This window comes from Heterocephalus glaber, unplaced genomic scaffold (assembly GCF_053883595.1).
Source record: "Heterocephalus glaber isolate CG9 unplaced genomic scaffold, H.glaber_assembly_v1.0 deba00001724, whole genome shotgun sequence".
NCBI lineage: Eukaryota > Metazoa > Chordata > Mammalia > Rodentia > Bathyergidae > Heterocephalus > Heterocephalus glaber.
Window position 1 is genome coordinate 6,633,745 of NW_028258435.1, and position 141,138 is coordinate 6,774,882.

Genomic DNA, 141,138 nt, shown 5'->3' on the forward strand with positions numbered 1-141,138 from the left:
CACTACGACTGGTGGACTGTTTTCCTGTGATTACAGCAAGCTAGGCACAACTGCATCTCCATATTTGTGTTTGTGTGTGAGAGATGTGGGTTGGAAGCTACGTCTCCCACAGGCCAAACACTGTGCACCCCGATGTCCCCATGCCCCCGATTCTGGGTAGAAGAACAGTTACCTGTCTTACAATTTATCTGTGAAAGGATGTAGAACTCTTACCCTGGACAACACAGGTGACAGCCATTAGCTATGTACACACAGGCAAACAAGCATGGAAATATGGGTGTTGATGCCATATTACAGGGAATGGGAAAGGGGATGTTACCAGAGACTTGAGAAACTGAGTCTTGCGCTGATCTAAGCTGCTCTGGGCAGCAAAGACAAAGGACTCCCAGGACATCCAGTGTTTATTCATTACAAGTATGGGAAAGGGGGAAGCTGGACAGGGCTTGGGTTACCTGCTGATAACAAGGATCAGGCAGGAAGAACTGGAAGTGAGGGCACAGCCTATCTGTGCTGAAGAGAACAGACAGTTAATTCAGAGGGGAGGATTTAGCTGGAGTCAGTTGACCTTCACTGGGAGTGAACTCAGCCGACTGGACTTCCAATGTAACAGCTAAATTATGGGGGGGGCGGGAAGTGTCTGCTATACCATACCTACAGAACTCGAGCAACTCCAGGCTGGTGCATAATTAAGGCAATGACTTTACTGAGACAAGGACGGGGCAGGAGAAGCCCAAGTTTGCCCTCCCCACACCAGCTGCAGGCCATGGATGCCCACGCACCATTCAGCAGCCATGCTCTGAGCCAAAGTTTGTACTGAGGCACAGAGCAGTGCTGGTACCACCCGGGGCTCCTGCATCCTGGTCTTGATTAATCAGAGAAGATCATGGTGACATCAGGATTTCCAGTTGCTTCGAGTGAAAATCAGCTGATTAAAAATATTCTGATCAGATCATCATGTAGAGGAACAGAAGTGGGTCTCCACAGCACAGTTCCGGGCAGCTATGCTGTCTGCTCCAGGAACTTAACATACTGCTCCCGGGCAGAGAAGTGCTCAGCCGGCCGGTTGTACGCTGTCCACACTGGCTCGCCCACGAATAGCCGCATTGCCTTCACGTAGTTCTAGGAAGCAGACAGAGGGGTGAGAGCCTCAGTCAGCAACACCAGCACTACCCACAATGGTCAGGAGTGCCCCACTCCAGCTAAGGGGACCCTTGCCTGGCCTCGCTGGTGGCTGGAGCCCGCATGTCTGTCCCCACTAAGGATCGGGTCAGCTGTGCATGTGAGCCCCGCCCCAGCCTCACAGGTGCCCTGGCATCTTCTCTGTCCTCGGAGTCCAGCTCTCCTGAGAACTAGCACTGGAGCCAGGTATGGTAGCACATGCCTATGATCCCAGCACTCAGGAGGCTGAGGCAGGAGGATCACTGCAAGTTCAAGGCCAGCCTGGACTACATAGGGAGATGCTGTCTCAAAAAACAAAAACAGGGCTGGAGATGTAGTTCAGTGGCACTGCACCTGCCTGGCAAACAAGGTCCTGAGTTTGATCCCCAGTACCCCCCCCAAAAAAACTACATAAATTTCATATTTATCCAAATCACATCAACAGCACCAAGAGCTATCTTTTCTCTGTGTTTGGTGCCAATCCCCATTACTATATTCTACTGTTAGGGGCCAAAAGCAACAGCATAGCCACTGTATAGCACCACACACCTATGGCCCCAAGGACCCAGGAGCAGTGTAGCTGGGAGAAGCTCTTGGGGCTGGGCCAGGCAGAGCAGGGGCAGGAGAGGCAGGGGCAAGAGGGGAGGAGGGATTGGGTGGGGGGAGGAGGAGCAGGAAGAGGGCAGGCAGGCAGGGCAAGGCAAGAGGAACTAGGCCAGGCACTGTCTTGCCGCCCTGGGCACCCTCACTGGCTTGCAGGCTGGGACTACAGAGCAGGGCAACATTGTCTGCCCACGGCCCTCCAGGTCCTGGGCTGGTGGCCCCTTCTGGGAGCAGCTGCAGGCCCCATGCCCTCTAAGCTCACAGGCCGTGGGTCTCCAGTGGCCCAGCTGCGGTCCCTGCTCTCTGGGAAGTGTGGCCAGCACTGTTCCCATGGAGAACGTGGCAGGCAGCACTACCTTCTCGTCCAGTGTGAAGCGGTGGTAGATGCCGGCTGGCAGGGTGATCATGTCGCCCTTCTCCATGGAGATCCGGATCCACCTGTCCTCCTTGTCCCTGACATCGAAGTACCCGCTGCCATCCAGGATGTAGCGGATCTCCTCGTCCAGGTGCAAGTGCTCCGTGTAGAAGATCTGGATCTGGGGAGCAGGGGTCCCTGTGAAGCAGGGAAGGAAGGGTCTGGCCCCACAGTGACTGCCTCACACAGCCACAACCACACTGTCCGTGGAGCCGCTGAGGGTCAGGCGGGGACAGAGCCACACAGGGCAGAGGCAGGAGGCTTCCCAGGGCAAATCCACAGAAAAGCCGGAGCCTTCTATAGTGAAAGCCATGCCCTTCATCGGGACTGCGCCTCAGGGTCCCTCCCACCCCCCCGGGACTGTTAGCATCTCCCAGCTGCACCTGGGTGTTTGGAGTCTTCCTACCTAAAGGTTACAAGTTTCTGGCCAGGTGTAGGGGTACATGCATGTAATCCCAGGGCTCTGGCAGGCTGAGGCAGGAGGACCACAAGTCTAAGCCCAAGCCTGAGCTAATCAGTGACTCAGGGAGACCTTGTCTCAAAAGAAAAAATTAAAAAAGGGCTGGGGATGTAGCTCCATGTGAAGGCCTGAGTTCCATCCCAGCATTGCAGAGAAAAAAAAAAAGCATCCCATGTCTGGAAAAGCTTAAATGTCTGGACAGTCGGTCCTTATAGGACAAAGGACACGGACCCCTCCCTGGGATTCGGGTTTCACCCCATGGGATCTGTTAGCAAGGCCGTGGGACAGGAGGGGGCCTCGACGTTCTGCATGGTTTTGGGAGCCACATCCACCCAGCAGGGCTGAGCAGAGCAACACAAACAAGGTCACGCAGGCTGTCCTAAGCACTGCCATGGCTGCCAGGAAGTAACAGAGATGATGAGCACCAGGTGCAGGGGCACAGTGTGGGGTGCAAGTGCCTTTCTGTACAGTTCTGACTTCAGAACCTGCTTATGCTTTACCAAGTCATACTCAGGAGGCTGAGGCAGGAGGATCACAAGTCCAAGGCAAGCCTGGGCTACGCATTGAGACCATGTCTCAAAAAACCAAAACCGTAATTAAGAAACAAAGAAGAAAAAAGTCTTCAAACCAGTGACCTCAGCTTCCACCTCAAGAAATTAAGAGAAAAAAAGAGCAAATTAAACCCAAAGTACAAAGAAGGAGACAAAGATCAGAGCAGAAATCAATTTTTAAAAAAATCAATGAAGCCAAAGTTCTCCATGAGGATCAATGAAATCAGTGAGCCTCCAGCCAGGGCCAGCAGAGGAGAAGACACGGGCACCAGATCGGCGCCAAGGGGCTGCCACTCCGCCTCAGAGCCACATGAAGAAGCTAACGGGAGAGAAGGGGCTTCTGGGCCCCTCCCGGCCGGCCTCACCTTCTTCTCAAAGTCGGGCAGTTTGTCCCTGCAGATGGTGATGATGTCCATCCAGGAGTAGCTCCGGTCCCTGCGGATCTGCGCCAGCACCGGGTCGGACTCGTACTTGTCAGCATCCAGCTGCATGGGCAGGTGATGAGGGGGAGCCCCGTTAACATGAAGGGACGTGAACCCCTCTCTCAGGACCCCCAGCATGATTCTATCCAAACACACACCCATTCCTCTTTGACATTTTTACTGTTTGTTTGCTTGCAGTACTCTGGGCTGAACCCAGGGCCTTATACTGGCTCCACCCCCAGCCCTATTTAATTTCTTTTTGAGACTAGAGCTGGACTTGAACTTGCAATCCTCCTGCCTCAGCCTGCCGGAGTGCTGGGATGACGGGTGTGTGCCACCACGCCTGGCTTCACTTATTCCTTTGCCAGCTCTAAAGCTGCCCTCCTTCGCGTCCTCTCCTCACTTCCGCCTCCGAGGAGCAATCAGGGATGTGGAGCTCTGCCCCTCCCTGCAGCTCCCTTCTTGGTCCCTGTCACCTGACTGACTGGCCAACGACACTGCTCTCTCCTGTGGCCCATTCCTCTGCACCTCTGCTGAGGAGGAGTCTCACTGCCACTGGGCCGAGGCTTGGCCACAGGGTGTCCCTGGGCTGGGCATCAGGGCCCCCAGCCCACACAAAAGCTCAAGTTCACCAGGCTGGGACAAAAGCACATCTGTCCTGTGGACCCAGGAAACTTTTCTACTTCTCTCTTCCCCTCCCCACCGATTTTAAAAGAAATCTACACTCTAGAGCTGGGGATGACGGCGCAGCGCAGACCTGTAATGCCAGTGCTCAAGAGGCTGAAGCAGAAGGAACGCTGTGAGTTCGAGGCCAGCCTGGGCTACACGGTGAGCTCAAGGCCAGCCTGGACCTCATAGCGAAACCCTGGTTCAAAAAAAGAAAGTTAAAAAAAAATGCTCTGATCAGTTCCTACTGCTAAACAAAGGGCAGGGGACAGCCTTTGGCACTGAGCACCTGACCTGAAACAGCACAGACTGGCTCTACATTCCACAGAACCAAAGTGAAACCAGAGAAGCAGATCGACCCCAACACTAGTGTTGCCTAAAAACAGGAAAGTCCAGGCTACCTGAGCAGCTTAGAAACCGCCTTCCGCCTTGGCACTCACAGAAAATAACCTGAAGTAACCGGACCCAAACCCCCAGTCTACCGGCCTGTGATTCCCTCATCCCACCTTGCGGCACCCACTCTTCGGCCAACACGGTTGGGAGCTTCCGTGTTTGAGGGACTGGTTCCCAGACAGGGGTGCACACACACGCGCACGCACACATACACAAACACTCTCACGCCTGTGCGTCCCTGGTATAGAGGTCCCATGGGTGAGCTCTTCCCCTCACACGGGTCGAGGTCACTTTTCAAGGACTGACGTCCTCTTTTGTTGGAACGACAGTCTTCACTGGGTCCTGCACAGGGTCCACTAGGTGACATTTTACTGTTTTCAGACAGGGTCTCGCCATGTAGTTCCGGTTGGCCTCGAACTCGAAGCGATCCTCTGCCTCAGCCTCCCGAGTGCTGGAATTACAGGCCCTGGCTGGGTGACCTTTTAATATCAGAAGGGCAGACACTCCACTGTCGGGTCACATTAGCACTGAGTTCGTCCACACCTCTCACCCTCTGTCCCACAAACACCCCTTACCGATCTGCTCCTCCCAAGCCCAGCTGCCCTGGCGGGGTCCCGGGCCGGGCCGGGCGGCGCGCAAAGCGGGTCTGAGTGTGGTTTGCTCGGACCGCAGTCACTAAGACACCAGTCAAGAGACACACTGAAAGGATGGCTCTGATCAGCTATGGTGGCACAGGCATGTAATCTCACTGTCTCAGGTAAGAGTCCAGAAGCAGGTCCCCAGCCCAGCGTGGTGACGCACGCCTGTCATCCCAGCACTAGGGAGGCTGAGGCAGGAGGACTTCGAGCTAGAGTTCCAGTTGGGCAACTTAGTAACTTACAGAGGCCCTGTCTCAACATTAAAGAGGTCTGGGAGCGCGGCTCATCTCGCTACCTAGTACTGCAGAGAAGGGCTGCCTCCAGAGCGGGCCCTGCCTGCACTCCATCTGACCCAGGGAAGCACAGCAGCTGGAGGCAGAACCAAACAGACGCAGGCGCCCAACCCGGCCTGCGCATGCGCAGAGCGGCCCGGACCGGAGGCCGCGGCACCCCACCACCAGCGCCGTGCAGCGCATGCGCCATGCTCCGGCCGCGGGAGAGGGCCATCGGGCGCAGCAGCCCCGCGCACCTTCCAGTAGAGCACGCCGAGTCTGCGCAGCTGCTCCAGGCTCACTGGGCGGTCGGGCTCGAGACGGTGAGGCAGCCGTGGGTCGTCCGCGGACTCGTCCATGTACCAGGCCTGCACCATGGCGGCGACTGGGCTTCGCGGGGGAGAGCAGCAGGGACCGGCGGGTAGTAGCCTGGGGCGGGGAGGGGCGGGGCAAGTAGGAAGGCCGGGAAGGTGCTGGGCTGCCTGGGGGCGGAGCTTCCCCAACCGGCCGGGCCGCGGGACTGGGAAGGGGCGGGGCTCCTCTGCCAGCCGGCCCCGCCCTCGCGGTGCTCCAGACGGATTCCGCGTCCCACCCGCGTTTCCTGCAACCCGGAGCTGCAAACTCGGTGCTGTGCCCGTGCGGTCCCTGCAGGACCTGCCCAGCTACGTTCTCGCTGCGTGCAATCCTCCTGCCTCGGCCCCGGCCCGCCGGAACAACAGGGGTGCATCACCACGTCGGCACAGCTGTTTCAGAGGACCCTGCCAGCCAGGCTAGGGAACCAGGCCTGCCTGCAGGGAGAAGAGCCTCACCCCTCTGTGACCCGCCACTGGCCTTCCCTGCTCACCCTTGCGTCGAAGCCCCGGGGTCCCTGGCTGGCCCTTACATTTATCCATCTTGGGCACCTGGGCTTACACACAGCCTGGGGTAGGGACGCGGTCCTCCGGTCCCATTTTCCAGCTCACTGACCATTAGCGTGAAAACAGGCAGCCAAGTCTAGATTCTGGAACATCACACAGACGCCCAAGTCCTTCAAGGGATGCAGTGAGGACAGGGCGGAGGGGGGTTGCAAAGCAGGGAGACCAAGGCACAAATCAGGCCAATAGGACGCACAGGACAAACCCAGCGGCACCCCGGAAGTGCCTCCTGTGGTCCAGAAGGAAGAGGTGGCTGGAGGGGCCCGAGCGGGAAGGGGGTCACTGGCCACACAGCGGTGACTCCAAGAGGGCACAGCTGCCATCTTGCTTTTATTTTATGCAAAAACATTTAAAAACACATTACGTCCAACGTTGTCTTAAAAATAATTCATAAGCTTAAAACTAAAGAGATAAAAAAAGATCGTAGACTGATTGACGCCCCTGGTCTTTAACTGGTGCCCCGCCCTCCTCCTGCCCTGCTGGCAAAGGCGCCTGCAGTCCTTCCGGACCCGCCTGTCCGCACCGCACTGTATTTTGCTTGATGAGACGGTGGTCTCACTGCACAGTTCAGGCTGGCCTCAAACTCGTTCTGGAATTATGCCATAGGTGTGCACCACCACGCCCAGCAGTACGAGGGACTGAACCAGGGCCTTTCCACAGGGCTACTTCCCCAACCTTTTCTCTTTTCTTACTTATTTACCCATTTTTTTTGAGACAAGGTTTGCAAAGTTGCCCAGGCTGAGCTCAAACTTGTGATCCTCCTGCTCAGCCTCCCAGAGTGCTGGGATTACACATGTGTGCCACCATGCCCGGTTCCAATGTTTTATTTTTACTGTTTGCTTATTTAAATCAAAGCTCAAGCACTTTGGGCCAGGCTGCATGGAAACAGAGAAGAGTGTCAAGCCCAATAAGCACAGCACCGACACCTCCCATGCATCCTGTTAAGCAGTGTCCCGCTGTGTCTGGGGGCCGAGGTGCCCTCGCTCAGTGGGAAGCTAGCTGCATCACACAGCACACACTGGGGGCAACAGGTCCCCGCAGCCCTGGCTCCCAAGTCCTGGGTCCTGGGCGACCCCGCTCTCTTCAGACTGCCGGGCGCCTTCTCTCGCCAGCCTGTCCGCCTCCTCGTTGCCCGTGAATCCAGAGTGGCCAGGAATGTGCATCTGCCAGACAAACGTTCACAATTATCTGCTCGTCGGGCAGTGCATGGCCGCACTCACTGTCCCCAGCGTGGGCCGAGCACACACAGAGGGCACAGCTGCCACTGAGTCTCTGGTGGCGACATCGCGGACACCAGGCAGCGCTGTTCTCCCACTGCACACGGAGACTGGGCAGCCCCCAGGTAGACCGCGGGAGGGGCATCTCCACGGCCCGCACTTTAGTCTCCAAAGAATAGATGTGGCCCCACACTCGGCAGGCCAAGGCAGCAGCACCACGAGCTGGAGCCAGCCGGAGCAGCACAGGGAGACCCGGCTCAAACACACAGAAAGTAAGGAAAAAGACAGAAAAGGGCCGGGGCCGGGGCCGGGGCTGGAGCTCGGTGGTAGTGTCCCTGGGTTCAGGCTCCAGTGAGTGAACAAAGCCCAAGAGAAAAGCCCGGTATTGTTCAAGGCCAAGGGAATCAAATGTGTTCGGTGCACAGCACAGCGCTCCCTTGTCAGAGTCCTCTCCCCGCACCGAGGAGCCCGCACTCACCCACTGGATGTCCATGCCCCGCGTGAGCCCCTCCAGCCGCATGAAGTCCTCCTTGTTGATCACCTCCTTCCCCATGCTTGTCCTCCACCCGTTCTTCTTCCAGCCCGGTACCCAGCTCGTGATCCCTAAACACACACAGCTCGTCCAGGGGGGCATCGGGGCTGCACCCCACCCCTCCCCTACACCCCAACTGCGATGTCACTGCTCCTGCCTGAGGGTCCCGACCTGCCGCACCTCCCGGCCCCCCTGTCCCAGACAGACCAGGCGTCAGCTGTGACCGAGCCCTCTAATCCCTCCCCAGGACTGGGCCCTCAGCCGAGGACTCGCGCTCACCGTTGATGGTGAACATGCTGTCTGTGTACAGCACCAGCTTGCTGATGTTCTGGGCCCTGGCCTGCTCTATGGCTTTGCAGGCTGCCTGGGGAGACGGAAGGGTGGTCAGGTGGACAGCAAGCTCCACTCCAGGTGCCCCTTGGCTCACAGTGACCCCGAAGCTAGAACACCATGGCCTTCCTGCACGCTTGGTCCTTTATTCTCTACAGTGCTAAACACTGCTCCTGTTGCCACCTACTTGAAATAAGATTTTAAATTTTCTCCAGAAAATTCCCATCTTCAGAATTTTTAAAACCCAAATTTTCTTTGGAACTTAGTATGTCCCATACATATGGATAATAAGATAAGGAAAAAATGGCTGAAGTGCTCATGGTCAACCTGAGGAAGGATAAACACACGTTTATGAGATTACTTACATGGATTTCCGCTCTCTGGTTGGTCTGTCGCCCAGGAAGTCTGATGCCTACATTCCTGTTTCAAAATGGAACAAAAGAAAATCATAAAGTTAAGTCTTAAAGCAGCTCCAGTCAATGGAAACAACAAAGTAGTGTGTTCTTTTCTTTTTTGTTGTTGTTGTTTTCTGAAAGACAAAAGCTTCATTGCAGAAACACAGCCTTTCAAAGTTAAAGTGAGTGACAGCACGGAGTGGTGGCGCACATCTGTCCTCCCATCACTCCAGAAGCTGAGGCAGGAGGATCACTGTGAGCTAAAGGCCAGCCGGGACTACACAGTGAGAGCCTGTGTCAAAGAAAAAATAAAGTCACAGCGACGATGGTAAGGCTCTGGGGGCAGACGCCTGGGGCGGTGTCACACCCAGGACATGGGCCACAGGCCAAAGGCTACACTAAGGCACTGGGCTGGGTCTCAGGCGGGCGCAAATCCCAGGCACTGTGCCACAGTGGTGCCCTCCCACCAGGGTCTACAGCTCACAGGAGATGTTAATAAGGAACTCTGTAAAGCACGAGAGACGCGGATAGCAGCACCACTGCAGACCGTTTACACCAAGCAGCTGCAGCATGCCTCCCATGGGCACCGGACATAACGGAAACCAAAGGTCAGGGTGGGGCTGGGGCTCCCAGGTCACTTCCCATGCATGCACCAAGTCTCAGGGCCCTGAGCCCTCTACAGGCTCCTCCCAGGGCCTGGTCTAGCTGAAGGACTGCACCTCCCCTCACTTCGACTGCCTCTCACACAAAGTGTCCCTCTAGGCCCCAAATCCTCAGACTCCAGCAACAGGATGGCACCGAGCGGGGCCACCCACCTGGGACCCGGAGGCCCTGTCCCAAGCCACACAACGCTTAAGCTGGAGGCAGTGAGGGCGCTCTGTGGGAAGCTCTTGGGTAGACAGGGACGCCTAAGAGCAGCCAGGAGAGCGGCACAGTGAAGGACAAGGCTGCTCCCCCAATGCCCAGCCAGCACGCCCACCCACCAGGCTCCCACCACTGCCGGCCACTGGGATGACCCTGCCTCAGCCTTCACACGCTTTGGAATATGACTTGGTGGCTCTCCCTGCCCACTTACAGAGGGTGGCTGGGGCCCCAGTAGACGCCGATGCCTGCTCGTGCCCTCCTCCGCCCGTTACTGGAGCAGCAGCCATCAGTGTAGACTATGATGGAGTCTCCTGTGGAGGGAACAACAGTGCCACTGGGCCAACCTGCTGGGACTGAAGGGCACCTCTAGCAACTGTGAGGGTGGGACTCACACTGTGAGGCACAGGCTTCCGTCTAGGAAAACACGGTCCACTCCTCAGCTGGCCTCTGCTCCGGGCGAGCCTGGCTGCTCCACATTGGAACCTGCAGTGGACCCGGGCTCGAGCCCCATGCCAGAGGGCTTGGGGAAGGCAGTGCTGTCCTCTCCCTACAGCTGGCCAACCGGAAACAGCTTGGCCCACCACTGGCAGCCTCAATGCCTGATGGTCAGTAACCAAATCACAGGTCCCAGTTTGTCTGAAATAACCGCAGGCCTGATCTATAAACAGAGCTGCACCATGTTCACTGGTTCCCCAGAGTTACACAAAATGGCTTCTTCTTGGGAAAACTCTGAACACACACTGATTTCTATGAAAAATGTTGTCTCTATTCTCTATTCCTACATGGAAAAGACAAAAAGGACTTATACAAGTCACCAAACACAACCCATCCTGGAGCTAAAGGTAGAGGAAAAGCCCGTGACCCTCGCTTCTCAGGACAAGGCAGGACATCCTGAGACCAACAAGACAGGGAGGCATGGGGCGGGGGCGGGCGGTGACATGACACAGGCCAGAGCGGCAGCAGGACCTGGGCAGCTCAGCGCCACACCTCCCTGCCTTAGGGCCCTACAGCCCTGCATGCTCATGAAGTACAGGAATGGCAAAATACCGCCGAGTGGTTTTTCATTTGTACTTTACAAAGTGCTTTTCCTAAGAACATTCAAAAGTTTATCAATTCTGCACCATTTGGTCTTTACACTGACCTTGCAGATTTCTTTACTACAAAGAATGACGACAGAAATCCGCTCAAATTTCTCCCTTTTAGAGCAAGAAGGTTTTATACAAACATTCATTCATTTATTCATTGGCACCGGGGACTGAAACCCAGGACCTTTGCACCTAGTTATGTCCCTGATCTTCCCCACCTTTTCTGCTTTTTTGAGTCTCACTGTGTATTCCATGCTGGCCTGCACTCATGATCTGCCTGCCTCGCCACCCAAGTGCTGGAATTATAGGCGTGCACAAGCAGGTCTGGCTATGACTGTTACATGCTCATTCCTCGTCCAGGCAAGACATACCCATGTAAGAAAATGTGTTCCTGCTAATGGGAGGGGCCGGCTCCGTGTTCTGTTTCGAGAGCTTGGCACTCGGCTCTGTGCCTCTGTCTTCACTGTCCTCCAGAGGCTCCCAGAGCCGCTTGCTGGCTTTCACCTGTGATTCCTGTGTATCTTTCTTCCCTGAAAGACAGTGTTTACTCATGAGTCAGAACCAATGCACATAACATGAAATGCTCAAGAATCAGGAATTCCGGGGCTGGGGATTTGGCTCAGTAGTTCCACCTCCTGCTTCGCTAGCACAAGGTCCCAAGTTCCATCCCCAGTACCAAAATAAAGAAAGAAAGAATCAGGAATTCCAGAGCACTGTTTCCTATCACTAAATCAACTTAAACCCCTCTGTATATGGCCCTACAAAAAAGAATGGCTCAGGACTCACCAGTTCATTCCAACATCCTTGAAATTATTCTACATTTTCCAAAATAAGCTTGATATAGACAGGACAACAGCATCAAACCAAATCTGGTTTTGATGGTGACAACAGAGACTCCCTTTACATGTCACAGCCAGCCTGAAAATCCAAGGGGTTCTTTCCCCAGGAAAAACAAAAGCCCACATTCCGTATAGATCAGAGGTGTCCAGGGTTCAGCCTGCTTCCAGCCCCAAATGCTACAATGACATGGATTCCATGTAGAGATTCTCCACACTGACCTACAGCCCCAGCCCCACACAGAATTTTAAAATCTCATGTCCTGTATCAGAATTGCTTTGCTTATTTCAGGGTGGGCATCATCTTGCATATCCCTTAGATTAGGTCTTAAACTTTCAATACTTTCTGTAACACATGAAATTGGAAGAAATTCCAATTGTGTGACGCTGTCCCAAATAAAAAGGAAACAGCGCCAGGGTGCATGCTGTGAAAGGAAGCAGATTCTTCCTTTAAACCACAGCCTATTTGCTCCAATGACAGTATAAGTTTTGGGTTTTTTTTTTAAACATAAGGAATTGGCCAAGCATATTGCCACATGCTGGCCTGGGCTACACAGCAAGACCCTGTCTCAAAAAAAACACAAAGAAAGGTAAGAAATTGTGACCTGCTGAACACACTGAATAGGACAGGAAATCAGGGTCCTTGTCTGTGTCTCCAACACTGTTACTAGCAGGACTCACGATTCTTCAATCTTTATTTATTCTTTAATGGGAAAATGATCCAAAGACATCTGGATAGGAGAGGCTGAGTGGGGTAAAATGTCACACTGACACGAGAGGCAAGTACCTTCTGAGCCATCTGGGCTCGAAGACTTTGTGACAAAGGCCCAGGCCTCATCCTCGGTGGCAAACTTCTTAAATCTGGCAGCAGGAAACCGGTCCACCTGTGCTCTGCATTCCTTCCTGGAAAAGCCCACACATCATTTCTGACCTCTCCCTCTTCAATTTACCTCCAAACACGTAACACTGGGCACGAAAGGATTAACTGATTAAGAGTCTTTTCTTGGGTCAGGAACAGCAGAAAAAGGATGCGCTGTCAGTTCCTTGTGTCAAAGGTTCACACTCTCCAATTTATAGTTTTATTTTACAGGTCAGATTCTACAACTCCTGTCTGTATATCCAGGGAGACAGAACATCAGTGGCATATGGCTTTCCACAAAGTAAAAGCACGCTAAAATCTGGGGGTCCTTGGAAAAAAGAGCCCATTAATCACTTTATCACAGCAAAAGGGCCAACATCTGAGATGCTGACCCTCAGTAGTGTACCTGTGAGGCACAGGGAAACATGCGCACAGGAATAAACCTTGGCATCACAAGGGAAGAGTTCCGGGCTCAAGTTGGGCTTCTGCCACTCACCTGCCTATGAATTTCCTCATCTCGGGGACCTGAGCGTGAAAATGACCCCGGGGGTGTGGTGTTACAGAGTGGGTGTTACAGGGAGCCAATTACGAATGCTACTTCACCAGTTTCCTCACAAACACACACATCCACAGAAGACAGGATTAGGTACAATCTGAGTTCTACTTCCAATTCAGCTGTACGAAAAACCTGGTAATGCTAGTTGGTACTGGTTCTGTATTACCTTTGAGTGCTGTTTGAGTCTCACTATGTAGCCCAGGCTGGCCTCGAACTTAAGGTGATTGTCCTGCCTCAGCCTCCTGAGTGCTGGGATAACGGGCTGCGCCACCTCTGGCTATGTGTTTCCTTTGGGAATTCCTCAATTGCAACAAAGAAGGTCGCTCCCAAACTTCAGTGGCGTTTCTGGCCCGCCAACACTACGAGAAAGTAGGGCCGCGGGCTCCGGGCCTCCAAGCGGAGCGACCCGCAGCCCTGGCACACGAGGACGCGACGGCCACTCACCAAGTCGAGAAGACCCCGGTCCTGCGGCCCCTCCGCACCGCGTAGAACATCCCCATCCCGCAGCAGCCTTGGCTGTAGCGCACGGCGCCCTGAGCAATTCTGCGAACCAGCGGCGCTACCCGCCGCATCACTCAGCTCCGCGCACGGCGCCGCATTTTGAAGGTCCCGACGAGCCGGGGGAACCGGAAGCACACTCAACCACACTTCCGGCGACGGCGCGAAGGCGATGACGACACAAGGGAGGGCGGGACCCGCTTCGGGTGGGCGGGGCTCACAGGTTCCTGGATGTGACAGAGGGCGGCTTAGCTGAGCCTCCGGGGGATCACAACAGGGTGGGGGTCCCCCTACAGCTGCTCAGGAGGAGACTGTGTACAAGTGAAGGTCGAAAGAGGGCGCGTGGACCCGCCTGGACCCCTGACCTTGGGGTGCGGGCTCGCAGGGGCGGACCCTTTCTGTTCTAAGCGGGCAGCTGACCAGGGCGTGGCCAGGCTTAGTGTACACCTGTAAGTCCAGCACCCTGTGGGCTGAGGCAGGAGGATCGCAAGTTCCAGCCCATCCTGGACAACTTAGCGACTTAATGAGAATTTCTCAAAATTTAAAAAAATAAGAAATGGTTGGGTACGTAGCCCAGTGTGAAGGCACTGTTCAATCCTCCAGTATGGCAAAATAAATAGATGACATTTACCATAGATAGATGATACATAAAATAAAAAGAGGAATCCCAGCCCATAACAGACAAATTAATAAAGACAATGTGCTATCTATACATAATGTAATACTACTCGGCTATAAAGGATAAATTCAAGGCATTTGTTGCAAAATGGATTCACCTTGAAAAACATAATGTTAAGTAAAATAAATCAGATACACAATACCATACGATTTCTCATTTGAGTAATGGAAAGCGAAAATAAATAGCAAAATAAAAGATCAGGCCGGGCATGGTGAAAATAAATAGTAGAATAAAAGAGGGGGCCCCTGCATGGTGGCACACGCCTGTAATCCCAGGACTCAGTAAGGCTGAGGGAGGAGTATTGTTGTGAGTTTGAGGCCAGCCTTGGCTACATAGTAAGACCCTATCTCAAAAAAACCAAATAATAATAAAATAAAAGATTGGTACAAGAAGAAAAAAAAGGTCAAATTTGGATACCAGCCCATAATAGAAGGCCTTCTGGTGAACCCCCATCTCACTGGTAAGGGCTCCATCAGGAGGTAGCAGTTAGTCCAGGACCTGAGAGTTATAAATGAGGCAGCGGTCACCATCCATTCGCTGCTGTCTGAGGTCACTGGGGACACAGTGGCTCTTGGGGCTGGACTTACCAATGCTCGCTTCCTACCCCCTGAATCAATGTCCCACTTCCTACTCACCTCTGAATGGTAGGGTCCTGCTGACCGGTCCACTTACACTTTACCTGGACCATGTTCCCCAGGGATGCAGGGAGAGTCCATCTGTATGTTGGGGCCCTAGTCAAGGACACCTGGGATCCATCCCTGGAAAAGGAGAGTGCCCTCCAATATGCTGGTGACCCATTATCGACCACCCTACCAAGGAGGTGTCCAACCAGACTTCAGAAACAGTGCTCAACCTCCAAGCCTAAGGCCCAAATCTCCCTACACAAGGTTATTCACCGAGGCTGTGTCCTCATTTTCTGTCTCCTGAGAGGACAGAGGCCATTTGTCAGCTGGGGCCACTCCATCCCACAAGCAACTCAGGGCATTCCTGAGGACCGGACTCTGCCACATCTGGATCCTTCACTTTGGGGTCACAGCAAAACCCCTAGATGAGGCCACACTCAGGGACCCAATGATGAGCCACTAGAATGGACACCTAAGATAGATGGAGCCTTCAAAGCCTCAAAAACTCCTTAACTGGGGCTCCAGCCCTGGAAATTTCCAACCTGACAAAACCATTCACTTTGTATGTGACAAGGAGTGGCCACGGGGGTCCTTACACAGAAGTTGGGGCCAGACAAGTGGCTGGCTGGGGTGGCACAGGAGTGGCCAAGCTGCCTGACAGCCATATCCACCAGCGCCCCGCTGGCAGAGGAGGCCTCTAGACTGACCGTTTGACAGCTTCTGGTGCTGATGACATGCTTCTAAAACTCAGAAGTCACTTGTAGATGACCAGGACTGAGTACCAAGTGGCCCTTACTGAGTACCCAGAGGTGACCCCCCCCAAACCTGTAGCACCCTCAACCCTGCCACCTTGCTGCCCAACGGGCCTCCCATTGAACATGACCAGGTTAACCCCCAGACCTGCGCTTGCCAAGCAGATTCAGACGACACTGCTGTGACTGTTGAGGCCCTCGCTTGGTTTACAGACGAGAGCAGCCTTGAGGCACCTGAAACAGGAGAGTGCGGCAGAATAATGGAGGCCGGCAGACTCCCTCCAAACACTTTGGCCCCAAAGGCCCAGTTTATGACTCTCACAAGCGCCCTGAGTTAAACAAGGGCCAACATGTCAACATCTACGGGTTCAAAGATGCTTTCCTGGTCCTACGCATCCATGCAGCCTTGTGGAGAGAGAGGACTCCTAGCTGCACGGCAGCCCCTGTAAAGCATGGACATGCATTTCTCTGCCTGTGGAGACAGGAGAGGCACTCCACCTCCAGATCTCCCCATAGGATTCATGAAGAAGCAGCCCAGTCACAGGATCTGGGAAGCACAAGTGGAGAGGATGCTGGTGGCCTGCACCAGTTTTTATCTGCCCAGCAGCACCCAGTGGAAGGTACTCAAGTCTCCACGTGCGTTCCATGTGGGAAGGAGGCTACTCCAGCCATAGCTCTTTGCCAGACCAGAAATCCCTGCTGTTGTGGCAAAGATATGTAGTCCCTGTACGCTGTCCACTTGGACAGCCCCTCCCCGCTCCCTGAACCTGTCCAGAAGACTGGGAGGACTGCAGAGCCTTCACCCAATCCCCTGCAGGGACACAAACCCTTGCTAGGATGCATGGATGCCTGTGCAGGACGGGCAGAGACTTCTCCCACCTGGACAGGATGGGCTAGCTGGGTGGGCCAGGCCTCCCTAACAGAGATGCTCACCAGGCTCTGACTGTCCCTCAGAGTGACAATGGACACCTTCACCTCCCAGGTGGCTCAAGGCCTTGCCCTAGCACTAGACATGAAGTACTGCCTGCATCCTGTGTGGAGGCCACAATCCTCTGGGAAAGTTAAAAGAAGGAATCAGACCGACCAGAGACCATTGCCAAGCCGAGCCAGGAAACTCTCTCTGAGTGAGTGGATCTTCTGCCCGGAGCGTGAGATGCTGTGTGACAGATCGCTCCTGACGGCTGGTTTGCTGACTGCCCCAAAGACCTCTGGGTGGATACACCACATTACCACCTGGGGGTGGTCGGATGAGCCCTGAGGGATTATGGGAAGCAAATCCTCCTCACTCCTAGGGCTGGTGATTCCAATGCTCAAAGATTCTTCCTCTAGGAGGAAGGTGAGGACCTAGAAGAAGAAGGGGGCAGTAACTCCCCCAAGGCGTTGGTAAAAGGGTCCTTAGGATGTTCTGCAAACCATCCCATTGCCACTAACATACATGGGCGGGACAGGTGAACACACCTTTTCAAAATAAAGCTGTGCCCGCTGGTCACCCTGACGATCAAACCTGGCTGGAATCAGAGGTAGGGTTAGGGCTCCTCTTACGTAGCCGGCCCCTCTCCACCTGCCCATTTCTAAGGCTGCAGCCTCCCACTATGACCCAGACCACACAAAGGGCAGGGCTGCTGGGTGTGCGCCCCCCAGTCCATCCACAGTAGTGGGTCCACCCTTACACCCCTCTCCACCTCCGAGTGGGTGCTTCGGATCGAGATAAGTACTGCGGTAGTCAGTGGTGTCCACATTCCGTGGGTCCCTGCTCAGGTTGGAGCCAATGTACTTAGTCCAAAGGCCCAAGACTATTCGAATGTTTCCTGTGCCCTCCTGGAGCTGATCTTCAAAGATGCCCCCAACTGTTCCTTCATCTTCTCCCTGACCCTGTAGGGAGACTGCCAAGAATCTTCAGCACTTCTACTCCTGTCCTTTTTGTCTGACACAAGGTCTCCGTGAGTATCCCAGGCTGGGCTTGAGTAAGCTTCCCAGGGGGGCTGCAAAGTTGTGATCTTCCTGCCTCGGCCTCTTGAATGCCGGGATTAGCAGCATGTGCCACCACACCCAGCCCACCCCCAAATGTCTTACCATACGCTCTCCCTTCTGGCTTTCAGATCACAGCTGACCAAACGAAGCTGTTCTTGGAAGTTCCCAGAGCCTCTTTTTCATTCCACATAGGGACTTACCATGGCCATCCTGCGTCGTCTGGCCTCCTGGCTTTCTTGGAAACCTTGGGTACAGCTCTCTGCCCCTCTCACGGTCATGGCTGCAGGTAGGGGCAGGGCCATCTACAAATTCCAATTGCAACCTGGCAGCCTAAGCCTCAAGACGGGGGTTCTTCCAGATGTTCCACAACTGTCCACCAGCCAGCAACAGTACTGGAGCTAGGTGCCGCACCGACGGCCTGGAGCTTACCTGGCATTGATTTGTCAAGCACTTGGTTGCCAAAGAGCTTTTTGCAAACATCGCCTCACTAATTGGTTGTAGAAAGAGCTGGAACCCACCGTACGCTTCCTCTTCACTGCCTCAGCAGAGAAGTTGGTTTGCTCAGTATTAAGTTAGTGTTTTTCATTTGTTTGCTTTTTTCTTTTTGGTACCGGGGATCGAACTCGGGTGCTTGCGCTTCTAGGCAGCGGAACCACTGAGCTAAATCCCCTGCCCATCCCCCGCCTTCTTATGGAGACAGGTTCTCGCCAAGTTGCCCAGGCTGGGCTCCTACTTGTCAGGCTCCTGCCTCAGCCTCCCGAGTAGTTAGGATTACAGGCGTGCATCACTATGCCTGACAAGATTGCTTTTTAAAACTTAAATAATATTTTTTTTTACTATTTTTTTCTATTTTCCCTCTTACAAGTTAGTTGTTTTTTTTTCGGTACCAGGGATCGCACTCGGGACCTTGCGCTAGTGAGGCAGGTGCGATGCCACTGAGCTAAATCCCTGGCCCTACAAGTTGGCTTTTTTAAAAACATCTTTTTTTTTAATTTATTTTTTTCTTCCGAACATGGTGGTACATGTCTGTAAATCCCACCACTGGGGAGGGTGAGGCAGGAGAATTGCTTCAACCTAAAGACCAGCCTGGGCAACATAGTGATTTCTGGGTCACGCTGAACTACATACTGAGAGGCACTTTCTCAAAAAACTTTCCCGCAAAAACGTCCTGTTTATCAAGTGGCCAAAGTTACTTCAGTGTTGCTTGTTCACTCGTCAAAGCCCATCTGCCCGGCTGTTTCCTGGAACCGAGATTGAGAACTACAATCTTGAGAGAGCACGGTAAGCAAAGGGACACCAACGCAAGTTCTCGTATGGACTAGCGTTACCCACACACCGGTCCTCCGGAGGCACTTCCGGGGACACTCTAGGGGCCAGAGTCCTTCTCAATGACTCTTCCCGTTTTCGCCCCTCCCCCACCGGGATATGATGAACTCTCGCGATAGCTGGCCCTCTTCCCAAGCCGGCGCTCCGTGAGGTAGGTACGGGGCCTGCTCACTCCTGCGCTTTTCTGCTGGTTTCCAGGGTCCGAGCCCCCCGAGGGGCCGACCTGGGCGGCGGGCCCTGCGCCCAGGTAGGGATGCTTTGGATTACCGGGTCAGCGCCCGCCGATGGCCCCCGCGGGCCTCTCGGGAGGGCGGGTGGGTGATTGATCCGGCGTTTCGTCTGCAGGGTCTCGCCATGTTCAGCTCGAGCGCCAAGATCGTGAAGCCCAACGGCGAGAAGCCGGACGAGTTCGAGTCAGGCATCTCGCAGGCGCTGCTGGAGCTGGAGATGAACTCGGACCTTAAGGCCCAGCTGCGCGAACTCAACATAACGGCGGCCAAGGTGAGCGCCGGCCCGGTCGGGGTCTGCGGCGGACCCTTAGGTGGGCCGTGACGGAGAGGGTCCGGGCACGAGATGCAGTTCATGCGCTTCACGGCCAGAGCCGGGCCTCTGCTTCATCTCTGACGTGCTTGCAGCGTTAGCTTGCTGCAGCAGTTGCCTGGGCTCACTGTGTCACTGAGTACCAGGCGTGGTGGCAAACGTTATCCCAGCACACGGGAGGCTGAGGCAGGAGGGTCACTGCAGGTTCAAGGCCAACCTGGACTCCACGGCGAGACCTTGTCTGAAACCAGAGCAGCCTCCCTCCCGAAACAAAGAAACAGTGTACGTGTTTATTTTTTGTTTCTGAGAGTGTCTTGTGTAGCTCAGGCTGGCCTAGGACTCAAAGTGATCATCTTGCATCTTGCCTCAGCCTCAAGTGCTGGGATTATGGACGTGGATCACCACACCTAGCCCCCTCTTCCTTTGAGATTGGGTCTGGTTCAGTTGTGCAGGCTGGCTGTGAAACTTAAAACCCTCCTACCTCCAGTAGCTGGGATTATAGACAAGTGCCACCGCACCAATCTGAAGTTTACTTTATATATGGTCTTCGGTTAAAAATTGAGAGCGTTTAGGCAGAGCTGTCCCACACAGGTCAACTGTGTGCATTGGTATCCAATTCCATAGATTGGAAGTGTTTTGAACCAGGGTCTTGATGTGTATAGGCCAGGCTGGCCTTGAAGGCACAGTGATCCTCCTGCCTCAGCCTTCTGAGTGCTGGGACTACAGACGTGTCGCCACACCCAGTTTTGAAAATTTTGTGTCATCTGTGGGGCGTGAGAAAGACAGTGAAGCTGTGCTGTTGCGACACTTTTGTAGTGCTTGTCACTTTCCACACACAGGGTGAACTGTAAGTAGAGGTGTCTTTTGCCTCAGAGTTTTCGAGGTCCTGGTGTGAGAGGGCGCATCCTGTGATGGCCTCTAGCTGCCAGAGCCACAGGTGGAGTACGTGTGTCTGTCTGGTCCCTTCAAAGACCCCTGGAGTGGCCAGCGATGGTCTCCTAACCGAGGGCTCCACCGCTGAGTGTCACCGTTTAGTTCCCACTTCTGGTACCTTGCTGTGAGGCTTTGGCTTCAGCACATGAGCCCTGGACACTTGGCTGCATCCAGACCTTAGCGGGGTGATGTTTAAAGAGCTCGCAGTGGTTAAGGTGACCTGCTTTGTGAGCACCAACATTTACTGTGAATGGCAGCGTGTGGGATCCTACATCAGTGGGAAGAACGAAAGGTGCGAATTTTCAAAAGTGGATTTTTTTTTTCCTTCAGGAAATTGAAGTTGGCGGAGGTCGGAAAGCTATCATCATTTTTGTCCCAGTTCCCCAGCTGAAGTCTTTCCAGAAAATCCAGGTGCGCCTGGTGCGTGAGCTGGAGAAGAAGTTCAGCGGCAAGCATGTGGTCTTCATCGCGCAGGTAGCTGTCCTGGTAATGTTTCTGCTTCCGCGCTTGGTGAACGATACTGTGCTCGGCTGTGATGGTTGTGAGCTGTTACTCAGTAGAGGCTGCCGGGAAACATGGGTTTATCTTGAGTTAGATAAAGCTCAGCCTGTGTGAGCATCATCAGTTGTTCGTGGCATCACAGTGTGGCATTTTTCAGAGCTGTCAAATGACTTTCCACTTCCACAGTGCCACAGTGTTGGTGAAGAAGGGGCTGAGGGTCCCCGCGTAGGGAAGGGGAAGTCAGGAAAGGTGTTTCAGCTTCCAGTCTGGCTTTGTAGCCCAGCCCTGCCTGTGTTCTGGTCTAGGTGGGCTGTACTTCTGTACCCATGTTGGGTAGCTGGACCTTTTTGAATGTGGAAAGATTGAATATTTGGGGTGTTGTGTTTGTTTGTTTTTCAGTAACAGTTGAAGCCATAGATTCTGAGTGGATTAATGAAAAATCAGAAGTAACATAGAAGGGGTTATAAGCCTGCTGTTTGGTGTAGGTTTTATTTTCTCAAACTTGAACTTAACTGTTAGCCTTACAGCATTTGGATGGTTCTTAGCCTTCTGTTGACTTAACATTTTTCTTTTTTTGTATGACATCTTTTACCTTCCAGAGGAGAATTCTGCCTAAGCCAACTCGAAAAAGCCGCACGAAAAATAAGCAGAAGCGTCCCCGAAGGTGAGTCTTGAAGCGTGTCTGTCCTCCACATGTGCACTGCTCCTGCTGGGCTCGGTGTGTGCCCCACTGTGTGTGGGCCTCTCCTGAGTGGGTTCGGCTGTGGCTGTGCGTGGTGGGCTTTCACGGAGGCTGATTCTTTGCATTCTTTTGTCGAAGTATAAAATAGGAGAAGGAAGTCAGTGTTCTTTGTGATAAACGTTAGACATGGTTCAGGTGAGCTGGGTTTATTTTACTTTTTGTGTTGGGGACTAGAGAAAAGCTTTGATTCTCCTGGTGGTACCGAAGTATAAAGTAACCCTTGTTAGTGGATGTGAAAGCGGACCCAAGGCTTGGAGGATTAGCTCATTTTAGCTGATAACAATAGTGCTAGGAATGAATTAGAAGTTAAGGGTTCTCTATTCTGTATAAGACTGTCTTATCTTTTTGGGTACTAGGAATCGAACTCAGGGCCTCTCACTTGCCAGGCACACCGCCTGTGCCCCTGAACTACATCCCTAGCCCAGTAGTAGTGCTGAGAACTGTTTAAAGTCAGGCTTGTTCAGAAAATGGAAATTAGAAAGACATGTTTGGCCAGGGCCTTCTTTCTGAGGCCGCTGGAGCAGCAGGCTCTTTACCTTGATGCTTGGAAGGAACTTTGTGGTCCTGATTCAGAGGACCTGGTCTGGAACCAAGGCGAGGAGTGGCTGCAGCTTTGGCTGCCAGGTTCTCCGGTTCGGACCCCTGTGCTCCCTCACCTGGTCGTCAGGTTGGTGATGCTCCCACTTCCGGTTTTGCTTTCTGGCCATCCTTGCCTTCGCGCTGACCAAGTGCCCTGAGGCTCCAGCTGGAGCAGAGATTGTTCCTCAAGGTCCCTTAGACCCCATGGGCTGTGGTTACTGTCAGGGTGATGTTGCCATTGCTCCCCTGGAAGTACCCATGGACCTATCCTGCCTCCTCAGAAGTCCCTGGCTGACCCACACACGTGACTGTTCAGATGAGTGGCAGTGAGCTGTCTAAAAGTGTCCTGCGGGATTTTGGAGAAGAGAGTTTCCGTCCAGCTTGCCTTTCCTTTGCACAAGCCACAAGTGTGTTCCCTGAGGTGCCAGACAGGAAGTGTGAATGACCAGGATACAGTGTTTGCTGCCTGCTGTGTGTGATGAGCATTAGACAAGCACGGGACCAGCCTGTCAGAAAGCACAGAAACCAAGACCTGTCTCCACCTAGCCCTGCTGCTTCGGGGTGCGTGTGCAGCAGGGACCCTGGAAGTCGGAATTCCAGCCAGGCTGCGGTGTAGGGTGCCTGAGGTGGAGGTGATGCAAATGTGGCAGGCAGCAGGGGCCCGGGTGTGCAGCTGTGGACTGGGTCTTTTCCGAGCTGGCGCCCTGTGGGTCCCAGTCCTCTCCTGATGATTGGTGCAGGTCCCAGGTGGCCCTGCAGTCCCGGGCGCAGCTTACACCCAGGTCCAGTGAGCACCTCGGACCCCAGCGCTGTCCGGCCCGGCTCACCGGATGGCCCCTGTGCATCTGGGCCTGAGCCTTGCTGTGGGGCCGGGACTGGTGGAGCAGTGCTTGGGGAGTGGCGTAGTGTCTCGTTCAGGCAGGCCTAGTGGACAAGGAGTTACGATGGCATTTTGGAGGCCAAAGAGAGCCCCTTAAGGGTAGTAGGTAGGGCTGGAATTTAGCTCAGTGGCACCATGCCTGCCTGGCAAGGACAAGGTCCTGAGTTCGATCCCCCGTACCAAAAAAACTGTTTAATAGGTATATTGTGTTCTTGTGGGGGTTTTTCAGGGGTGGGGGGTTAAGACAGGGTCTGGCTATGCAGTCCAGGTTGGACTTGAACTCCTGGCAATCCTCCCACCTCAGCCTCCTGAGTGCTGGGGTTACAGTGTGTGCCTGGCGGGGTTCCCGTGGGTTCCCTCACTTGTCACCCTCTTTTCAGCCGCACGCTGACCGCTGTGCACGACGCCATCCTGGAGGACCTGGTCTTCCCCAGCGAGATCGTGGGCAAGAGGATCCGAGTGAAGCTGGACGGCAGCCGGCTCATCAAGGTGCACCTGGACAAAGCCCAGCAGAACAACGTGGAGCACAAGGTTAGCGCCTGTCCCCCCTCCCCTCAGGATTTCTGAGCCCGCCTTGGGACTGGGGTGCTTTGAAGTTGTCGGGTGGGAGTAGCGTGGCCCTCGGAAGACTGCACCCCACACTGAGTCGGGGTGGGGTGGGGAGCTGTGCTTTGGGTGCCCAGGGGTCGTCAGTGTCCCCAGTGCTGACCACTGGCCGTGTCGCAGAATCGCTGGGCGTAAGATGCCTGTGTCTGAGAGCTCTGTGGTTGACTTTTCTTCTTCTCCTTTCCAGGTTGAAACATTCTCTGGTGTCTATAAGAAGCTCACGGGCAAGGATGTAAATTTTGAATTCCCAGAGTTTCAGTTGTAAACATAGATGTTAAAATAAAGTATGGTTCCTAGTATTCTGGTTTACATGTTTCTCAGATCCCAGCCTTGTGGTGGGTGGAGAAGGCAGAATACTGCACTCCTCCTGGCTGGCCCTAGCTTTTTTCTTTTTGAGACAGGACCTCATTGAGGTACCTGGGCCAGGTCTGATTTTTGCAGTCCTCCTGCCTCAGTCTCCAGAGTGGGGAGCACAGATGTGCAGCACCACACCTAGCTGGGAACTCCAAATGGGTAAAAGTATCTATAGGACCTAAATCTTTTTTTCACCAAAATACTAACTTTAGTGAAAGCCATGTGACTGACTCGATTTTGAAAAATTTGGTCTAATACTTTGATACGACAACTGGAAAATCTATTTCTTAGCCAAGGCTGATGGCTGACCCCCCCTTAGCCAAGGGGTTCTCTTCTCGGGTGGCCTGGGCTACAACTGTGTGCTCTGTGGGCAGCCTGTGACCTCTGGTGGTGTGCTGGGGTCCCCCACTGGTGTAGGCTAGGAAGTGGGGTGTTTCACCCCTTGAGGCTCTTAGGGATAAATGTAGGTTCAGCTGGCTTGAACCTATTTATTAAACGTTTCTTCAGCACCTCCTAATTAGCCTGTAGGACCTGTGGCCGCTGGGGCATCACCCTGGTGGACGGGGGTTGGCTCATCCGGTCTACAGGCCCGGGAGATTTCCCGTCCGCAGGCAGAAGGTTCTCATCTGGCTCTGCTGTCCAAGCTTCCCACTTATCTCCAGGAAATGTAAATACTCCCAGGAAGCGGGCCAGAGCTGCCCACACTGGAGTGTTGTCTGCAGGGTCAGTGCAGGGCCGTTCCCAGCTGCTGGGGGTGGAGTGGGTGCTGCTCCGGCTGCAATGTCCAACATCCTTTCTGCCAGAAAGTGGTTCTCGATACAGTCCCCTGGATGCTGGCCAGGTACCACTTCTGTCGCAGCAGGGAGTTCTTGGTGTTTACAAAGCCCTTCACGTAAACATAACTTTTAATCATTGTATTACCTCGCCCCCTTCCTAAGCTCCACGTTTTGGGGTTTTCGGTGGGCATACTTTGATCGTTTATCCACCTCCTCCCACCCACTCCCCCTTCCTAGCTCCTTATTCCCTCATCTAGTAAGCCTCCCTTGTGCTTGTCTTGTTGGATTCTGTGTTTTAGGGAGAACATGGGACAGTTTTCTTTCTGAGTCTGCCTGTTTCGCTCAACCTGATGTTCTCCAGGTGCCTCCATTTTTCTGCCAGTGACAGTGCTTTTTCATGGCCAAGTAGTACACCACATTTCTCACCATCTGACAGGCACCTAAGCTGGCCCGACTCTTGGCCCTTCTGTGGTCTGGCATGTTCTCTTCCTAACTCATCTGGGACAAGGCCTGGAATTCCAAGGAGCAGGATGGGGCCTCACGTGGTGCTATGGACAAGCATGTGTGTCTGGTGCAGTGATTGTGGGTGAGTCGAGCTCACACCTCTGGGCAGAGCGACACCCATGGCAACCACCTCTGCCCACCAGGCTCCGCCTCCCAGCTGCACACCCACCTCTAAACCCATCAGCTCACTGATAGGCCTCACACCATGATCCAGCTGACTCCCTCCCCGGGCCACCTACGCAATAAACAGCCCCACCCGAGCCCCTGAGGTTGAGGGCATTTAGGTACCAGTGGTAACTCCAGCGAACCTCAAAAAATGAAAACAGGAAGTAGCCTTCAGGGTTGGTCTTCACTGCACAGAATCCACTGAGAGCCAAGTTGATTCAGTGCATGCAGGTTTCATAGATTATGTAACCACTCACCTGTTGGAGGACCTCGGAGCTGCTTCCTGCTTTGGGCTGCTACAAATAGTTGCTGTAAGCGTCTGTGGACAGGTCTATGTGTGAAGGTATGTTTTCACTTCTCTGCAAAAATGCCCAGTGTTGCAATTACTGAATTTTTTTTTTTTTGGCAGTACTAGGGATTGAACCCAGGACCTTAACACTAGGCTATACCTCAGCCCTTTTGTTACTTTTTATTTTTAGATGATGTCTTGCTAAGTTGTCCAGGCTGGACTTCAGCTTTCCACCCTCCTGCTTCAGCCTCCCAGAGTGCTGGGATCACAGGTTTGTGGCGTCATGCCTGGCTTATAAGCATCCTTTCTTAAGGCAGGTCCCTGGCCCTAAAGTGTAAGAGGAGACTTGTGATGTGCACTCCCTACACACCCTTGCACCCCCTTCATGTGGTGCTGGGTGAATTTGGGTCTCAGTGTGAGCCAGGTCTCCACAAGCAGTGGTCAGGCACTTTCCACCTCCGGAAAAATCCATGAGGGAAAGAAGGAAAGGAATCATGTCCACTTCATTGATTGCTGGCTAACCTGTTGCCAGGTGGTTGTTATTAGTTCTTTATGCTTAAGAATTGCCACAGTGCACATGCTTATTAAAAATGACAAAAGGGGGTCGGGGGTTTAGCTCAGTGGCTCTGCCACCTGCCTCAAAAGCACAAGGTCCAGAGTTCAATATCCAGTACCCAAAAAAAGAAAAAGGGCCGGGGATTGAGCTCAATGATGCCATGCCTGCCTCACAGGCACAAGGTCCTGAATTCGAACCCTGGTGCAAAAAAGTGACAAAAGGGGCCGGTGATGTAGCTCAGGAGTCGCGTGCTTGGTTAGCATACTCGAGGCCCTGGGTTCCATCCCCAGTGCAGGGAAAAGAATGAGAGGAAGCCAGGTGTGGTGGCTTGGCCTGTAATCTCTGTAAATAAAAAGGCCTGGGGATGTAGCTCAGTGGGAAGACCTGGGTTCAATCCCTGGTGCCCCAGAAAAAGAAAACAGGAAAGCAAGGTGAAAGAGCCAGGAGGGAGAGCTTGTCCGGGCTGGGTTCCCACACTCCCCGGCCAGCCACAGGACACCGAGGTCTCGGACCGGAAGCGGCTGCAGATAAGCAGGGCTCTGGCTGCAGGCAGGGCTCGCCAGTGCTGGACCAGGGCTGCTGCCTCTAAATAGCAGCCATGCAGCCTGCGGTGCAGTGTCCCCGCGGGCCAGCCACAGTGAGGACGCTGATCGGACGTCCCCGCGCATAAGAGGGTGCACCTGGTAGGAGACATCGCCCAACTCTGAGCAGGGCTGGGCGGGCTGAGCCACGAGATGGGAGGCGGGTGCCACCCGGCGGGGATGCAGTCTGCTGCCAACCGCGCCCTGGGATCACAGAGTTGGGGCCTGTGGAGTTCCCGGGCAGGCTCCAGACTGTGATGGACAGAATCACAGCAGGGAGAGGCCCACGACCCCGAGCCCAGCATGGCGGTGTGGGGCGAGCAGCGTGGCAGCAGCCCCTGCCTGGACCCCCGCCCACGACCTGGCTGTCCTGTCAGATGGGAAGCAGTGTGGTAGCCTCAAAAGTAAACGATGCACTGTAAGCCACGCACACGCTGTGCATAACGGGCTTCCACCAGACAGCCGCGCCCCAAGCCTGATTCTGAGAATTCTCTGTGCCAGGGGAAACAGCCAGAGGTGGAAAGAGGAGAGAGGAGAGGCATCTTCTTAACTGGGCTCTGGTAAAGACGCCAGTATGTGTTGTGGGTAGAAATCCAGCGAGTGTAACCCTGTCATCCCAGCCCTATAGGAGGCTGAGGCAGGAGGGTAGCATGTTCGAGCCCATCTGGGGCAACTTATCAATGTAGTGAGACCTTGTCTCAGAATGCAAAATAGAAAAAGAGAAAAAGGGCAGAGGGGCAGAGGGCATAGGTGGCGGGTTGGCCAGGACCCCAGCGCCCCCTAACGCTTCAAGGTATTGCTCCGTAGATATCTGTTGTCTTTGATGCTGGCCCTGCTGCAGGGACTGAACGAGATCGCAGCATTTCGTGTGGGGCACTTTAAGTCCCTCTCTCCTCCAGTTCTTACAGCATATTTCTTCCTGGAATTCCATGCCTAATCCCCTCTCCCCAAAGCTGGCCTCTCCCACCGGTGCTGGGAGATAAGGATGTTGTTCTTAGGGAGACCCTGGCCACGCTGCCCTCCTCCGTTTACACGACTGAATTCCTCCCCTGGAAAGCTGCAGGCAGCCAGGGCCAGGCCAGGGTTCCTGGGGCCCACGAAGCTGCCCATCCCTTCCAGTGGTTTCTGTCTTTTTTTTTTTTTTTGAGGCAGGGTCTCCCTTTTAGTTCAGGCTGGCCCCGAACTCACTATGTAGCCTAGGCTGGCCTCGAACTCAAGCTGATCCTCCTGCCTCAGCCTCCCAAGTGCTGAGATTACAGGTGTGTGCCACCATGCCCGGCAGTGGTTTCCTTCTTTACTTTTTTTGTTTAATTTTAATTTTATTAGTGCGTGTTTGCAGTACACGATTATATTCATTGTGGAGATCGGTGCATGTGAATGACACTTCTTAATTCTTTTAAGTCCCTTTCCTTCTCCTCTTTCCTGCTCCCTCTTTCTCTTGATCCCCTTCTCTTTTGCAAAATGTCCATCTCTGTACTTCCTGTTGTCTTTTATTTTGGATTTTATTTATGCTTTGGGTGTCTCATATAAGAGAAACTATGTGATATTTAATCTTGTGTGTCTGATTTATTTCACTTAACAATGTGGTCTTGCAGGGTGAGCATGGTATGGTATACCTATAATCCCAGCCCTTGAAAGGCTGAGGCAGGAGGATCTCCATGAGTTCGAGACCAGCCTGGGCTACATACTGAGTTCAAGGACAGCCTGAACTATATAGTGAGATCCTCTCTCAAAGAGCTAAAACAAAACAATGTGGTTTCAAGGTGTATCCATTGTCCTACACCTGACTCAAGTTTATCCTTTATGGCAGAGTAGTACTCCATTGTGTGTAAATACCACTTTTTTTTTTTTTTTGGTACTGGGTATCCAACTCAGGACCTCGTGCTTTCGAGGCAGACGCGGTGCCACTGAGCAAAATCCTCAGCCCCAGTACCACATTTTCTTTATTCATCTGTTGATGGGCACACAGGTCCCTTCCAGGATTTAGCTGTTAGGAGCTGTGCTGCTCTAAACATGGGTTTGCACCAGTCACTGTACTGTGCCGTCCTTAATTCTTTCACTTTTCCCAATGTTTTCTTGCCCCAGCTATGGGGGAGGTCCCGTCTGTGGTGTTCCATGCAGGCTGCCCGTGCTCTGTCCTGGGCAGTGGGCGGCGTGGACGTGGGAGGTGGTGAGGGGCGTGGGCGGCGGGGTAGCTGCTGGTCTGCTCCTCCGCAGAAGTCCATGCACCCGCGCCAGCAATGAAGAGTGACCTGGCCCTCGCGGGAGCGCTGCTCGGCCTGGCCCTCCTGTCACTGCCACCGCCCGCACGCCCCCAACTGGCCGCAGAAGACGCCTGCTCCGTGCAGATCCTGGTGCCCGGCCTCAAAGGTGAGTGAGGGATTGGCCCAGGTCTCCTGCAGCCTGGCCATGGAACACGGGTGCATATGACCCCTCCAGTCCTGACACCCAGGGCAAATCTGCTCGTCTGTCGAGCCTCAGTTTCTCCATCTGTACACCAACAATTAGGCTGCACAGCACCTGAATTCAGCTGTGGACCTGCGTGACTCTAAGCCAGCCGGGTCCTGTCCAAAGTGGCTGCTGTGAGGCCCCTGGCATTGGTGGGCACTGAACCCAGGACCTGGCATGGTGACCTTGTCTGGCTCGTTTTACAGATCAGGAGGCTCAGAATTCAGCAATTTGCCTAAGGCTCCACCCTGTGTTCCTATGCTGGCTAGAGAGCTCTTTATTCTTTTTTTTTTTTTATTTTTGCAGCCCTAGGGATTGAACCCAGGGCCCCTGCACTGAGCCCCAGCCATTTTTTAAAATTTATTTTAAATTTTGAGACAAGGTCTCACTAAATCTGCTAAATTGTCCAGGCTGGGCTTGAACTTGAAATTCTCCTGCCTGAACCTCTCAGAGTACTGAGATTACAGGCATGTGCCATCTTGCTGGGCTTCATTCTTTATTTTTATTTATTATGATGATGATGATGATTATTTTAGTTTTGTTTTTTTTTTAGACAGGATCTCACTATGTAGCCCAGGCTGGCCTTGAACTTGCAAGGATTCTCCTGCCTCAGCCTCCTAAGTGCTGGGATTACAGGCTTGCATCACCACACCCACCACATACTCTTCAATTTTAGAACAAAATTTTCTTTTTAAAAGATAAGGGAAAGTTTGAGAACCATCGGGAGACCCAGGGCCATGTGCATGTGCTGATCAAGTAGCAGACCCACAGTGGACCCTTGCGTCTTCAGCAGGGAGCTTGAGACCATCACCCATTGTGACAGCAGGATGTTCCGGCTCTGTTAGCACTCACTTTGTGTTTTCCTGTTTACTTAAATTTAACTTCAATGTCCCCTCTGTTGGGCCAGATTTCCTGGTTTGAAGATTTCATTGGGTAATCTGTTATCGCCATTGAGCCTTTCACAAGTCAGAGCACAGAATATAAAGTTCACTGAAATGTTGACTTACATGATTCACAGGTCTACACACACACTCCCTCTCTGTGTAGCTCTGCATAGGGAGAGGTGTGCAGAGGGGCTGGGGCCAGCCCAGGTAGGGAGGCCAGGCCACATAACAATGGCTGTGATGTAGCACAAACTCCAGTCACCAGAGAACAGCAAGTCCAAGGGAGAAAGCAGAACCTGGCCAAGTGCACTGATGGATCAAAGGCAGAACAAGAGAAGATCTGGATTAGAGAAAGTTGACATCCAGGAGGACCTGGATGTTGTTTATGGTTAAATTTAGCCATTGGTGGTGGTGTTTTGCTTTTGAGGTAGTTCCTCGCTGTGCAACCCAAGATGGCCTTGAAATCACAGAGATCCTCCTGCCTCAGCCTCCCCAGTGCTGACAGGTGTGCGCCACCATACCTGGCCCCACTGATGGTTTTTTATGTCTTTTGAGAAGGGAAAAATGTAAAAAAAGATAATCTGATTTAATGTTTTGTGTTTTAGGAAGATCAGTTTGGTAAGCACTAGACTGGGGGCAGGGAGGCTGGGAAGGAGCTCCTGCAGCCCCAGCCCCTCCATGCACCTCTTTGTAGCCCACATTGCAGGGTGTCTCGATGGGTTACTCACCCCTCCATCTGCTGTACCTGGTGACTTCTCCTTAGAGTGGGGTGTGGGCACCCACTGGTCTCCAGCAGCCTGAGGCCTCATGAGGACCCTGCGGAGGGGCAAGGGTGGTCCTGGCAGCAGTGGGAAGGGAGGGGCCTGGTGAGCTGTACCACACGTGGGGCCTTGCTGATTCCCGCTGTGCCTAGGGTGCCCTGAGTCCTGTGCCAGCCAGAACAGTGCTCAGCAGCTGTGACTTCTTCCACAGGGGACTTGGGAGAGAAGGGGGACAAAGGCGCCCCAGGACGGCCTGGAAGAGTCGGTCCTACGGGAGAGAAAGGTACCTGCAGCTCCTGTCCCTGTCTGCGGGCTGGGGGCAGCGGTGGAGGCTATGGAGACTGAGGGGCCAGATGGCTCCTGGCCACCCTGAGCCCGGGCTGTGACATGGGGCTGCCGTGGCCTAGGTTCCTGTGTGCACATCCAGCACAACGGTGATGGTGGCGTGGCAGAGGGGCCAGCATGGACGGGTTTGGATGGAGGTGCTCCCTTTCCGAGTCAGCAGAAGGGTGCAATTCCAAAGGCCCTGTGGGAGTGTACTGTGATCAGACTATGCCTGCAAAGGAGAGGGGTCATAGATGTGAAGGAGCTGGGACACGTGTAAGGGACCAGATCATGTATGTAAAGGGGCTAGAGCACAGGGACAAAGGAATTAGGACATGTGTGTAGCAACTAGATCATACATGTAGAGAAGCTGGATCATTCATGTGAATAACTACATAGTAAACAGCAAGTGCTCAGTAAGTGATAGCTATCCTCTTTAGGATATGATTACTTTTATTACTTCTTGCTATGTAGTCCAGGCTGGCCTTGAACTCACTAGGCTGGCCTCAAACTCATGTTGATCCTCCTGCCTTAGCCTCCCAAGTGCTAGGATTACAGGTGTGCACCACCATGCCCAGCTTGAAAAATAGTTTGAAGTTTAATGTCTCGGGACATCTTTGCAGTATGAACCACCCCAGCTGGGGCAGAGGTCTCCAGGCCCAGGTCTGTGTGCTGATTGGTTCCAGGGCAGAGAGCTGCTCTGTGGGTGTCAGGAGCCACTGTGTGCATAGAGGAGGGGACTCCGCGCCAAGTTGGGTGGCACCCTCTGCTTGGATCCAGTGGGGAGTGGGGACTGCGAGGCTGAGCTCCCATTGTATCTGAGGGTAGGGTGGAGGTGGGTCTGGGCAGCTTGGCTCCCTGGGCCACGCACAGGCTGTGCCCCGGGCGGACCCAGGAGGGGCTGCCTGGCCTGGGTGGGCAACATGGCTCCCACACAGAGCAGCTGCCGTCAGCATCTGAGCCTGTGAGTGCCATTAGGATGAACTGGGATCGGTGCCCTCACTCTGCACCGCACTGGGGCTGGTGCACCAGGCCCTCCGTGCCCCACCCTTGCTCCTGGACATCTGCAGGAGCTCAGGCCCCACTCCGGGGTCCCCGTCAGATCTCCATTGACACTGCCGAGCCAAGAGGGTGGGGTCACTGCCCTGGTGAGGACCCAGCCCCCCCAGCAGTCCAGGGGAGGTTGCTAGGGACTCGGTGCCTCCAGCAGCTCTGTCCTTGGTGGTGCGGCTCTTAGGGGCAGTGCCTTTCTTTGCTAAGGAGCCTGGCCTTCGAGGAGCTGTCCAGGGCGGTCTCCTACGTGTCCTTGAAGGGAAGAAGCACTGTGGTATTTTTAAGTTCTTCGTGTGTATAATAAAAAGGTGTGCACGGGGTCACCGTGTGTGAAGGTGAGTAGCGGTGTGGTGTTTGGTCACCTGTGCAACAACCAACCGTGATCTCGTTTTCTGCAGGAGACCCGGGGGACAAAGGACAGAAAGGTGTTGTAGGTCGCCATGGGAAAATTGGTCCAATCGGTGCTAAAGGTATTTGCAATGTGATTCTTTTTTTTCTTTTGAGACAGAGTCTCACTAGTTCAGGCTGACTGGGAACTCACTAGGTGCCCCAGGCTGGCCTCAAACTAGGTGAGATCCTCCTGCCTCACCCTCCCAAGTGCTAAATGCACCACCATGCCCACCTTCATCCCCATGTTTATAAGTGGAGGAATATCAAGGCTGGTCCTGTCCATTAGGAGATTGGGCTGGACTCCTGGCATCTTGGCCCTTTACACACTATGCCGCCTGCAGTGCCCCCTTAGGTGATCATCCGGTGGTCCCTCTAGTCCCATGACAGGTTCACAGAGCCAGGGTAAATGAAAGAAATGCCGAACTTACCTTTGTAACCCAGGGGCTGCATGGCCTCTGCTTGGTGATGCAGATTCTGCTTTTCTTTCAGGTGACAAAGGTGAGATGGGTGACGTAGGACCCCCCGGCCCCAACGGAGAACCAGGTATGGCAGACAGGGTAAAAGGAGTTTTAGTGAAACAGACTAAAATTGTGCTTTGGAAAATGTAACCATTAGAGCCAGGTGTGGTGGCGCATGCCTGTAATCCCAGCACTTGGGAGGCTGAGGCAGGAGGATCGCCATAAATTTGAAGCCAGCCTGGGGTACATAGTGAGTTCAACACCAGCCTGGATTACAGAGCAAGATTCCATCTCAAAAAAAAAAAAAAATTTTTTTTAAGTCAATAAAAACAGACTGAGGATATAGCCCAATGTGAAGGCTTTGAACTCAGTCCCAGTACAGTACTGGAAAACAAATGAAACCAAACCCAAATGAAAAACAGCAATAAAAAACAAGCCAAGCCAGCTCAAAAGCACTCACCCTCACTCCCGGGCTCCCTGGCTGCTCCTCCCCCAGGGCCCCTGTGTCCCTGCAGCTCTGCCCCATCCAGCTGAAAGGTCCAGTGCTGTGCGTATACAGGGGAGGACCACTGAGTCCCTCTGCAGCTCCTGGAGGTCCCAGTGGTTAGCCACGGGTCCCTTGCCTTGGCCTCCCGACTCGGCATGCTGCAGCAGGGCGTGCCTCCATTTCCCCAGGTGCCCTGGGGAATGTCCTCTAACACCACCCTTAGCCTCTCCCAGGGCTCCCCCAATGGCTACCCTGAGGCCTCCACATCCTCTCTGCATCCCTTCCCACCCTGCACCCCACTGTCTTCCCATTGTAGCCAAGCAACACTTAACATATAAAGTACAGTGAAGAATACGTTCTGCTTAAATAAAGAAAAAATCATTACAGTAAAAGACACACTGCCAAGAACCCCCTCAGAATCCTCCCCCTCTTCCAACACACTCATCCCATCATACTTGGCACTTCCTGTAGCAGCTCTGGAGTCCTCTTCTCCTGAGGGTTTTTTTTTTTTTTTTTGGTATCGGGGATCAAACTCGGGTCCTTGTGCTTGCGAAGCAGGCGGCGAAACCACTGAGCTAAATCCCCAGCCCTCCTGAGGGTCTTTAGCTGCACTGTCCTGGTTGCCTCGATGTCCTGAATGGATTCAAAACGCCTCCCTTTCATGGTCATTCTGACTTTGGGGAAGAACCAGAATTCACACAGCGCCAGATCAATGACTAAGGTGGATGAGGACAGAGCGTCATGTTTTTACAAGCCTGTTGTATGGAACTCAGTAGCAGCAGCATTCACTGTAGTTTTGATCAGACCTCATGAAGATCCTCAGGAAAGAGGACTCCAGAGCTGCTGCAGAAACCGGCAAGGACAATGGGATGAGTGTGCTCAAAGAGAGGGGGAGGACTTGAGGGGGATTCGTGGCCTCTTGTCTCTCACTGCCATCTTTAATATAAGCAGAGTGTTTCCCCACCACCCCTGCTGACCCTGGCAGCTACCCACTGCCTCTCTGTGCCCCTAGGGTAAGCATGAAATTGTCGGCCCGCCCCTGTGTGGTGTGGAATAGACCGATGCCCCTGGGGGGTGCTCTCTCCCCTGATGCCCCTCTGTGTCACGCCCGGCCCCCACAGGCCTCCCGTGCGAGTGCAGCCAGCTCAGGAAGGCCATCGGTGAGATGGACAACCAGGTCACCCAGCTGACCACTGAGTTAAAGTTCATCAAAAACGGTAGGTGGGGCTCCGGGCCACCCTCCCGCCTCCCCTCCCCAGCCTCCGCCTCCGCGGCCCCCTGCCGCGTGCGTGCATGCGTGGGCCCCGCTGCCGCGTGCGCGCGCACCGCGGTGTGGTAAGTGTGATCACCGAGCTGCCAGCACTGCCTTTCAGCCCTGCCCTCCCCCGCAGCTGTCGCCGGCGTGCGCGAGACGGACAGCAAGATCTACCTGCTGGTAAAGGAGGAGAAGCGCTACGCTGACGCGCAGCTGGCGTGCCAGGGCCGCGGGGGCACGCTGGGCATGCCCAAGGACGAGGCGGCCAACGGGCTGATGGCCGCCTACCTGGTGCAGGCCGGCCTGGCCCGCGTCTTCATCGGCATCAACGACCTAGAGCGCGAGGGCGCCTTCGTGTACTCCGACCGCTCCCCCATGCAGACCTTCAGCAAGTGGCGCAGTGGGGAGCCCAACAACGCCTACGACGAGGAGGACTGCGTGGAGATGGTGGCCTCTGGGGGCTGGAACGACGTGGCCTGCCACATCACCATGTACTTTATGTGCGAGTTCGACAAGGAGAGCATGTGAGCCGGGCTGGCTGCCTCGGGGCACCCCAGCCCCTGCCTGAACCCCGAAATTCGGGGCGCCTAAGAGGGCTCAAACCAGCATGACTGGGTGCTGTTTCTGAGTGAAGCCTTATTACCTGCACTGCAGCAGGTGTCACCGTGGCGATACCGCTCACCTCTGCTCTCCCACACGCCCGTCTGCCCCAACCGTGAAATAGCGCCTTTCCGCGAGGTTGTGAGCGGTGGCCGTGGGGTCAGCCAGCACAGTCCGCCTCTTACTTCCCATATGGAAGACAGCCACCTGTATACGGAGAGGCCCGTGCACCTATAAATTACCCCAGAATGTAGCCTCCTGTTCACTAGTGTGCAAGTAGAACCGACCTTGCTTTGCTTCAAACCCAGGTTTCAAGAATACAAAAATAAATTCTCTAAACTTTACTCTGGAATAAAGGGTGTTGTTTGCTTATCCTAAGGTCCTCGATAGATGTATTAGTTATCTATTGCTGTGAAACAAAATACCCCAAACTAGGGGCCCAAGATTGAAATATTTATTACCTCGAGGCATCTGAGGGTCATAAATTTATGCAGGGTCTAGCTGGGTCCTTGAACTCAGCATCACAGCCAAAACCGAGTTGCTCTGTGTGTGTGTGTGTGTGTGTGTGTGGTCTCTTTCTTTTTTGTTTTGTTTGAAAGAGGTTCTCATCTTGTTGTCCTGGCTGGTCTTGAACTCCCAGCGATCCTCCTGCCTCAGCCTCCCCAGTGCTGGGATGACAGGTGTGCACCACCGCACCTGGCTTCCCTGTGGTTTTTCAGCATTTTCTGCACTCATGCCTTGGTGTCTCACTGTCTGGGCCCAAGTCCACTCTGTTCTTTCCCACGTGGTTCTCTCCGAGGGGCAGCAAGAGAGAGGATGCTGGCAGGACCCTAGCACAGCCCCTCATGGCCTGACTGGAGTGCCCTCCTGCCAGCTTGGCTCTGTTTGCTGAATCTCTAGGTGCAGCCCCTGTGGAGCGGGAACCCCAGGGGCCTGCACAGTGACCCCCAGTTCTCCCTTTCCACTCAGGGTCCCTAGTGAACTCCTTTCCCTCATCTTGGAGACAGGGCGCAGATGTGCACCAGGCTATGTGACAGGCCCAGTGTCCCCTGCCTCTGTCTCCCAGGAGGCCCTGGCAGCCTCGCCCTGCTCACCTTGCTGACCAGCTGGGCCCCAACTCTCCCCTGTGAGGCTCCGGAGGGGGCGCGGTGGAGGCTGAGAGCTGGGCGCCTGGGCTTGGCTCTGTGGCGTCGCACTGCTGCCCTTGGGGGGCGCCAGTGGGGACAGCCGTGTGGGAGGCCGGCAGCACTGCCGGGTGTGCGCACCAGATGCTCACGGAAGCTCTTGTGGAAGGAGTGTGTGTGTGGACGTATGTGTGCCCGTGTGCATGTGCATGCATGCGTGCTTGTAAGAGGCAGAAGCAGAGAGAGATGCAGAAAGAACAAGGTGGGGGCGAGGACTGGTGTCCCCGAGCTGTGAGATCCCTGGGTGAGGCCAGGCTGTGAGGGTCTGAGCATGCTCCCCGAGAGCAAAGCACAGGCTTCACTTCTGGGATCCCAGGGACCTTGAACTTTGGGGCAGTGGTGGGGGTGGGTGGAGGAGGGGGCTTCTCTCTGGGTCCCAAACTCCTGCCTGTCCCATCTGCCCAGGGCAGGCAGCAGCCTGGAGAGGTGCGCGGGAGCTGCTCCTTTCAGGGCCCTGAGCCAGGCCTCCTGGGAGCAGGAAGGTCAGAGCCTGGCAAATGCACACAGAAAGGAGTTTGCAGAGAGAACTCCGGGAGCACAGGAAAGACAGAGAACAAAGCCCAGGAATCAGGCTGCAGATGGGCCTGCCCATCCCTCCTGCTCAGAGGCTGTTGCTAGGCTACCGCTGCTGTTGTCATGGAAGCCGGTCAGAGGGCAGTTGACCCCACTCAGAGCCTGGGGGCCAGTCTGCCATGTTGAGGACACAGGTGGTACACTGTACAAATCCAAAGAACTGTACCAATCTGCACAGCCGACCGTGGTAGCTTTTCATTTAGGGACAGAGGAGCAGGGGAAGTGAGAATTTCTTGGTTTTTGTGGCAGAAGGAAAAGATGCTTCCTGAGACTGACAGTGTCCCAGGCAGTCTCTCGTTCGCTTTTGTTGAGTAACTAATCATCCTGGAACTCAGTGACTGTAAGCAGTAACCGCACATTCAGCTGCACATGTCTCCATTGGAGCAGATTCAAGGGTCCAGGAGGCTGAAGCAGGGGCCTTTCTCCGTAGGTGTCTCCTCATGCCAGGATCCAGCTGATGTGTTCGAAAGGTGACACCAGGGTCCCCAAGATGGGAGTTGGTGCCTGTGTATTGGGGTGTGGCTTAAATGAGCATCCGTCAGCCCCTGGTGTCCGGCCCTGGCTTCACCAACCGTGTGGCCCCGGCCCCTCCCTGGCAGACAAGGTGACACATATTCCCTTGTGGCCCGGAGGAGGGATCTGTTTGCTCACATGCCTGGGTCACGGTCCTTGGTGGGGTGCAGATCCCCACAGGCAGCTCTAACAAGCCAGAGACAGAGAACGTGGGAGAGAGGGTCACAGATGCCCATAGCCCGGGTGCAGGAAGCCATGACCACCACAGATCATGCAGGCTCCCTCAGCACTGCTGTATGTTTATTCCTTTCCTTGGCATCATGTGATGTTGGCCTTTGAATTGGTTAAGAAATGTGTGCAGTTGTACAGTGGGCAATCAGAAATATGGTGGATATTTTCTGAATAAATTAAAAAATTTATAAAAGATGCATTGCCAGGAATCCCCCTCAAAATCCTCCTCTGGCTTTGAATATACTCATCCCGTCATCCTTGCCACTTCCTGCAGCAGCTCTGGAGTCCTATTTCCTGAGGGTCTTTAGCTGTGCTGTCCTGGCTGCCTCCATGTCCTGAATGGATTCAAAACATCTCCCTTTCCTGGTCATTGTGACTCTGGGGAAGAGCCAGGAGTCACAGGGTGCCAGATCTGGTGACTAAGGTGATGAGGACACAGCGCCGTGTTTTTACAAGGCTGCTCTTCTTTTGGATGGCCCTCAGCAGCAGCAGCAGCAGTCATCATATTTTTTTATCACACCTTGTAAAGACCCATAGGGAAGAGGACTCCGGAGCAGCCGCCAAACGTAGCAAGAGCAATGGGATGTGTGTGTCTGAATGGAGGGGGAAGACATTGAGGGGGTTTGTGGCAGGGTGTCTTCTACTGTAATGAATTTTTTTCTAACATACACCGTGTTTTGCTATTGCACCTTGTACATGTGTTACCCTGTGCTTAGGATAAATCAGGTCAGAGGAGAAATTTATCCCGGAAGTGCTAGGTGCACGGTACCGTGAGGGGTGGCAGGGAGGAGCAGGCCCTGCCCTCATGGGTGCCGGGGGACCTGGAAGGTAAGTGACAGCCAGTGAGATGCAGGAAATGACCATGACAAACTGTGGCAGCCTGACAAGGGTCTGAGCACTGCCTTTTCTGAACCTCTGGAGTCCAGTCCTATCCCAGGGCTGTGGCTGGAGTCAGCGGTGGTTCCGGCCCTGATGCCCAGGGTTCCAGCCTCACGGTGACTCCTGAGAACTCAGGTGATGCGATCAACCTGTTGGTTTGGCCTAACTTGGAGATGATATTTACTTTTTTTTTTTTTGGTACTGGGGTCGAACTTGGGTCCTTGAGCTTGTGCGGCAGGGGGCAAAACCACTGAGCTAAATCCCCAGCCCCAATATTTACTATTTTGATGAGCAAATGTAGCATTGAGCACCTCACCCGGCCTCTGAAATCACTTGTGTGTTAGACGTGGAGGAGCCACAGTGTCTGTCCCTGAGGTCATCTGTGCTGTGACTTCAGCGGCGACATTTAGCACTGCTGGTGAAATGGGGAGGCCATGTGGCGCCCTGACAGGGCCTCATCTCTGTGAGTCTGCACCCCAGCCCTAACCTGCATGTCCCTCTGACTGCAGAAAGACTGCTGGCGATCCCACAGCGAGGGGTGAGGACAGGAACTGCAGCCAGCTCTGAGGAGTTCGGTGCCATTGCTGAGGTATGCCTGCCACCCTGAAGGACAGTGCCCCTTCTTGGGGACAGGAAGGAGCCTGCGCTGTAGGCCTGGCCACACAAGGGCATCTGCTGGGACACTTGACCCTGGCACTCTGGGCATTGGTTTCCCCCCAGTACTGAGGACTGGACTCAGGACCTTTGTACTGAACTATAATCCCCAGCCCACTTTTGAGACAGGACCTTGCTAAACTGCCCAGGCTAGACTTGACTGGTGAGCCTCCCGCCTCAGCCTCCCAGAGTGCTGGGATTCCAGGTGTGCGCCACCGCACTGGCCTCACTGCACACCTTTGCTCTCCAACTGTGGCTGTGCAAATGCATTCTCAGGCAGAAAGCAGAGGGACAGTGTGGACTCTGGGAGACTGGGCAGGGCTCTTCTCAAACAGGCTGCTTTCTGCTGTTGGCCTGGCAGGCACAGACGGGAGTCTGAGAGCCAGTACATGACCGCACTCACCATGAGCAGTTGGTGCACGGATGGAACACAGCTGGATTCTTTTTGTGTCTCCTCTCTGCCGACTTCATCTCTTAGTCCCTTCCCGCCTATCTCCCTGTTTCCTGTCAGCGATCTTTTATTTTGCTCTTAATTTGTTTATACTGTGGATTTCTCACATAAGAGAAGCCTTGCGATATTTAAGCTGTGTGTCTGATTTGTTTCACTTAACATTATGGTCTCTAGGTGCATCCATTTTCCTACAAATGACTCGTTTATCCTTCTTTATGGCAGAGTAGTACTCCATGGTGTGTAAATACCACAGTTGCTTTATCCATTCAGCTCCTGATGGACATAGCCCGCTTCTTCTTTTTTGGTACCAGGGATCGAACTCAGGTCCTTGCGCTTTCGAGGCAGGTGGTGGAACCACTGAGCTAAATCCCTGGCCCCCCACTTCTGAGCTTTAGCTGTTATGAGTTGTACCACTGTAAACATGGGTGTGCTTGGATCACAGCAATGCCACAAGGCAACTTTTGTGTCTGATGAATTTAATAATCAATCAGGGTTTGCATCTTGGTACATCATTGTTTAAGCTTGTCTACTGACTAATTTCTTTTATGCTATAAAAGCATTCACCCATAACAGATAGGGAAATAATAGCAGCAACAAGTAGGTCTTTAGTCTGAGAGGCACTGTTCTGGCTTCAGCCGAGTGGTGTCCTTGAACTCATGGGTCTGTGAACTTGCCTAGTTTTTATCTGAATGCTTCCTATTAAGTCTGGTTTCTACTATGAATCAACCTGAAAATCTCCATGTCCCTGCCATGCTTATGCAGCAGCTATTTTTTATCAATGTGGGGGGGAAAAAACCACATCGTGAGCAGCCTCTGTTTGTCATTAAACCTGGGGCTGGATCATTATTAGTATTTTTATTAACACGTTAATAAAAAAAAAAATACTTTGCAGTTCTCAGAGTATAACTTCTCACTTCTTTTGTTAAATTTGATCTTGTATCCTTTAGCCTTGCTGAACATTTTTGTATTAATAGTGTTTAAGTGGAATAAATATTTTCTGCATACAAGGTCATGTTCTCTGTGAATAGCAGTAGTTTTAGTTCTCCTTTTCCAATCAGGATTCACTCTTTCTTGTTCTTTCTGTTCCATTAATGGTCCTGGCTAGAATCTCTCATGCAGTATTCACTAGCAGTGGCAGGAGCTGAAGTCCAGGTCTTCTTTCTTTCTTTTTTTTGGTACCCAGGATTGAACTCAGGACCTTGCACTTTCGAGGCAGGCGCCGGAACCACTGAGCTAAATCCCCGGCCCCCCAGGTATTATTTCTGATCTCAGTGGGAAAGCACTCAGGTTTTCACCATTAAATATGTGATCCCCTGTGGCTTTTCATAGATGCCTTAGTTACTTTTTTTAAAAAAGAAGAAAGGTTTATTTAGGGCACAGTGTGTAGAGGTTTCAGTCCATAGTTGGCCCGCAGCAAGGCAGGGTGGCACATGGCAGAGGGCAGCAGTTCATGGCAGCAGAAGACAGCAAAAGCAACAAGGGACCCTAACAGCTTCTTTCTGCCCCTTTTATCCCATCCAGACTACTTAGGCCCACAGCACTCACGCCCTTATCCCAGTGCTCTCCGGCCTAGCCCTGCACCATGAATCAATCACACTTGCTAGTGTAAGCCACCTTTTAGAAAGCCCCACTTAAGACCAGATGAGGCTTTGGGGGGCCATCAGACACAAGGCATTACAGTGCCCTTTATCAGGTGATGAAAATTCCCTCTAGTCCTGTTTTGTTGAGTGTTTTCATCATGAAAAAGTGTTGGATTTTGGGCTGGGGATTTAGCTCTGTGGCACCACATATGCCTCACAAGTGCAAGGTCCTGAGTTCGATTCCCAGTACCACACACATACAAAAAAGACATGAAAAAAAAAGTGTTGGATTTTGTCAAATGCTTTTTCTACATTGATTGAGATGGTCACGTAGTTTGTGTGTGTTCATGTTACTGATAGTTAACTGCTGAGTCTTAGCAGACATCCTTGAATAAATGTTGCTTCATTTGCTGTGTGCCCTCAGGACTGTTTTCAGAGACTTGAAGTGTTTTTCATCCTGTCACTAGCTTCTCAGGGGTGCAGGTCAGCAGGGAGAGTGCCTCACACTGTCATGCCGGAAGCCTGTCTGTCTTTCTCTTTCTCTCTTGTTTTCCTTGAGAGAGGGTCTCACTATGTAGCTCAGGCTGGCCTTCAACTATGTATGCCTTAGTCTCCTGAGTGCTGGGATTTCAGGTATGTGCTACCATGTCTGGCTAGGGATTCTGTCCTCTGACTCTGAGAGATTTAGGGTTAGGGATTTAGCTCAGTGGTTCTGTCACTTGCCTTGCAAGTGCAAGGACCTGAGTTCGATCCCTGGTACCAAAAAAAAAAAAAAACCAAAAAACCAAAGCAATAAGATCAACAACAAAAAAGTATTTTAAACACATTTTTCTCTTAATTTTATATCAAGGAAGCTTCTTTTTTTTTTTTTTAGAAACCTCTTAGGTATTGTTTTTTTGTTCTGTTTTGTTTTAATTGCTTATTACTATCATCCACATTTCCAAATTTCCCACTGTTTCTATCACACTTTCTGCCCATCACCAGCTGTTCCAACACATTTCTGGAAAATCCCTCTGTTTCTTCAATAAAGAAACAAAAGAATCTATAGTTTAATGATACAAAAGCTATGAGCAAATTTTCTGGTAGATTTGGAAGTAAAAATATGAGTTAATTTTTTGGTGCATGATACTGGTATTGAACCCAGGGCCTTCACACTGAGCTCCATCCCCAGCCCTTTTGAAATGTTTAAACTTTGAGACAGGGTCTCCCTAAGTCACTAAGTTGCCCAGGCTGGGCTGAAACTTGGGATCCTCCTGCCTCAGCCTCCCAGAGTACTGGAATTGTAGGCCTGCATTTCCGTGTCTGTCATTTTAATGTGGAACTTTTTTGGGGGTGTGGGGGGGGTCCCGGGGATTTAACTATTGCATACTTTTTAATATGAGGCTTTGTGCGAACTTGTGACTGGTAGGGAGGCGCTAGAGAGGAGTTAGCTGTTCGTGTGGCCAGTAACTATCCCCTCCTCTGCTTTTAATCCCAGACCGACGAGAACGGCCTTCTCCTAGTTCCAGGGTGTGAATGGGCCGTCTTCTGGCTGGCCCAACCTGGGGTTATGACTCAAATCGAAATCGACACTACACATTTTAAAGGTAAATGCTGGGCCATGGGAAGCACCTAGAACTGGGGTAAGGTGCTTGTTCCGAAGGCAGGGTGTCCCATGGGGCGGGGCACGAGGACCTGTGTCTGCCTTCGCACTCAGTACCCTGTGGTTTCCATCTGAACCCACTTTCCCAGATGCAAAGTGTCCAGGCTGGGAGCAGGGAGCTGGCCCGGCTGGGGACAGGACTCCTAGCAGGTGTTTCAGGCAGGGGCAACCATTTCTACACATCTTTAAAACCACGAATCTTCCACTGGTTCAAAAAAAAAAAATGGATAAGCAACCCAGCTATTCCGTATTTACTCTGATATGAGATATATACATGGGTCATTAAATTAAGAAAGGTTGCCAGGGCTGGTGGCACACACCTGTGACCCCAGCACTTGGCAGGCTGAGGCAGGAAGATCGCTGTGAGTTCAAGGTCAGCCTGAACCACACAATGAGACCCTGTCTCGAAAACAAAACAACAAAACAAACCAAAAAGAAAATTCAAACAAGGTCACTAAATTTCTATAATTTAGGTGCCATTTTTGTAAGTACTGGATTGGGTATCATGTGATTGTTTATCTCTTTTCTATAATGAATGTGGCAGTTTATATTCATAATTTGGAAGACTGACTTAATTATCAGGCAAATCATGACTTTATTCAATTATTAGTATTATATTAAGGTACAACATACACCAACCACAAGGTTCATCATCATAGTATTATTTTAAGAAGTCTTGGTGGTTTGGGCTTGCTTTTGGAACATTGCTTTATTTTATTTATTTATTCATTTATTTACTTATGTGGTACTGGAGATTGAACCCAAAGCCTTCATACTGAGTTACACCACCAGCCTTTTGTGGGTATTTTTATTATTTTTTTCGTACTAGGGATCTAACTCAGGACCTCGTACTTGCCAGGTAGGCACTGTGCCTCTGAGCTAAATCCCCAGCCCATTTTGTATTTTTCTTTTGAGACAGGATCTTGCTAAGATTGCCACAAGTTACCCAGGTTAGGCTCGAACTTGTGGTCTTCTGATCCTCCTGTCTCAGCCTCCCAAATGCTGGGATCACAGTTGTGTGTCACCTTGCCTGGCATTTGCTGCATTTTGGACCTCATTAAAGAGCCGGATGTGCTAGCAGGCGGACGCCACAGGGGACAGGCGTGGCACACAGTGTCCCTTCCTCCCATAGGCAACTCTCCAGACAACTGCAAGGTGGACGGCTGCGTCCTCACCACGCAGGAGGAGGCAGAGGCGGCCAAGCGGAAGTGGCTCCTTCCAGCCCCGAAGTGGAAGCCGCTGCTTCCGGTCACGAAGGTGGGTGGGACTGGGGGTGAGGAGCCGCTGCTGCGGTGTCTGGATCCGAGTGCAAAGTCACGAAATTTCCCTCACTTCTGCATTTCTAACAGTTTTTCTATTTCAAGGTGCCGGGGGCCGAACCCAGGGCCTTTGCACTGAACTTATTTAACTATTTCATTTGGAGACAGGGTCTGGCTAAGTCACTAAGCTGCCTAGATTGGGCCTCAATTTGTGACCCTCCTGCCCCAGCCTCCCAGAGTCCTGGGATGACAGGCGTGCACCAGCACACCGGTAGATTTTATTAAAGTTATGTGTGTGCTAAGAGGAGGGGTGGGGCCACCGGGGATCACGTGCTGGCCCTGTCACCATGGAGACATGTCAGCCAACCGCCCCATCCTTTTGACTTGTCCACTTTAACTACTAAACACAACAAACACTATGGGCTGGGCGTGGTGGCACACCTCTGTCATCTCAGCAGTCAGGAGGCTGAGGCAGGAGGATCACTGTGAGTTGGAGGCCAGCCCCGGCTCCATCTTGAGACCCTGAATACTCATGCCAGTATTATTTGAGCATCTTTTCCTGCCAACGGACTTCTAAGCCAAGTTGTCATTGTATACCTCTATTAAAAAAAAGTTTTTTTTTGAGACTGTCTTTCTACATAGTTCAGGCTGGCCTTGTTTTTGTGGGAGTTTTTTTGTCTGTCTTTTTGAAACAAGGCTCGCTCTGTAGTTCAGGCTGGCCTTGAACTCACTATGTAGCGCCCAGCTGGCCTCAAACTAGTGACCCTCCTGCCTCAGCCTTCCAAGTGCTGGGATGACAGATGTGTGCCCCACGACGCCCGGCTGGATGACGTTTCAAGTCCTTAAGTCCAAGCTGGCGGGTGGCACTGGCCCAGTCGCTCCGCCGTCGATCTATCCTGCCAACTTCTGGCTTCTGCCCTTCTAGCAGCTGTCGCCCAACGAGAGCCACGTGTTCGACAGCCTCACGAGGGAGCGGCAGGACGTCATCACGCATGCGCGGCTGAGCATCGCCCCAGATATGGGTACGAGCTGCCTGCGCCTGCGCGGCTTCCCCAGCTCCATCTGCCTGCTGCGGCCGCGCGAAAGGCCGAGCATGCGCTTCTCGGTGATGGCCGGCTTCGAGGCCAGCCTGTAGGCGGAGCCCGGTCCCGTTTCCTCCCCTGGCTGAGCACCGGCAGCTAATAAAGTGGTCCCGGCACAAAGAACCTTGTGCACAAAGAACCGCGTGCGGCCCAGAGCGTCGGGTAGCTTGAAAGTGAGCTGTGGCTGGGAATGGCCATGGTTCAAAACACTCTGGGAGGCTGAGGCAGTAGAATTGCAAGTTGGAGCCCAGCCGGAGCAGTTTAGCAGCTGAGTGAAAAATTCTATCTCAAAATACAAAAATGAAAAAGGGCTGCAGATGGGGCCCAGTGATGGCTCTGGGTTGTGTCTGCAGTTGTGCTGAAAAACAAAATGGGTTGTGTCTGTGATGGCAGGTGGCTTCTTGAGGAGTAACGTTTTTTAGCTGTTATTTTTCGTTTTTGAGACAGTCTCACTAAGCAGTCCAGCTGGCCTTGAACTCATGGCGATCCTCCTGCCTCAGCCTCCCGATTGGTGGGATAACAGGCCTTGCTTTTTAAAACAACAAGATGCCGATACTTACGGTGTTAGTGCAGAGGACGTTGTGCGGAGATCCAGCAGTGACAGGAGTCGGTCTTCCAGGGTCTGTTGAAAGCTGGCAAAGCCAGTGGGAAGCCGCCTCTCTGACCCCGTGCTTGCTCTAGCTCTGCCCTCCCCCTCAATTCCGGGACTGCTGCCTGTCCCCTGTCACCCCTGCCCCGGGCGGCAGCGGGGTCACAATCGCCACGCTTCAGTACAGCCCTGCGCCGCTCCCGCCCCCAGGCCCAGTCCCGCGCCCGGGGGCTCGGGCTCTGCAGCAGCACTGTCCTGCCTCGGCCTCCTCGGACCGCTCGGCATGGGCAGGCGCGCGCCCCGCCCGCTGGTGGCCGGCCAAGACCTTCCTCGTGTACCGCAACGGGGACCAGTTCTATGTGGGCCGCAAGTTCATGCTCTCGCGGCGCTGCGTGGCTACGTTCGAGGCGCGCCTGGAGCAGCTGACCGAGCAGGTGGCTGTGCCCTTCCGTGTGCGGCGCCTCTACACACCCACGCGCGGCCACCCGGTGCTGAAGCTCGACGCGCTGAGGACCGGGGCCAAGTACAAGTACGTGGCGGCGGGCCGTGAGTGCTTCAGGAAGCTTGAGTAAGTGCACCCCAGGAGGGAGGCCTAGGCAGGAGGGTCGCAGGTTGCAGCCCGGCCTGAAAGGGGTGAGGGTGGAGCTCAGGGCTGAGGTCCTGGGTTCACCTGGGAGGTGGGCCTGTGACCTCGTTGCCTGTGCGGAGTGGAGTAACTCGTCTTACACGACACAGAGCATATCGGCCCTTTCCCGCCCTCTCTCCCCGTCCCTCATCTCTCGGACCCCTTCCCATTTGGGAAAGATCCGTCTCGCTGTTTTCTATCAGCCTGTCTTCTATTTTGCTCTTTAACTTAGCACTTTGGGCTTCTCCTAGAAGAGAAACAGGCCATGTTGAAGCTGTGTGTCTGGTGTATTTTGCTCGACATTATGGCTGAGGTGCAGCACGAAAGCTGGGGTTTTTTTCGTACTGCAAAAAAAAAAGGAAAAATAAAAAAAACTAGGTAATTTAAGAGAGTTTCAACAGGGCAGCTGGCAAGCTGCCTCACAGTGGCACTGCTTTGCACATTAATGTGACTCCCTGTATATTTGCTTTCTCATTGGATTCTCTCCTTTTTCTTTGCAGTTATATTCATATAGTTCCCAGAAAACTTGCCAAGATGAGAAAGCTGAAGGAAGTAAGTGTTCCCTGCTAACCGATTGAGATGAGACAAAGACGATTCCACAAAAGTTTAAGTGTGAATCTTGAATAATTGACGAAGGCAGTGCTTCGTGGGGAACGTGTATAAGACTCGTTGCTCAAAGTCAGAAGCCACTGCATGAGCTTGTTATACTTGTCAACCCTTAAACACCCAAAGGATGGGGTTGGTAAAAATATCCCAAGACTAGGCTGGGCGTGGTAGCACACATTTGTCATCCCAGCACTCAAGAGGCTGAGGCGGGAGGGTTGCCATGAGTTTCAGGTCAGCCTGGGCTTCATAGTGAGACCCTGTTTGGAACTCTACCTGCCCCCAAATAACATGGTGGGGGGCATCACATGGTGGACAGAGCAAACATGCTAACTTGCTTTTGTCTCCCTCTTCTTATAAAGCCACTAATGCCACCATGCCCCCCACCTTGTGAGCTCATCTGACTCTGGCCACCTTCCTAGCACCCCATCTCTGAATACCTTAGCATTTGCAATTGGGGTTAAATTCCAGCCCGTGGATTTGAGGGACACATTCACAGTACAGCGTGCAGTGTGGGCAGAAATCGGGCTCTGGCAGGGGCCTGTGGCTCTGCAAGATCTGTGCAAGGGGCTGTGGGAGCTGGGTGCCCCTGGGATGGGCACAGAGGAGGGAGGGACTCTTTTCTGTGCCATGCCGCCTCTTTCAAGGCCAAGGCAAGAGCAGGAAGAGACAGGCTGCTGCGTGCCTCCGTCCCAAGAGCTCCCGGAGCCTTGCTGGAAGTGGGTGCACCTGCACCTCCTCATGTTCCAGCTCAGCTGTCTGCATCACTTTCTTTTTTCCTTTTTTTTTTACTGGGGATTGAACTCTGGTCTTTGCGCTTGTGAGGCAGGCGTGGAACCAATGAGCTAAATCCCCGGCCCAGCATCACTTTCTTGTGGCTGAGACTCAATACCTGACATCCACAGCTGTAAGGAGGAGGGGTTTATCTGGGCTCACAGTTTGTAGAAGTCTCAGTCCATAGCTGGCTGGCTCCAAGGCCGGGAGGCCTGGCAGAGGGGCATCCCAGAGGAAAAACAGCTCATGGGATGATGGGCAGGAAGCTGAGAGAGATCAAGGAAGGAGGAGGGAGAGCAATCTTTCGAGGCCACACCCCCAGTGGCCACCTCCTCCACCAGGCTCCACCTCCCAAAATCGCTATTAGCTATGAGTTCATCCACCAAGAAGCATCACAGCCCCATGATCCAATCACCTCCCCAAAGCCCTGCCTATGAGCATGTGAGGCTTTGGTGGCAGGGGGAGGCATCTAGATACAAACCATAACACCATCCTTGGTCTATCACATCCCGGGGCAGATGTATCTTTTTTATAAAGTAACATCTTTGATAGCATTTTTATAAAGTAAACATGTTTTTTATAAGTATAAAAATATGCAAATGGCATGAATGTCTATCAATAGAGGAATAGTTGAATGATTTGTGCTGTGTCATACTGTGATCAGACCTACAGGCATTAACCTGAAATAACACCTCCCAGAATGTGTTCAGGGTTAAATGAGATGACCTATGTAAAATACAGACATTTCTCATTTAGCCACCGAGCTCCGTTCCTGCAACTGGGTCATTAGATGAATTGATCACTAAATGAGGAATTGCATATGCTATGCACATTACAATTAAGAACAAAGAAATGGTTGAACAAAACTCCAATGTGATGGAGCGTTTATTTGCATAACTCTTACAGTACTGTAATGTATAACAGAAAATAAAACTGCAGTATTGTGCTGCATAAAGTTACAGCTCTGCATAAACAAGGAGTTCTGTATGAAAAAGCAACACTGAGGCTCCATAAAGAAGATGTACAGAGCTGTACAGAAAAAGAGATGGGTCCTAAGTGTGAGCAGCAAGTTTTAAATCCAAAGAGAACAGCTGTTAAACAGGTTGGTTATTAAATGATGAGGGAATATCTATGTAAAAGGTTGCTAAGTCCCCAAATCCAATGTTTTAATGCTTTAATGAGTTACTTTTACTAATTTTGTGATACAGAGGTAGAAGTACTATCTTCTGTATATACTTATTTCATAGAATTTTTGTTTTGGTACAATTGTATTAGTGGGAAAACTGAAGGTGCATTCCAAGAGCTCTTGATACAGAAATGTGTGTAAAATTAATTAGAACAGCATAATATACGCTTAATATGGCCATAGACATGGCTTATAAAATACTTCAGTGTAATGAATTTGAAATTACATTTCATTAAATGGAAAGACAGGAAAATTAGTTTGAATTTAACGGGATCTTGGTTGTCACAGACTGTGCCGGTCGACACTAATGGGAAGGTGTCTGTGATGTCGCCATGACTGAACAGCTTTGTGCAGCGTCTGTAGGTCTGCTTACCCTTCACAGTTGTGTGGACCCAAGTAGAATTCAGAAGATTTCTCCAGTTCTTTTTGCTACGCTTGAGCCCCAACTCAATGTTTTTCTCCACCAGGAAGGCTGGTTTTCTTTTTTCTTTTGAGACAGAGTCTCGCTATGTAGTCCAGGCTGGTCTGCCAAGTGCCACCACACCTGGCTAAGGCTGTGTTCTGACCCTGCTTTTCTCTTTCTTTCTCTCTCTCTCTCTCTCTCTCTCTCTCTCTCTTCCTTTCTTTCTTGTACCAGGGATCAAACTCAGGACCTTGCACTTGCAAGGCAGATGGTGGAATCACTGAGCTAAATCCCCAACCTATGACCCTGCTTTTCCAGTGGGCATGTCCTGGACTAAAACTTTTATACCCTGAGTGAATTGAGATTGTATTGAGCTCAAATTGTTGGGAAAGAGAAGGACATGATTCACTGAGATGAATTTTCCACAATGAATCTAATGAAAAGAATGTTTTCAAGTTAACTTTTTAACATAGATTTTCTTTCTTTATGTTTAAAGTACATGTCTGTAGTATATAGCAATAACATTCCTCAAGGGAAGTTGGTACCTTTACATAATACATCTTAATTCTCTTTTCATCCTCTTCTCCTCCCCTCCCCTCCCCCCCTCCCTCCCTCCCTCCCTCCCTCTCTCTCTCTTTCTTTCTTTCCTTCTTTCTTTCTCTCTCTCCTTTTTCTTTCTTTCTTTTTTTTTTGTGGTACCGGGGGATGAACCCAGGGCCTTTGTGCTGAGCTACATCCCCAGCCCTTTAATTTTCTATTTTGAGACAACATCTTGCAGAGTTGTCAAGCTGCCTGGGCTAGGCTTGAGCTTGCATTCTTCCTGCCTCAGCCTCCCAGGCATGCCCCACCACACCCAGCTCACAATGTGAATGAATGTTTGCTACCTGGAGACTTGGCTTGGCTGACTTGAAAATCAGATTTGAATGCATACAGAGTCTCCTGCAGGGAGCCTCAGCAGCAGGTGGGAATGCGCACTTGGGACATCTTCCAGACCTCAGTGTTAGTGTAGATCTGGGTTCTTAGCTGGGGTCAGGGGTCTGTGTCTTCGGGGTGCTCCAGCATCCCCGGCAGACAAGGGACTCAGGGGTCTTGGGCTCTGATAAGTTCGAGGTGGGTGTCACTGTCAGGTGGTCATAGAGCCACGCTTACTTGATGCTTCCTAGTGGATTATTATATGGAGCTTGGTGAATAAAAAGATCCGGAATCACATGTTTAATAGCTGGAGTTACTTAATTAGGCAGGTGACATCAGGGTTAATGAATCGTTAACACATCAAAAGAGCAGTTAGCTCATTGTTTCCATATTTATGCAGTCAGTGGAAAGCTGCTCTTAGGGTGGCAGCACTGTGACAGAATTCTGCAGAGGATGAGCTCTGCTTTGTTTGCAAGTGAGGGTTTATAAATCCATGCTAGTTGTTGACGTTCATTGTATTGATTTTTTCTACTCGGTATGCAGGTATGTATAATTTTATATACTGTAAAACCTTGGGCTGAAAGTAACTTGTTCTGTGAGTGTTCCATAAGATGGCTGGTTGTGGTGGTGCACCCTATAATTTCAGCACCCAGGAGGCTGAGGCAGGAGAATCGCTGTGAGTTCAAGGCTAGGCTGAACTACATAGTGAGACCCTGCCTCAAACAAAACAAAACGAAAACAAAATACCTTAAGATGAAAAAACATTTCTAATAAATTTTAGCTGGATAAACAGGTGATATCTTGCAATATGAGTAGTACACAATGTTGAAATCACATGATCACAACTGAGCCAATGGTGTGCCCCTCCATCGTGGTATTGTGGGTGATCAGCTCCCAACAACAAGAGGTTATGGAGATCTCATCTGCACAGGAGAGGACAAAAAGATAGAGGATTCATCACTTCCAGTGAGATTAGGGAGATGTGTAAAATGTGGGAAACAGTGCAAAGTTTTGGAGTAGGGAAGCACCACCCAAATAAGGATGCAGCAGTGAGAGTGATGAATCTATTTATGGACAGTGCAATGTCTCATTTCTGAAAAATCCTCAAAAGCAAGTGTCACTGGATGGGTTTCTTGTTAGAGTTGTACAGGAAGGAAAAGATTCTGTGGAGCCAATAGCAGTGATTCCCTTAGTGATAGTGAAAGTCACCCTGCACAATAGCCCTCCTCCCTCTTGTCTCCCCCAGACCAGCTACGCAGGTTTTCAAAGGTAAGTGCAGATCAGTTTGTTTATTTTTATTACTTGTATTATATTAATGTATTATAATCATTTTATATTAATATTTTGGGGTTGTGGAACGAATCATCTGATTTCCATTATTTCTTACTGGGAGATTTGCTTTGATGGGCAAGTGCTTTGGATTACAAGGGTGTTTCCGGAATGCATTATGCCCACAAAGCAAGGTTTGACTGTATTTGTATGGTAGGGGTAAAAACGGGTGTGGGTGTGTCTGTGTTCCCGCAGTCTTCAGCAGCATCTCTTTTTTCTGGAATCTTTTCTAGAGTATCAGAGCTGTTTCTGTTCCTCTTTCATATGTGGAGCACTTCCTAACAAACTTGGTGATGGCAGGGCCAGAAGGGTGCTACAAGGCAGGGGGAACAGTGTCCACCAGGGTTCCTCCACTTGCTGTCCTTTCCGGATTAGGTTTGTGCCTGTGTGTTTGGGGGAGCAGCACGGGATCACTTGGGGGGCAGCCCGGAGACCCTGGGAGCCAAAGGCCCCTAAGAAGCCAGGGGTCCGAGGTGCAGTTCTAGACAGGGGCTCTAGGGGCGCTAATGGTTCAGGACACAGCCTGTCTCCTGGAATTTATCGTGGAGCCCATGGATCTCCCGGGGCTCCTTCTTCTGAGCTGGGGAAGTCTGGGGCCGCCCGTGGGTAAAGTTAGCCACTCTTCTCGGGCCGAGGGAAGAATGGGGGTAAGTGGTCCATGTGCAGGTCCAAATCCGCTCAAGCGGTGCCCCTGCATGTGAGCAGCAGTGTGCCCTGCTGCAAAACGCGGGGAAATGGCCCCCTGCTTCAGCTCTGTCATCCGTCTCCCGGCCCTGTGCTGTGAGGACTCCAGTTCAATCTAGTACTTCTTACTATCTGATGGGATCGCGCTAGTCCTTCCATAATCTCTTCCCTAGGAATTAGCAGGCTGCTGCCAGAGAGCTCTGTAGCAGTGAGTGCTGGGTTTTGGGGTCCTTGGCTCCCCTCGCTGGGCGGCCGGCTGGGTTGTGTCTGAGAGTCCTGGGAAGATAGCGCCATGCTGAGCTGGCTCCTCACGGCCCACGCATCCTCATCTCTCCTCTTCCTCGGGGGACCCCTGCGCTGCGCCCAGACGCTCCCATCTGTGCGGTTTGCAGAGAGCCTTGGTGCTTTCTCCTCGGTGGTGACTGTTTGTGGCTGGGTCTCAGCTCCCACTGGGACCCACACCCTTGACAAAGGAGCGTCTGTGGGTAGCTTTTGGCTCACTGTGGGATACTCGGGGAGCACCCCAACATTAGGGTGACATGCCTGCCTCCTGTAAGCCGGGAGTGGAGGGCACAGGGAGCAGGGCAGGCTGGGAGGCTGCGGTTCCAGGAGCACCCGCAGAGCTGAGTAACTGGGGAGTCCCCGGGCCTGTGTGGAGCAGTTCCTTCCCTCTTGGGGGCCAGACCCTGTGGACCCGAGAGCAGCTGTGCGGCCCAGCCTGTCACACTGCTCCCACGCAGGAGCTGAGAGGGGCAGGGAACACAGCGGCCTGGTTCTGCGGCCCAGACGCTCTGGCTCCAATCTCGCCCAGTCACAGCATTGGGGGTGCCGTCCAGATTCTTGATGTCCTGAACAGAGTACTGAGCAGGACTCCCGAAAGGAGCAGGAAGGCAAAGGATTTATTTGAAACTGAAAGTATACTCCGCGGGTCAGGAGCGGCTAGTAAGAACTCATGGCACCAGGGCGCTCAGTGCTGACGGTCTGAGGCCTTGGGATTGGGGTGAGCTTGGCTTGGCCCTCTCTTGGGTGGTGTTTTGAGCTCTTAGAGGAACTGTAATGGCGTCCAAAGCCCTTGAGGGGCGGAGTCAAATCTCCATAGTCAATGACATGATAATTAGGGCTGGGTCAGCCAAGGGTTGCAGACACCAGTGCACGTGCCCACGTACTTATTAGGTATAAGCTAAGTTACCTGGTTACCTTTCCCATCGTGTTTAACCCTGGGCATCCCAGCCTGGGCTAATGCTTGACTCAGAAGGTGGATTTAGCCCCAGAAAGCAGAGTCCTAGGTGGGCCTTCCTTTCCTCCTCCAGCCATTTCCATGGCAACCTCCTGCCTCAACCCTGTGTGACTGTTGTATGAGTTGCTGGGTGCGTCCCAGGTGCTGGCCGTGTGGCTCTCCTCTGGACCCTTGTCACCTCAAGGCACACTGCCCTTCACCTCGTGTTCACCACTGGGCACACGGCCTTCAGCCCCAAATCGGCCCACCCCACACCCCAGGACCCAGTCTGCCCCAGTGCAGTCCTTCTCTCTGTAACTCCTCCTGTCCCCTGCTGGGTGATCTGTGTTGAGGGGACCCTGTGTCTTCAGATCAGCTTTGGGGGTGCAGCTCTGCACGCTGCTGGGTGTTGACCCAGTGTCTGTGGGAATGGAGCTGAGGCTTATGCTTTTTTTTCAGATCAAACCTGTGGTGCATTGCGATATAAATGTAGCGTCCAGGTGGCAGACGTGTCATCGGATATCCCATCACATTAAGTGAGTACAGGATTGTGGGTGAAAAGTCAAAAGTGCCGCGGGGCCTTAAAATTTCTGCTCTTGACCCTGACCTGCTCCCCTAGCCCACCCTTTCTCCTCCTCTTCCCCTTTCTTCCTCTTCTCTTTCTGACTGGTGAATTCTTCTGTGTACTGTCTGCTCTACCTTCAGACTTTCTTTTTGTTTTTTTGTCTCAGGGTCTCACTATGTAACCCAAGCAGGCCTTAAACTCATAGTGATCCTCCTGCCTCAGCCTCCCCAAGTGCTCAGATTACAGGTGTGCATGGCCACTACACCTGACTCTTCTTTCTTCCTCTTTCCCTTTTCTTCCTTTCTTTTTGTTAAAGGATAGACTGCCATTGTGAGTTCTTTAATGATCACTTCCAGCAAATATGAAACATCACATTAATTGTGCAAATATTAGCTTAGAAATTAATTTTTTAACTAAACATGATCTCAAATGCAGGACCAAAGAGATAAATCATTTGCTTCCATCTCCTCCAAATGTTTTTAAACACCCAACTCTGAGGCAGGTACTGGACAGACCTCAGTGGACAAATCAAGCCTTGATTTATAATTTCCAGTTTATAATTGGAGGGAAGAATCTCTTACCTTGAGTTTGGAACAGGTTGTTTCAGTGACCTTCAGCATGTTTGCTTGTTTGGAAAATTATGCAGCCTTTCAAAGGCTACAATTCATAGTCTCTCTCTGTCTCTGTCTCTGTCTCTGTCTCTGTCTCTCTCTCTCTCTCTCTCTCTCCCCCCTCAGCACTGAACCCAAGACCTTCATACTGAGCCACCTCCTCAGCCTTTTTATTGTTTATTTTATTTATTGTAGGGAACAGGGAAAGGGGATGTTACTAGGACCTCTGCAGTAAGTTGTAGTCTCTGGTGAGCCAGGGCAGCACAAGGCAAACTGACTTATTATGTACAAAAGGTAGAAAAAATGAGACTTTGAGAAGCTGAGCTTTGGGCCTGATCAGTGCTGCCCCGGGGCTTACCGGACCTTTTATTCAGTACATGTGGAGGAAGAAATGTAACAAATGACTCAGGACAGAGAGTTCAGGGATAAACAAAGTGTAACAAATGACTGGGGGGTGGCAGAAATCAAGAACAATGAGGAACTGAGTAGATAAAGATTTGTTCCTCCCAGGATGTCTTTAGCTGGTGTAATCTTGTCCTGGAGCATCACAGCATTAGCAGACCATTGAGGTTTTAGCTGTGACCGGAGGCCAAAAATGGAGTGTTGTCTCGAAATCCCATAGCTGGCCTGTAGACAGAAGAACTAGGCCTAATCAAATGATTTTCCTCCAAAATGATATAGAATTGCTCCTGACATATCTCCCTTTCTTTTTGTTTTATGTAAGGGTGTTTTTAGGAAAAGTGAGCTCACCCAACAATGGCTTATTACTGTATATTGTGAGGATCTCCACTGTGTTTGATTGGGTTAGCTATCTGTAATAAGCATAATTTCTTTTAATTTTGGCTGTAAAAGGACTAAAAGTCTAATAATAATTTTTTAAAAACAATTTTGGCTAAAAAAACTTAAAACTCTTGTTGAACTCAAATATTATCTTTAGTTACACTTTTCTACTGGATGTATAAGACCGAGTTATGGTGAGACTTACATTAAATAAAATCAACCTCTTCTGTCTAACAAGGTCAATTGAGTCTCCTCAGGCACTGTCTTGGAACCATGCATAGAGCCTCTTAGCTCCTCTGTCAGTGTCAGCTGCCAGGATATGTCACAGCCTTGCTCGACTATGTTACTTTCTCTGAAAGCATGAGAGATTTTTTTCCTCCAGGTGACATTCCTTTGGCACACTTTTTGTTGGATCTTTACTGTTTTGGTGTTCAGCAACCTCCCTGCTCAGGAGGTTGGGTGACTCACCAAAGATGCAGGATCTTGGAGAAGGTTACCTCATGACCTGGATCTTTTTGTTGTTGTTGTTGACCTTGGAGGGCCAGGGCCAAAATATTGACTGCCTTCTTAGCCCAGATACCTCTTCAGTTTTGGTCTCTAAACTTTGATTGTTGAACACCCAGAAGAGAAGAGCAATAATATTAGCATTGTAAGAGGAGTAGTGAACTAACTCAACTATTATAATTTCACCTGGATATTAAGCATTTTAGAATAAAAATATAGTTGAAAGACTGTTATTATTGCCAATCATGGTTGTTCTTGGGTTGAATCTCTAAGTATCTATCTTTTCATAGGATGTCATCTAAGGAAAATAAATCAGCCTACAAGTGTGCTTATTATCATAGGTGGCTGGAGCATAAGAGAAGGGCAGATATCTGAATCAAAAGGTTATTACCATTAACAATATGTTGGAAGACCCATACAATTAGAGGCCATGAATACATTTTGTACACCAGAAAAGGACCAGTAATAAATATTGCAATTATATAAAACCTATGTTCTTCAATGTAGTTTGGTACCAAAAGTATCTTTCTAATAACACTCTTTTGTTTATGCCACAGAAATTAATCTTTTGAAGATGACCAATGTAGACATATCACAATAACATATTTAGAATTTAACCAATGTAAACATTTTATAATAACATATTTAGGGCTTGACCAATGTAAATATTTTATAATATACTTAAAATTTAAACTTCAATGATAACCAATGTAATCAATTTATAATAAGAAATTGAGACAATATTTGTTGTGGTGTGTCTTCCATAAGATTATGAAAATTACTAGGGGGTCCCTTTAGTGAATTAAGACCAGAATAATTATTTTCTGGGCGGCTGCTTCTTTATTCACCAAAGGGAGTACCCACGGTCTCTATGTACTTTGGCAAACAAACATATAAAAAATATATATATCTTTATTTTTATAACTGCTTATTATAATTTGTTTATTGCAAGTAGGCAACAATACACATCACTTTTGTAAAATAAATCTTGATGACACTTTGACCAGTTAGCAACCTGGGGGAAGAAGGGCATGCCTTGAACTTAATAAAATTTATCTGTAAGCCAATTTAATAATAGGTGAATATCTTTTAAGAACAAATTTTCAAAAGGTGAAAAGGAAAAGAGGAAAAAAAATTTGAGCTCAGCTGTACAAATGGACAAACAGACAACAGACAAGCATATAAGAGAATTTATAAAACTAGAGTGCACTCAAATATATTTGGCCAAATTGAATTATAATATCCCTTTCATGTTTTTTAGGTTTATAATTGTATATAAGACTGGTCAAAAACTTTTGTAGTCAATTAATAGAGATCTCTTGAGATTAGAATCAGAAGGAATGCAAGCGCTTTTATACCTGTACATGTAAAAAGAACATTTTTAAGTTACCACCCCCCTTTTTTTAACCATAAATCTATATTTATTCTTCCTCTGGGGGCATCATCTCAGTCCTGGACCCCAAGTGGATTTGTTGGTCGTCTCTGGTGAGGTGGGTCCCTCAGGTGCAGCTGGCTCATCACTCTCAGCTGGGGTGCTATCACCCATTCTCCGAGATGTTGGTGGTTCCACCAGTGTGACCCACGGTCTCACATTCCAGGAGGGCAGCCACAAGGTTTCATCATTATCTGTTAGGACACAGGCAAAACCTCTCCCCTTCTCCCCACTTATTAAGGCAGTGGGGCCATTCCGCTTACCTGTTTCGACATCTTTCCAAAGGACTTGTGGTTTCTGAATCTTAGCCGTGGCATCTGTATGCCAATGGAGCATAGCAGGCGGTTGGGTGAAGCCTGCTACAGGATTTAAAAAATTAAGTACAAAAACAGCTAGATCTAAACAAGCTTGTGGGGGGAGCTGATTCTCTTTTGATTGTTTAAACAATTAATGTTTGAGGGTGGCATGGCCTCTTTCTACTATGGCTTGTCCTTGTGTATTATATGGGATACCAGTACTATGCTTAACATGCTAAATAAGAAAGAATTTTTGGATAAATTTATTAACATACGATGGACCATTGTCAGTTTTAATATTTTTGGGCACTCCCATGGCAGCAAAGGCAGACAAGCAGTGTGGTTGAACATGGTGCCCTTTCTCACCAGAGTGACATGTGGCATGTATCATGTGTGAAAATGTATTTATAGAGAAATGTACAAATCAAGACTTTCCAAAAGAGGGGACATGGATCACATCCATCTGCTGAATCATATTAGTGGCTAGACCTCAAGGGTTAGTTCCCTCAGGGGGAATGGGCCATAGCATCTGCTGGCAACTAGGACAAGCCATAACTATCTGTTGTGCCTGAGCTCGAGATAACTAAAAATCATGTTGTAGTGCCTTGGAGTTCTGATGGAAATAGCAATGTAATTCTTTAGCCTGATCAAAAACAGCAAGGAATCCTATAAGCTGATCTGCTTATGCATTGCCATAGGAAAGTGGTCCAGGAAGATTGGTATGTGATCGAATATGTCCTATATAAAAGGGAGCAGTTCTTTGACGTATGGCCTTTTGTAATCTTAAAAACAAGTTCAATAATTTAGATTCTAAGGTAGAGCGGACCATAGCTCCTTCCAGTCTTTGAGTCAAACAAACTGCATAAAAGGAATCACTCAAAATATTAAGAGGTTGGGAGGGGAAGTTTTCGATCACAAATAAAATGGCTAGCAACTCTGACCTCTGAGCAGAGAGACCAGGTGTAGGCAACACATAGCTAAAGGGAAAGCTCCAAATTCCTGCTTGGCCCTTAGAGAAGCTGGTGGTGAAATAGGTTGAGGCACCTTGCAATGGCTGAAATTGAGTAACCTTGGGAAAATAAACTCATGTTGTGCAAAAAAAATGAAACAGAGGATCACCAGGGTAATGATTATCTGTCCAATGAAATCTACAAAGGCTACTTGCCAATATAAAGCAGTTTGTAGCAGTGTCTGCATTTGAGCCTTATTAATTGGGATAATGATGAAATGAGGGTCAGCACCAAATAATTGTTGGGTACGATTATGTCCCAAGAAAACTATTTTTGCAATTTGCTCTAGATATAATTGTAGTGATTTCACTAACTGGTTAGATAAAAACCACCATTCCAGATTCCACAGCTCCCAGGGCAAAGGACATGAGCCAATCCCAGCACCCAGGAGGAGGTTCCCAGGCTGCCATTCTACTACTCCCAGGGCAGAGGAGGTGAGCCAATCTCAGTGCTCAGGAGGAGGCTCCCCGGCTGCCATTCCACCACTCTGAGGGCAGAGTAGGTGAGCCGTGAGGGTGCCAGCAGAACCTCCCCCCCCCGCCCCCTGTGGAAATGAGAAGACATGTAAACAAGCCTCAAAAACAGACTTCCAGATCACTTACAGCAACCCCAAAGGGAAATGAGATGGAACACTCTGATACTCAACCACCTGGACTCTGAACTGGCAACAAAAGAGGATCTGGAAAAAATGAAATCAGAAATAATTTCTCACATAACAGCAGAGCTTGTGCCCATGGTGCAAGACATGATTAATAAATCTAGAGAGGATACAGATAAAAAAACAGAGGAGCTGAGGAACATGATGGAATCCCAACATAGGAAACAAATGGAATCCATCAAACAGATGCAAACAGATTTCCAGGAGATTAAAAACTCCATTGAAAGTCTACACAGCAGAAAGAACCAATGTGAGGACAGAATTTCAGATACAGAAGATAAGATTGCAATTAGTGACCATTAAAGGAAAAGAAAAATTGCTTTAAAATTGTAAGGGACCATGAGAAATCAATTCAGCAGCTGCTGGACGATGCAAAGAAGAATAACATAAGACTGATTGGAGTCAGTGAAGAAACAGGAGAGAGTGCAGATGACACAAAAAAACTGTTCACAGAAGTGATGGCAGAAAACTTCCCAAGCAGGGGAAAAGAACTTCACATACAGATAAGTGAGGCATATAAGGACTCCAGCTAGCCTTGATCAAAAAAAATCTATACATAGGCATATAATGGTTAGGATTCCAGAAATCCAACAGAAGAACAAAATTCTACAAGCAGTGAGAGAAAAGAAACAAATTACATACAAAGGAAAGCCCATCAGAATCACAGCAGACTTCTCAATGCAAACCCTCAAGGCAAGAAGAGCTTGGAGTGATGTGTTCCAAGGCCTAAAGGAAAACAGCCTCCAACCCAGATTGGTGTACCCTGTGAAACTATCTTTCAAAATGGATGGAGAAATAAGATACTTTCATGACAAAGAGCACCCTAGGAACTTCATGAATACCAAACCAGCACTCCAAAAAATTTTAGACAATTTAGGAAAAGACAATGAGGATCACAACCCCAGGAAACCCAGCAGAATGAATCCATTGGTCAAGACAAATTAAATGCAAAGGGAGAGAATCCAACAAAAAGAAAAAGTCATGACAAGGCTTTTAAAACTTTTAACTTCATCTTCCTAATGAGTGTATAATTCAGTCTTGATATTGTACTGATTAGTATTTTTCTGATTCTAGTGTTGCACACCTTTCCTTGTGCTATACTGGCTATTTATCATCTTGTATCTACTTTTTAATTGGGTTGTCTATTAATGAGCTATAAGAGTTCTTTACATGTTCTGGTCATAGGTTATATGCATTGTAAATATGGTGTGTTTAAGGACTACTTTTCATTTTAATGATGTCATTTAAAGTTCTAAATTTTGATGGAATCTCATTTATCAGGTTTTTTTTTATACATCATGTTTTGTATCCTAGGAAGTTCTTGCCTACCCTAAATTCATAAACATTTTCCCTTATAATTTCTTCTTAAAGTTTTATACTTTTAGGCTTTCATATTTAGGTCCATAGATCCTTTCAAGTTATTTTTATGTATGGAAATAAAGGGTTGAGGTTAATTTTTTATATATGGATACCAGGTGTTCTAGTGCCATTTGCTGAAAACACTGTCTTTTCCTCTGCTCTTGAACTGAGTTTATATTCTATAAAATGTTAATGTTAAATAATCTTTCAAAACTCAGTGGACCGTATATGTGTGGTTCTATTTCTAGATTCTCTGTTTTATTCAAATGATCTATATGTCTTTCCTTACACCAACACTGCCTTGATTACTGTAGCTTTAGAGGAAGTCTTAAAATTAGGTACTAAATGTCTTTCAACACTGTTTTTTTTTCTTTTTCTTTTTACTTTTCTAGGTCCTTTGTACTCCTACATAACTTTTAAATTTCAATATCCAATTCTTCATTTACAGCAAGTATACATAGACCTGAATTTTTATATATACCTTGTGTTTTCTAATCCTGCTAAATTCAAATACAAGTTCTAGGGGCTCCTAGAGATTTCTTAGTATTTTCTCTATAAATGATCATTTCATCCACATATAAAGATTTTGCCTCTACCTTGCCAATCCTATCCTAATTGTGTCATTTTATTGCCAGACTATTTTGGTTTGGGCCTATGTTTCAAAGTTTATTGGACAGATAAAGAGTAAGCCTATCTGTCCTTGTTCCCCACCTTAAGGAGAAAGCATTGTATCTTCTCCATTCATATAAGCATTTTCACTGGAAGTATGGAGTACATGTCTTTGATCTGTTGAGAAGGTTCTGTTCTACTTCTAGTCTCCTGATAGCCTTTACCATGAACAGCTGTAGATTTTACTCCAATACTTTTTCTCCAACTAGTGACAGAATCATAGGGCTTTTTCCTTTCCTCTGTTAAAATGATGACTTTTGGGGGTGGATCTTCCAATGTTGAAACAACACTTCCATCCCTATAATAAAACCACTTTCTACATACTGCCAGATCTGACTTCTAATAGTTTGTTTTGTTAAACAAATTTCTATCTATGTTCATACTTTTATCTTCTATTATCTTTATCCAGTTTTAGGATTAGCACAATGTTGATTTGCTAAAATGAGGGGAGAAGTGTTCCTTTTTTCTGCTTTAAATGTTTGATATAATTTATCAATTAAAATGTATATGAGCCTGCTGTTGTCATATAGGTAGGTTTTCAAGCTAGGAATATACTTTCTTTAATAGGTGTTATTCAAATTTTGTATTTCCTCCAGAGTTAGTTTCATTAATTTGTCTTCCAAGGTACTTCTTAGAAGTTGTCAAATTTATTTCAAAAAAGATTTTTTTAGTATGCTTTCTATATCCTTTTAAATTCTGTAAAGTGTGTGGTAATGTCTCTTAGATCTTGATACTGTAATTTAAAAAATGTATAATTGATATTGTGTAATAGGAAGAAAGGTCTAAAGGAGCAGGGGAAGTGGGAGGGGTAGAGGAAAGGAAGGAAGGGAAAAGAAAAACTATGAGAAAAGAAAAAAAATGGAAACAAAGTCTTTGCAAATAGGGAAGGGTGGAAGGGGTGAAGGGAGGGCAGGGGAAAGGGAAAAAAATGAGAACCAAGATACTCATGTAAAGGTACAAGATCCCAATGATGAATGTAGGTGTATTTTATACCTAAATTGTACCAATAAACTTAATGGGGGGTGGGGTGGGGAAAGACAAACACAGGAAAGGAAAATAGGAAAAATTACTATAAAAACAACTTCCATGGGAAAGACCTGTTTCTCATACCATTGCCCTATTATACCCGTAGGTGAATGGAGGTTGTTAAGGACAAACAAATGAACCAGATAGTTAGAGTTTATATGAAAAACCTGATGGTTATGTATGCCTTGTTCTATTAATTGTAGCTCCTTTTATGTCTCTGGAGCACAAAATTAATTTTTGAGAGGAATTAAAATCAGAATCTCCCTGTAATATTTCATACAAATTCTGTAATTGAAAAGTTGCTATCCCTGTTTTAGGCCTAATCCAATTAATATCACCTAATAATTTTTGAAAATCACTTAGCATTTTTAATTTGTCTGTCCTAAATTGTATCTTTTGTGGCTTAACTGATCGTTATTCTAACAGAGTACTCAGGTAAGTATAAGGCTCAAATTGTTGAACCTTTTTGGGTGCCATGCTCAATCCAAAATGCACTAAATCCTTTGCAATAGCAAAGGGCTGTAAAAGTAGCTGTTGTATATTCTCAGAGATTAATATGTCATCCATATAATGTGTTAAATACACAGTAGGAAATAATTTACGAGTAGCTCGAAGAGCCTGTGCTACAAAAAGCTGACACAATGTGGGGCTGTTAGCCATTCCTTGAGGCAACAAAGTCCACTGAAAGTGCTTCATGGGTTCTTTAAGATTTGTACTAGGTACCGAAAAGGCAAATCGAGGTCGGTCACTTGGCCACAAAGGAATGTTGAAGAAGCAGTCTTTTAAATCTGTAATTATAAGCGGCCACTTCTGGGGGATTGCCACTGGGTTTGGTAAGCCAGGTTGCAGTGCCCCCATTGGAATGTGGCTTGCATTAACTGCACGTTAAGTCCTGAAGCAAATGCCATTTGCCTGACCTTTTAGGAATAACAAAGATAGGTGTGTTCCAAGGGCTCACAGATGGTTCTAAATGCCCCTTGTTAAGTTGTTCTAATATGAGTTGCTCTAGAAGGGTTAGTTTCTCCTGTGGTAGGGGCCATTGATTAACCCACATGGGATCATTTGATTTCTATTATAAAGGCAAGGCTGCCTTGGGCAGAGAAACTTCTTCAGTAACCCCAACTAAAAATTTTGATCATATCCAATTCCAAAGCCATTATTTTTGTGTTTCTGTTCTATAGGCTGTGTTGTTCCCTGAAGCTGCTTGCCTAATACTTTTCCCGGTTCATTTCCCAGTTTAGACATCATCTGTTGGCCCGGTGAAGTTTCAGGGGGCAAAGTAGTCACTATGACTCTCCATTCTTCCAATAAATCTCTGCCCCCAAAATTTACAGGTATGGGAGCTATGTAAGGACAAATATGTCCCAATTGACCATCAGGCTCTTCCTAAGGCAGAGGAATGGAGCTTTACAAAATTTGTTGGGGGGGCACCAAGGCCTACCAGAGATGTTTTCGTTGTTTTTTTCCCCCAAGATGATGGCCAAAAACATGCGCCAATCATGGACCCGTCTGAGCCCATGTCTATCAGTCCTGTAAAGAATTTGCCATTCAATTTAATTTTGCACATGGGGCAGTTTTTGGAAATCTCTTGGGTGAAATAAATCTCTTCTTTTTTTGGTATATCCTTTTATTGGTACATTTTAGGTGTACAATATAAGGCTTTTAGATCTTTGTTTTTATATGTGATTGCCTGAGAAATATCTTTGTCTATAATTTTCTGGGGTGGGTCTCATAGTACAGGACCACTGGCTTAGCATTATTGATTGCTTACACTGCATTGATCTCTACTGCCAAAGGCCCTTCAGGAAGACTACTAGTTTTTAACTATAAAGGGTGATTAAAATATATGGTGAAGTGAATAAATTCAAAAAATTATTACAGTAAAAGACACGTTGTTAGGGCTGGGGATTTAGCTCCGTGATTCCAGTGCCTGCCTCGAAAGCTCAAGGACCAGAGTTCGATCCCCGGTACCCCCCCCCCAAAAAAAAAGACACATTGTTATCAATCACCCTCAAAATCTAACCCCTGGCTTTGAACACAAAGCCCACACATCCCATTGTCCTGCCACTTCCTGCAGCAGCTCTGCAGTCCCCTTTACTGAGGGTCTTTAGCTTCGCTCTCCTGCCTGCCTTGATGTCCTGAATGGATTCAAAATGTTTCCCTTTCATGGTCATTTTGACTCTGGGGAAGAGCCAGAAGTTACACAGTGCCAGATCAGGTGACTAAGGTGGATGAGGACACAGCATTGTGTCTTTATGAGCTGTCTTTTTTTGTATGGCGCTCAGCAGCAGCATTCACTGTATATTTTATCACACCTCGTAAAGACCCTCAGGAAAGAGGACTCCAGAGCTGCTGTGGAAAGTGGCAAGAATGATGGAATAAAATGTGTTTGAAGTGAGAGGGAGGATTTTGAGGAGGATTAATGGTGTCTGTAATAAATCTTTAAAAATTTAAGCATTCACCTTAGTTTTTGATTGCCCCTTGTGCATTATAGGTGTATGAGTGTGCTTCTTTCTTAACAGCAAGATGATGTTTGTTAAAAATCTTAAATATTTAGGCAAAGATGATTTTATTTAAATATTTATTACTATCCATAATCTATAGAAAGGCTTTTTTTTTGGTACCAGGGATCGAACTCCGGACCTTGCGCTTTCGAGGCAGGCACTGGAACCATGGAGCTAAATCCCCGGCCCCTGTAGAAAGACTTTTGACACAAACCAATTAGGGAGACCAATTGTTGAAAACATTGCAGCAATTCCTTATTGTGGTAGTGGCCACACGCTGAGGAATTGTCCATCCATAAGCTACATAACACATTTCTACCTGTGGTTAATTTCAGGTAGTGTTTTCAGTATTTTTTTTTTTTTTTTGGTACTGGGGATCAAACTCAGGACCTTGTGCTTTCGAGGCAGGGGGCAGCACCACTGAGCTAAATCCCCAGCCCCTAGTGTTTTCAGTATGGAAGAAGTGGGACTGTGGGTTGACCAGAAGTTCCTTTTGGTACAAGGCTTTAGCAGAAAAACATAAGATTCTTTTTACTGTGACAGACGCATCAAATTAAAATTTATATTCACTCTGAAAAAAGACTGATGTTTATCAGACTTGAAGGAAAAGAACCCTAATAAAACCATAGCAATAGTAAATAATAACGGAATCAAAAGCCAGAATTGTAACGTTGAGCTTATGTAATGTTGAAGGGTGTCAGTGATATCATGCATTACTTTTAGGCTTAGGGAAATCAGCCTTGTATGTTACCTTAATTTAGTTCAAGTGACAAGAGTTTAAAATGTTTGCCAAATGGCCAGGGTTAATGTGGCTCAGTCTCTTTAACATTTTGTATCAGGTTATGAAAATCTCCCGAGCACCTCTTTGGCTTATGACAAGTAGAAATGATCTGCTGCCTGCCTTGAAAGTGCAAGGTCCCGAGTTTGATCTCTGGTTCCAAAAAAGAAAAAAAACAAAAAACAAAAAAACTCCAGAAGTAGAAATGATAAAATTTCTGCCTGTCCCAGTATCACAAGGAAGCTGCCTTAGGACAACAAGAGAAGAACCGATTTTAAAAATTATCTTTACAAAGGATTTACTATGGTACCTCAGTTCACGAATTTACTTATTTCCACAATTCTGGCTGCAAAACAGATTGGATGAGAATGGAAACATATTTCCCCATAAGGTCAACATTAAATCTAACCATTGCATTTGATTGAATTCTCATCCAATTCAGTTTGTGACCAGAATTTTGGAAAGAATTAAGTTCATGAGCTGAGGTGCCACTGTGTTTCCTGTGTGAGTCTGCCTTGGCTCCATGGGAAGGGAAGCACGGCTGCTTTTCTCAAGGTATAATTTCCCTGTTTGTTCTTCAGATGACACAATTATCTTCCACTTTACCCATCGTTGTAGTTGAAGGCATATTTTGAAGGAAGTAGTGTTCTGTTTATCTGGGTACTTTAGGCTATATAAAAAGCATCTTCCCAGCATCTCCATTATATCAGCATACTTGTGGACATGCTGCCACCTGGCTGGGACCCTTTGCAAGGCCTGGCTGTATTATTGGGGGCTGTTCAGTGCATCACAATGTTTTTGAGGTTCTATAACAGTAGATCCATTTTCTATGAGTTTTCAGTATTTTCCGCTCCCATTTATGGGTACTAATGAATGCTTTGCTTTTTATTCTTACAGTGTTTTTACAAATGGAAAATTATTTAGGCCACTTATAAAAATTATCATACCCCAATTCAGCCTGTCAGATTGGAGTAGTGTGCTGGCCACGATCGGAGAAAAAGTCTTCCCTCTTGGAGGAGTGAGGAAGTAAGGAGACTCCCCTTCTTGGGTAGTTTTTAAATGTTTTTATGAGCATTTCCTTCCTGGACCATCTATTGTAAACTCTGATTGTAATAGTGCCAGCTGAGTCCAGAACTTTCCTGTCTATCCAAAGCAGGGTGGGATGAACCCCCAGAACCTGTGGCCCCCCAGATCCTCTGTCCCCCCAGTGATCCAGTGGGGTACCTTGGATGGAGGCTGGGTGGGATAGAACAGGGGTCTTTGGAAAGGGAGGGACTGAGCCTCCCGCCCAGGGAAGGGAGCATGCAGGGTGAGGATATCCACCAAACATGGATACAAAATAGTTTATTTAAAAATGTTCTTCACAAGGGCAGGAGGAACTGCTGGGGGTTTCTGCTGGACTGGCATGGACCTGTCCTGCCTCTGCACTCTGACCCTGGGTCAGAGGACAAGCTCAGTATCCCCACCCAGTGGAAGGGGCCAGCCTTTAAAGCAGAAAATATTTTTTCAGTCTTTTACCATCTGTGATGGGTAAGCTTAATTGTGTCATCTTGATTGGCTTGGGAGCCATCTGGAGGAATAGTAATGTGTACTTCTGGGTGTGTCTCGGTGATGGGTTTGTACCTGGACCCTGCCCCTTCCTCTCTGGTGCTGTTCCACTGCTTTGCTTTCTGCCCACCATGAACTGAGCAGTCTTGCTCCCCTGTGCCCTTCCACCATGATGCCTTGGAGCAGCTTACCATGTACTGAATCCCCTGAAACCATGAGGCTAGATAAACCCAATGGATTCTTGTCATCTGGGTGTTGCCACTTCTCATTCTTGTTGCTGAACTTTTCCTTATAGATCCCATTTCTTTGTCCCTGTTTCCCTCTAGGGGAGTTACCAGGTTTTATCTTCCAAATTGTAATTTATTCTTTCCCTATGTCTATGCCAAAATCCATCTCATTAATGTGCTGTTTCTGCTATTCTAGTTTTTGGTTTTTTTCTTAATTTTTACTAATATGCTTTTGTAGTGCCTAATGATTCTATTCATCATGGGGAATTGGTATATGCACATAACACATCTTAATTCTTTTCACTTCCCCTCCTCTCTCCTTTTCCTCCTCCCCTCTATCTCTCTTTTTTTTTTGGTACTGGGGATCGAACTTGGGTCCTTGCGCTTGCACAGCAGGCGGCAAAACCACTGAGCTAAATCCCTGGCCCCTCCCCTCTGTCTCTTGATCTTCTTCCCATTTGCAGAATCTGCTCTACTAGTTTCAAATCAGTCTCTCTGTTTTCCATTTCATGGTTTCCTGTTATTTCATGTTGGCAATGTCTCCTTTTGTTTGTAACATTTTCACAGTGACGTGAGTTCTCTCTCACTCTGCCCGAGCCCCGGAGCTTCAGGTGACCCCCTCCTTACACTGCGGGAGCCGTGTAATGTCCTTCGCCATGCACCTTCTCACGGCCCTGGTTTGCTCCTGGGACACTTGCTCCAGCTGTCTGAGTCCCCAAATGTCCCAGGGCTGTGAAGGGGAGAGAAGAACAGGACCCCAAGCACTGTGTTCCAGTGGAATCCTCTGTCAAGTGTCATGGCCAGTGCCGGGGGCTTCTCGTGGCTGTCCCTTCATGGGGCCATCTCAGGTAGTGGCTCTCAGAGGGCCCAGGAGCACCTGCATCTGTGGCACTGCAATGTGTGAGGCATAACATGCTCATCCCTGTCCTGGAATTGGGGTCAGAAGTAGCTGCAGTGGGCCTGCCGTCTGGGTTTCCCCAGACTCCACACCATCTGGGGACCCCTGGGGACACCTTGGGGCATCTTCACCTGTGGCACTTGTTCCACGTGTCCTGCATCCATTCTCCACCCTGGACTCACTGCCCCCATTCATGACCTCATGTCTCACCCTCGCCCCGCTCTGAGTCCTGCTCTCTCTTCCTTTGTCATGCCACCCCCAGTGGACTGTTGCCAGGATATAGCTCCTCCTACCACTCCAATCTTCCAGAGAGCAGCCTGTCCCTGCAGTGCCTGTCCCCTGCAACCTGCCCTTGTCCCGCACATCCTCCTGCTCTGGCTGCATTTACCCCGTGATGGGCAGACCCCTGTGTTCTGCTGTTTTGCGGTGGCCCCTCCTGCAGCCTTGGATGCCTTCATCCCCTCTTTACATGGTGAAATCCCAGCCATGTGCCGCCCTTTCCACAGATCGTCTCACCTTGTGAAGCCATTGCATCTTGGAACCTGTGCTCACTTTCCTTTACTAGGAAATACCTGAGACAATCAACTCAAGAAGTTGCCCAGGCTGGGCTGGAATTGTGATCCTCCTGACTCAGCCTCCCAGAGTACAGGTTTTTAAAATTATGCACAAGGGTTTGAAAGCTTTTCCAGAACATGTGAAGCTCTTGGTTGGTATACAATTATTATTATTATTTTTTGGTACCGGGGCTTGAACTCAGGACTTCTCACTTGCGAGGCAGGTGGCAGCACCACTGAGCTAAATCCCCGGCCCGGTATTCAATTAAATTTAACTAACAGTATAAGCCAACTTGCATTCACTTTAGCTGGTAATAAAAGAAAAAAAAATTAAAAAGGGCTGGGGATGTAGCTCATTATGAAGACCTTGGGTCCAATCCCCAGTGCTGCAGAGAAACAAAACAAAACCAGAACCTAAAAGTGGAAAGTGTACGTATCCAGGAAGAGCTGCTGTCGCAGGGTTTGAGTGCCTACCCGGGTCCCACTTGGTGGCGAGTAGGTGTTTCTCTGTAGTTCCCACACTCATGGTGTCACAGACAACAAACATACTCGCCCCTATGCTCCTGGTCCTAACGTGTATCTTGCTTTTCTTCCCACCTTTGCAGGTTATTTACTATGAATGGACATCTTTTGGATAACTCTAAGGATTTGCAGGACAATCATTTCTATGTTGCCGTAGGGCTGGAAACCTTCAAACACTTCCCTTATTGAAGGTCCCCAAGAGTACCCAGTGAGGTCCGACAGCGAGTATGTTTTATACCATCCCTTCCTGGGTTTTGGTGAACTTTGCCCTTTTCTCCCCTGTACCTACCTCTTAATAATATGTCCAGTTCAAAAATACCTATTGGTTATTTTGCTGTAGTGAAATGGTGATGCTCTAATCATGTATAATTCCATTTTGGATTTTAAAGATTAGGCCCAGATGAACCACCCTGCTTTGATAGAGTCCCAAGGAGGGTCCCTTCTCATGGTGACCCTGCTGCCTTTTCTTTGGGACCTGGGAGTCCTAGAGATCAAGAGTGGAAATGTGGGAAATAGCCCCAGAGCTGGTCCCAGAACTGAGTGGAACTGGTCCACATAGCACACAGAGCCCAGGACTCTGTCTCCTTACCTGGATTCGCTTTTCTTTACCTGAAGAAATACAGGTTTGTGCCGGGCATCAGGCTCCTGGTGGGGGAAAGCTGTGATTCTCAGTGGTACCAGGGCATGACCAGTGGGTGTGTCTGTGGGCACAGAGTGGGGAACAGAAGAATGGGGATGATGTTGGTGGGGGACCTCATTTCACTACTCGGAGAACGGCATCACGGTCCTTTCTCTGTGCCCTCCAATTCTGCTGCCTGGAAAGAAAGCACTTTAATGTGGGGGAGGTTTAGCATTCCTTTGTAGAACTCTGCCAGAACAATGCCTTGTGGGTTCACTCTGAGGCAAGAAAGCCTCACACCTGGGCTCTGCATGGCCTCCCTGATGCCTATAAGACCTCTGGTTCTCTGGTCTTCAGAGAACTACTCCCAGCTATCTGTCCTTGGGAGGTCAAGGGAGGGGTCATCTGGCTAATATTCCAAGAGGGAACTGCATGCGCCACTTCTTTAAAGAAATCTCATGAAGCTCACTGTGATGGTGCAAGCCTGTAATCCCAACACTCTGGGAGGCTAAGGCAGGAAGATTGCAAGTTGTCGCCCAGCCTGGGCAATTTAGTGACTTAGCAAAGCACTGTTTCAAAATAAAAAATAAAAAGGGGCTGGTGATATAGCACAGGGACTCTGAGCGTAGCCGGAGGGGACCGTTCAGGTTGTATGGATTTCAATCTCGCCTCTGCCTGTGGTTGGGTGTAGGACACAGAGTAGAACCTGCCTCTCACTGAGCCTCGGTTTCCTTGCCTGCTGCTTCACTCACTGGTTATGGGGCGAGCTGCTCAAAGAAACATGTTTGTGAAAGTGTCAGAGATTTTAAGAATGTTAGGCAACCCCCATTCTGTAGAAACCTTAGGGCAGAAGTCACCTGTAAGCCTACTGCCCGCATACACAAGAAACGGCTTTTGGAGGTCTCGGGAAGGAAGCAGAGCTGACTCCCTGGGCCCTGCCTGCTCCTGAGCTGGGACCCCATCCTCTGAGGCTGGCAGGCCCTCTCCAGGCCTGTCCCCCGAACTGTAGGGGTACAGCCTACAGCTGAAGATGGTCTGGATGGGCTGAGCTTCTGCATCCAGGCTGTTTTATTTTTCAGAAGGTATGCAGACTTGGAAAAGTGTCCACAGAGAAAGAAAAAAGTAAGTAGTTTTTTTTTTTCTCTTTTGGTACCAGGGATCAAACTCAGGACCTCACACTTGCAAGGCAGGCGGCGGCAGCACTGAGCTAAATCCCTGGCCCATTAAGTAGCTTTTTGAAGAAGAGGTGACCACAGTGGCTGAGTGTGGTGTCTCCCGAGGGTGCGTTGCATGCTGATGGCCCCGAATTGTAGACTGAGGTTCCTGGGCACATTGCCAGGCTTGGAGAGGGGGCAGATGCACTCCATGAATGAGGAAGAGGGGGTTTGGTTCATACGTGCAGCTCAGGGTCTACAGCCAGGAGGCACACGAGGAACCTGTGATACAATACAGGGAAAGAGGTGTGAAGGTGAAAACAGAACCAAAGTCGTATGAGACAGGTAGGGGGAAACAGAGGCACTTTGGGAAGGCTGAGTGTGGCCTCCTGTGGGGCTGAGGCACTGAGGTGAGAAGCAGCTTGCTCTGTGTGTGTGAATGTGTGTGCACATGCATGTGCATGTGTGTATCGACACACAATTTGCTGTTGTAGCATATGCATGTGAAAGAAGGAAGTACCAGGAGACAGGATTAAAGAGGAAGTGAAAGTCTGACTGGAGGGCCCTACTGTCCTTGTGATGGGTTTGTACAACTCTCACACTCACCACGACCATCTGTGCCCCGGCTTGGCTCATGGAGCTGACTTCCTTCCAAAGCACGTCTTCTGAGCACCTTTTGATAAATTTTATTAGTGATTTCTACATGGCAGCCTGTTAAGTGAGATTGCCCATAACGTTTCTTTCTTATGTCGTCCCTGGCTGGCTTTTGTTTTTGAACAAGAGATTTTGCTGAATCAACTGTTACTTATGTAGCTTCCTGAGTGGAAGTTGATTTATGGAATTTTCTTTCACCCAGGAAGGTCTCAGCAGTCTTTGTTGAATGGATGAAGGATGAGCACTGGAGTGGGAAAACGACAGGTCTTCTGTGTACCCCACCTAGCTAGCCGGAGTCTTAACAGTTTTCCTCTGCAGCTTTGGCCAGGGCTGCTGCCGATGGCCTGGGGGAGTTGGTGGCACTGAAGTCTGAGTGGTGACTGTCACTTACCACGGTGATGCAGCCTTCCAAATCCCATCTTCAGTGGCTGTGGAAACCTCAGGACACTGTGACCCGCTAGTGTAGGGTTGTCTTTGCATCCTTTCCATAATCTCCATTTCATTACGTTTCTTTGACTTTGGTTCTTCATAAATAGTGATGCAAGTTTTTCCTTTTGTTAGATGTTTATTCTGTCAGCTTAACATTTGAGCCATGAAAAAAAACATTTAGGCATGTTTGTTCTGATGCTGTCTATGTTCTCTTGTTCCTCTTCTTGAAATCTGTTGCTGGAGAATTAATCAGTTTTGGTAAAGATTTTTAAGAAGATTCCTAAATATTGGGATGATCACAAATCAGGGACAATCATAAATCATGGCATAAGTCGCAGTGCAAAAATGTGTTATTTTGGGAGCAGGGATTTAGCTCAGTGGTTCCAGTGCCTGCCTTGTAAGCTCAAGGTCCCGAGTTCGATCCCCAGTACCAAAGAAAAAAAAAAGTGTTATTTTATGAAGTCTACCATGAAAGTATTTTCCCAAGATAAACATAACAAGAACCCATAGCCAGAGCCCGGGATTTAGCTCAGTGGTTCTGCCACCTGCCTCACAAGTGCAAGGTCCCAAGTTTGATCCCAGGTACCAAAAAAAAAAAAAAGAACCCATAGCTGGATGGAAAGCACACTTTCTGGAAAATCAAAATTTCTTAACGAGAACAGAAGAGATTGGTTACCAAAGATTGATGTAAAATCTTTGCATTTATTGTAAAAATACTTTTCAAAGGTGCCTTGGATTATCTTTGTCCCTTGCACTTAGGTCTACTTGATGTGCTGATCTTAGGACTCACTGTTAACATTTTTCTGCCTCCTTTGAGCATGTTTCTGGAAATGAAAAATTTCCACTTGCAGGACTTCATCAAGACTGGAGTTATGATGAGACACTTTAGTAACATTATGATAAAGCAATTGATTTCTGCACTTGCTTTTCCTGGATCTTTCATTTCTAATCCATTAAACTTCCTTTTCTGCCATTTTCTGTATGAATTGCCTCAACATCTTTTTGGAAAGGGGAGGGAATTAAACATTAAGTTCTGGAAATCTGGAATGCTCTTTAGCAGGGATACCCTCCCTGGAATGCAAAGGGCTGCCCATGGGGGTGGTTAGAAAGAGAGGAGTCTCCAGGGGGGGATGTTTATATTTGTAGGGATCTGAATTTAAACAAGGGTGTGTAAAGGATGTTGTCCATTTGATAATTGCTATCACTGATGGAATAAAATGTTTGGGCTGAAAACAGAGCAGCATAGACAGAGTGAGGCCAGTCGTGAGTGACTGAGAACTTCCAGGCAAGATGACGGGGGTGGAGCTGTGGATTTAAGATTCTTCAATAGGCATTTTCTATGTTGGGTCATCTCCAAATTAAGGGTGCCTCTCGGGACTGTTAACTGCCAGCCATGTTGCAGTTCTAACATGGCATGGGTCAGTTGTCACTTGACAAGAGACTGCAGCTGCTCCTTTTACTGTCTCTCCAATCAAAACATGTGTGAGGTTGATTCTGTCTGTGTTAGGTTTAATTGCTCTGCAGAATGTCCTCAAAATGATCTTGCTGTGATTCAGAATTGATACACAGTTATTTTGTACACAGAAGGGCATAAAATCAGCCCAGACATGGATCTGATATTGGTGGAACATCCTTGTCTTTCATTCCATGGGTTCTTACAGAGGGACAGCCACCCTTTTTGTGGGACCTAAGGCAGGGGGCAGGCACACACAGGGGGAGCTGTCAGCTTCAGTGATCTATGCTTTGTAACAAGCATCCTGGACCGAGCAGCCCCAAATAACAAGTATTTGTATTTCCCTGCACTTTGGGGTTGGCTGGGCTGGTCCTGGTCTGGTTTTGCCTTGGTTCCAGCTGAGGGTTGTGGGTTGGGGTGTCTACCCAGCCTCACTGACACATACTGGTTGTTGGGCATCTTGGTTTCTCTTCATTGTGGCTTCCCATCTTCCAGCAGGGTGTCACAAGACGAGGGTGTGTCTCCTTCCTGAGAAAAGTGTAAGAGATGCGCCTTGCACACTCCAGTCCAGAAAGCACTGAAATGTGCAGTTGGCTGTCAGCAGCTTAGAAGGCATTCCAGATGATGGGAAACCTCCTCCGCACACCTTGCTTTGAGTCAGAAAAGCGATCAGAAGCCCGAGTCTGCACCAAACCTTGGGAGGCTCCAGGGACCTGTTTCCATCATTTTTTCCTTATCCTTTTTTTTTTTATTATTTTGTACAGGAGTTCTGTGATTGCAGTCTGGGTCAAAATGGTTCTAAATGGCTTTCAGGCAGCAGAAAACAGAACTTGTCCTCAGTAAAGAGGCACTGTGACATGGTTTAAATGGTAGTGTTCTTTCTTAGAGGTCCCTTATTATCCAAAGGATTCATGACATTTTGATCCAGTGAAACTAGAAGGAAAGTCATGGAGAATGACAGGACCAGGCCCCCTGTGACCGTGTGTGTGAGAAGCAGGGGACACAGGGTAACCAGGAAGAGGCAGGGCTGGTGTGGATCTATGTGAATGGGTGCGTGCGGCGAGATCAGCACGTTCATCAGTGAGAGAGAGCAGAGAGAAGGGGACATGAATGTCTTGAATAAAAGTGCTTCCGATGTCTAGTAGAATCCTTGTGACTACGCGGAGGAACTGCTTCCATGCCAGGGATGATCTTTGGGGATTCCTTAGAGCACAGTTCCTTAGTGCGCTTCTTGTGGATACAGTTAATGTCTGTAAAATCTTGTCCACTGTTCTGCCTTCTTTCTGTTTGCAGCCATCCCTGGAAGGCTTAGTGGTATAAGCACTAGTGGTGAGGACTCTGACTTCTCTGCTTGGATCCTGGCTGGCCTCAAAGGCCCGAGGGACTGTGGCCACCCACCTCTCCAGGCCTCAGTTATTAATGGGAGCTGATCTCCTGTCTCATCTCCTCATTTTCTTTTCCTAGACCCTGCAGCAGGCATCTTGCAAGGGCATGAAGTTCTCATTTATACTGTCACAGGTCCCCCTGCCGAGTGTTTACAACACAGAGCAGTGCTGTTTGTCTCTAAGATTCCCACTTTGGACAGAATAAAAGGTTTTATCTAAATGTAGTAGAAGAACCTTAAATAGCACTGTTAAAAATGTTCATTTACCAAGAAAATGACACACACAAAACCCCCCCAGAAGTACATTTTACTCATTGCACATCTATTTTAGCCACTTTTCTCATTGCTGAGGCAAAATACCTGACACCTACAAGTTAAAGGAGGAAAGGTTTATTTCAGCTAACAGTTTGCAGAGGTTTCAGTCCATAGTCAGCTGGCTCTAAGGCACAGTGGCATTGGAGAGGAGAAACAGTCCATGGCAGAGCAAGCAGGAAGGCAGCCAGGAGCAGCAGGAGGAGCAAGCCTGCTTTCCCTTTCTCCCTTATGTTGCATCTAAGCTTCAAGTCCATTGGTTGGTGCCACCCACACCTAGGGTGCGGCTTTCATTTTCTACACCCAGAACTATGCTAAAGCCATTTAGTTATTACACACCCTTAATTACAGTATCACACATCCTACATCCAGCTACCTCGGAAAAGCCCCACCTATGAGCATGTAGACTTTGTGGGGACATCTAGATATGAGCCATGACAACATCTGAAATACATTTTGGAGGCAGCCTCATTATTCAACTGGTTCTATTCAATTATTGCTTGGTGAAAGCAGTCAAGCACTGAAAAATACCTCTTCATGAGCCCATCAGTGTCTTACGGGGCCCAATTAACCCAAGATTTTTGTGCAATGAAAATAATTGAATGAAGCTATGCACTCTTATTTTGTTACATGAAATTCAGTTTGCAGCAACTGCATTTATTGTGATTTTAGTATCTATTATTTTCCAAAGATGTAAGGACACTTTAATAAATGTTTAAAGTTGTATTTATCTATTAAAACAAATATTTTATGGTGCAAGCCTCTAAAAAAATCAGCAAATAGTAGGCATTGTATTTATATCACATCAACAATAAGTATATTACTCCTCCTTCAGGCATAGAGCTGAGGAGGCCAGTTCTCTAAATCAGAGTTGTGTGTAGACACAGTAACAGGGACGTGCAGGCTGAGATAGAGGCCTGCCCTTTATCAGCAGGTGCAGCCTTTGAAGTTCAGTGTGAACTCAGTACTTTGGAATTAATTGACGTCTGCTGGCTAATGACATCTAGGCAGTCAGCAATGGAGGAAGCATAAGCAGCCTGAAGGTGCCATAGCCAGGTTCAAACACTACTCATTCCCACTTAGCTGACTGTTCAAAGCTGGCACTGTCAGCTGATGGGAGACCTTGACCCACTTCGGATGGACCCAGGACATGTGTGTGGGGACCTGTGCTCTACCCCAGGGTGGGCTGACACTGAGACAGGATGGGATTCAGTTGGCCAAACCAAGTGGCGCCTTCCCTGTCACCCCAGGGAGCTGCCCTTTTGCATGTGGGTGAAATAATCTTGTAAAATACCACTGAAGTATAGGTGGACTGATTGAAAGAGGCTCTGGAGAAAAATGATAGTTCCTAAAGCAGGAAAGAGAAATAAATCCAGTGTGCCTTGGGTTGATTTTCTGCAAACATTTGTAATAGGGAGAAAGACAAATGGCATGACAAGCAGGGGCCTGCGCCTCGTAATTAGGGCTCAAGTGCATTTCAGAGGGGCCTGAGCCGCAGGGGCAGGGAGAATGGGGGTGGGAAGCTCCTGGCACTGGAAGGCAGTGCCTTCTGTTTCCTGAGTGCATGTGGCTGTGACAGCAAGCAGATGACTGACTGTCCATGCATTTGTCCCAGCCCTGGGCAGGTTACGGTGCAGGCGGGGCTGGAGCCCAGGGAGAACACGCATGTGAGAGCCATTCATGGAGTGGTAGAGGTTTTGGTGGCTTTGTGGGTGGCACAGGCACCCCATTTTTAGCTTGCTCTGTGGCCAGGTAGGGGTGGTCACCTGTTTGTGTTGTGCGCTTGGTCTGTGTCCAGCTGCTCTCCTGCTCTGAGCTTGAGGGTGAGGCATCTGTCTTTGTCATTTCCCATGGGTGTTACTCCAGAGATAAGGGAAATGTGGCCTTCATCACAGAGGTCCAAGGCATGGCAAATGGGTCTCAACAACTGGAGTTCAGAGATGCCCAGGAGAATCAGCTAGATCTTTAGGATCCCAGGCCAAGCTTGCTCCAGATCCACAAGCACCATGGACCATTTTCTGTCTCTAAAACTGGCTCTACTGGGATCTCACTGCCTGTGCTTAGGAACACAGCTTCAGCTCACAGGAAAGCCTTCGTAGGTTGAATCATTTTGGTCTCTTGGATGATGAGATTGGAGGACTATTTTCACACTTTAATTTTCAGAAGGAAAAAAGAAAAAGAACAAACCCTGGTAGTTTGATTGTGTGCATGATGTTAAGGATACAAGGTAGATGTTTTCAGTTTGGAATCTCTTAAGTGACATAGACAGCACGAAAGAAATGTTTATTTCTATACTTTTACCTCAATCTACTTACAAATGCTTGAGTAAAGATTTTAAAAAAAGAAAAACTAAAAAAAAGACAAGTTTTAGTATAAAGATACCTGTAGTCAATAAGATGGAATTAAGACTGTGCTGGGAATTATTCCACCTCTACGCTGTGATTTGGTTGGGATTTTTTTTGTTCTCTACAGATTAAAAAAAAAAATCTGGGCTTCCCTTCATCATAGCCTTAAATAAAGCTGTCACATGGATGATTTTATACGAGGCTTATCACACTTGGTCTGGCAGGAGTGGTTGTTGAGCAGCGGTTTTGAATCAGGCTTTAAAGTGTGTCAGCAGAGGTCCCCAAAAAGCTCCGCTGCCATCCTCAGTGCCCTGCTGTCACCCCTGGTTCCTCAGATGGTGGCAGCAAGGCCATCTATGGGCTCATCCCCTAATGCGACCCCTGGTTGGAACGCCAATTGAGCTCTCCCCATGGAAGTATGGAGGGAGGGAACACAGGATTGTCCGCCTCTCTGCAGAAGCAAATGGAGTGGGCTGGCAGAGGCTGTGCCTGAGGTGAGGCTTCTAGGAGGTGCCTGGTCTCCTGCCATGGCCCCCAAAGGAGCTCGTGCCTTCCCTGATCCCCCCATGGGGATCTGCAGGACCTAAGGCACTTTCTGCTCTCAATTTGCATCTCAGGCAGAGTCCAAAGAATCTCCTAAGTGTGAGGACATTCCACCTGAAACAAAGGATTCGGTTTATTATGCCAAAGAAGGAAAGAAGAAAACACTGGTAGAACCTTTTGTCCCAAGTGGTGCAGGTAATGTGATGTTTCATCTTGCTGCCAAGAAAGCAAAACACTAACAGACTGGCAGTGTGTGTGTGCATGTGTGTGCAAGAATATTTCCTGACCTGTAACAATCTGATTTTTTTTTGCTTAAATTATTTTATTGGTACATTTTAGGTATACAATACGTTTACATCATGATTCTTATTTTTGCTCCATTACCTGTGCACCCTTCCCTATTTACATAGACTTTGTTTCCATTTTTTTCTTTTTTCATAATTTTTCCTTTCCCCTTCTCCTCCCACTTCCCCTCCCCCTTTTGACCTTTTCTTCCTATTTCAAATTATCAATTATTTGTTTTAATCCTTATTTACACTTTCAATTTCTTACACTAGAGAAACTATTTGGTATTTACACATGTGTGTTCTATTTATTTCACTTAAGAGTATCATCTCAATGTGCATCTATTTAGCTGTAAATGTCTCTAGTTTCTCATTCTTTATGGCTGAGTAGTACTCCATTTTATAAAAACCCCACATCTTCTTTATCCAGTTTCCAGTTGATGGGCAGTTGGGCTGTTTCCAAGCTTTAGCTATTACAAACTGTACCGCTATAAACATGAGTGCACATATATTACTGTGGTATGATTCGTTTAATTTTTGGGGGAAGATCCCCAGCAGGGGAATAGCTGTGTCAAATGGGACCTCTAGTCCTAGTTCTTTAAGGTATCTCCATACTCATTTCCACAGTGGTTGCACACCAGTCTGATTTTTAAAATAACATATTCAGCTTGTAGATCAGTGGTAAGTAGAGCTGGAAAAAACCCCACCAACTCTAGAGGCAATGAGTTTCCCCAGGTAAGGAGGCAAAGAGGGGTTGAAACTCAATTCCAGAGTCCACGGGCACGCCAGGGCTCTGTAAGGACCAGCAACCAGAAAATAGCAGTGTATCCTTTGAGGGAAACTTGGATATAAAAGCCACCTAGATTGTTCATGTGCATCTTTGGAGGATGGCTCTCCAGCCTTGATTTTAAAATGAAATAATTTTAAACATTCTGTGGACCAATCCTACATCTATTCTTTTCCTGAGCTCCTCCTGGGTCTTGAGCACTGGGCAAAGCCCTGTGCTTGTTCTCTTGTCTTCCCAACCTGCCCCTCAGCTCAGGACTCGGGGACTGGAGCAGGAGGAGGAGGGCCAGGTAGACAGGGCCAGGTGTGGCAGGGCCAGCATTGTAGAGCAGGAAGTCATGAGGGTCTGTGGTCAGACTTCCCATTTGGATGCCTGAGCTCGTCTGAGCCCATATTTATGTCTGTTTGAAGGCTGAAGTTGGCTGGGCCTCTTCTTTTTCTTCTCATCTTGTCTATTGCTTCTGATGAGGTTGAGGAGAAACTTTTCAAAGGCCTTGTAATTTCATAGTCATTAAATATATCCAGTTGTAGTCCTAAAGCGATTTCCAGCTGTAGATTATGATAAGTACCTCACACCACCCAGTTCTTCAATATATTTTTGCAGTTGTATTCCCTTACAGCCTGTGCTGGGGGTCTGCTGTCTGGTGGTTGCTTCGTATTTATTTATTTATTTATTTATTTATTTTTTGTGGTACCTGGGATCGAACTCAGGACCTTGTGCTTGCAAGGCAGGCGTGTAGCTGCTGAGCTAAATCCCCAGCTTCTTTGTATTTATTTCTAATCAGATTAGCTGGACACGGGTTTGTTAGTGTGCACTGTCTTTGACTGTGGCTTGGACCATCTGGCATGGTGGGTGGGCATTGACTTCCGAGGCCCCACCCCTCTATGGAGCCAGAGGCATAGACACTGCAGGAATGGAGGCCTGTTGAGCTCGGGCCACAAGGGAAGTGGAAAGAAAGGGGAAGCGGGTGGCAGAGACGGCACCGCGTAGAGCCGGGACCCTGGCAGGCTGCTGTCTGCTGGCATTGAAGCTAGAGATGCTGAGTTTTCTAACTTAAGTTTGGTTAGAGAATGAGCAGTGAGTGTCGTGGTGGTGCACACCTGTAATCCCAGTACTCGGGAGGCTGAGGCAGGAGGACCACTGTGAGTTCAAGGCCAGCCTGAACCACCTGGCGAGACCCTGTCTCAAAAACAAAACAAAACACAAAAAGCACAGTGGATTTCATTTTCCCCATTGCTTTACACGCCTCATTTTTCTTCTTTCCCCAGAAGATGATGTGTACAAAACCCAGACTCCTGCGAAGGGTGCCCAGGGAACACTGGAGATCAAGGAGGACCCGGATGTGAAGGTGGAAGTGCCTGTGGACCAGGTGGGTCGTGGGCCTTGATCCCTGGAAGACTGCTCCCCAGGCCTTGCCTGCCTTGGCCTCTTGCTTATGGCCCTGTCTGGAGCTCTGCCTGGTCTCCGGAAGGCGCAGGCTCTCAGGCTCAGGCGTTTCCCTGTGTCCCCTCCTGGGGCTGTTGGGCAGTGCCCTGTTAGGTCATTGCCTTGGCCTCCCTCCCACAGAGCCAGGGAGCCCAGGAGGGCATAGCCCACGCCCCGCAGCCCCAGGCAGGGTGCCCTGGGCGGTGGGTGGTGCTGTTGGTGGGTGCTGTAGACTGGGGCTCAGTGTCCCTGTCCACACTTGGGGACCATGGTGTGGAGGGAGGGCACTGCTCAGCCTCTGCCTTCTCGGGAGAAGGGCCTGGGTTGCCCCATCGCTGAGCCCACCAGAGGCACTTAGCTGTGGGGGACAAGAATGTCCCAGGGAGGTTGGCGTTGATGCTGAGTCTCACTTTATCCCCTCAGTCGCTAAGGCCCTAGCCTTGCTCCCCTGTCTCTGCAGCCTGGAATCAGGCTGATCAGTGGGTTTTCTGCTTCCCCTGCCCCTTTATTGTAACCTCTGCTGGTTGTCTGTCCTGTGGTGTATTTTTACAGCCCTGTAGCTTGTGCTTGATTTAAACCGACTTCCCACTTCTGAAGGTGTTTGGAGCGCCTTGCCCAAGGGCCCCACTGTGTTTTCTAAATTATTGCGGATGTTATTTGCTCTTTTCCTCATCTCCATCTCCAGGAAAAGAGCAAATAACGTCAGCGATAATTTAGAATGTTAAAAAAAAGATCAAAAGATTTGGTTTTCTGTTAAAACCCAAAACAACAGTTGAGATTTTTTTTTTTGGTACCAGGGATCGAACTCAGGACCTTGCACTTGTGAGGCAGGCATGGCACAACAGTTGAGATATTTTTGTGCACATTTGAGTTTATAGCAATAAGGAGATTAGCACATTTTAGGCAAGTACCTTTATGCCTCATTTGCCCTTGTTGATGTATTTATTGCATTTTGGGAGTTGTATGTTGAAATCGTGTGACACAAATTTTATTTGATATTTTTTTTCTCTTCGCTGCGGGGCATGGAATGCAGGCCCTCAGGCATGGGAGGCACCTCTGAGCCACATCCCAGTTCTGGGCTCAGATTTACTTATTTGTTTTTAATTTTTATCAGTCCATGTTTTCAGTACATGGCTGTAGAGCTTGTGGGGAGCTGGCACATAGACCTAACACTCCTCAATTCTTTTTCCCATTATCTTCCCCTGTCCCCCTACCCCTCCCTCCATCTCCTGGTCCTGTTCCTTTTCAAAAATTATTTATCTCCCTGTTATGTATCATCTATCTTGTATTTCACTCTTTAATTATGTAAGCTTTGGGCTTACATACAAGAGAAACAATGCGACATTGAAGTTTATGTGTCTGATTTATTTCACTTAACATTATGGTCTCAAGGTGCATCCATTTTCCTAAAAATGACTCAAGTTTATCTTTCTTTATGGCATAGTAGTACTCCATGGTGTATAAATACAGTAGACCTTTGACTTATGAATTCAATTTGTACTCCAGGGCTGGTTGTAACTCAGGTTGGTCAATGAAGGCTCAAGCTCCTCCACACAGCCTTCAAAGTCTCTGTCCTGTACACAGGCAGATCTCAGTGTCCTTAGAGAGGCACTGGCCTAGGATTTCTCAATGAACCCCACACAGGAAAGGATGTTGTCATGTTCCTTCCAGAACTCTTTAAGGGTTAAATCTGTATCTGAGACCATCTGGAAGCACAAGCAGCTGGCATTTGGGTAATAACTCAAGACTGGTTGTAAGTGAAAACTAAAATTCTGGTCATAACCCAAGTTGTTTGTATGTCGGGCTGGTTGTAACTAGAGGGTCCGTTGTATTGCATTTTCTTTAACCTCTTGTCTATTGATGGTTGTAGAGGCCACTTCCAAGCTGTAGCTGTGGTGAGCTGTGCTGCTGCTATAACCAGGAGTGTGCCTCACTTTAAGTCTTTCAGGAAGACACCGAGAAGGGGAGGAGCTAGTCAGAGGGGCTGGGCACAGGCTGACTGTGGCTAAGTGTGAAACACGCATGTTTTCTTCCTAGGTACCAGCCGAAGTGCTTAAAGAGCTTGACGATGCACATGACAACAGCCCTAAGTTTGAGGGCATCAAGGTGAGCTCCTCCGAACTCCTGTCTTTGGTCCAGGCTCGGTGCCTGCTCCCTGTGTCTGAGCAGAGCGTGCAGGACCATGGGAGCATCCTGGCCATGTGTCCTGGTGCTGTGCCTCGGATCTGGCTCCCTGTGTGCCGGAAGTCAGGGGCTGATTTCAGTGGTCTTTACCCTTAGTGACCCCTCACTGTACTCCCCAGGGGCGAGGCAGGAGGTGGAGGCTGGTGGTGGCTGTAGGGAGTCTGTGGAGAACACGGCCTTGTGGGAACACGGCAGGGCGGCCCAGGTGTTGGGCCATCGGCTGCCAGAAGCATGTGCACTGGGAAAATAAAGTTTACTTTACTATTCAACCTTGCAGCCAAGCTTCTGGGCTCCATTTCCGACTTGGTTTCTCCTGATCTCTTTGGAGAGGATTTCTCCTCCATGTGTTTGGGGTGCGGGGATCTGGAGCTGGGTCTGAGTCTGTGTGGACGCTGGGCCTCCAGAGCTGTGTCTGAGCTTGGGGTGCAGTTGGCCCTGTGCACTGTCACCTGGACTCTAAAACTGGCTCTCTGTCCTCAAGTTTAGGACAGGGGAAGTGACTGCCACTGGCCCTCAGGAAGTTTGTTCAGGTTTTTAGAAAATATCAAAGGAGCTTGGATCCAAAACAGCCAAAAGGAACTGTGCCAGCCCAACATGGTGGTGTGCACCTCTAATCCCAGCACTCTGGGAGGCTGAGGCAGGAGGATCATGAGTTTGAGTCCCACCTGGGCAATTTAATGAGACCCTGTCTCAAAATAAAAACTAATAAACAACTGGAGATGTTGCTCAGTCTGAAGTCTCTGACTTCAGTCCCCAGTACTGCTCCCCCCCCCCCATAAATTTTTCTCTTTTAACCATTTTCAAATATACCATTCAGTGGCATAAATTGCAGCATTATGTACATGGAAGATATTTTCATCCCACCAGACAGAATATCTTACTTTTCTTGTTGCTGAGACAAAATACCCGCCACCCAAAGTTAAAGGAGGAAAGCATTATTTTAACTCAGTTTGCAGAGGTTTCAGTCCATAGTCGGCTGGCTTCAAGGCAGGGTGGGGTGGCAGAGGGGCCTGGTGAAGGAGAAACAGTCCATGGCAAGGAAGAAGGCAGCAAAGCAGTGAAGTAGCAAAGCATTGTAAATCAATTCAAAGACAGCCCAGGTAAATGAAACAAATAGGAAATTCACTGAGAAGAATGCAAATTCAGTATATTCACAGTGAGTTCTTTTTCTCTGTTTAAGTCATTTAAAAAATGTCCAGTATTAATAAATCCAGACTGAGGATTTATTTTACAGTATTCTGATAGATAGTTGCATACTGGATTTAGCTGTAAGTATAGATGCAAGAAGGCAGGGGGCTTCCTTAGGGCTGACATATAGATTAGTACAGCCTTTTAGGGAAGGAATTGGGTCTTTGTATTGAAATTAAACACACACATATGCTTTGAACCATCATCTCAGTAGGCAGGACTATCCTACAAATATATTAATCAATAGCAATGACAGAAACAAATGCAGCTTTCATCTACAGGGGTTGGTAGATCAAGTTTGGCATCCTTCCTAGAAAGAAAAGCAGGACTGCAGTGAAAACAGTAATGTAGACCAAGGCAGACTGAGTTCTGGGAGCTGCAGATGTTCCTCAGGGTGCAGCAGAGAATATAATGTTGCTTTTTGTGCAGAGATATTTAACAGGCTATACATAAAAATAAAGTATTAATTGAATTAATATGAGAAAATGAAAAAAAGGAAACAAAGTCTTTGTAAATAGGGATGGAGGGGTTGAAGGGAGGGCAGGGGAAGGGGGAAAAATAAGAACCAAGAGAGTATATAAAGGTGCATATTTAAAATGATGAATGTCATTATATTATACACCTAAAATGTACCAATAAAAGGATATACAAAAAAAATAAAGTATTTAGGATGGGAAAGGCGTGGTGCTTAGTGACATGGGAGGAATGGGGTGTCAGAATCACAGGAAGAGGGTGCCCAGGCCTCTAAAGGAAACTCCTGCTGGTATCTATGATGATGAAGAATTTACCTGACAAATGAGGACAGGGGAGGTTAAGGGTTTACAAGATGTCATGGGAAAAGATGGTGAATGCTTACATTTTAAAAAATTATTGCAGTAAAAGACACATTGCCATGAACCCCCTCAAAATCCTCCCCTCACTTTGAACACACTCATCCCATCGTCCTTGCCACTTCCTGCAGCAGCTCTGGAGTCCTCTTTCCTGAGGGTCTTTAGCTACTGTCTTGGCTGCCTCAATGTCCTGAATGGGTTGAAAACAATCCCCTTTCATAGTCAGTCTGACTTTGGGGAAGAGCCAGGAGTCACACAGTGCCAGATGTGGTAACTAAGGTGGATAAGGCACAGCGTCGTGTTTTAATTTTAATTTTTTTTTTTTTTTTGGTACCGGGGATTGAACTTGGGTCCTTGCGCTTGCGCAGCAGGTGGCGAAACCACTGAGCTAAATCCCCGGCCCCAGTGTCGTGTTTTTATGAGCTCCCTTTTCCACTGAATGGCACTGGGCAGCAGCAATCCCTGTATTTTGATCACACCTGGTAAAGTGTGTTTGAAACAGAGGGGATCCAATTGAGGAGGTTCGTGACAATGTGCCTTTTATTGCAATAATTTTTAAATGTAAACATGTACCATCTTTTTGATCACCTCCTTGTAGATAAGCATCTTTTTTTTTTTAACGGGTACTTAATTCCTATATTTTTTTAATAGGAAGAAGAAAGGCGTTATGAAGATACTGAAAGAAAGGTTTGTATAAACATAGGATAGTTTTGTTTCCCATTCTGAAGATGGGGCAGCTTATGGGGCCTCAAATCTTGCCACTTTTTTTTTTTTGGTACCAGGGATTGAACTCAGGTCCTTGCACTTGTAAGGCAGGTGGCGGAACCACTGAGCTAAATCCCTGGCCCTGCCACTTGCTTTTTAGGAGAACAACTATACCTGTCACAGCTATACCTGAGCTCTGCTCCCAGAGTTAGAAAACAAACTCAGAGGAAAAGAAATCCCACAGCACTGGGAAATCCCACGCCATGGACTCTCCTCTGAAAATGCCAAGAACTCCTTTTAGGGCTGCCCAAGTCCTCTGCCCCAGACCCAGGGCTCACTCCATGCCTCCAGGAAGCCCTAACATTGCCCCTTTGGACCCCAGCCTGGGCTGGGGGAGGCAGGGCTCCCCAGGGCCAGGCTCCGGCCAGCCGTGTCCCCACCTGGCAGCTGGAGGTGCTCTGGCTTGGGCTCAGCATAGCCCCATTCGTAGGGGCTTCAAGTTCCCGGGGTTAATTTGATTTCTCATGGGTTATATTTTTGTGATGATGGTGCAAATTAAGAGAGACTTATGAAGAACAAGGCCCCCAGCCATAAATTGGAAAACATAAACTAAAATTCTACATCACAAATCTCAGTGTTGAATTGTTCTGCTTCTGTCCTGTACAGGATTGTCAGTGATTCCCAAGAAAATAAACTCGGGGCATGCCTTGGGACACTGGGATGTGGGGCTTTTGGTTTCTGCCTTGTAGGAGATGATGGGAATACAGGGGTCATTCTGATGCAGATGTGGCAAGACAGGTTGCCATGGCGACAGATTCCAGGAAGATGAAAGGATAATTATGAGACTTTTAAAAAGGCTTCAACATCAAGTAGGATTTTAACTAAAAATAAGTGTGCTATCCACAAGCAAACGTACCTAAAATCAGATATTCAGCACTTCCAGGCATCCGTTTAAGAAGTGGTGCATTTTGTAGGTTTAGGGACAGCCCCGTGTCTGACTATATCAAGGCAACAGCCAAGCTTTCTGAGCATCAAGTATTCCGCGTGATGGAAAAAAAGGCAGGCTTTGTCTGCTTTTGAGGCTTCTCTCTGTATTTCAGTGCACTGGAGAAATGAGAAAAAATTAGCAAGTGTGAAAACTTACCAACAGACCAGTGTCTGTGATTTCATTCATTTCTTGGGATATTTGTGAACTTTAAAAATGTGTATAATGGGAAGAGCGTCTCTTGTGCCGACGAAATCTCCATGACTACACACTGCAGTGGAATAGAAGCACCACTGGAGGATGGGCTGGCAGGAAGTGGAGCTGTCTCTCCGCAGGGCCGTGGTGATGTGCCTGGCAGGCTTAGCATTTGACCTTCTTGCCCAAGAAAGCCCTGGGTGTAGCTCAGGGGCTGTGGAGCTGGAGTACACAGTGCCTGGGGAGGAGGGAGGTGGCTGGGTGTCCCAGCAGTGCCGCTCTGCTCTGCAGGTGCCTTCGGTCTACCCCAGAACGTGGCAGGCTTTTCCTGCGGTGATTTCCACACTTGCTGGAACCGGGGTGCTGGCCCCCATGTTTCTCCTGAAGAGAGAAGACCATTCTCATGTTTACCTGTTAGCTAAGAGGAGAGTTTTGACCTGATCTCTTCTCTCCCCAGTGCTGTATGTTTGTTTTGTGAATCGCCTCTCCCAAGAAGTATTCACTATGGTCTTCTCTATTTTCCTTCCCTCCCGTCCCTCCCTTCTTCCTCTCCCCTCCCCTTTCTTCTTTTTCTTCTTCTCCTTTGTCTCCTCCTCCTCCTGCTTCATGCACTCTCTCTCTCCCTCTCCCTCTCTGTTCTTTTGAGACAGAATCTTGCTATGTAGGCCTGGCTAGCCTCAAACTCATGGCCACCTTCCTGCCTTAGCCTCTGAGTGCTGGGATTGCAGGCATGTGTGCCACCACGCCCAGCCTGTGGTCATTTCTTAACACTGTTTTCTTTGAGCAGTTAGGCATGTCCTTTTCAAACACCCTGCCTCTTCCCACTTGTCCCCCAGCTATTCTGTGTGTGCATGCTGTCTATGGAATGGCTTCATTTTTCTCCTGGGGTCAGGGCTTTGTGTCTGGCATTTGCCTTTGGTCACTCGTCTTCTCTCCCCACCAAGCAGCACTACTTGCTCAAAACTTGCTTAATAACCCACCTGGAGCATTCTAGGATTAGAATATAGAGTAAGAGCAAGGGATTTAGCTCAGGGATTCTGCTGCCTGCCTCATAAGCGCAAGGTCCCAAGTTTGATCCTTAGTACCAAAAAAAAAAAAAAAGAAAGAAGAATGTACAGTAAGAGATTTGATCATTGCATAAGTTTTAGTTTCATGTTGTCAGAACCTAGGAATTTCAGCCACAATTTGACTCTGGGTGTGTTTATAATGAGAAGAAAATTTAAACTAGGAATCTGTGTTGTCTGGGTACAGTAGTTTATCGTTGGTTACTATTACTATGAATTCTTTGATTATTTTGTTTAGAAAAATCATGTTCTACTATATTTAGCTTTTTAATTTTTAATTAGCTTTTTAATTTAATTTTTATTTAGCTTTAAAACATTTCTCTGTTTGTTCTTTGTTTTTTGGAGGCAGGGTCTCAATGTGTAGCCCAGGCTGCCCCTGAACTCACAGTGATCCTCCTGCCTCAGCCTCCTGAGTGCTGGGATTACAGGTGTGCGCCACCACACCCATCTTTTAGCTTTTTAATTTAGGGTTATTGTGATTCCACCCAGAATCATACTGTGCTTAGAAATCTCTTGGAGACTGAAATCTTACCAGCTTGCTGCAGGGTCTGAAGGAGATGGGTGTGCTCAGTGGATGTAGCTTATGCTTAGGGCACCATGTGGCTCAGAAACATGGTGGCCCATCGAGGATTTTCCCAGAGAGCCTGAGACGAGGGCAGGCAAAACAGACAGACAGACACACATGTGTAAATACCAAGTAGTTTCTCTGGTGTGAGAAGCTGAAAGTGCTGTTAAGGACACACACGGATGAAATGGCCTAAGAACATATTTCTCGGATTGTGTTTCCATTGCGTGTCATCTGACTGTATCGAAATTTAAATTAGGGAGAAGCTTGGCTTATGTGGAGTCTGCTAGCTAACTGGAGTTTTTTTCCAGACCACTGTTTTTTCAGTGTTGGTTTTGGGGATCTTTCTGAAACAAATCACATCCTCTGGTGTCTTGCTGGTGCTTGAGATGCTTTCTTAAGTTGTATGGAAAAATGTTGAAGCTCTTGTCAGTTTTGTTTTGGCTGAGTTCTACTGTATTTAAATATTATTGTAGCTTTTTTTCCTTGCATTGTTCTTCTTTGAATGGTTTTAATTTCTGTATGTGTGTGTGTTCGATAATAAAGTTATTTTTAAATAAAACAAACAACCCCCCATCAAAAACTAAACAACACAAACCAAAGTGTGTACTTGGTACACTACTAGCTATAACACCAGCAATCAAACAGGGCAACCTTTTAGAAATAAATGTAGTGAGTTAGATCAGTCAGCATAAATAACACCTGAATGATTTAACAGGCTCACTGAATGCTAAGCTCAGAACACTAGACATTTTCCTTCGCCCACACCTCCTGGTGAAAAAACTACTCAGGCATTGAACTGAAGCGAAGCCATCGCATATCCATAGCAGTGATTTACTCTCAGCATCATGTGCTTTTCCAGTTGACCAGCAGAGGTTTCCATCTAATTAACCTGCCAGAAATTCGAATGAGGCCAGGGTCCTTTGGATCTAGTGTTGTCTCTCATTCAGGATTTTTGTGACAAAATGGAAACAACATTGATTCTTGAATTGATCTTTAAATTCATCACCTGCTGATTCTCTTTCCTATTTTTTCTCTTTATTATCTTGATACTACTCTGTCATCACAGTGAAGTCTTTTATTGCTTCTCTGAGAGACGGGGTCAATATTGATCGACGCTATAGTCTCAAAAGCTAAGTGTGAGTTATCAATAATGCTAAGTAGGGTCACAGTGAATTAAATATTAAGTAATGAAACTTTTACAGAAAAATAAAACTTGGTTCCTCTATACATAGGAGATCCAGTTGGATTCAAATAAAAAGAGAGATCTTTTACTTTAAAATGGAAGGAATGCTTCATCTCCTTCACACAGCAGATATATATTCTGTGCAATGCTCATCAGTAATGAACACAGGTATTGAGTTGGTGTCTTAGAGCAGACAGGGATGAGCCAATCAGTTTTTTCATATGGTGGCTCCATGGGAACAGTTTTGTTGTATTCATGGCCATTTTAGAAATGGCTCTAGTCTGGTCTGGAGAAGTAGCTGGTAGGTCAGTGTGATTTTTCTGTGAGCAGCCTTTATTTTTTTTCTTTCAAGTACTGGGGACTGAACCCAGCGCCTTTGCATGGAGCTGCTTCCCTAGCCCTTTAAAATTTTTTATTTTTTAAAAAATTTGAGACAAATTCTAAGTCACTGAGTTGCCCAGCTGGTCTCAAACTTTCGATCCTCTTGCCCCAGCCTCCAGGAGTGCTGGGATTACAGGTGTGTGTCACCATGCCTGGCTGGGAACAAACTCTTAATGTTAGCATAGCTACGTCCCGTGGTGCAAGAGTAGATGGAAGTATTTTGTACAACTTTAACCCCAACTTGGAAAGCCTAACCTGCAGCAATAAGCCATGCAGAAAAACCTTAGCTCAGCTTGCTGGTCCTCTCTGAGCTGTGGGCTAACCCTTGGCACATCAGCTGTTGTGATGCAGGACTTTTGGGATGTGTGGTCATCTTACCACACTCCTGTTGTTGCAGAGTGACAAGTTCTTCTTAGAATGTGGCCACGTGACCCACGGAACATTGCAGCCATAGGAGGAGGAAAGCCTGTAATCTATATTGCCTTTGTTTTCCACATGAGTTATAGAGATGCAAGCTCTAATTTTTAAAACGTATGACTCATTTGTAATTAGAAGAAAAACATGCACTAACCTGGATTTTAGGTTTGTGTGAACTTAGCCATGGTCATAAATCCAATCTTCGGACACAAAAAGTAGCATTTCCCATTTTCATTTGTGGGAAGGCCTAATGAGAAATCTTTACTGGCTGCCTCCACCAATCTTGGTGAATGTGCTTTTAGGTGAATTTATTACCTAGTTGCCTTAAATTGACAGCAATATTTTGGAGGAAAAAATATGCTCTCCCATGCATAGTTTAGAGGGAAGAAACTCAGACACTGGACTTGGAAAGTCATTCAAAGTTCCTGGCCCTTGGACGTGACGTCGAGGGGAGTGGGAGCCTCCTTTCTTCTCCCCATGTATCTTCCTGAACCGGGTAGCTGCGCCCTCAGGGAAAGCAGAGATGAGAGAGGGAGGAGTGGTGACTCGGAGCTGAGTTTGCTCTTCCAGTGTTGAACAGGGCCTTGTGCCCATTCAGCCCAGGTGTTTGGTTCTTATTTATCTTCAGGGTGGTTGGCATTCTTATTTGAGGGAGAAGTGTCCATGGCAGTACAAGAAGGTTTTATAAATACAACAACAACAAAAACCAATGAAAAAAGTTTTTGGGCGTGGTGGTGCACACCTATTATCCCAGCACTCAGGAGGCTGTGGCAGGTGGATCGCTGTGAGTTCAAGGCCAGTTTGGGCTACAGTGAGACCCTGTCTCAAAAAAAAGTTTTATAAATAAAGTTCACCTTTTCTGCTTGTAAACCAAATGACTAGAAAAGGACAGGCTTAAAAACAAAAGCTGTACTATATGAAAAAAATCACGCTCAAGAATACATGTCACAAATTGATATTGTTTTTCTTTATTTTTTTATTTTTATTTTTTTGGTACTGGGGATCGAACTCAGGACCTTGTGCTTGTGAGGCAGGGCATGGTGCCACTAAGCTGTATCTATGGCCCAAAGATTGTATGTTTATATTCTTTTTTTGTGGGGGATACTGGAGATTGAACTCAGGACCTTGTGCTTGCGAGGCAGGTGGTAGAACCACTGAGCTAAATCCTTGGCCCTGATACTGTTTTTCTTAATGTGAAACAGGATCTTTTATTTTTTTTTGAAACAGGATCTTTAATGGTGATGGCACAAATGATAATCTGTTTTTGACTTTAAGAAAATTAATGAATCCATGTTTGCAGTGCATAATAATCACATTCCTCATCAGGAGTTGGCTCATGGAGAAAACACACCTTCATTCTTTCTCCATCCCTTTCCCTCCCCTCTCTCCCCACTCCCTTCATCTCTTGGTCCCCTTCTCTTTTGCAGAATCTCTAGCTCACCCTTGTTTCCTGTTGTCTGTCTTTTATTTTGCTCTTGGGTATACTTATAGCTTGCGTTTCTCATACAAGGGAATGTGTTGATGAACGTTGGAGGCACAGGTGCCCAGGGAGGCCTCCAGTGCAGCCGAGCTTAGGGTAGGTGGAGATGTTTCTGAGGTGCAGGCAGCTCTTGGCATGACCGTGCCACTGGTGACCATCCACAGATCACGCACTCCACGCATCTGCAGCTGATGGGTGGCTGGTAGTGGCTCCTTGTCGCCCAGGGCACCTGTGGAAACCCCGGGCTCCTTGGGTTCTCCAACTTCTGAGCCAGTAGCATCCCTGGGAAGGGCTCTTCCCAGTCCCTTCACACAGTGGAGAAGAAATGGAAACATCGCTCTGTTGATCTCAACACTGTAATTTTAACACTTTCGTTAATTTTCCTATTACAATAGAAAGGTCCACTCCAGATCTCCAGGGATGGGGGACAAGGCTCCCTGCCAGGGTCGGATGCAGATGCAGTAAGATGTGGACCTGCTCGCCTGTTCTACCCTTTGCTGGTTTGCTCACAGTCCAAAGGCAGACAGCAAGGGGTGTGATGGGCTGGGTAGGTCATGCCAGAGGGGTGTGGAATACGTTTTATACGCAGTGCTCTCGTTCTTTTGGGGATGTATGCAGATAAGCAGTTAAAAATGGAAATCAGATTTGAAAAATTAAACCAACTGCTGCTATCTAAGTAGGTGAAGCTGATGATTTCTTTTTTTTCCAAAAGAAAGAAGAAAATCCTAGTTTGGAGAGTCTCTCTACAAATGGTGAGCTTGAAAGTTTGTACCCGTGTTTGTTTTAGGCCTTGGAAGTTTGATACGTGAGTAGGAAATGGGAGCTGACTTGCTGTGCTGCTGTTCAGGCAGCACCTACTTCCTGTGAATGCCCGGTGAATCCTGGTTTGCTATTCATTAAATTCTGATAAGGAGTTTAGAGTAGTGGTCCTCAAACATTATTCTAAGGACTTCCTTATATTTGCAAATATTATTGAGGACCCCAAAGAGCTCTGTATTGTACTTCTATTTTTAAAATTTATTTAATTTTTATTGGTTCATGTTTACAGTACAAAATGCTTATATTCACTGTGGGGAGTTGGCACATGCACATAACACCTCCTTCTCCCTCCATCTCTTCATCTTCTTCCCTTTTGTGAAAGATCTATCACCCTTTTTCTTATTATCTATCTTTTATTTTGCCATTTATGCTTTGGGTTTCTCATAGAAAAGAAGCTGTGCAATATTTAAGCTTGTGAATCTGATTTATTTCATGCAACATTATATCTCTAGGTGCATCCATTTTCCAACAAATGATTCAAGTTTATCCTTCTATTTTTTTCCTTTTTTTTTTTTTTGCCGGTACTGGTGATCAAACTGAGGACCTTGGCCTTACAAGGCAGGTGCAGTGCCACTGAGCTAAATCCCTGGTCCCTTTTCCCTGTTTTTTTTTTTTTGAGGCAGGGCTTCACTACATAATGCAGGCTAGTGTTGAACTCACTATGTAGCTCAGGCTGACCTTGAACTTGTGGTGATCCTCCTGCCTCAGCCTCTCAAGTGCTGTGATTACAGGCATGCACCACCATGCTTGGCTAAGTTTATCCTTCTTTAGGGCAGAGTAGTACTCCACGGTGTATACATACTACATTTTCTTTATCTATTCATCTGTTGATGGACTTATAGGCCTCTTCCAAGATTTATCTACCAAGAGTTGCTACATTTGGAATGAAAACAAATCTAGCAAGATTTACTTACTGATATATTTGAAATAATTATAATAAATCAATTACAGCACTATATATAACTTTTTATGAAAAATAATTCTGTTTTGGTCAATAAACCATCATTCTGTGAAGAGAGAGGTATTGTTTTACATTTGGGCAAATCTCTTTGGCCAATAGAAGGCAGCCAGTTCTGAAATTCCCTTCTAAATTGATTTGTTACTAGTTACTCCTTTGGTTAAAGTAGCTGAAGAAAATCCAGCCTCATACAAACAGTGCTTGGAAAAAAGAAGTATGTTTTAATAGCTTTATTTAACCATTGGAAATTCTTTGATATTACACTAAGGCTTGACAATGGTAGTTTCTTAAAGATAAGTTGCAGTCTGAATCAGAAACTGTATCTGTGAGGTTTTATTCTTTGTTACTTTAATGTTCATTGTTATATCTTGTACTTTGAATGGATTTTTACCCGTGCATGATTCTGCATCATGATGCATTTGGTCATTTGGAAAATATTGGGGTATGCACATGTTAAGATGTTCCATTATATAATATTGAAAAGTCACATGCATTAATATTTCCACCAGTATCTTTAGAAAAGATTTTTAGTTGTGGGAAGCTATCAAACACATGTACACATATTGCAGATTCTGATCTGGTTTGAATGTTCACATTTTATTACTGGGCCCAAACACTTGCTTGTTTTCATGACAGCTGTAGCCTCATTTTGTTCAAATAAAAATGTCTTCCATGTAGCCAGGAATAAATACATACAGTTTGTTACTCCTGCACTCAAGTAAAGCAGTTGTGATGGTTGAGCTTCATTGTGTACTTGACTGGCTTGGAATCCACCCAGGGGAATGGTGGTGCACACTTCTGGGTATGTCTTGGTGGGTCATGGAAGTGTGGTCTTGGGTACTATATATTGTCCCTGGCTCTTGCCTTCTGTCACTATTTCCCTTCTCTGCTTCCCAGCCACCATGAACCAAGCATCTTTGCTCTGCCATGCCTGTCTCCCATGATGTTCCTGTCTTGGAGCAGCTGGCCATGGACTGAATCCCCTGAAACCATGAGCCAAATTAAATTTCTCCTTTAAGTAGTTGGTATTGAATATTTTGTCCAGCACTGGGAAAGGTGAGTAATACAACAGAGTTCATGAAACAATTGGCTAGCTCAGCTCACTACTCCATCAAGCACATACATGAGATGATCATGTATTGTGATGTGGAGCAGAAGCACTTCATGGATGCCACTTGATTCCTTCCTCAGAATATTCAAGGGACATAGACCCAAGGTCAGTATTTGGTAACATTGATAATTTTTTTTTTTCGGTATGGGGATTGAACTCAGGACCTTGCTCTTTCGAGGCAGGTAGGGGAACCACGGAGCTAAATCCCCAGCTCAGCAGTGATAATTTTTATCTTTCCATTATATGTTAAGGAACTCCCTTTTCCCCCAGAATTTCAAATGTACTGTAGTGAGGAATCCAGTGACTTAGTTTGGATCCCTGGCTTGGGTATTTGCAGGATTTCCTGTTGTCTTTGTGCTGTCAGTGCATAGGGAGAGTGCAAGTCTTAGTGTTAATAGGAACATGGTTTGGATGTCTCCAAGCCCCTGAATGGTGCTGTGGATGGCTTGGCATCCACAGATCACCTTTGGATCAGCAGTGCATCCTACCAGGTTGGGAAATAGGAGCACATTGATAGGACAAGGCAGTTCATTTTCGGTAGGAGGTCTTCAGGCACTGTGTCCATGCTGGGTTCTAAGTCCTGCTAGAGGTGTCTGGAGCAGAGGTAGAGCAAAGTTGTGTTTGAGCCTTCCCAGGTGGTAGCCTCCTCCCTCCCACTGTGTGGGTGAGGGGGTCCTATGGGCCTGCTGTGAGGAATGAATGAGATGATTCATGGACAACGCAGGACATCCAGAAGAGTTTGAGAATCATCATTATTAACCTTTGACAGGGAAATTAAAAATAATTTCATTGAAACCATTTCAGTGTATTAGATGTTTTCTGTATTTATCTGTACATGTCTGTAGTACATACTGTTTGCACCCCTCGTGGGGAGTTGGTGCACGTGCGTAACACATCTGAACCCTTTCCCTCCCTCTCTTGGCCTCCAGTTGTGGTGGGTAGTAGGCTCTCTCCACTTTCAGCCTGGCACTTCGGTGGGTCTCTCCATCTTGGAGCGCGGGTTTCCTCATAGTGTGCCTCTGCCCCAGGAGTAGGGGACCGGTTGTGGGCTGCGCCCAGAGTTGCTCCATGCCCCTGCCTGGTGGAGGAGGGCTGGATTCTGTCCTCTTCTGAACTTGCAGCAGGCTGGGTGGCAGGCTGCGCTGTTTTCCTCTTAGCAGCTTGGAGCTTGTCCACGAGGAAGGATGCGCTTCGTCCTCACATCTGTCCTCAGCCTACCCATCCCGCCCAGGATGCCTGGTGGGGATCTTCTCATTGCCCTGGTGGGCCTGTTGCCCTGGTCCTGCACCAGGCCCTGGGAGGCCAGGCTCCTGTCCTGCATCTCCTGCAAGGGGTATGGCTTCAGGCTTCTCAGTTGCTCTGAGATCTCTCACCTCTCTGATGGGTTCAAGGTCATAATTTTACAGATTATCTGGCTTATTTGTTCCATTTGGGGTGATTTTCTCTCCAGTTTCTTGCCTTCCAAGTTGAGGTTGGATCATTGTTGCTACAGAGCATGTTGGGAGGGGTGATTGTTGGTGAAAACTTGGTGTCACCCACGGGAGTCAATGTGGACGAGGTGCAGGGCCTGGTCTCTGTGACTGGGTTTGCTGAACTAGCCTGAGTCAAGTCCAGCAGATTTGGGTGGGGTCCTCTTGTCTAGACAGCAATGACTCAGCCAACTTCATGTGTCTTGTCTGGCCCCAGGCTGGAGTAAGGCTGACCCTCGCTGTGGCCTGGAGAACGGTGACCTCCCAGCCCTGGTTTCTGAGCATGGCAAGTCCTTGTGGAGTTCAGCGACAGCTTCGGTGCACAGTTCTCATGGTGGGTCTCACGTCAGCACCACGTGTAGCCGAAAGTTCTGGTCCATGTTCCAGGGCTAAAGTGTCAGCTGCTAACACTGCTGGTTTCTGTTTCAGGTAGACAATTCACAAGTGTCTTTTAAGAAAGTATTTCCCTTAAGATACAACACAAAGAGAAAAGGTATGTCATGTAGATGCTGCAGACATAGAAATATACATATAGTGTAGTAATTCAGCCATGGATGAGAACACTTGTAAAGTCCCACTGCTTTTTTTTGGTATCAGGGATTGAACTTGGGACCTTGTGTTTGCAAGGCAGGTGGTGGAACCACTGAGCTAAATCCCCAGCTGAAAATCCCACTGTTAACAGCTCAAACACAGCAGTTTAAGTGTGTCTCTTGAATTAGTTTAAATATTCAGAGAACATTTTGTAGTAAAAGGTTCTTACTTCCTCCCAGCCTGCCCTCTGTGCCCTCCCTAAACCCCATAGCAGTGTCACCAAATTAAAGTTCTTTTCCTGAATTTCTTTATAACTGTTTACTGAGAATCATTTTTTTTTGCATTTGTAGTTTACAAAGCAGTTGACCAAAGATTTTTCACCTGTGTGACTTTCTGATGTGACATACTAGCATGATGGGGAGGAGCCTGAGATAGGACAGTATTAAAGCAGGTCCTGCTCGGGAAGGTGCTTGGCAAAAGTGTAAAGACCTCTGGGAAGTGTTCCCTGTTTGTAAGCAAGGATCACACTGCATTACTGACTTCTCTTAGCATTTGCACAGGGTCAGAGGGAGCTTGGATTAACCCAAGGGGAACCTTGGAGGAAGAGATCCCCAAAAGTGTCCGGAAGGCCATTGGAGGGAGCAGAGAGTATTGGGTCTTGGGCACTGCAAGGCGGGAAGGGCAGTGGCTGTGTGGGCAATGGTGGTGGCATTTGGGCCATGAGGACCGGGATAGTTACTTCAGGGGTCAAGATGACAGCGAAAGTTCTCGGTGACCTTTCTCAGTCTTGTTCTTGTGTGGCCTGATAGAAGGCAGCTTGAGAGACTCAGGCTTACTGAAGATATTGTGGGACACAGTGTGCTATTTTGGATTTTCATTTCACAGTTTTATTATAATTGCATTCCACCAGGCAGTGGTTGAAGCCTTTCTGTGCTGGGGATGTTTTGCCTTTGGTTTTCTACTCCCCCTGGTAACATAAGAGAAAAATCACCCTTCTGAGTGATCAGTGCCAACAAGATTATCAGAGAAGCTTTTTTTTTGTTTTGTTTTCAAGAAAAGATTTGTATAAAGTGGATGCCCCAGATATTAAAATACAAGGGTGGGATTGGGATCCCTTTGGAGAAGTACCTCTGCTTCCCCGAGCGCCACCCGGTGACCAGAAAAGGACCAATCAGGCAGCACATGTAAGTCTCGCAGAATCCATTCAGTTTTGGCATTGGGTCTCATTCATCGCCTCCCTTTCTTTCTTTATGTTTTTTTTTCGGTACCGGAGATTGAACTCAGGACCTTGCGCTTGCGTGGCAGGCACTGGAACCACTGAGCTAAATCCCTGGCCCACTGAATCTGGTTTTTAACTGAGGGTTGTCTGCAGGCAACCCTATGCCTCAAGGCAGACAGCCACCGCTAAGCTGACCTGTCTTCCCCTTCTGCCTGCCCCAGCCCTTCTCTGGGATTGCCCTTCTTTGCGTCAATTCTCCATTCTTTCCTGGAGCCCAAGGAAAACGCACATTGAAACAGCTGCTCCAGTAACAGTTAAAAATGTGCAGAGTTGATAAAATGCCTTCATAGCCATCTCCTTTTGGTTTTCACTTTCGTGATAACTACTTTGTCAGATGGTCGCTCTTGTTTACAGAGAGGAAAGTGGTGAGCTGCTTTGTTCTGGGTGACAGAGGACATTTATCGGGAGTCCAAGCAAATCCAGATCTTGTCCCTCTGGTGGTGCCTGCCAGCGAGGCTCCTGTGGGTCCCCCATGGTTTTGGGTGTTGGGGGCCTCCAGCTGTTTGCTCTTAGTACCCCAGATCTTAGTTCAACTACAGCCTTAAGGCCTTGAAAAAAGGCATGTGCTTCATTGGAGCACATTCTATGGGCTGCTGATGTTCAACAGCCAATCTGAAGCTTCCAGAAATGGTGGCCCAGTCTAAGCTTTATCTGGGAGGGAACAAATCCATTTCACACCTTACTTAAAACTGCTGCCTTCATATTGAGTGACTCTGGCTATTAGCCACCCCATCCCTAATCCATTCTGGAGAGGCAGGTGCTGACAGTCCTGAGATTCCCACTGGTTCTGGCTTGTTTGTTTGTTTTTGGTACTGAGGATCGAACTCAGGTCCTTGCACTTGCAAGGCAGGTGGCGGAACCCCTGAGCTAAACCCCTGGCCCTGGTTCTGGCTTTTGTTTTCAGACCACCTCGGCCTTTCATAGACCCCATGAGTCTGCAAGCTTTGATTTTTCAGGGAGAAGGAAGCAATTTGAAATCCCCAAAGCTTAATTCAAGGCAGTAATAAGTTTTCTCCAGCTCACTGGGAATAATTCTTGGCCTTGTTTTATTGGAGTTATTATTTTTTGGGGGGGAATTAGGAAGCAGAGGGGGTAGCCAAAGGCCAGGGATAAAAGAAACCAAAAAACAAAAGACCAGTTTTTCCTGCACTGTGATTTTAACTTGCTTGGCTTCCAAGTGTTCTGTTTCCGTGGCCAGGCCACAGGGACAGGCTGTGACATGCAGTGTGGCGACTGCTTTCCTGCAGATGCATCCTCTTACCTTTCATCCCTTTGTGGGCTGAAAGGGCAGAATTATGAGATGGAGCCTCTTCAGGCCAGATTCCCATTCTGTAAGGCTTCATCGTGTGTGTGTGTGTGTGTGTGTGTGTGTGTGTGTGTGTGTGTGTCCATGCTACAATGTTAGCCAATCTGGTAGCTAAGGAACTGTTAAAAAGTGAATTTTCCCCATTTTTGGTGCTCATGCATTAGCTTGACTTTGTGACGATCTGTTCCTCAGTATCATTCTGAGCCTGGTGAGCACAGGTGACAGCTGGGGTCCACAGTGCCTCTGGCCTCTGGGGCTTCTCCTCCATGCTGTGTCACAACCTTGTGTCCTTCACAACAAACAGTAGCCTGCTCCAAGCAGCACGAACCACAGTGGCTCAGTTTTTCAATTCTCTTTTTATAGCTTTGAGTAAAGCTAGATTCACTTCCTGGGACAAGGCTTCTGCTCATTTTCTCTGCTTTTTCACCATTTTTATGAGCACGATAGAAAGGAGAACAGAGCTGGCTGTCACGGCCCTCAGCCTCAGGTGCCCTTCCCAGCCTCGGCCCTTTCAGAGCCCTGCCCACCCATTTCTCTTCTGATCAGGAGGCTCTTGGGAGCCTATCAGTCATTTACACCGTAGTGTGATGAGTCCTCCCTGCAGCTAGAGGGTGTAGTGGCCTTTGCTCTGGAGATGCTGACAGATGCTGCCAGGCCAGTGCAGTTGGGCTTGGGAGGGCAGCCCTGGTCTGCGGGAAGGGTGGTAGCTCTGCAGTGACTTCCAGATAGACACCCCCGTACCCTCAGTGAGCTCAGTGCCCTGTGGGCCCAAGGACATGTGTGTGGAACCCTGGTACTTGGCAGGTGACCCCTGACCTAGCTGGTCTTTCTTTTGACTCTGTGAACTCTGAGTGTTTCTATCTGCGGGGTTTATATTTTTTGATTGTGATTTTTGGCAGGTCCATTCAGTGATATTCTGTGATCTCTTGTTTAGGTATAAAACGATACTTAAGATGCCAGCGTGGTGCAGAGGACAGTGAGCCCTGACCCTGCACCCTAAAGACCTGGCAGTGGCTCTGGACCTGCTCTGGAGGGGCTGTGTCAGCGTGGGCTCCCTGCAGGGGCCCCACGTGCTCGTGGGTAAGCGAGGCCCATGTGGCCTCTGGTCCCAACTCGGGCACTGGGGAGGGTCTGCTGTCCTGAGTTCCTCGCCTGTGCCAAGGTTGTGGTGGCCGGCAGTACTGAGGACACAGCCCAGGCCAGGGCCTGGGGTCCCTGTGGACTCTGAGTGTGCCTCGCCTGGAGGTCGTCGGAGCTTTGATCCCCGAGCCTTTGCCTTCAGAAGGAATAAGACGGAAACAAACGTTCCAGAGAAACGTGGTCACCACGCGTGCTTCCTCCTGAGATGTTTTCCTTGCCACTAACTGGAAACCTTTCCTGACAATCTCAAGTTGCTCTGCCCTCTTTGGGGGCAGAACTGACTCATTTCCTGTGTGGTGTGTGATGTGTAGGAGCCTCCCTCCCGCGTGCTGCGGCAAATAATCTTACCTGACCTTTTGCAGTTTTGTGAAAATTGTTTCTTAGTGATGACAGCGCGGATTGTGTCTCTACGGCAGCTCCCCTCATCGCCCCAGGGCCTCTCCGCTGCCTTCCTGGTTGCCATGGGCACATGGTGCGGAAGTGGCTAGAGAAGGAGCATGTCGATGTGTATTTACCTAACGACTACTCTTAGATATCTGAGAACTCAAACAGGAGCAGCAAAGTGTGACTCACAGGCGCCTGGCCTTGTAACGAGCCTCGCTGGTTTCTCAGGCCCGTGCGGTGACGGGGTCTGGCTCCGATGCTAGGTCTGTCCCCACCCCGTGCGCCTGTGTGAACCACTCCTCTCTAGAAGCGGTGTCCCAGGGCGCAGCCTCTGGGAGCACCGGAAGTGAGAGCGCCGCCTGGCCGGAAGTGGCCCTTCACTCTGCTCTGGCCCGCGGGAGCGTCCGTGCGCTCTGCCGTCGGTTCCGATGCGTGTACAGAGGGACGCTGAGCATCCCCGGTCCAGGTGAGGGCCCGTCCTTCCCCTCCTCTGCTGCTTCTGCCCCCTCCGGCCTCCACCTCCTCCATCACCCCCTCCTCCCTCTTCTTCTTTCCCTTCCTCACCGACTCCCCCCCACCCCCCTTCTTCCCTTTATTCCTCCTTCTCCTTCCCCTTCCACAGCTCCTCCTGCTGAGCTTGGGAGCGGGTTTGGGATCCTCCTAGATCCACATGGCTGTTGTTAGACCTTTATCTCTTCTTCCCTCCCAAATCCTCAGCCACTTTGAAGTTCTCAACATCAGACTGGACCCCAGCGTCCCCCTCCGAGTAGAAGACACCTGTAGACTCTCAGAGGCAGCCCCAGGCCCTGCCCACCCTGCCCTGGCTGCGGCTCCTCCCTTTCTCTCCCCATCACGGTGCCCTGAGGCATCTCTGGATGGGACCAAGCCACCAACGAATTTTTCCTTCCCTGGTACTGGGCATGAACCCAGGGCCTCACAAATGCCAAGCTGCATCTTCAGCCCCGAAATACATATTGAGAATCTGAAAAGCATACAGAGCTCTTGCACAGCAATCTACAAGTAGATCATAAGCCTATAAAGTCAGGGTTGTTTCTGTTCCCCATTGGTGGATTTAATTTATGTCACAAGGTTATAATAATAGCAAGCGGTGGCTTTAGGATTTTATATTTATTTGTTTATTTTACTTTGTTTTCTAACTTTTTCTTTTTTGTACTAGTACGTGTTTACAGTACACAATGGTTACATTTATTGTGGGGTGTTTGTACATGTACATAGCACATCTTCATTCTCCGCCCTTCCTGCTTTCTCTAATTCTTGTTCCCTTTTCCAGTCACAAAAGCTCTATTTCTCTTTTCTTCAATTTTTTTCCATCCCTTTTCTATTCTTTCTTTCCTGCCTCTCTCTGCCTCTTATTCCCCTTCTTATTTGCAAAAGATTTCCCTACTTCCTATATCTTTTAAAAAATATATAATTTGGGTTTCTCATTTAAGAGAAGCCATGTGATATTTAAGCCTGTGTGTCTGATTTGTTTCACTTAACATTATGGTCTCAAGGTGCATCCATTTTCCTTTAAATGACCCAAATTTATCCCTCTTCATGGCAGAGTAGTGCTCCACTGTGTATAAACACCGCAGTTTCTTTATCTACTCATCTGTTGATGGACATATAGGCTGCTTCCAAGATTCAGCTATTATAAATTGTACCACTGTCTATTTTCTAACTTCTATGATGAGCATTTTTGGATACAGAAAATGAAAATGTTCTAAGAATACAATGCCAGTCATGGTTGCAGGAGAGTGAATTAGGATCTGGTGGGTCAGGAGGGTATTCACACCACTGACAAAGATTAGTGAACACAAGCTGCTTTCTGATGTAGCTGTGATTCCCTGTAAGGACCCAGTAAATATCTGTCCTGATTTATTGAAGGACATTCCAGCTTACAGAGAAATCAGTTGCCTAGGTAATATAATAGCTACCATATTAAAAAAAAATCAAGTGCTATGTAAACTCCAGGCTTCTGAATTCTCATCCACTCAACAGTCTTTCAACCAACACCATGGATTTCTCGCCACACATCTGAGCCCGATGTCTTAATTCATAGCTTGCAGCTTCTGGGTGTTACAGGAGCCACAAAATAAGTGCAAATAAAAGTGTAAGTTTAAAAGTAAGTGTTGAATCCACACTCTGCTCATGTCTGGGCTGCGTTTGTGCGCAATGCAGGGCGAATGGCTTCTCTGAATGAAGGCAGTGGTTTCCCGGCCACCCAGCTGTGGAGCACATCTGTCCTTGGTGGCCTCCAACTTCACCTGGCTGTCATCAAAGCCCACCTTCATTCCAAAGTCTTACTGTTTGTTCTTCTTATGTTTTCAATTTATGTTATATTTGTGTGTTTATTTTTTAAAATGTTATGGCACGAGTACATGTTGACAGTCCAGGAAGTTTACATTCATCATAGGAAGTAGATGCAGATACATAACACAGCTGGATTCTTTTGTAATCCCCTTCCCTTCCCACCCTCCTCTCTCCTGTCTCCAAATCCACTCTCCCCATTTTCATTCTTATTATTGTTACTACTATTTTTAGCTCATGTTTGCAACTTATAATGCTCACATTCACTGTGGGTTTTGGTATCCGTTCATGACACATCTTAAATCTTTTTACTTCTCCTTCCTTCTCCCTTGCCCTTGGTCTCTGGGATCCTTTCCCATTTGCAAAAGATCTAGCACCCTGTTTCTTTCTATTAATCCTTTATTTTGCTCTTTATTTGTACTTTGCTTCACTCAAATGAGAGATATCATGTGGTATTTAAACATGTGTGTCTTTAATTTATTTCACTTAATATTATTATATTTCTCAGATGTATCCATATTCCTACGAATGTCTCAAATTTATCTTTCTTTACAGCTGAGTATTACTCCACTGTATATAAATGCCACATTTTCTTTATCCACTCATCTATTGATGGACATATGGACCACTTCCAAGATGTAGCTATTATGAGCTGTGCTGCTGCAAACATGGGTGTGCATGGATCACTGTAACATGACATCTTTAACTCTCTTGGGAAGACATAGCTGAATCAAATGGAATTTCTAGTTTTCATTCTTTGAGGAATCCCCCACACTGACTTCGATGCAGTTGTACTACAGCAGTTGACATTCCCACTTTGCTCCAGTTTTCAGACTCCCCCAGCTCCTGCTGTGGGCAGGTGTAATATCTGCACCCTGCTATCCTGCTGACCTCTTTGATTCCTGCCTCAGGCACCTGCCAGTGTCAGGTCTGTGCGCAGCATAGGTCTGGTTTTGTGGCTTCTGAGTGCAGTGTCCCAGAAGTGCTTACCTGCACTAGCTGTGCCGGTGGCAGCATGGACACCCAGATGCACATAGGAATAGGTAGAATGGACTCAGTGTCTTTAGCTGGCTTGGTGACGGGGTGGGGACACCTGTAAACTCTTCCCAACCCCTGAAATCAAGTGAGGGCTATCCGATGGGACATGAAGTGCAGGTGCAGATCTGCAGAAGGACATTATTGTGTTTATCTTTGTCACACCTGTGTGCTCAGTGGTGTTGGCCTTGGCAGGTGTTGGTGAGGGGTACACACTCCAGTTGCAGTTTTCCTGCTTCTGAATGAGTATTTGACTTCGACTGCTGTTTAATGTTGAGGTTTCCAGAAGCAGCTGTTGTTGAAACACAGCAAATTTACATTTTTTGATTGTGGACTCCATCCAGCAGTCCAACCAGAGATCTGTGACCTGCTGCCTCCAGGATAGCGGAGGAAATGCCACACCGGCCACCTACGTCCTGCTGTGAAACTAAGATAAACACGTAAATATCGAACTCAAGTAAAATCCGCTTTTCTCTGGGGGGAAGAAAAGTAGGATGCTCAACATGCCCCCAGTTGCCCTGTAACCTCAGGAAACACAATAATGTTGGCATGCATTTGTGCCTAATAAAATCATGAATATATTTTTAACAAGGGCAACAATTGGCCCTAACTTCTCTCTGTACCAGAATGGTCCCATCCCAGTGATTCATTTAGCCCTAGATTTTATGTTAAAATCTTACCACATAGGAACCCTTTGACCAGCTAATTAATGTTTGGATTTTTCTTTTTTTAGCACCTCTCAAGAACCTCAACAAGAATAAAAAAGTGGTTCCGCTTCCTGGTAAGAGCATGTGTCATGTATGTCGTGAACGGGTTCATGGTGTCTTAGGCTCCAGGTGGCTTCTCCACATCTACTCTCTCCGCCTGTGAATGCCCATGGAGAATGTCATAATGTGTCTACTTTATTCCTGGCCTGCTTTGGGTGTCTGTGTCCCCATTGGCCTCCCACAAGGGTTCTCTGGTTTTGAATGAACTATGGGCTTTGTAACTACACGTGGAGCCCTCTACGCCATGTTTTGTATGGCAGTTTTTAGGCCAGCTGACAAATGAATATTATGACCTACCCAGGGGCGAATGATCTATCAATAAGTAGTTGCTTTTAGGCAGATCTTCTATGGTTCAGTTTTAACATTTCACTGCACTTACCCTTACAATGTTTTATAAACAACTAGGTGGGGAAAAATAAAGCTCCAGGAGGTTTCAGACAGGAGGCTTTGGAAGAACATAGGTATGCTGGGTGCCCTGCAGATGGGTCAGAAGACAGTTGGGCCATGTGTTGAGTTCTAAAAGAAAAAAGTACAAGCCGGGTGTGGTGGTGCATGCCTGTAATTCTGCATTCTGGAGGCTGAGGCAGGAGGATCACCAAGAGTTCGAGGCCTGCCTGGGCTGCATAGTGAGTTCAGGGACAGCCTGAACTACAAAGGGAGACCCTGCCTCAAAAAACCAGAAACCAAAACGAAAACCAAAAAAACCAAAAAAACCCCCCAAACCCCCACAGAACTGAAGGAACTCAATAGCAACGGCCCATTGGCAAGCAGATTTAAAAGGCCAGGTGGACTTGGGAATTTTGAAACTGCATTTTAACATGCAGTAATATAGCACAAATATTATGTTACTATTTTATATAATTTGTATTATGTATTATATTAGTATATTATTCATATGAACACATTTTAATACCTTAATTCTACTTCGAGTTTTGCCCATTCTGTTTTGCGTGGTTCTAGGAAGGCTGTGCATACTTGGCAGTAGGGCAGTGCTGGTCCCTTCCTTCTTTAGTCCCTGATTCTCTCCTTTATCAGACATTCTCCGGGTTTCTCACATGTGCCATTTGGGTGCTTGAGAAACAAAGACGAGGGAGACCCAGCCCCTGTGCTCCTGTGCTTCAGAGGAGACAGACGCGTGCCTGTGGGGAGCAGGGGGTACAGGAGGGGTTCAGCTGGGGATGCGGGGTGCAGAGGATGCTGAGGCAGTGGGGAGACAGGAGCAGCTGGCACCTTCTCCTGGGTGTCACTTCATCCTGGGGGACAGTCTCGGCCCCCAGAGTGCTTGGCAGGTAATCCTGTGTTACACGTGACCATCTTTATTTTTTCTTCTATAGCCACCCTTTTACTCTGCCACTGAAGTTTTTATGGGGCAGAGCTACACACCTTGTATGTGCCAGTTTCCCTCTTCACAATACACTTGAGTCCCTTATGGCCATAGCCCTGTGGTGTCTAAAGATCCTGATTTTTATTCTTGATTTTCAAGAAAGGCTTCACTGAAGCTGGGGAAGCGAAGGTGACGTGTCCAAGAGTGGTCTGAGAAGGGGACTCACTTGTAGTTTCCACTCCTTGGAAACTGGGAGCAGCGTGGAGCCAGGTCCCTGGCTGGGGTGGTGCCCACCCTGTTGGGTGTGTGTGCATGTGGCTCAGCTCTCCTGTTGTGCGTGGCCTTGTGGGCACTGGAGGCAGGGCCATATGGACAGAGCAGGAGTCTGATGTAGGGTGAGTTAAAGGCAAGGGTTGAGGCCCTGGACAGGCACGATGTCAGAATGACCGGAAAGGGGCTGTAGGGTTCAGGGCCTTTGTTATGGAGAGGAACTGAGCAAGGTGAGCAGGCACTGGCCAGGTAAACAGTGGGTGGGGGAATTGAGGTGCCCAGATGCATGGGAGAGTGACAGTGGCTTTGCAGAGACGCAGATTGCCTTTGGGGCCTGGAACGTGTGTGTGTGTGTGTGTGTGTGTGTGAAGAGCACTCAGGAAGGAAACAGCAGTCAGCTCCTGAGGTCCTGGTGTCTGCTAGAGAGGCAGAGTGGCATACAGAGCATCAAGCCTGCATCTCAGGGCCTTTGACTACACAGGTCTCTGAGAGCTCAGAAAGTGTGGTGGGCTGGGGCTGTCCTAGCTGACTCTCTTTTCTTCCACCCAGCGACTCCGGGACTTCGGTATTGTGATGCTGCCCCTCATGCCCCGGCTTCGGGCTGAGCCACAGCGTCAGCAGCTCTGCCAAACTGTGCTCTCTTTGTCACTCTGAGGAGTTTGGTCTCTGTCACTAGGTAGTGTCAAAGCAGGGGTCAGTGAGATCAAATGCATGGTTTAACTCATTGCTGGATGGCCAGGGGGTCTGAGAAAGCTCAGAGAGCACAAAGGATTCTCACAGGATTCTCTTCTCTGGACAGTGGAGCTGGGAACCAGGCCGAGGCCAGACAGGAGGTGACAGCTGTCTGGGAGGCGACCATGGGGTCAGACGTGGGCACCCTAGGGATATAAGTTTCGAGGAGGGGGTCTTCGGATGTTCTGCCCAGTGGCCCTCAACCAGGAACAGATGGGCTTGGCATTGGTGCTGTGGTTTGACGCCGGGAGAGCAAGCAAGTGTGAATATTCTTCCTGAGCCCTGAAGGTTGCCTTCTGTATTTTGGTGTCTATTCTGTAGAATGCCAGCTCTGGATTCTCTTGTCCTCTGATTTTTTCCTTTTTAATCTTAAAAAAAGTGCCTTCCCCATCTCAGGGACTCAGAGAAAAGCAAGTCTTTACTGTAGCTTTTCAACTTTTAAACAATTACTGGATTGTATCTGTTTATATCAAGTAACACATCTTTTAGTCCTGTTTCTCTGACACTATGCTCATCCTATCCATTGTATGCTTTTCTGAGATCATGTTTCTACGTGAGAGTAAAAGGGGTAACATATTCAAAAGAACATTGTAATACACTGCATGAAAGTTTTAGATAATCAGTTACTGCTCAGTCACTGATATAGTAGTGACACTTGTCTCTTGGTGATGTATTTCACTTGGTTAGCAGGCCATTATGTTTATTGGTGATTTTTGTTTTATTTTGTTTACTGAAAACAAGAAAAAGAACAATATGACATTCTAGAGGAAAAAAATATACCTGTATTACAAGAAACTCCAGTAGAAATAGAAGCCCAAAGATGAACACCAGTGGAACAGCAAACACAAGAACAGTCAGGAGAAAAAGGGCAAAGACTTGAGTCACCAGAATCTCCCGAACCATTGTCCTCTGAAAATCCATCTCAAGAGCAAAGCTCCAGAACACCAGAATCTCTTGGACAATTACCCTTGGAAGAACCTCTCCAGGAACAAAGTCCTGAGCAGCAGGAGTCCCCTGAACCATTATCCTTGGGACAGTGAACTTAGACACGGATGACTCAGGGACGATAAGAACAACAAATACCACGAAAACAGAATATCAGCTGTGTTGTGAGGAGCAACCTTCTAAAGTTGAAAAGGATCACAAGACAAATGAAAATAAAATCGTATACTTTTTTCACATTAAACTGAAGAGGTATGCCAATAGAATACTGAGACAGTGAATTTCATGTTTTGAGGGCTGGGCCTAAGATGAATTTCCTCCCGAGCTCCTCCCCCTGCTGCCCAGCTGTGCAGCTGGAAGGGGGGAATGTGTCTCCCGAGGCTTAGTACCCGGATGAGACCTCTCCTTGGTAATCCGCCTGTACCCGGTAGCCAGTGTGGCTTGGCCATGCTGATTCACATAAGGCCACGGTGGCTTAGCACAGTCGGAGGTGGGTCGGGAGCATGGTGGAGGGGAGACAGAGGGGCAGGAGGACAGCAGAGGACATGTTCGGATCCCCTGAAATTCGGTGGCTGCTAGCACTGAGCAACTTCAGACGTGTTCAGGACCGTGCTCTGCATCAGTCCTTGCACAGTGGTACAGTGTCCATCACCTCCTATGGGTGGCTGTCACCTAGTGCCGCAGGTCCTGGGTCCTCGCCTGGCCCCGTAGCCAAGCACACCACCCACATGGGCCTCGTCTCGTGAGGACGGCGGGTGCCACGAAGCCATTTCAGAGCTTGCAGAAATTTCCCATCACCTGATCTTCTGTGTCTTTCAGCCGGCCCGGGAGTAGAAACCAACACATCAACCCAAGCACCGTTCTGTGTACTCGACGTCAGCTTTTCTTCAACCGCGGGGCTCCATCTCGCACACGGACATTTTCACAGCAGCAAAACCGTGTTGGCGGTGAAACTAACGCCCTGTAATGGTGCCGTCTCAAAAGCTAAGAAGAAACATTTACCTGTTTAGTCCGTTGCTCCGATTCCTTTGCCTGGTGATACTCTTTTTAGTAAACATTTAAAAGAATGAAATGTGGTTCTTCGTCCATAAGTCTCACAGTGATCATTCAGAAAACTAGAGAAATTTGAAATCACATAGTCCATTTCTCTTTTTTTTTTTCTCGGAATGTGCCCCGGAAGGTATTATTTTGTTTTTATACAAATTGGAAGTTCTCACGAAAAGAGGAACTCAGACACGTGAAGTTAAGGTGTGAAAGCATTTTATCTCCCAAATGATTGCCAAAGAGGAGAGAAGAAAGATCCAGTGTGAGCTGTGAATAATTTTTTTTTTTTGGTACCGGGATTGAACTTGGGACCTTGCGCTTGGGAGGAAGGCGGCGGAACCACTGAGCTAAATCCCCGGTCCAGTAATTTATTAATTATTTACTGATGAAAGCAAAAATAATACCTGTGTGTCTTCATTATATGTTTCCAAGTCTAAGGACAAAAGATTGGATAATGTTTCATTAGTAAAGAGTATAATTTCAGCAAATTATGTCTTTGGATCCCTGTATTCATCTCTGGACATTTGAACATTGTTTTGCTGAGATAAACATGGCTTTTATCTCCACGTTTGCATTATAGTCATTTAAAGAAGTTGTTGGTTATAAACCTTTATGTTTTTGTAAAAACAATCACATGCTATCAACAAGATTAAATTTTTCACCACAGAGAATTACATGTCATTTTCAAGACACTGAACACAGTTAAGAACTGAAGTGTTTTTACTGTTATATTATTGTTAGAATAGTCATTTCTTGGCAACAGGCTTAATAGTTTCATCTTTTTTTTTTGCTGATGCTTAAAAGGGTTTTAGAAATTGGTATGAATTAAAATTTGTGTTTTTTTATTTTTTTGGTACTGGGGATCGAACTCCAGACCTTGTGCTTGCAAGGCAGGCAGCAGAACCACTGAGCTAAATCCCTGGCCCTAAAATTTGTTTTTCATATAAGGTTTTGTTTTGTTGTTTTGTTTTTGGTACAGGGGATCGAACACAGAACCTTGCGCTTTTGAGGCAGGCGCTGGAACCACTGAGCTAAATCTCCGGCCCCCTAAAATTTGTTTTTAATCTAACCCCAGATGGCAACTGTCTAGCTTGTTCTAAAATTCCCATTGATTTCTGAAAATAGTTCGATTTTGTTGCAAGATCCAAAGAGTTGTAGTAGTTTAACAATCCCATGTTTATATGTTCTAAAACAAACTGGTCTTTTGTAAAAAGTTAAATGTGAACTTTTTTGCCTGCAAGGTAAATTTCTGTGTTGGACTTGTCCAAGGTTGCCATGCTAATTCCCCATACTGCCGTTAGTAACACTGAAGCTCAAGCTCAAGTTGAAATTTCTTCTTTGAGCACACCCAAGTGGCTTAAGATCAGAAGTGCTCGAAAGCACTTGACAGCTTTTAGGAATGTTTCTATAACTTTAAAATGTATTGAAACTCGTTCTTTCCCTTATGATAGGGTGAAGCCTTTGTGTTTGTACGTGTGTGTTTGTGGGAAAGAGATTATTCAAAGAGGAAAGACTGCTTTTTTATTTTCTTAAAGCAAGAAACTGTCATAGATTTGATGGTGGGAATCTCTTTTGATTACTTTCACACTTTTGCTTGATGGTATACAGTGGAGTTAGCAATTGAGAGTGAAGCAAGGGTATAAGAAATTTTGAGAGTGAGTAAAAGGTATGTGATAAAAGCTTAAATGAACTTAAAGGAAAATGGGCCATGGTAAGTATGCATTTAAAGGTTGGACCTTGAGATTTGAAAAGGACAGTGGACAGAACAATATAAATAATAACTGAGAAAGTGGGAGACATTTCTTAGGAACAAAGTTTGCAATTTTAGAGGACAGCTTAGGAAGATATCAAAGGGAAGATGTGATGTTTTCCAACCATAAGACAAGTTTTAATAATGGAGCCTTGGCTAGGTAGTTATAAAATTGCTTTAGAAGCTAAGACTAGAAGAAATATTGTAAGGTAACTGGGGTCCAGAACTCCTTAAAGTTGCTGATAAAGATTTAGTAATGAGTACTGGCAGATGTCTCTAAAGATGCAGGATTGTGTGACGTCAGAAATGCAAAAATGAGGTCGTCAGAAGAGGGTACGTGAAGCACTATCAGACGAATTGAAGATGATACAATATTTTAGGCAGGAATCCAGATTTTATATTTGCTTCTGGAAAACGCACATGAGTATTTTATGCAGCTAGGTCTCCATGGGAAGGTAAGAGAGTGTGAGCTATAGGAAGAGGGGCAGGCAGGATAATAACAGGTTAAATCAAACCTGTTTCAACGGAGGAGTGGAGAGCAGGTGTTTCCTGGTTGGAATCATAACATCATGAATTGTTCAGAATTTGTTTTGAATCATAGATGCTTTGCCAGAACTCAAACGCACTGATTTTGTACCCTTTGCTATGGCAGACACCCACAAGGCAAAACTGTGGAAGAACGTAAAGTGGGAGTCAAATAAGGCTATGGATTGGACAGTAGAACCCAACCTGGGTTCATAACAAAATAAGCAAGTGGAGAGTTTGAATACACCACTGGGCTTCTGAAGCCAGCAGCAGAAAGCAGAAGAAAAACTCCAGGAAACACATTTCTCTCTCAAGGAAGAAAATATGGCAAAGGAAACTCTTTCCACCACCACCAAAGGAGGAGAGGCTGTTCAAGGCTGGCAAAAGTCAAAAGCCTCTTAGATAAAATTCTGGGAGCACTTCTGGTTCGGGGATCACTGTTCATGGGTCCCGTCTTGGGTGTTTGTGACTGCTGTCGTCATGGTGATGCCCTTGGGGGGGGGGTCTCTCTGCCTGGAGCTCCCAGACTCAGGGTGGGGGCTCCTCTCAGTGTGGGGGTCACACCTCAGTCCCGGGATGTGCAGACTCAGCTTCCCTCCTGCTGTTGTCCATCACCTCCCTGACTTTTGGGGTTTGATTGTGAAGGGGTTGGGTGCAGATCTCTGTTTTGGAGTTTACCAAGCGTGGTGTGAAGATGCTGATTGGATGAAGACATCCTTAAATGTCTCAACACAATGTCTCCGGGCTTTCCTGAGGGTCCACCTTCAATACATGGTGAGAGGCTTTCAGCTCTACCTTAGCCTCTGCTTCCTGTGTGGGTAGCCCCTCAAGGTCAGCCAGAGGTGACAGTTTAGGCCCTCGTGTGTTTTCTGTGCTCCGTGCTTGTGCCTGGCCACATGGACCCTCAGGAATATGTTGGAACTTTGCAAAGCCCTCTACAAGTTTCTCACTCCCTGATTTTTCTTTCAAACAAACTCGGAATTGTTTGGTCATCCCTGTGGTGTTGCTGCACCAGGTAGCTGTGATGTGACAGTTGTCACTCTTGTTTCTGGCAAATGCCCTGGGGACAGGGCTGCTCACACACAGGGCCAAGCCCAGGGTGGTCAGCTGTTCACAGCACTGCCCCACGGGTTGGGAGGAGCAGAGCGCTGGGTGAGAGCTTTTGGGGAGCCCCAGGTCCCTGCTGCTTCTCCCAGAGGTGGGGATCAGTGGCTGCCTTCACAGCCTGGGTGTTTACCAGGCAGCTCATTTTCAAGGCCACTAATGAGCACCAGGCACAGAGGCTGGACCAGGGCAGGTCCAGACACCAGAGTTTGCCAGGACCCGGGTATTTGTCTTGAACAAGTACTGTTTGATAGCTACAATCTTTCATTTTTTCTCTTTCAATTTAGTTTGTTGTTGTTGTTGTTGTTGTTATTGTTTTGTTTTGTTTGAGACAGGATCATCTCACTGTGTAGCCTAGGCTGGCCTGGGACTCTTGGTGATCCTCCTGCCTCAGCCTCCCAAGTGCTGAGATCACAGGCATACACCACCATGCCTGGCTTTTGGAGCTTTGAGAGAGCTGATTTTGATCTTTTTTACTAATTCCTTCATTACTTGTATGGAGGCATTGTTATGGCTTGTGTCTAGATGTCTCCCCAAAGCCTCATGTGTCACAGGTGGGATTTTTTCAGAGGCAACTGGTATGCTGAGGCTGGTATGCTGGAATTAAGGGTCCTCCACCCTGGGTGTGGGTGGCACTGCCCAAAGGGTGGGTAGCCTGGATGGAATTTAAAGGCAGGTTTGCTGCTGCTGCTTGCTTCTGCTTATTGACACTACTTCTGCTTGGCCTGCTATGCCATGAGTTGTTTCTCCTCTGCGATGCCCCACTGCCATTCCACTCTGCCTTGGAGCTAGCCAACTATGGACTGAAACCTCTACAAACTGAGCTGAAATAAACCTTTCCTCCTTGAACTTTGGGTGTCAGGTATTTTGTCTCAGTAACATGAAAAGTAACTAAGACAACTGTGGTCCTCACCCTGGTGTTTCCTGTGTGTGCTTGGCCAATGGGAGGAACGCGGTTCTCCGAAGGGCTGCTCCTGCCATGTGTTTTCAGTGCCCCTCTTCCTTGGGTCACAGGAGCACAGGGTGGGAGCAGCTGCTCCTGCAGCCATCCACCTGGGGGTGCTGTGGGGTCTTCTAGCCGACCAGCCCCTCTTTGTCACAGGAGTGGAAGGAGGAAAGGAAAAGCCAAAGCTCTCTCCACTGAACCAGGAGTTAGGATGACCACAGTCTGGACAGGACCACTTCTGATAGTGGGAAGGGGACTAGAAACAATCTGTGTGAGAGCAGGGAGGAGGAGGAAGAGGAAGGGAGGGGAAGGAAGGAGAGAGATCTCTTGACCACTAGATTAATTTTATCCTGTCCCTGCATCTGAAGATCAATTAAATAACTCATTTATATAAAATATCTCTGCACATTAAAGCAAAACAGATGTTTTAAATACTGATTATCTGAACATAAAAGTCAAATAATTATTCTTGGTATATATGATGTGTGTTCCTTGTATTCTTAAAATTATCTTTATGCAATATCCCATGCCTGGTATTAAAAAATGCTTGAAGTAGCTCATTATTTTAATTTTTTATAAATTTTCTTGTTAATAAAGTCAAAATTTTTGACATATCCAATAGGCTTTTCTCCATACATGTTAAATTGTGTTTATCACTGAGGAAATATTCTCTGGAGGTGGGGAAGGATTTGGTAAGCTCAAAACACATTTTGCCAAATGTAGGAAATTCTCAGTTCTATTTTTAGAATATTGAAATTGTAAGTACATCAGGCATATATTTTAGTAGTTACTGTCTTTGTGCCTTCAACCATGGTGACTTTTACTGACAATTTTGTAAGGTGAACTCGCCAGAGGAGTTGTTTTTAGTGATGATTCTTTTAACACTTTATTAAATTTATTTGCTGCCAAACTCTATAGGGCCTCTCACTTTTCCCCCTACTGTGGTACAAAATATGAATTTACCCCATTAAAAATAGGGGCTCTATCAAAAATTTCTTCTCGTAAGTTGAGATATTTCCAGGTAAAATTGCAGAAGGTCACAATCCACATGTGCTTTTATTTGGTGTGCTGAGTACGACAATTTCAATGAACTCTGTTCAGCCTTTCTTTCCAGTAACTACAGAAGTGCCCAAATGTCAAAAATGAAAGGTTTTATTGGTGCATATTTGACCAACGATTACACCAATTTTGAATGAAATGTGATCAAAACATAGAAAATTTAAGCAACATTTAATCAGTTGTAGGACTTTTTGATTTACAGAATGGGTTTTCAGAGCTCAGGCATTGCCACAGTGTGACCTACAACAGGAAGTAGATGGACAGGGCCACATGAAAACACATGGAATGAAACAGGTACCCTCAGTTTTAATACTCTATTTTCGTTAATCCCAAAGGCTGAAGCAGTAGTATTTCCGTGTGAAATCTGTATAAAAATACAGATGAGCTGGGAGTGGTGGAACAGGCCTGTGATCCCTGCACTCCGGGGGGCCGAGGGAGGAAGATCACAAGTTTCAGTCCAGCTTGGGGAACTTAATGACTTAGACTCTGTCTCAAAATAAAAAAAGTGTGAAGGTCCTATCTAGTGCCCTGCACTGTCGAACAACAAAACCGATGCATTTGACATTGTGGTTGCGTTTTTGTGTGTAAGCCTCCAAACCTGGTGTCTGCTTTTTATCTTCCGTACGTCCGAGGTCAGTGTGGTCCTGTCTCAGCAGCCTCCTGAGCAGTCACGTTGGGCCGTCCCTCTGAGATGAGCACTGTGTCGTGGAGGACGCCCTGGTCCTGGCAGTGGGCTGGGACTGAGCGGTCTCTGTGGGTGGCATCCAGGGCACAGAGTGTCTCCTACACTCTTCCCATTGGCACATCAGCAAGGGGGTCCGTGGTGTGGCGAAGGGAGGGCCTCTCGGCTTTGCAAATGGGAAAACCGGCCGGGTGTTTGGATCACACCCCCAAAGTCATGCACTGGTAGGTGGGGACCAGAACGGCAGCTCCTGGCCTCGGCTGCAGAGCGCCCCCAAGCATCACGCTGTCCTCTGGCCTTCTGGGAAATGAGGAGAGCCCCCAGCCCCATCACGCTGTCCTCTGGCCTTCTGGGCAATAAGCGGACCAGCGCCTGTGTTGTGTCTGCGCATGCGTCGCGCAGGCCTCACAGAGTCTCCACGCTCAGAACAACTGTGAGCTCGGGCTGTGAGTTTCCGTAGCTGCAGTGTTTGGCCCGAGGAATGATTAATGATAAAAGCAGGAAACAAATGGCCTGAAACTCAGATACCTCAGCTAAGTCTTCTATGGCTCAGTCCCAGTCGTTATAAATAATAAAATAATAACAACGCCCTGCTGCAGGTTCCAGGTTGGTGTGTGGGGGAAATGAATTGCTTATAGCGCGTGAGTTTTAGCTTTGTGTTGTTTTGCTTCTTTTCAATGTGTTTTTCTCTGTTGATTCAACACGATGGGCTGTGTCCCTGTCAGTTTCATCCCAGCATTCAGCATAGAAAACATTCTTCAGCTCCCCGATAGATGCATCTGATTTGCTTTTCCAGCGGCTGCAGAAGCTCAGGGAACAATTGGAACTTGATTTCCCTGACCGCCGAATTCTGGTGCTACCCAATTGTGGGTGTCTTTGAAAACCTCAGTGTGGGCCCCCTGTACCCTAAAATCGGGAATCTTTGAAAAGGATGCAGAGAACCCCTCTGTCCCTGCCGATGGCCTCGTGCCATTTGGTGGCTCAGCTTTCTCCCGGGTACGAGGTGGGGCACCAGCAGCAGTGGATGGCTCCGTGCAGTGGGGCAGAGGTGGCCTCCGGTGGGCTCCCAGGGAGGGGGTGACCCGGGAGGGAGGGCAGGGACAGCGCCCAGAGCTAGAGTTGGGCCTTTGCTGTCTTGATTTTTCCTTCTGAGCATTTTAGGAAGTAGTTGTTAGGTGACTTCTGTATGCTTCCACAGAGCAACCATTGAGAGAATAGTCTGCTTAGTTTTTAGGGCAAAAGTCCTATTGAGATGCTTCCCGGGAGGACATGAATCCGCGTCGTTTATTACCAAGGCGTCCTCGTGTGCACACCCAACTTACTCCGCACAGGATGGCACAGTTCCCGGCAGGAAAGATGTTGAGGAGTAGCTTTCAATCAACAAACTCACTCAGAAATAGTGGTTAGAGAGCAGACAGGCTTCCATGGGCAAACCTCTGTTGCTGAAAAATCAACTGTGGCCTGACCTAGTCATGAAGTTCAAGCAAGGCACAGCAACAAACCCTTCTAGCATGTGACTGAACAGATCCCAAAGGCAAACAGCAAGACCTAGCTTCTCAGGTGCCCCTGGGCCTTCTCTAGGGGCACGTATAATAATACTGTAAGAATATAATTCAAAGGGGAACAAGAGAGGACCAAAGAAAAGGCTTCATTCCCATGGCAACCTAGATGCTCACAAAGCATGGCCAATGGCCAGAATGGGGGACAGTCCAGCAGGGAACTGTCACAAGTGGTGAGTGTAGAACCCTGCACAGGGCTCACAATGGTGTGTTGAATGAATATTGAACAAAAAGAGACAGTTTCTTATTGCTGACCCAGCTCTGCTGGGAAATATGTAAAAATGATTCTCAAAGAGATGCAGGCTCTTCTATTACAACCAAAGGAGCAGAATATAAACACCGGAGGTCACAGCTAAAGCTTCGTGGACCCTGTGTCCATCTACCACCTGTTGAGGAAAACTTCACCTTGCAGCATATTGTGTAGGGGAGTTGGGAATACCAGAAATGACTGGAATTCTTCCAGAGAGCTCTCAAACTCAAGACTACTAGTGAATACAGCCCCAGCCAAGCGGCTACTTCTTAGCATCGTTTGCCAAATACGGAAATGAGGGTTTCTGTCCATCCCTGCCCTCTTTCTCGGTTAGAATCATTTAGTGAAAAAACAAAACAGTAAGCTCTCCCCTGGATTAAGCTCACAGCCTGGGGGGAGCAGGGCCTCCTGTGTCTGAGGGATCAGAGAACTCCCTCGGGGCTGCCTGTGAGCCCCGCTGTGTGCTGAGGCAAGGCGTCTCAGGTTCCCAGCTGGGCAGGCGGCTCAGAGATGAGCTCTCCGATCTGTCAGTTTGTCCTCGGGCTGCCTGCTCGGAGCGAGGGTCACACAGGGAAGTTGGGGGTCTCAATGGAGCTCTCGTTCTTTGATCATGTCTGTGGTGGCTGAAGTTGAGGACACAGAGGTGAGACCTCAGTGCTGTTTCAGCACAGCAAGCTGTGTGCAGCGGCCGGAAATCAAGCTGTGGGCCATTCACGCACACTTTAGGGAGAAGAGCGACAGATGAAGCTCCCTGGGACAGAGCTGCAGCCATGCTGTCCTGCCTGTGAGCCAGCCTGGAAGGACGTGGGCGAGGCTGCTTCCTCAGCTGCGCAACCACCTGCAGGGCCTGATGAGCCTTCTGTGGCCAGGGGAGGCAGCAGACAGGTTACCAGGAGATTTATGAAGAGGAAAACATTATGAGGTATGATAAAAGATGTGAATGTTTACATACAAAGTAAGGTGTTACAGTAAAAGACACATTGCCATGAATTCCCTTCATAATATGCACCACCACCCCATGTATCCCATCATTTTTGCCACTTTCTGTAGCAGCTTTGGAGTCCTCTTTCCTGAGGGTCTTTATGAGGTGTGATCACAAATACAGTGGTGAATGGTGTTGCTAAGTGCCATCCAGCAGAGAGGCAGACATGTGAAAACATAATAGTAAAGACCTTATTCACAGGATCTGGCACCGAGAGACTCCTGGCTCTTTCTCTAGGTCAAAGTGACCATGAAAGGGAGACATTTTGAATCCATTCAGGACATGGAGGCAGCCAGGACAGCACAGCTAAAGACCCTCAGGAAGGAGGACTCCAGAGCTGCTGCAGGAAGTGGCCAGGATGATGGGAGGAGTGTGTTCAAAGCCAGGGGAAGATTTTGAGGGGGACTCGTGACAATGTGTCTTTTACTGCAATAAATTAAAAAAAGTTAAACATTCACCCTATTTTCTGACCACACCTTATAGGACTTTTCAGTGAAAAGCATAATTCCAGGAAGTGGGTTCAGGCTCTGCAGAAACCCGATGGCCTTGGCCATCTGCAGACCCCATGGGTCTCCCCGAGGCTGCAGAACCCTTCTGCAGGTTGGGAAGCAGTGCCATGCGTGGACCGTGTCCAGGGCACCTTGGCAGTGCCATGGACTGTTGGCTGTGTCACAGCGAGCTCTGAGGCCGACAGGGCACGAGTCCCCACATTCGCCCCCAGGAGATGTCTATGGGGTTTGGGAGCCCAGGTCCACATCAGTCCCTGTTGGGAGGGGGTGTGGGTCAGGCATCAGGTAGAGATGGGGAACCAGGGTGGGTGGATGGGGTCACATCGGTCACTCTTGGGTGCAGGTTCAACAGAAGGCAGGCAGAGGAGGCAGCAGGAGGCAGCCTGGTTTTGTGGTACTGTGGGTTGAACCCAGGGCCTTTGGACTCAGCTACATCCCCAACCCTTTTTTATTTTGAGATAGGGTTTTGTGAAGTCCCCAAGTACCCTGGGCATGGGGTCAAATTGGAACCCTCCTGCCTCAGCCTCTGTGAATGCTGGAATTACGGGTGTGCACCCAGGCAGCCTGGTTTTATCCCTACACGAGGGTACGACTATGCTAGGAGAACGTTGGCCAGGCAGGGCCGTGGGTGTTTGCAGATGGGGCAGATGCTCAGAAGAGAGCAGCCTTGACTTTCCCCTGCCACTCTAGGGCCAAGGACACCATGGGAAGCAGGGCTGCAGGGACTCTGCCATCTTCCTTTCCTCCCCTTCTTTCCCCCTCTCTTTTGGGGCAGGACTACGGTATGGAAAGGTATGCTGTGCTTCCCAAATGTCTCCTTTCCTTTTTCTCGTCTTGAGATGATTTTTTCCCTAGTTCTTCAGATTGATGTTCCATCTGCCAAAGACGTTTCTGGAAAGCATTAAGGTACATCTGGGTCATGTTAATTTTTAAAAATGCTTTGCCCTTTAGAACACCCTCTCCTCCTCGATCGATCCATCTAACCTTGGCTAGAAGACTTGGGATATTTATTTCTTTGGGGTCTCTGTCGTGAATACATCGCATTACACAAGCACTTTGAAACTCAGTGCCAGGATTTAATTCCATGACATAGGAACCATTCTATGCATAAGGATTCCTTGGGACAGTGGATGCCTGCTTGTGATTTTATTACCACTTCTGCATTGCAGCAGAAAGAACAAAAATCCCCCAAAGCATTTTAACTTACTTCTTACCATTTCCATAGGAATCATGATAGGGCTTGGATATTAATTCATAGTAAGCACAGTCTTTGGTCTGTCTTGCTTTTCCTGATCTATATTATATTGGTAATTCTTGTTTGTATATAGGGGGGAAATGTTTTATTTTTCCACCCTTGCTTAAAGAGCTTTCCAGCGTGGTCAAATGAATTAATGACAGTCTGACCTCCATTAAGACTCAATTTATGTGCACTGAATTGTGAAGACCCTTGCATGCCACAGCAGGTCCTCCTCTTGCAAGGCATGCTGGGAAACCAAGGGGCTCAATTTATTTTTTCTTTCCTTTTCTTTTTTTTTTTTGAGACAGGGTCTCGCTCTGCAGCCCAGGCTAGCCTCGAACTCATAGTGATCCTCCTGCCTCAGCCTCCTGAGTTCTGGGATTACAGGCTTGTGCCACCATGTCTGGCTCCTTTTCGGTTCTTGGGTGGGCTTCATAGAACTGGAAACTGAGACTAAGATTGAGGAAATGACAAGCTGGCTTCAAACTCAGATTCTTTCCCTTTCCAGCCCTAAGCATTTTCCAGCTCTACTCATCTTGAGTGTTTTGGGATATTTGTCTTTATTGTTATGCATACTGTTATAATCCCTGTCAATGAGTGTATTTTACATTTCTTTTCCTATTTTTCCGCATTGAGTTTGAACATGAGGTCTGCCTTCATGACTGTCTTGTCACTGGGGCACAATATCCAACCTCACGACTTAATGTAGGAGAGGTTTATTTTGGCTCACAGTTTTAGTTCCTGGCCAGCTGCTCTGAGGCAGGAAGGGCGTGGTGGGCGGGCCTATCAGAGGAGAGCGGCTTACCCCATGGTGACCAGGAAGCAGAGAGAGAAGGGAGGAGCAGGGAGGGAGACCCTGTAAGGCCTTGCCCTCATGATGCACCTCTTCCCACCAGACCCCACCCCCTACATCAGCTCTAAGTCCCCATAATGCATCACCTTCCAAACACCCTGCCAGGGAGTACATGAGGATCTTGAGGGACCTCTAGGTATAAACCATAACAAGCTCTAAAAATAAAATATGCATCCATCATTGTAAATGTACGTATGATATTAAAAATCTCTCACTCCCTAAACTCTCCAATGAGCATGCAATTAGGATCCTCCTGAAACTTATCAAAATATTGCTATTCTTGTGAGAAAGCCAAAAATAAATATTTAGTTTGAAAAAGTATTAAACACTTTCTTCATCTTCCTTCTCTTATATTCACATTCTCGTGAAAATGTAAAATTACTGAGAATGTATCACTCCTGTAGGAGTTGATTGAGCTGAAAGGACATATTTCTTTTAATATTTGTGTGTCAGTATTGTTGCTTTTTAAAATGAAACATATTTTAAGGTGTCGGCTTCGTTATAAGGAATGCACCATGACAATCATGCTCTTGGAAGAAAAATAGCTGTTCTTTTATAGAAAAGCCTGGTGTGGTGGTGGGATTTTGTCATTTGGAGGAATTTGGGTTTTACATCAGTCAACAAGTATGTTATAGGTGCTAAGGGCGGTTCTAGGGATTACAGGGTCTCTTCTTACATATGTATTTCTAATAAATCTATATTTACATTAAAGATCACAGGCTTGGCCACCAAGGCCTCTGGTTCTGAGCACAAGGCAGCCAAGTTCTCTGTACACCTGTCTCGCCGGGGAGAGCAGACTCCAGGGTGGCTTTTCCTCTTCGTGTTTTCCTCCACTTTTTAACGAGTCCATGTGTGTGGTACATAGTGATCACCACCACGCGTATACACAATACACCTCAGTTCCTGTGACATCACCTTCTCTTCCCACCATCGCTCAGTCCCCTGCCCTTTTGCAGAAGGAGGAACATTCCCTAACTCCTGGGTTACTTCACTCTCCCCAACCCTCAGGACAGCAACTCTTGGCACATTTCACAGCTCTGAGCATTCACCTTTTGGAGCCGTCCTGGGAGGGATCCTTGTATACCACAGGGATGCCGTGGAAGAATCAGCAGAAGCTGACGCCATCTGAGGAGGTGGGGGGAGGGAACCCGGTCTGTGTTGGTCTCCGTGGAAGTCCCGGCCAGGACCCCTGACACCTTCAGCCCAGAGACATGAGCTCCTCCGGACCCACCAGTCCACCGGGGCTTAACTAGACCCCATTCATAAATAAAAAGTGGAACGGCTCCACTAATGAATTTCCTGCAATGTCAATGCCAGTGACCTCACCCATCCAACTCATCTCTACTCATTTTGTCTTTGCTACTTAAAAAAAATGTTACTGTTACAGTATTTTCTTAAAACGAGGTCACTGTAGGCCATTTCACTTCTTTTCCTTGTACACCTCTGGGTGGTTCTCACACAAGAAACATACATGTTCATCCATTGACAAGAGAGAAATTTTTTTTACTGCATTTCGGTGGGACTTTGGTCAATCAGATGAGAAAACAGGAAGGAGTGACGAAGACTCTCGTCTTGGTAGTCACAGATGGCCGATAATGACTGTGGCAACCATGCCATGTTGGGCTCCATGGCAGATGGCCTCACCGTGTCTGCAGCCCGAGTCCTGGGTTTCTCCTTGTCTCAGGGGTAGATTTCGATCCTCTCGAATTTGGAAAGGCCTCAGCTCAGGCTGGATGCTCACGCTTTGCAAGCAGGCACCAAGTGCTTTTGATGAGACATGGAAAAGCCATCAGGAAGTCTTGGCAGTGTGGAATTTGAAAGGAGTCCTCCAAGAATGTATCTCATACCCAACGCTTTCATGTCTTGAGCAGCTTAGAATTAAGGCAAAGGTGGAAAGGAAAAGATGGGAGCGTGCCAGGGTTCCACGGACCGGCAAGAAGTGCACGGAGAAGCCAGGCGCAGGTGTACTCGGTTGTCAAGGCTCTTGGTCACCTTCTTCTCCCGGGTCCCCTTGCCTGGGAGACGTGATCTGCTCTCCTTCCAGGATTTCTTTTGACACCGCAGCCAGGGACTCTGTGGTTCCCCTGAGCTCCTTCAGGACTTGGGGTCCCTGAGGGCTCCCGTGTGACCTTCAGCCTGGTGCTGCTTCCCCATGTCCTGCTGGGCCCAGGGTCACACAGAAACCAGGGCTGGCCCTCACCTGTGTGACTCCCGGTGCAAGCCAGGCTCCTTGTCTGTCCTGCCTTCTTGTCTTCCAGGTCCCGGACCCCAGGCACTGGTCTCTTTTCTTCCCTTCCCTTGTCTAATCTCTCTAGCTAAAATGGAGCCAGCTTCAGGGCTTGACTAGAGCCCGGCCTTCTCTCCTTCTCTGCAGTTTTGCTCTCTGTGGTTTCCATTACCGGGGTCAACAGCGGTCCAGAAAATTCAGTGGAAAACTCTGGGAATAAACAGCACATCCCTTTTAAGCTGTGCCTCATTCCGTGTAGTGTGACATTTCTCATCGTCCTGCTCCGTCCTGCTGGGCTCGTGGAGGAACCTTCCCTGTGTCTGTCGTTTCTGCGTGGCATGTGCCGCCCAGCTGAGGGTCACTTAGGAGCGGACTTGGTTATGACAGTGACAGTTGCAGTGTGACGATGGCCCTGAAATGCAGGAGTCCGGGTGTAAAGGAGGCCCAGGACGAACGGGAGGAAGGATTCATGCTGGTTCTGGGACGGACCCACAGGACACAGGGTTCGGGACGACGCCTGTGCTTCAGGGGCCACAGCTGTGTGCTCAGATCTAGAGAGGAGCGCCGCCTTCTGTGCTCAGCCTTTGGAATCCAGGCCTCAAGCAGAGCTGTTGCCTGGAGGAGCCTAGGACGGGACTTTCTGCGAGGCAGATGTGGTAGAAATCCCCCGTGTGATCGTTGCTTGGTTTCTGAAAGACCCACCCAGGGCCTGCTGTGCAATCATATGAAAAAGTTAAATTCTTACGGCCCCCTTGAGTATTTTTTCTTCCAGAAGTTAAATATCAGTTTTAAGATCATTCTTTAGTGATCTTTTTCGAGGGCTCATAAAGAAAAACAATGTAGAAATACTTCAATTCCCTAAAATTCTTAGATTCGTGTGTTTTCAGTTTTCGAAAATACTCCCCGCCTGTAGTCAAATATGATTGTGTTTGTACCTATTTAGGAAGTACGTGGGCTGTGTTGCTGTATATTGGGGTGGTGATCAGCTCAAGGCAGTGAGCAAATGCATCACCTGAAACTTCTGTCATTTCTTCATGGGGAATACGTTCAAATTCTTCACTCATGTTTTGAGGTCTAGAATGCATTATTGTTCATTATATTCACTCTGCGGTGCCATAGAACAAATGCACTTATTCCTCCTGTCAAATATGGCATTGGTCACTGTTAGACAAAACGGCCACGGCGAGGTCTGGTACTCAGAATGGTGCCCCCTTCTCGTAAATGGTTTGTTTCCTCTCCGTGAAAGTGGAACTGAACTCGCTACTCCACCCCGAAACTCATCAATAAGTTTAAACTCACCTGCCTCAGCAATACAACCAATCCTCAACCTCCACTACGCTCTCCTGCCACACAACCCTTTGTAAACCTCACCTGGTTAGTCTCTCGCTCTCTCTCTGTCCATTGTTCGAGGCAGCCTGGCAGCTCCTTCCCTCAATAAAACCCTGCCTTGGGTTCTCCTGTTTCGGCTTGATTTCTTTCAGTCACCAGACCTGCCTTCCTCTTTCTTACCATTCTACCTAGACCTTTGATTCTCACCTGCTGAGGAATTAATTACTTTAGATTCCACATGCCTGGCCTATTTCACTTAACATACTCTCTTCCAGGGCACTTTATGTTATCACAGATGACAGGATCCCAGTTTTCAGGGAAGCATAGTATTCCACTGTCTCTATATACCACATTTTTTTAATCTCTTCATTCTTTCATAGGCATTCAGGTTGATTCCACATCCTGGCTGTTATTAATAGAACTCCAATGAATGTGGAGTGCAGGTTTCTTTTTTTTTTTTTTGACACATTGATTCTGTTTCCTGCGGGTACATACCTAGCTGTGGCTTCCTTGTTTCTGTATTCTAGTATACCCAATTTTTGGTTAAATGGCTAAACATAGTCCTTTTTTTAAAAAAATCCCTTTTAATCAAATACATATGGATGCCTTACTTGATTTTCTTATTGTGGAATGTATAATATAGAACATAAATCTCTTATACTTCTCTGCTAAAGAATTGCTTTTTATTTATTTATTTTTGGCAGTCCTGGGGTTTGATCCAGAGTCTTCCCACTGAGGTACATCCCAGCCCTTCTTTTATTTTTTATTTTGAGACAGTCTCAGTAAGTTGCCCACGCTGGGCTCAGATTTGCAGTCCTCCTGGCTCAGCTTCCCGAAAGTGGGAGCTGCAGGCATGTGTCACTGTGCAAGCCCTGGCTTGTGTTATTTGATAATACAAACTGCTTATCAAGTGACACAGCACAGGCCTAAGCAAGATGTTGGCTGAAATCCAAGGACCATGGGCTCAGAACTCTGAGCATTTCTTATCATTTTTCAGATGGAGGTTTTAACAATTTACAAATGTTTCGTTTAGTTAATAGTGAGATTTTATTAAAATTAAATGCCACACATATTAAATCTTGTGTGATCTCCTCTGTCTCCCAAGCTGATAAGCAAAATATTCCTTTATGGTATAAAGAGTGGGGTTCAGCTTGGTAAGAGGGGGTGATCAGTTATGGAGCCAATGCCACAACCTTTGCTCCAAAAACGAAGATTGTTTTCCTTTGCTTTGAAGTAGCTGCTGCTTCAAATGAAGTAGTCGTCCAGTTTTGGAATGGTTGAAGTTATTGTACATTTGAACCAGCACTCTTAGACTTGAAGAATTTGACTTCACACTAAATACAGCATAAGATTTGTTGCCAGGCCAAGTTCATAAACAGCGTCCAGGCTCCACAGTGCACTGTGCCTCGTGTCTCTGGGTGTCATTTATATGGTGGATGAGTAGCTTTCTGATTCAGGTGGCCGAGCCTAGGAGCCGCCTCTCCGCTCCTGTCTGACCACAGGGAACAGGGGTGCATAGCTGGGCCCTGGGGCACAGAGAGCAGACTGAGGCCCAGGAGAGGGCAGAAACGTGGTTTTTATAGAGGGACAACTGGGCACAGCACTCAAGGCCAGTGTGGCGCTTGGTTCGTACAGATTAACCCAAGAAACAGAAAACACAAAAGGAAAGGTTTCACCAGCTCTCGGGACAGCCTGGAGTCTCAGGAGAGGGGACACACACGTGGCACCTCCTTGCTGCCGTTAACGACCTGCCTGAGGGTTCCTGGGTCACTGACCTGTAGTGGAAGCCAGTTCTCATTCCGCTTCCTGGGTTCCCTGACCGACTGGTTGGGTCACCTTGAGCCTTGCAAGAGGTTTTGAGCCCTCAGTTCTTTTCTCTCTCTCTCTCTCTCTCTCTCTCTCTCTCTCTCTCTCTCTCTTTCTCTTCTTTCAAGATTGGTCTTATTATGTAGCTCAGGCTGTCCTTGAACTCATGGTGATCCTCCTGCCTCAGCTTCCCGGGTGCTGAGATTACAGATGTGCACCACCACACCCAACAGTTTTTCTTTTCAGCGGCTGGTTTCGGGGAGGGAATTTATGCATATTTAAAGGGTGGTATAAAATGTCTAGCACGACACCCAACACGGTCGAATTATTTCGTAAATATCTGTTGAATAACAAAATACAGACATACAGACCCTTGAGCATTTTTTTCCTTGTGTGGCTTTTTATTGGGCCAACATACCGCTGGTGCCTGCAGTGGCCACTAGATGTCACTGTTTACCCACCGACCGACCGACCGACCGACCGACCGACCGATCCTTAGCGCCCCCGCCCCTACCTCATCAGGACAGAGGCCTCCAGAAGCTGCTCCTGGTGCCAGGATTCAGTGCTTGTTTCTCAGCAGTAATCTGCTTTCTCCTGGGAAGAAAACAGCAACTCCTAAGTTACTCAGTTCAGAACATTTCCCCCCCTTTTTGTAATTTAGATCCAGAGTTGATGAGTTCTCTGTAGTACTTAAAAAAATCTCCTCTGTATCTGCAGTGAGAAGAGAGATTTGAATTCAAATGTGGCCTCCCCCATGGCTCTCTGAGTGACCTCTGATCCTCATAGCTCTTTGCTTGGCAGAAGTCCTGCCCGTCCTCCCTCCTCATGCTGCTGCCGGAAGTGCCAGTCGCCACTCAAACACTGAACAACACTGGGCCGGGGATGTAGCTCAGCGGTTTCGCAGCCTGCTGCACAAGCGCAAGGACCCGCGTTCGATCTCCGGTACCAAAACAACAAAACTAACAAACAAAACTGAACGAAGTTGTTATGGGCCCGAGTTTGCAGTACACATTGTGTGCACTCCTTGTGTGGAGCTGGTGTGTGGTCACAGCACCTTTAATCCCCTTTTTCACCCCTTTCCTCCCTCCTCCATCCCTTGGTCTTCTCATGTGGGAAAAATCTATCTCTTTATTTCCTATTATCTTTTATTCTGCTCTTTATTTATACTTTGGGTTTCTCACAGAAGAGAAACCATGCAATATATTAGCTGTGTGTCTGATTTATTTCACTTAACATTATGGTCTCAAAGTGCATCCATTTCCCTACAAATCGCTCATGCCCATCCTTCTTCACGGCAGAGTAGTACTCCACGGTGTAAAAATACCACATTTTTTTAATCCATTCATCTCTTGATGGACATATAGGCTGCTCCAAGATTTAGCTATTATGAGTTGTGCTGCTATAAACATGGGTGTGCACGGAGCACTGTGATACGATGTTTTTAACTCTTTTGGGAAGACACGGAAAAGGGGACTAGCTGGGTCAAATGGAATTTCTACTTTTAGTTTTTTGAGAAGTCTCCTTACTGATTTCCATAGTGATTCCACTGATTTACATTCCCACATACAACGTAGAAAGTTTCCTTTTTCCCCACAGCCTCACCAGCATTTGTCATTATTTGATGATGGCCATTCTCTCTGGTGTAAGATGGAATCTCAGTGTTGTTTTAATTTGCATTTCTCTAGTGGCCAGCGATGTTGAGCATTTCTCCATGTATTTATCAGCCATTTGTACTTCTTCTATGAAGTGTCTATTCATTTCACTTACCCATTTTTTGATTGGGTCTTTTATTTTGGGAGCTCTAATTTTTTTGACTTTACATATCCTAGATATTCATCCTCAGTCTACAGAGTAGTTGGCAGTTTTTTCCCCCATTCTGTAGGTTGTCCCTTCACTCTGTTGGTAGTTTTTTTTTTTTTTCTGTGCAGAAGCTTTTTAATTAGATATGATCCCATTTGTTGATTCTTGGTGCTGTTTCCTGTGCACCTGAGTTTCTATTTAGAAAGAACTGGCCCACACCTATGACTTTAAGAGTTCTGGCTGTGTTGTCTTCTAGCAGGTCAAATATTTCTGTTTTACTATTTAGTTCATTGATCTATTTCGATTTTAGTTCAATATTTAGTACATGGTGACTACTTGAAATTTTTTAAATGCCCTGGGACCCTCAGTGAAAGTCTCTTCCCTTTGTACCTTGGGTTGCCTGAAATCCACCTCGTCTTTAGGAGTCATCTACATGGCCTGGACGGGGCCTCACTGTGAAGGACCTGGGTCCTGTCTTGGTGGCTCTGAAACAGAGCCTGGGGTGCGGAGAGGTACAATCTTTATAGACTAGAAGGGGCCTGAGGGTTTCCCCACTTCCACCCTTTTCTTAACACACTCTTTCTCCCACGTTCCATCAAAATCCCCTGAGGGACAGGGAGAGACCTGCAGAAGCTGGGTGGCTGGCAGCCCATGTCCCTCCTGGTGCTGCGCTGTGACTCTGGTGCCTGCCCCATACCTGCAGGCTTTCATTTCCACAATTCTGTTTAATCCTCACTATAGTTCTGAGAGAGAGAGAGAGAGAGAGAGAGAGAGAGAGAGAGAGAGAGAGAGAGAGAAAGAGAGAGAAAGACACAGAGAGACACAGAGACAGAGAAAAAGAGAGAAAGAGAGAGAGAAAAAGAGAAAGAGAGAGACAGAGACATACAGAGAGATAGAGAAAGAGAGAGAGAGACAGAGAGAGAGGGAGAGAGAGAGAGAGAGACCCGAAGTCCTCCCTAATTCACAGGTGACCGCAAGTGGCACTCAGAGAAGTGGCTCTTTCCAAAGCGCTCCGCTAGCTGCATAGGAAAACCCACGTGGAATTCATGTTGGCTTTAAACACTCGCTCACCACTCCCAGGTCGGCTAGGTTCAAAGGCCTTGTCTTTCCTGGGGTGACTCTCGGTGCAGAGCTGCTTCCTGCTCATAACCAGACATAGATTCAGACACAGAACTTCAGGCTTTACTTCTTTGTTGGTTTTGTCCCTCAGAGCATTTATTTAGCACCTACTGTTAGCCGGGCATGGTGCTAATGAGTAGGCTTATCTGTCCCTTGTCCTAGCTTCATTAAGACCACAAATTTCCCATAGCTCCATTTTCACAAGTTGAGATTAGATTTATAAGAACTGCTTAAACTTGCAAAAAAAATTATCAAGGACAGAAGTTTCCTCTGCTTATAATTCTTTATCCCAACTCTCCTGTGAGTGGCGGGAGAGGTGCTTTGCTGTGAAGGAATTTGAGTGGCATCCACCGAATTCACATGTTGGTAATGAGCGTGATCCTGCCCACCCATGTGGAAGGCTGATCCATGTCCAGCAAGGGCGAGACTGAGCAGCGAGGGTCTGGCTTTGTCAGAAGCTGGAGCGGCTGCTGCTGGTTATAGCAGTAAGAGCATGCAGGAAGGTTGCCCTTGTGTATCGATCGCCTGAGGGTTTCCATTAGTATTGATCTAGGAAATGCCAATGGCGTTTGCATAGCTGAGTATTCATCATCATGGCTGCTGGAAACGTGTCCCTCTCTGTTGAGGGCTGCAGCACTGGTATTTCACGGACTTGGGGGTTAGCAGGGTGCAGCTGCTTCAGCATCAACTTGAACTTTCTGCTCAGCTCTAACCTGCATCTTGGAGGCCACTGGGTGTGCAGTTCCTGTCCTCCTTCCCCGAGTGAGTGTCAGTGGTTCCGCCACCTGCCTTGAAAGCTCAAGGTCCCAAGTTTGATCCCCTGTAACAAAAAGAAGGAGAAGGAGAAGGAGAAGGAGAAGGAGAAGGAGAAGGAGAAGGAGAAGGAGAAGGAGAAGGAGAAGGAGAAGGAGAAGGAGAAGGAGAAGGAGAAGGAGAAGGAGAAGGAGAAGGAGAAGGAGAAGGAGAAGGAGAAGGAGAAGGAGAAGGAGAAGGAGAAGGAGAAGGAGAAGGAGAAGGAGAAGGAGAAGAAAAAATAATCCAGTTCCATATTTTCTTGGCCCTGCTAGCTCATGAGAGGGGCAGCAGGAAGGTAATTTTCTAAGGCACAGGAGATGGACACACAGGCCAGAATCGCATCTGGAGGGCCACACACATTTCTGGGTTTGTCCCCAGGACTGGTCCAAACTGGTTTCATGTAATACCGGGCTGACTGCAGAGTGGAAGGAGGAGTATGGAGTATGTAAGTAAGGAGTATGCCAACACATCCCACGCCGTGCTCTCGGGGGCACCTGTTCCTGATTCCCCGGGACAGGCGTGATGATGCTGAGGACCTCGCTGCAGAGGGGCCGGAGCGAGGCTCTGTCAGACCACATGGCAGGAAGTTGGCCCAGGAGGCTCCCAATCCTGTGGCCCATTTCCTCCCCTCAGACTGGGCAGAGCCCTCTTGTCACAGTTGGTGAGAGGATTCAGTGGCATTGTAACCACGAAGCACGCAGATTCTGAACATAGCTTGGCATCATTCATGGAAGCAACAGCACCTTTAGGAATGAAAATCTTGCCCCTTCACATTGGCTGGTCTATTTAGGATTCCTACAGCTTTGAAATACTGGCCCAGGCACTTCTCTGAGTGCTTCAGGGAAAAGAGTCTTGGCTATACAGTGAGAAGAAAGGTGTCTCTTCTGTTGGTGACTGTGTAGGTCCTGAATCTGCGATCACCAGGGACCTGGGGGCATCAGCGTGATGGTAGCTTCCTCCCACCCCCGACTCCCCTCTTGGGTCCTGAACGGCCCACAAAGAGGTGGTGAGCTTACTTGGTGTGCGTGGGAAAGGGTTTCCTATGTAGAGATCATTCATTCCTTGGCCTGCGGGCAAATCACTAATGCTGCTTCTCAAATCATTTTCCTCTTCTCCATCTTAAATTGCAGTCTTATTTTCCTAGTATAATCTGTCAGATATGTTTAGTTTACGTCTTTTCATACACTGTGAAGGAGTTATGGAGTTTATTACAGTATTTGGACGTGTGGTCCAGCTTTTCTCACTCAGTCATTTTACTATAAATCAGATATTTTGATTCCTTACTACTTGTGGCCTTCATACTTGCAAAAGTAATTTGAAGCTATTATCAATGAATCCTAGTAAAGACTATAGTAAAAAAAGACAGGAGGGAGGGAGAGAAGGAGAGAGAGACAAAGAAGGGACACTGAATAGTAGAGATGTGGCAATTGCACACCAAGAACAGAAGCTGCCAGGGTTACCGGCTCTCTTGGACCTTATGTTTCACTCTAGCCTTTTAGCAGTGTGGGTAAAATTGGGTAAAGACAAGTGACAGATTTTGAGTTTTTCATTAGATAAAAACAGTGCACCTACGTGTACTCTTTGTTACAACTGACTTCCCCAACACACATTCTGCTGTGATTCTGCGAATGAAGATAGCGTGTAACAGCAGCTTTCTTAGTGATTAGGGATCTAACATCGCTGGGCACACACTGGCAGAGAGCAAGCCAGGCACAGTGGCTGGGCTCATGAGGGGGAGGCGCAGGTGCTGAGGGACTGGTTCAGGTGCACTTTCTGTCCATCTCTATGTGCGGCTCGGACGCCTGCCTAGGGTGAAGCTGTGACATGCATCTCCTAGGTGAGCAACCTTTGTTGTTTAGTCTGCAGTTGATTCCATCCCTGAACATCTTCTAATCCCAGCCTTGTGTGTTGGCCCAAGAGACTTCATCTGCAATTAGGTAGCAGTGGAGAGAATTTAGGTGGACTCACTCAGCTGCTGAAATGAAACCCGACAGAATCACGGCACCATGTGCAATTCAGTTCCATGCAGTTCAATCCACTCAGTTCAATTCATGTCATCCAACTTTGGTCTGTCCAGCTGTCCAGCAGTTGTTGTTCCTTCTGGGAGGAGCATACCATGCTGGCTCGGATGTAGGATCAGGGATGCTGGTGGCCAGGCATGGTTCTTGTCATCCGGGGCATGGTCTTCTGATTAAGGGGATGAGTTGTAGCTGCCACCCAGAGAGAAGAGAATAAGAAAGTGACTTTCCAGGGAACCAGAATAAATACTGTGGGAGTCACTAACTACAGCAATGCGGCAAAAATGTTCTTTTGTTTACAGTGATAGGGAATCCTTTTCGGGTAACAGTCCCTGTTCTGTTATACATGGTTGTGGAATTTCCAATTACACAGTGGTTTAAAAAATATTTTTCCTGAGGGTTAATGTTTACATCTACAAATGTGTACAGCTTAACTAACAGTTTAAATGGAAATTTTAATATATTCTATGAATTCTTGCCTCATTTGCATATTTTATCAATTCACCATCATTCCGGGTTGTGTGTAGTGCAGTAATTAGAAATTGAATCCAAAAGGACTGTGCATTTAAAATTGCAAAAATGCAAAATGCTAGTTGTTTTGGTGCTGACCTACTAGTGGCTGGTAGCATCAAGAGCAAGGTCAGAGGCTGGGAGGTGCTAGGGACCTGGGTGTACGAGTGCATTGTGTCTAATAGACATATCCAGCGCTCACATTGAGGCAGATACGTCAATGTGAAGGGCTGTCTGCTTGCTGCAATTTCTTCTCTACCTTTTCCTTGGTATCATGGTCCCCGTATCTGGGCCAGACTCAGAATTTGCAGGTTTTGTGAGTGAAACAGTGATACAGTATGACAGCTGTAGTAAAACTGGGAAGAGTCTTGCTGGAAGGCCCCCACAGGCAGTCAGCCCCAGCCTCAGGAACACACAGTAAGGAGCATCCACTGATCCTTTCAGAGAGACACCTGGTGACCACAGGTAGGATCTGAACCCACTATGGCCTCTCCTCTGCCTCCTCCATGGCATTGTGGTCCTTGGGGAGACAAGGCTGGTGCATGGCTGGCTGGCTGGTGCGTGTGGCATCCACACAGCCACTGCCCCCCTGATGAGCAGCCCTTTGCTGCATGGGGTGGGATGAAGAGGCCCTCCAAGTCATCCTGACCACAGTTCTCTACCACCGATGGACTTGGGAAGTCCCTTTCTACCTCCCATGGCTTCTCAAGGACTTCCCAAGGTTTTCCAGGTGGGTCTTCCAGGACAATTTTCTCAAGGACTTCCCAGGAGGTCTTACTGGAAGGTCTTCCCAGCTCTTCCTAGCTTCTCTCTTGGGGGGGGGGCTTGCTATTAGGGGTGTTCTTTGACAGTAGCTGCCCCAATGGCTGAATTGTTAATGGCTGCATCTTCTGAGCCCAGAACTGTCCTGCCCTGGAGGGGATCCTATTGTATCTGCCAGGATAGTTTGCACCATGCCCAGTGACAAACAGGCTCCCACTCCCAGATGTGTATTTCTTGCCCATTCATATGCTTCTTCCTGGTAGGCAGGGGCTCGGGAACATCACCCATCACCAGGTAAAGCAGCACTGAGTATTCCAACCCAAAGGGATCGGTCTAGAAGCACAAGTTACTTCTGCTTAAAATTTAACCACAGAGGGCCAGGGATTTAGCTCAGTGGTTTCATCACCTGCTGCGCCAGTGCAAGGACCTGAGTTTGATCCCTGGTACCAAAAAAAAAAAAAAAAAAAAAAAATTTAACCACAGAGGACCAGGGATTTAGCTCAGTGGTTCCAACACCTGCCTCATAAGTGGAAGGACCCGAGTTCGATCCCCGGTACCAAAAAAAAAAATTTAACCACAGAGCAGTGGGGAGTACATTCTGTACTCCAGAGGGGGAGCACGGGACCTGCTGGTGACAGCATCAGTCTAACACATATTCCTCTTTCCTGGGAAGATACTGGTGTCTATTAGGTGAGGCTCTTTCCATGTACAAATATAAATCTTTAAAGCTATTAAAAGCCTTGCACAAGCTCAGAGTTTGCCCATCCCTGCATCATTAGCGGTGAGACTGAGTGGCTCGCTGGGCACCCTCTGCTGGCTGACACCAACCCTGGGGGTGCTGTCTAGGCCTCCTTGTGGGCTTCTTGCCACTTTCTTCTTGTCCCTGTGAAAAATCACCCAGACAGCTAAGAGACCATTCCCAGGTCCTTGGGATGGGGGTGATCTTGGTCATCGGCCATCTGAACCTGGCCACCACTCTCCGCCACCCCAGATGCAGGGCAGACTCCTCTGTGGCAGAGGAGACCCAGGTGGGCCACTGTACGGTCCTTCCCGCCTGCAGCCAAGCTCATTCTGAACAAGTCAGAAGCAGCTGGTCCCAGGAAAGTCTCAAAAGAGCAGCATTGTGTCTGAGTGGAAGCTGAGGGAGGATGCACACCTCTCATTGCATGGTTTATGGGCCGTGGCTTTGGGACAGGGTGGGGCCTGGGATATTAAGCACAAATCACTGCTCACTCACATGGCCCACTCATATGCAGATGGGCTCATGGTGACATCCTGTCCCTGTGCCTGAGGACACCCACACCCTGCAAGGTGGAACTAGTACTCTTTGTTCTTGAGAAAGACGCTGAGTTCAAGGCTTCCCGGTCAATTCCATGGCTAAAACACAAGGGTGTGGTCCGTTGGGGCACTGTGTGTTCTTTCACTATGGATTTATACCTCTAGGAGAAAGGAAAAATAAAGGCATTCAAGCATTTAAAAAAAGATGGTAGTATTTCTATTTTTCCCTTCTCTCCCCTTCAAGCTCTGCCTGAAAAAGATTGGTGGAAGGAAAGTTGAGATGAAAAACTTGAAGTCTTTGAGTGGGATTTGAGTGCTCTAAGGTCTGGACTTGTGTGTATTGGTCCTTTCTATTAATGCAGATCATTATGTTGGCTCTGTCTTTCTGTTTATTGACCTGTCTATCCACATGCTCATCTGCATACTCTCTAATGTGGGAAATGGTCACAGGCCATGGACTTAGGCTTGAAATTCCTATCAGCAGTGGAAGCCTTGCAGGTTGTAGGGTAATAGCCTTCCTGGTGTCCGAAGGATGAGTCCCTATTCTACCTTTCTCTGATATTCTTGTGGCATCAGAGAAAAATAACACAACAGCATGAAGCAAAACCTATTGTACTTCATAGTTTTCATCTCATTCATAGGATGCTGGTTCTTCCCTGCGGCCTTTCTTAAGCTGCTCCTTTTTCTGGAAATCTCTCTCTTTGATCTCAATCATTTCCATCAACTCACTCTGCCACATTCCTTTCTGCTCCTTCTTGAAGCTTGGGTTCATTCATCACCCCAGGGACGTTTCTGCCACTCCCTCTTCTGGGACAGAGTAGAGAGGCCCCTCAGCTCCATTCCTTTTGAATGTGTTTGTCTTCACAGTCACAGCAGCACTTGGGGGACTGAAGCAGCAGAATTCACCCACCTCTTCTTCCCAAAGAAAACAAATTTTTCTCTTTATCAGCAATAAAATAAAGCTGTCCAAGCATAAAAATTTAGATGTGTCAATTTTAAAACAGCGGTAGCTATCCTACTTGATAAATAACAAGACAGCTGTATTTAAAAATAAGATAGACATAAAGAAAAAAGATGACAATGACCACTTTCACATCACAGAGTTTAAGACAGCACTGAGGTCTCTACTCCTGGTACTTAAGGAGAAGGTGATTATTTTCATCTTCCCAGCACTTGGTGGCTTCCTGTTGGCACCTGTCACCTTTGTAAAGCCTATACACATTTTGTTTTCCAGTGGTTTGACACCCAAGGGCTGTGTGGGTACTTTCTTGGTAACTGTGGTTGTTTGAGAGCCATGTTTTTGTTCCCTGGCAATCTGTAGTGGTGCCAACACCCATCCCTACTGATTCTTTCCCTTTTTTTTTGTCCTACTGATTCAAGATAGTGGGAGAAATAATGCATCCAGGATCCCAGGCTGAGAAGACAGAGTCTCCTCTTTTCCCCAAATTCAGGAAGATGTCATTCTCCATATTTCCTTTTGAATTTTGTGTGCCTTCACTTCATCCTGAGATTGTATGTTGCACTAAAGTTGACTGTGTATGTGGTTTGAGGTAGGGATCCAGCTGTATTTTTGCGTACATCTGTATAGTGAGTGGATGTTCCATTCCCCTTTATGGGCAATTCCAGCTGTGTTGTAGATTGAGTTTTAATTCATAGTTTTGTTTCTTGACTTTCTCCTGTTTCATTGTCCATTTTCTCACTGCATGAAACCCACATGATCTTCATTACTATGGTTTTCTAAGTGTTTGGTACTCTTAGGCCACTGTTATGTTTGGATATACTGTGTCTCTCAAAAGGTTCATTGTGTTGAAGGCTCGGGTTGCCCAAGGGAATTTGGAACCGATTAGGCCATGCAGGTTCTACCATCTTCAGGAGGGTGACATGTTGGTAGGACCATAATCTGATGGAGGTGATGGAAATAGCAGCCTATGTTGAAGCAAGTGGATAATGGGGCTATGACCTCAGGCACTATATCTGGTCCCTGGCACTTTTTCTAGGGCTCTTTTTTTCCTGTCTACTTCCTGGTTGTCAATGAGGTGGGCAGCTTTCCTCTGCTACACCCTTCTGCCATGATGTTTCTGCCTGGCCACAGGCCTGAAATATGGAACCAGGTGACTATGGACTGAAACCTCTAAAATGGTAAACTGAAATACATCTCCATTCCTCTTAAGTTGTTTATATCAGATATTTTGTCACAGCAGTGAAAAGTCAACTAGCACAGTTATAGTAGCCCTTGAATTTGATCTTAGAAGAGTTTTTATTTATGAGCTTTTATTTTCCCACATCCTGTTTATAATTAGCTTTTCAAGTTCTGCTAAAGCTTACTCGGATTTTGGTGAAACTGCTTTGAAGAGAGAGCAGTTGGGGAGAATTTACATTTATAATTTTATATCCCATTTTCCTATCCATGAACACAGATATCTCCATTAGATATATTTTTTTTATCACTTTAAAAAAGATACCATTGCCTCAATTGCCACAAAAATGCCACCAAAAAAGGACCAATGTCTTTTAAATGGAGGATGTTTAAAATTTCCCCATAAAGACTTTGTAAATTATTTGTTAGATTTTTTTCCCTTAGGTATTTTTGCTGTCATTGCTGTGAAAAAGTGTGGGATTTTACCTTTTCACATTTAGTCCTGACTCTAGACATGCCATTGGCTTTCACATGTTGTGCTGATGTCTTACAACCTTGCTGAATTCTCCTATTAATTCTCATAAATTGTTGATTCTTTTGACATTTCTACATGCAATTTTATTTTTTCACTTCTATATGTTCTTTTACATGTCAGTATTAAATAGAAGTGACAGTGGGTAGCCTGGTCTTATTCTTGCTCTTAATAGGAAGGTTTTAAACATTTTACTCTTGACTTGTTTTTGAAGATTTTTCTTGACATCTGCTATTGGGTTAACCCTAGCTTGGTAAGAATTTTTATATTTCATAGATATTGAGTTTTATTAAACTATTTCATTGTATCTATCAGGATAATCATGTGAATTTTGTCATATATTTCACATTTAATGCATTATATGAACTGAATTGCAAATGATAGCTTGATGTTTCATTTGTGGGATAAATGCAACTTGGCCATGGCTTATATATATTTTATATATATATATTTTAGGTTCAATTTAGTTCAAAACAATTTTTTTTTGAGACAGAGTCTTGCTATGTAGTCCAGGCTGGCCTTAAATTCATTATGTGGCCCAGGCTGGCTTTGAACTTTCGGTAATCCACTTGCTTCAGTCTCCTGAGTGCTGGGATTATAGGCATGTGCCACCATCCCTGTATTAAAAATTACTTTTACATCTGTTCACGAATGAGATTAGGTTGAAGATTTTTCTTTCACATGTTGTCTTTGGCTTGATATCAAGGTTTTGGTGAATTTGTAACGTATATAAATTGTTTAAAAATTTTTTTGACAATAAGGATGGAAGTATTAAGTTATTCAGAATTAAATTATCATCAAAATACTTATTAGAAAACTGATCAAAACAATTGAAGTATTAAATTTATCAATTACAGAATATAAAAGAAAAGTGTTACTGGAAATTCCCCGGGTTAGTTGATGGTTGTTTGTTTTTCCAGTTTTCCCACTTAACTATGTGGATTCATGGAGGATTTTACTTTTTGCTAGAATGAAACAATATTTAGCATCACTTATTTTTATTTATTTGCTGGGATCATAGATATAAACAGTGATAAGTGTGTTCAGAGAAATAGATGGATTAAAATAGATGGATTAAGAACACCTTTCACCTTTCTGAAATCCTTCTTAGAAATTCAAGATAGTTATGTCCTTAGTTACCTTCACAGTTTACTTACAAGACATGACATACGAGGACAATCAGAGAAAACAGGATGTGAGGAAGTGCTGGGAAGTACTGAGAATGTCCAAAACTGAAAGCTCCTCCTGCCCATGAGCTCTGAGACAGTTGAGCCTTGTATCCTGGTTCTAGGGCTGGTTTAAGCTCTGATGTGGTTTCTTACACCCCACAACAAAGCCCTAGCAAAGGTTCCCTCAAGTGTGAGACCGACTCCAATTTTCCATAACCCGCAGGGCAGCCACCTACCATGGCCTAATGCAGTGTAGCCATGGACGCTGAGTAAAGCCACTTGCAAGACCGGCCACCTCCCCACTGGTGCTCTATGGCTTCCAGATGTGCACCAGTACGATTGGCCCGGGGATAATTATTTGCAGGTGGTAATCATTGGAGACCTTTTCCAGCAGAAACAAGGAGGCTCCTTTGACCACGGAATACCAGGGCCTGGAGTGTTAGTCCTGTTCTGTAGGTGAATCTTCCTCTCCTGGTTACTAAGTCACAGGAAGAGGCTTTCCCAAAGCCAGGTTGCAAGTGGGCATCAAGGAGCAAGGTGACAAGCCTAAGCAGAACCCGCACCCCACAGCAGACAGTGTCCCAAAGGCTTGCAGCCACTGCAGGCTCTCAGGTCCTAGGGCAGGCAGGCTCCGGCTGGGGGATTCAGGAAATGGCCCCACAGTGTCCGGAAGGAAGGAAGGAAGGAAGGGGCCTTACATAAGGAGACCCCTGTCTGGGGGTCTGTAGGGACTTGAACCCCCTGTCTGGGGTCTTGGGCCTGAGTCCTGGTTCAGGGTGGGAAGGGAGCCTTTAAGAAAACAAAAGGGCTCTGAGTTCCCTGAGGCTGGCAGAGGGTCAGTGCCCAGCAAGGACAGCAGGACACCCACTGCAGGGGATAGGCTCCCCATCCCTCCTTCACTCCTTCCTTCCTCCTCTTAGCTGTACCCCAACACCTGCTATATACCCCACCTCTTTAGCTGCCCAGAGCATAGTACAGAAAAACCAAGCCTTTGCCCTTGTGAAACCTACATTTTTTCCCCCAACAAATCTTTAATAATGACAGCATGGACAGAAAGTAGATTCCTACGACAGTTTTATAAAGTGACCTCTGCCATGAAGCCCATTTAAAGTTGAGCGCGGTGGACAGGCTGAGAGTCTTCCAAAGGGAAGTCCTGCACTTCCCTTGCAGACTTCCCCACACCCTGCAGTTCCTGGGCCCTGACCACCCAGCTGGCCTTGCACTTCTGTTTCTCCACATGTGAATTCCAAGTCCAAAGTGTGTTTTCTGATTCTCTCTGTGTTATGCAGCAGGGATAGAATAAATCAGCAATGATGAGCTGTGGCTTGGCAGTGGTTTGATCTCAGCACAGGCAGTGTCTGGCTGATGCCAACCTGTGACAGTCAAGCTGGGTCATCAACTTGGTTGGCTTGGGAGGATTAATAAAGTTCACTGCTCCATATATCTGGTGGGTCATGGAAGATGACCTTGGGGACTGCATCTGGTCTCTGCCCTTCCTTTCGGGCACTGTTCCCTGCTCTGCTTCCTGGCCCCCATGAACTGAGCAGCTTTGCTCCCCTAAACCCTCCACCATGATGTTCCTGCCTTGGAGCCAGCTGACCATGGACTGAATACCCTGAAACCATGAGTCAGATTCACCCTCTCCTCCTTTATGTTGTGGGTGTCAGGTATTGTGTTCCAGTGGAAGGAAAGCTGAGTGATACACAGCACATGCACTTCATGATGTGTAGGCTAGCATCACACGTGACCAGGGTGGTTGGCTTTGGGGATTCAGGACCAGCTGTCCTCTGCAAAGTGCTTGTCATGCTCTGGCTCTGGGGCCATTGTAGGCACTAACTGAGCTGAGGTGGTGACACCTGTCCCTCACCCACCTGCCATGGACACCATGGTTTAGATAGATGACAATGAAGACCACACAGTACTTTATTGCTCTTCAGATGCTAATAATATCACTAGTGCAGGTTTCAGCCAAAACCTATTTTGTACTTTGATTTTCACCTGCTGCACATTGTCATCGATGGAAGACACGAGTTGCCTCATCAGGAGAGCAGGTCTTGCATGAACTGAAAGCTGAGTCCCGGATGCTGCTGCTCTGAGAGCCAGGAGGCAGAAGGCTTCTTTTGCCACCAGCCCAGGGACCTTGGCCTGCAAGGGGGATGCTGCTCCAGATGTTTTCCTTGGTTTAAAATCTGCATGGGTAATTTAGGACCATTAACAAC

General features: G+C 47.9%; 6 protein-coding genes and 1 pseudogene across 13 annotated transcripts; 5 read left to right on the plus strand and 2 right to left on the minus strand.

The window, feature by feature from the left end:
* Positions 1 to 383: 383 nt before the first annotated feature.
* On the minus strand, positions 384 to 6,018 carry Adi1 (acireductone dioxygenase 1). Its single transcript, NM_001285856.1, is given in 4 exon segments — positions 384 to 1,119; positions 2,118 to 2,297; positions 3,553 to 3,672; positions 5,836 to 6,018. Coding segments are annotated over 4 exon segments (540 nt in total). The 5' UTR covers positions 5,956 to 6,018; the 3' UTR covers positions 384 to 999.
* A 1,478-nt stretch (positions 6,019 to 7,496) lies between these two features.
* Positions 7,497 to 13,738, minus strand: Rnaseh1 (ribonuclease H1). Its single transcript, NM_001285850.1, is given in 8 exon segments — positions 7,497 to 7,655; positions 8,188 to 8,312; positions 8,521 to 8,605; positions 8,937 to 8,991; positions 10,042 to 10,141; positions 11,287 to 11,445; positions 12,539 to 12,654; positions 13,611 to 13,738. Coding segments are annotated over 8 exon segments (927 nt in total).
* Positions 13,739 to 18,300: 4,562 nt separating this feature from the next.
* Positions 18,301 to 24,095, plus strand: Rps7 (ribosomal protein S7). Of its 3 annotated transcripts, none has more exons than XM_013066870.3 (6): positions 18,301 to 19,166; positions 19,361 to 19,516; positions 20,819 to 20,962; positions 21,589 to 21,653; positions 23,571 to 23,721; positions 23,984 to 24,095. In XM_013066870.3, exons 2-6 carry the CDS (start codon positions 19,370 to 19,372, stop codon positions 24,059 to 24,061), a joined length of 585 nt encoding a protein of 194 aa, XP_012922324.1. In that variant the 5' UTR covers positions 18,301 to 19,166; positions 19,361 to 19,369; the 3' UTR covers positions 24,062 to 24,095.
* A 28-nt stretch (positions 24,096 to 24,123) lies between these two features.
* Positions 24,124 to 36,025, plus strand: Colec11 (collectin subfamily member 11). 5 transcript variants are annotated; one of them, XM_087199622.1, is made up of 7 exons: positions 24,124 to 26,155; positions 29,239 to 29,391; positions 31,326 to 31,397; positions 32,890 to 32,961; positions 33,371 to 33,424; positions 34,948 to 35,043; positions 35,200 to 36,025. In XM_087199622.1, the coding sequence occupies exons 2-7, from the start codon at positions 29,262 to 29,264 to the stop codon at positions 35,607 to 35,609; spliced, it is 834 nt and encodes a 277-aa protein (XP_087055748.1). In that variant the 5' UTR covers positions 24,124 to 26,155; positions 29,239 to 29,261; the 3' UTR covers positions 35,610 to 36,025. The 5 variants fall into 5 exon arrangements, with proteins under 5 accessions (XP_087055748.1, XP_087055750.1, XP_087055751.1 ...); XM_004868326.4 differs by lacking the exon at positions 24,124 to 26,155 and adding an exon at positions 26,191 to 27,123; XM_087199623.1 differs by lacking the exon at positions 24,124 to 26,155 and adding an exon at positions 26,196 to 27,123 and having other exon boundaries at positions 35,218 to 36,025.
* Positions 36,026 to 38,987: 2,962 nt separating this feature from the next.
* Allc (allantoicase) lies at positions 38,988 to 45,782 on the plus strand. Its single transcript, XM_087199664.1, has 5 exons — positions 38,988 to 39,010; positions 39,542 to 39,650; positions 43,224 to 43,332; positions 44,521 to 44,645; positions 45,576 to 45,782. Exons 1-5 carry the CDS (start codon positions 38,988 to 38,990, stop codon positions 45,780 to 45,782), a joined length of 573 nt encoding a protein of 190 aa, XP_087055790.1.
* Positions 45,783 to 46,275: 493 nt separating this feature from the next.
* Dcdc2c (doublecortin domain containing 2C) lies at positions 46,276 to 86,460 on the plus strand. Its single transcript, XM_087199665.1, is given in 11 exon segments — positions 46,276 to 46,335; positions 46,411 to 46,886; positions 47,444 to 47,495; positions 54,510 to 54,586; positions 67,140 to 67,268; positions 70,075 to 70,212; positions 71,690 to 71,739; positions 78,963 to 79,079; positions 81,224 to 81,324; positions 83,418 to 83,486; positions 86,234 to 86,460. Coding segments are annotated over 11 exon segments (1,326 nt in total). The 3' UTR covers positions 86,291 to 86,460.
* Positions 86,461 to 100,902: 14,442 nt separating this feature from the next.
* LOC110346392 (uncharacterized) lies at positions 100,903 to 110,484 on the plus strand (annotated as a pseudogene). Its single transcript, XR_015446719.1, has 4 exons — positions 100,903 to 101,113; positions 105,636 to 105,683; positions 108,737 to 109,189; positions 109,757 to 110,484. The product of XR_015446719.1 is annotated as an uncharacterized LOC110346392 (transcript).
* Positions 110,485 to 141,138: the final 30,654 nt, after the last annotated feature.

Coding starts and splice junctions, on each gene's coding strand:
- Allc (XM_087199664.1), top strand. CDS start 38,988: ATGGGTGCCGGGGGACCTGGAAG. Junction 39,011..39,541: donor GGTGCCGGGGGACCTGGAAG/GTAAGTGACAGC, acceptor TCTGCACCCCAG/CCCTAACCTGCATGTCCCTC. Junction 44,646..45,575: donor CGCTGCTTCCGGTCACGAAG/GTGGGTGGGACT, acceptor CCCTTCTAGCAG/CTGTCGCCCAACGAGAGCCA.
- Colec11 (XM_087199622.1), top strand. CDS start 29,262: ATGAAGAGTGACCTGGCCCTCGCGGGAGCGCTGCTCGGCCTGGCCCTC. Junction 31,398..32,889: donor CGGTCCTACGGGAGAGAAAG/GTACCTGCAGCT, acceptor CGTTTTCTGCAG/GAGACCCGGGGGACAAAGGA. Junction 33,425..34,947: donor CGGCCCCAACGGAGAACCAG/GTATGGCAGACA, acceptor CGGCCCCCACAG/GCCTCCCGTGCGAGTGCAGC.
- Rps7 (XM_013066870.3), top strand. CDS start 19,370: ATGTTCAGCTCGAGCGCCAAGATCGTGAAGCCCAACGGCGAGAAGCCG. Junction 20,963..21,588: donor ATGTGGTCTTCATCGCGCAG/GTAGCTGTCCTG, acceptor TTTACCTTCCAG/AGGAGAATTCTGCCTAAGCC. Junction 21,654..23,570: donor AAGCAGAAGCGTCCCCGAAG/GTGAGTCTTGAA, acceptor CCCTCTTTTCAG/CCGCACGCTGACCGCTGTGC.